At 39.5% G+C, this 144,179-nt stretch overlaps 1 protein-coding gene and 1 long non-coding RNA gene across 7 annotated transcripts; one reads left to right on the top strand and one right to left on the bottom strand.

The window, feature by feature from the left end:
• Positions 1 to 30,488: 30,488 nt before the first annotated feature.
• Positions 30,489 to 34,493, bottom strand: LOC140697768 (uncharacterized). The gene is made up of 2 exons (XR_012075092.1): positions 34,394 to 34,493; positions 30,489 to 30,655 (listed from the first exon to the last, which is right to left on the bottom strand). It is a non-coding gene; the product is annotated as an uncharacterized lncRNA (long non-coding RNA).
• IPCEF1 (interaction protein for cytohesin exchange factors 1) lies at positions 34,401 to 116,786 on the top strand. Of its 6 annotated transcripts, none has more exons than XR_012075091.1 (12): positions 34,401 to 35,191; positions 36,157 to 36,209; positions 48,556 to 48,595; positions 49,212 to 49,381; positions 72,090 to 72,163; positions 74,151 to 74,222; positions 79,744 to 79,802; positions 81,122 to 81,210; positions 91,436 to 91,808; positions 107,469 to 107,662; positions 115,631 to 115,969; positions 116,541 to 116,786. XR_012075091.1 is itself a non-coding variant. In XM_072966074.1 (12 exons), exons 3-12 carry the CDS (start codon positions 36,162 to 36,164, stop codon positions 115,835 to 115,837), a joined length of 1,326 nt encoding a protein of 441 aa, XP_072822175.1. In that variant the 5' UTR covers positions 34,401 to 34,764; positions 35,036 to 35,191; positions 36,157 to 36,161; the 3' UTR covers positions 115,838 to 116,786. The 6 variants fall into 6 exon arrangements, 4 of the variants coding, with proteins under 4 accessions (XP_072822175.1, XP_072822176.1, XP_072822174.1 ...); XR_012075090.1 differs by having other exon boundaries at positions 115,631 to 116,220; positions 116,536 to 116,786; XM_072966074.1 differs by having other exon boundaries at positions 34,401 to 34,764; positions 35,036 to 35,191; positions 115,631 to 116,786.
• The last annotated feature ends 27,393 nt before the right edge of the window (positions 116,787 to 144,179 follow it).

The following is a 144,179-nucleotide window of genomic DNA, read 5'->3' as shown; positions in this document are numbered from 1 at the left end:
GGAAATATAATACAAACTTAAAAAGAGAAACTTGTAAGAAACTCAATATTTAAAATGCATAACAATTAATATCAAATTTTAAAAAGCTACAAAATACCAGAAACAGCACATTATTCAGAAAAATAAGATAATTTACAAGTTAACTGCTTGGCAGATTTCTAAAATACGTCCCCCCTACATTTTTAGCTGTGTGTTTTTTGGCTGCCTCTTCACACGATAGTGAATTTTATAAAGTCATTTTTTTCTTGAGAGAACATAGAAAGATCATCTAGTCTGTCCTCTAGCGTAATCGATCAGAATTGTTTTTCATTTTTATTGATTGTTCAGAAAAACTTCTTTTGGCTTCCCAGTTTATCACTGGTAATGTAAAATTTTGGGATTTCTTTCTCATGTTTCTTTCAATGGTGAGCTTTAAAATTTGGAAGGATTTCTCCCAAACTTGCTTCTGGTTCTGCTTATTACAAACTTTGTTTCCCTCCGCTACCCGTTGGCACAGGGAGACACGGGACCTGCATATATTGTAATATGACTTCTGACTCTGGGCCATCATATCACTGTGCCTGGTGAATTGGCCAGTGGAGAGCAGAGTGTTACTGGAAGCTATCATTACACTTAAACAGCTAGCAATAAGCTAACAACACTAAGAAGAGATTGCAAGCAGCATCACGTGTATCCCACAAACTACAAAAAGATTCTCTATATGCCTGCTCTCAGAACTCACGGGCCACAGCTCGCCCTTGTGAGATCGTTTTTACTTTCCTCTTTCCCATCCTACTCCAAGGGTGCCTCCAGAAGGCTGCGGCCATCTTTGCAGCACCTGCATAGAAACTTCTAGAAAGATTCCTGACAGCTCAGGCTCAAGAGAGCAAGGCCAAGACAGAAGGAGAAAGAAAATTTTCCTTACCATAGCTCAGGGTCCAAATTTTTCTGAGTTTGTAGACATGGGGAATGTATACCCTCTTCTGGAAAGGACTTGTTTCCCATTGCAGGAGTGCAGTGCTACCAGAGGCCCTAATAAGGCAAACATCTCAGAACGCACCAGCCTAGGATGAGCATGAGAAAAAGCCACTTGGAACAGTATGGGATCGATTTCCATTCATGATGTAGTGGTGTTTAAGGCCACAGACACATAGACCACAGCACATGGCTATGATGATTTTAACTTGGAAAATTTAAACCTGATAGAACCATGTGCTCATTTCAACTAGAAAACTCTCAGTAGAGCACACGTGGAACAATTGAACTGACGGATATAACTTTCTGGTGAATGTCCCAGGATAACTGGCTGCAAAATATATACTTTGGTTAAGTGGCTGAGTTAACTTGTTTTATAGATGTACTAATTATACGCAGATTAAATGAAAAGCTGAGAGTAACCAAAGTGCTCACTTTGGGTTTAGAATAGTCACTCTGTAGCTCTTCTTTTCAGGGGTCAGATATCAAGGCAACTTCTCCCTTAAAGCCACTCCTAGCTCACAACAATGAAAGCTATTGTTTTCAAATACAAGCGTTCTTATTTTGGAATAGAAATGAAAAGGGAGTGTTGACTTCATCAAAGAGAAGAGTAAGTTGCTAAGGCGTGAAATGTCTGCCTCTTCAAAGCCCAGGGGAAGTACCGTGTTTGTGTTTTTGACTTTGTTCTGTGGGGGAAGTATCTACTTTGCTTGTTTAGGAAAGAAAGCCATTTCTCTCAATACCTATATTCATAGAAGTTGAAAATAAATATTTTTAGAGACTCAGTTGAAGAATCAGAATGAATAGAACACTCTTTATGTTTAACCTAACCCATCCTCTGCTTTGGACTTTGCCCACAGAGAGGCCAAATCTGCATTTAATTTTTAATGAAGATGCAGAGGAGCTGTCTTTTCCTTCTGGGAGGGAACAAAACACCAGAAATCACAGTGGGAGGAAGGCCCTCCTTCATGCACGGGGGTTTAGACAATGAGCGGTGAGGTTGTAGACCAGAAGCAGTAACACATCTATATTATCTTCAATTGATTTATAACAATTCTAGAAATTCATTTTCATTTTTTATATAATTATCCAACTATGAATTTTACAGATTATTCAGACATGAAATACCTGAATTTTGGAAAAATAAATTAGAATGGTGTAGATTCACAATTTTCAAAAGCATTAAACAATTTTTTTTTTTAAATCATGGAACCCTGAAAGTATGCCCTGCAGTCCAAAGTGACACCAGTAAGTGTGGACTTGCCCACCTCACGCAGGCTCTCGACACCTGGCTAGTCCCTTCTCCCATCTGCCAAGAATCCTGCCAGCTGCTGGGCATAGAGCACCCAGCCAAGTTCATGAACTTCTCGTGGAAGGACTGATTGTTCAAGGTTCTAGGAGGCAAACCACTGACAGCAGAACTTTAAGGCAGGGATGATTCACAACCTCTCTACAAAGGAAATAGCTCCTAGGGTGAATACTGCAATAAACAATAGGATCCTCTCTTCTTTTGATAACGTGTGTGTGTGTGTGTGTGTGTGTGTGTGTGTGTGTGTGTGTGTGTGTGTGTGTGTTGCAGATACTGGTAACCTTAATGGGAATTACTCATTTTCTATCGAAAGGAGACCCTTGATGATTCTTCATTCTTGAAGGGAAGGTTGGTCTCCATTTCCTTCACTTTCTTTGAGTCTGTCTCATTTTTTCAGTTGAATTAACTGGGCACAGTTTGCTTCTTGCATGAGCAAATAAAAATATCCCCTCAATTAGAGATTATATAATTGACTATAATAACTCATGAAATGTTCGGGAAGTTAAAGTTAAGTTGCTAGCTTAAATTCAGTTTAAGTTGTTATTAAGAAGTTCTCTATAAAAAGTCTAAATTTTGGGGACTATTTGAGAAATTGCTAAATCAAAATGATACTTATATGAAATATCATTGTAATACATTTTCTAATATGTCTTCAGTTTTTTTTCTAAGAGTTTTTTCTAAGAGTTCTGTGAAATTGAGCCAGAGAATCCAGAACCCAATGTTTTCCAGTGAATTTTGACTTAAACAATCTGCCTTCTGTCATTTATGTAGCTTTTATCCTAAAAGATCACAGAAACGTTAAACAATGAAATATTTGCGATCACACCAATCACTGAGCCTTATAAGTTACTAGTCTTGTTCTCAAAAGCACTTCTGTGCTTTCTGTGCTGGTTTCAAACGCTGAGAATGTATATGTGGACTTCCACATTATTCTGCACCCTAGGACCTCCTGCTCAACAACGGAGATACAAAAGGAATGCTCTCAGCATTACAGCTCATTACGGTGCTGTCCAAAACCGCATACATGCCTGATGGAGTTAGTGGAATGTCAGGGGCTCTGCAGTGATTAAAGGATCTAAATGTGACTTGTCAAGTAGCTCAAATATTAGCTATAATCCCCAATCGTGCAGGGCTCTAAGATTAGGCTTTGTAGACACGAAGCTTTGTATATAGAACACTCTTTGTTCATTACAAGTTTTCCAAACAAATAGAAGAAAATGGAGCAGGAAATACACAAGTTAAGAGTGGATATGTTTGCACTGGGGGCTTATGGGTGATTTTTGTTTTCTTTTATTAACTTTATTTCTTCTTCATTTTAAAGTTTAAAACAATACAAATATGTATTTTTTAATATCAAAAACTTTTTTTTTTTAAAAAGTAGAAGAGTTGCTGTAGTTATTGGCAAGGCCAACCTTGGAGTAAGGACATGGTGAACAAGTGTCCTGCAGATACCTTGTTCCTCCCAACATTCATCAGTAGGCACCATGTCAGACGTCCCTCTCAACTTTGAGTTAAAAATATGCTCATGGTAGGGGTGGTGAATCAGGAGCCTGCTCTACGCGAGAACGACAAAACTAGAAAAGTAGTGAATTCAGGCCAGGGAGGAAGAGAAGGAGAACGCTTCTAGTATAATCTGCATTTAGCATCTGCATCCCAACCACCCCTCCCTCCCACCATCAGGGGTGGTTGGGAGGGTCCTCTCTGCTGCTTCTACTCTGATTGTTTCTTCCTCTTTTAACCAATGCCGCTAGCATTTATGAATCAGCATTTTGTGCAGAATAGCACTGTGGTCAGTGACAGCTACCGCAGGAGAGCCCCTCTAGGTGTGGGAAGTGGACACAGATGAGTCTGTACTCACGGGAGCTTCCAGGGAGGGTGATGGGGCTTTCTGGTGGGCTGGCACGGGTAACGACGGGATACTGGCCTCCGGGAGAAGCAGAACCGGAACGGGAGAGCTGAGGAGTGGCTTTTGCTATTAGCGTTCACCTGCCTTCTTTACACCCTCTTCTGTGTCGGCTCCTTCCTCCCCTCCCAGGCCTGGCCTCCTGCCGCCCTCTGGCTGGTCCAAGTCCCCACAGTAACACCCCATCCAAACGGTTCTCCAACCCTTTCTTTTCTTTCTCCCTGTGCTTCCCTCATCAAACCCGCGTTGAGTTCAGAGCCTATGAAGAATCAAAGCACAGAAAAGTTTAAGAGTCACGAATTTTACCTCCTTCATGTAGCTGAGAATTCGGAACAGACGGCTGCAGGCAACCATCCGCTACTGCGCATGTGCGGGGCGCTGCAGGGTCCCCCCGGCTGCAGAGCGTTTGGTGAACAGCCGAGCCGCTCCGGAACCGACTCAGAGGCGTGACCAGGAGTACTGCGTGGGGTCCAGGAGCCCGGGCAGAGAGGGGCTAAACTTTTCTGCAGTCGTGGCTTAGGCGTAGCAGACTTGACTGGTGGAGTGAAGGCTTCCAAAGGAGCGGACTAGAGGGAGGGCCCTGGGCACCTGGCAAAGGCTGGGATGGGGGGAGTCTGGCAGCGCGGGAGGAGGCAGGGCGGGGGTGCAGAGATCGCTGACCCCGGTCCTCCCGGTTCTCCCCCGACCCACTCAATCCCTCTTGTAGGATGTCTGTGGGTTCCGGAGGGAGAGAAATATGGTCAGAGGAAAGCATGTGTCTCTGTGGAGAATCCTCATCAAAGTAGTGATCAGAAGCCGGTGTGTGTGTGGGGGGGGGGGGGAGGTAGGGAGGCCATCTAGAGGAGGTGGGGGGCCACGCATGAGCGTGAGGTGGCAGCTGTCCCCAGAGCAGAGGACCCCAGCCAGAGCTGCATATTTCAGGGCAGTCGTCTTCATCTGTAAAATGGGAGTAAAGTATCAACTTCACAAAGCCGTTGTGGAAACCAGATGATTAATACATGTACGGCATTTAGTGTATGCCGGCACAAACTAAGTGATGATCAGAGCTTAATGAATGTGGGCAAATGTTACCTTCGTCCCTGTTGTTTCTGTGAGATCCCTTCTCTCTGCTTATCTTCAACTTATTTTCAAGTGGTGGTTGTGGTTTGATTATATGTGATACAATCAAATGGATTTTGGCTGTGTTCTTGTTTTTAATCAGAGAAACTATTTCTCAGGATGTAATAGAAAAAGAGTTAGATTAAACCTTAAACAGACTGCACTTGAGCCAAGTTTTAAAAATTACTGTGGCAACTCAAAGTTGAATTTTTACTGAATAAAAAAGTTAGGCACTCATGTCAGTTTTTGCTCTAAGAAGTTTGTGAGAATAGCGAATAACACTTGGTAGAGGTTAATGTAGTATTAAAAGTAGTAATTTTAACAGTTTTGAACTCATTTTTCAAAGACATAATTGGAATAATTTTCAATAGACGTCAGTCTTTATTTCTTAGGAAATTACAATGATTAAATTAACTGCAGGCAGCCTCTCATTGTTACTTGAAGACAATAGGAGTCTGATGAGGATTGGTGGAGGAAAAAAATGAATGATATGTGTTCTATTAAAGAGTTCACAGCTGAAACGTTGTTCATCACTCTGGCTACAATTTATACATTGAAGGCATGGTCATCAAATGCAGCTTTCTGTACTGTAATTGGCCTAGAAAACAAATTCAAATGAAGCATGAGAATAATGCTTTTCCTGGGATTAAGATAAAGATTTTTCTTTTGAGGGGTACGTAGTACCCCAATTCAACAGAACATGATGTCACCCTTGCAGAACTCTGTGAAAGCTGAAAGGAGAGTTTTGCTCCTTCTTTGGGTATTTTCAGGATTCTGTCCCTGCCTCCTTATGAAATTGAGCACTGGATGAGGACAATAATATCACACTCATTATTCAGACATTTGAATAATCTTATAACCTTCTTGAATAAGTATCTTTTTGAATAAGTCTTTTTCCTTTGAAATGAGATATTCAAATCACTGAGTGGTAGAGAAATTGTGCATGGACGAAAGAATAAATGAATCCTGATCTGCTATCTCTGCATGAGGCTTTCTGGATGTGCTAAAGTGATTTTTATCAGTGGAAAATAGCAACCAATTTCTTCAAGATCGTTCCAAATTCAAAATGATTTAGACAGTATATCTAAATCTGAAGACCACCCAAATAAGCAGTCACATTGACCTAGACATGTTGGTATTGCTTTTTAAATGTCAGTATTGCTGTAAAAGTTGTCTGGCTTTTACCCCCATCAGTGCCCTTGATTTATAGGATAGGAAAACCTATTTGTGTTCTTCCTGGCTGGAATGTCTACTTAGAGATTCATTCTGCTGGCTATGATGAAGTTACATACAGTGATACCCCAACTTTTTTGACTTGGCCCTCACCTAAACAATACTGGGATTGTGAGGTCCAACAGTAAAAGAAAAATGTAAAAACTAATTTAATATACTAAGAAGTTCTTACATGAATGCTGATTACGACCACCGGAAACAACGCTATTTTCACTGCTTTGGGGAGTAGAAAGAAGTGACATAAAATCCTGTTCTGGGGAGAAAGAAAGCTGGTTTATTAATAGGTACACCAAATGCAAAGACAAACAGGAACAGAAGCCAATGACTTGGCATCCAATACAGTTAACTTTCATCTACGTTTACATTGTTTCTGGTAAACATTGGTTCAACTATTGTAATTTTAAATCACTAGAGTTGGAAAATGTTTAGATAAAACATAGTATCACCTTACCTTGTAATTTTAAAGAACAAAACTAGATCTTTAAGCCACAAAGTGTGAACAAGGGGGAGTGCAGGTTGTAGAAGAGGAAAAGAGCTGTCTAGATGTGTTTGACATGAAAATAGAAGGCTTCTTACTGTAGTGTGATACACACAGTATTTCTTTACTTAAATTTTGGCCACAGAAGTAGTCTTACTGGTTGTATAAAATTGGATAGATTTCTGTCCAAAAAGAAAAGATGATTAAAAATACCTACTTCATGAGGTTGTTATGCAAGTTGAATAAATTAAGTTAAAGCATTTTGTAAACTGCAAACTCTAACAAAAATGTACTTTACAGCAGATAGTCATTACGTGTTATTAAGAGTCTGAAAAAAAATTAATCCAACCTCTTTTGTGCTTTTTTTCTAAATTATAAAAAGAAAGCATTCGCATGTATATCTTTGCCAAAAATGTTTAACCTGAGTGTAATTGTGGAGGAACAATTAAGCAAATCCCATTTGAGGACATTATGCAAAGCAACTGAGCTGGAATCTACAAAAATGTCAATCACCCAAAACAAAAGGAACTCTATACACATGACAATATATGCAATGGTGACCTTTGATTGGATCTTGGTTTTAAAATAAAATAAAATAAAATAGTCCTTCAGACTGAAAAGGGCATTATTGCGACAACTGGGGGAATTTGAACTGCATATTACATAATTGTATCATTTAAAATTTCCTAGATGTGATCATTATCATGTAATTACCATAGGAAATTTGTTCTTAGGAGGTACATGCTAAAATATATAGGGGGCGAAACATCTTTTTGTCCACAAGTAATTCTCAAATGGTTCAGCAACATATTTATATATAGAGAGAGATAAAGCAACTGTAGCAAAATGGTAGTAATTTGGGAATCTAGATGAAGACTATTCAAGTGTTTCATTGTTAACTATTCCTGCAGTTTTTGTATAATTTTGAACGTTTCCAAAATAAAAAAAGTTGGATAAAATTTTAAAAAGGTAAAACAAAACCCCAAATACTCAAAATAGTTGAGTTATTAAAAAACAAATTTTCTTGACATATGTTCTTTACAGATCATGTTTTTCTATCATCTCATCTTGGTGTGAGATACAACATATAGGTTTAAAAAGAAAAATCTTCCAGCAAAAGTAATGCTTGAAGGACATTTATAGCACTGAATGCATATATTAGAAAAGGAGAAAGATCTAAAATCAATAATGTAAGTTTCCATCTTAGAAAACTAGAAAAAGGAGAGCAAATTAAATCCAAGCTAAGCAGAAGAAAAGTTATAATAAAAATTAGAGCAAAAATCAATGAAATTGAAAACAGAGAATCAATAGAGAAAGTCAGCTGAACCAAAACGTAGTTGTTTAAAAGAATCAGTAAAATCTATAAGCCTCTAACCAGGCTAACTAGAAAAAAAGACAGAAGACACAAATTACTAATATCACAAATGAAGGAGGAGACATCACTACAGAGCCCATTGAAATTAAAAAGGATAATAAAAGAATACTATAAAAAACTCTACGCCCACAGATTTGATAACCCAGGTGAAGAAGACCAATTCCTTGGAAGCCAAATCTGCCAAATTCACACAAGAAGAAACAGATGATCTGAATAAGTCTGTATCTATTAAGGAAATTTAACCAATAATTAATAACCTTCCAAAACAGAAAGCACAGGCCCAGATGGTTCACTGGTGAATTCTACCAAACATTCAAGGAAGAAATACTACCAACTCTCTATAACCTCTTTCAGAGGGAAGCAGCAGAGGGAATACTTCTGAATTCATTCTCTGAGGCCAACATTACCCTAATACCAGAGCCAGATAAAGACAATAGAAGAAAAGAAAACAAAAATCCTCAACAAAATATCAACAAAATGTCATGCAAAAATCCTCAACAAAATATCAGCAAATGGAAAGCAAAAAAGTAGACAAAGAGTTACACATTACACAGCTGGAGCAAGTGAGGTTTATCTCAGGTATGAAAGGCTGGTTCATAGAAATACTTGGTAAACTGGACTTGATTAAAATTAAAAACTGTGCTAAAGACAATATGAAGATGATGAGAAGACAAACCACAGACTGGGAGAAAGTATTTACAAAAGACACATCTGACAAAAGACTGTTATCTAAAATGTACCAAAAATTCTTAAAACTCAATAATAAGAAAACAAACACCTTAACAGACACCTCCCCAAAGAAGATACATACAGATGGCAAATAAGCATATGAAAAGATGCTGCACATGATATGCTATCAGAGAAATGCAAATTTTAAAAAATATACCATCAAACACCTATTGGAATGGCCAAAATCTGGAACACTGTCAACACCAAATGCCAGTGAGGATATGGAACCACAGAAACTCTCATACATTGTTAGTGGGAGTATAAAATGGTACAGCCACTTTGGAAGACAATTTAGTGGTTTCTTAAAAAAAAACTGAACATAATTCTACCATATGGTGCAATAATCATGCTTAGTATTTACCCAAAGAAATTAAAACTTCTGTCCACACAAAAATCTGCACATGGATGTTTATAGCAGCTTTATTCATACTTGCCAAAACTTGGAAGCAATTAAGATGTCCTTCAGTAGGGGAATGGATAAATAAGTAAACTATGGTACATTCAGACAATAGACTATTATTTAGTGCTAAAAAGAAATGAGCTATCAAGCCATAACAAGACATGGAGGAATCTTTAATTCATAATTACTCGGGGTAAGAGGCTAATCTGAGGAGGCTATATACTGTGTGATTCCACCTATATGACATTCTGGAAAAGACAAAACTATAGAGACAATAAAATGATCAATGGTTGCCAGGCGTAGGGGTGGGTGTGGGAGGGATGAACAGGCAAAGCACTGAGGGTTTTTAGGGAAGTGAAAATATAATGTAATTTTGTAAAATATAATGATGGATATATGTCATTATACATTTGTCCACACTCATAGAATGTACCACATCAAGAGTGAGCCCTTAGGTAAACTATGGACTTTGGGTAATTACGATGTGTCAGTGCAGGTTCGTCCTTAGTGAAGAATGGACCATTCTGATGAGTGATGTTGATAAGGAAGGAGGCTACGCATGTGTGGTGGTCGCAGGTATATGGGACATCTCTGTACTTCTCTGTACTCTCAATTTTACTGTAAACATAAAACTGCTTTGAAAGGAACTATATTTGATATCTTATAATAACCTTTAATGAAAAAGAATATGAATATTATATATATTGCATGACTGGGACATTATGCTGTACACCAGAAATTGACACATTGTAACTGACTACACTTCAATTTTAAAAAAAGGAAAAAACTGCTTTAAAAAGATTTTTAAACAAAGAATCTTCATTTAAAAATTTATTGTTTAGGCAGTACTTGAGATTATTATTACTAATATGAAACATTTTCCTACTGGCCAAATTTCAGGGAACTGGATGGAAGTTCTAAATCCATGTGCACATCTTTCAAGGTATTTAAAAGCAAAGTAAAAATGTATCTTCAGGAGTGTTCAGGAGATTAGAATATTGTTTTCATTAATTGTCTTTTAGAAAACATTCAATTCTGAGGGATCTCAGTTTAATGACTTCCTGCTTTACTTAAATTTTGGCCACAGAAGTAGTCTTACTGGTCATATAAACTTGGATAGATTTCCATCCAAAGTAAACTACCCAGTTTACTTACTTTTTGTCTCATTCTCCAGGAGAGTCACTGGGTGATTACGACAATGAGCAAGTTACCTATTTTGTTGTCCCTTCTTGGGGCTGGTGTGGTAGGATTCTGCCTTGCTCCCAGGCAGCTGAGTACAGGCAGAAGTCTGATGATCTCTTTCTTGTCCTTTTCTTGTTTACAGATCAGAAGCAACAGAATTAGAACGAGGACGCTCATAGCTTTTTGGTATGTAATTGAACTCTTCACAATGAATCTCCCTTTCAGTAATAGTTATGATCTGAAGGGCTCATACTCCACTTTGTTATTCTAATTTGTGAACCAAATTATAGCAGCCTTGGTAATCCCAAAGCTAGGATTAATGCGGAGAAAAGCTAATAGTGTTAATAAATAACCAACTGTGTTTGGTCCTCTGGGTTTTCGTTGAAAATGGATTCTTGATGGCGATTACTTTTCAGTGGGAGAGCTGTTTGGTAAAGCAGTTCATGGAATTATCTTGTTTGACCCCTTCAGAGTTCAGGAATAGATCATAACTATCAAAGTAGAACTATAATTATGTGAAGAATCTATAAGCCACTGTGTGTGTAGATGCCCATATATATATGGAAAGTTCTAGAAATGAGACATGTGCTAATCTAAATTTACTAATGATTACAACAAAATATTTATACTTAGTAATTATAAAAGTAAATCAAACTTAATATGTTCTCATCTTTAAATTTAATCCCTAATTGTCTAGGCAAGGATGAAGTTCTGTAAATATGGGTGTTAATTCTTCTCATTTTCCTTTAATTTTCTATTTATAAAATGATTTTAAAAGAAATATATGTTTCTGTTTCTGACTAGGACATCCATCTGTTGTAAGTTTTAACTCTTTTATTTTTTAGAGATAAAATACAATTCTAGCTTGCTGGAGAACGCAAGGGAAGCATTCTTTTTTACAGCTATCTATCAAGAACAATCCTTTTGTGATTTCATGGATAGAACTGAAATTCTGGTTCATTTTCAGAAAATATTAGTAAAGTAACTTAAGTGCTATTAGTTTTCTATAAGCCAAATAATAGTAGTAGTAATAATCAGTGTTCTCCCTAGTATGTAATTTTTACCACTTCCAATTACCTTGCAAGTGTCTTTGAAACATTGTTACTCATGACTCATTAGTCACCATCATCCTTTTTGATGACCTTCCCTTCTCTTTCTCTTTCTGTAGTTGTTAAAGTCCACTGTCCTGGTTGTCCAACTCACTGACAAAAAATTAGCTGTGTTGCATACGTTAGCGGTCAGATGTCTTCAGATACATACATTCCTTTTGTTTCAACATGTGTGTACCAAAGATGTGCCTTTGTTGATGAGATAGATTGTATGAATCAGTCAACAAGATTCCCGCGTGGCCTTCCATGGCAAAGAACACTTTATTGGGCATAATATTTGATATTTCATTGAGGAATTTGAAGTGATACTTTTCATACTTGTGCTAGTCATTGAAGGTTTACAAAACTGCTTACCTTCAGGTGTTAACGAAAATGGGTAGATTTTTACCATCTTCAAAAGTTGTCAAGTAATTTCCCAATAAAACATTTCTGATCCTCAGATTGGGGGTCTCCCCATCATAAAGGGTAGTTATCTGGCTTGCTATCAGAAGGAGGTGTGTTAGAAGGGAACCCTGCATTGGTAAAGACTGGCTGAGATGAACTCTATGGTCTCTTGTAATGAGAAACTTGACACTGCCTGTGTGAGATGATTCTTGGCTCTGCAACCAATGACCAAATTAGATACTTTGAGCCTTGTTGAGCATTCTAGAAATTCTTCTCCTGAGTAAAATCAGACAGTATCGTGGTGAAGACAGCAGGCTCTGAATTGAGATGGCCTGGGTTTGAATCTTGTCTCTGACTCTTACCAGCTGTGTGACCTTGGTCACGTTTCTTAACCCTTACGTGCCTCCCTTTCATCACTTGTTGAATGGAGACAGTAATAGTACCTCATAAAGCTGTTGATAAGAATATAATCCTTAGAATCGTATTTGTTATATTGGTATGTACTGGAAGATGCCAGTTATGATGGTGATGAATGAACGAGGTTGTCATCAGCAGATGTCATCACAGATGTCATCAGCTGGGGCATCTGTGCCTCTTGGAGAGCTTTCTACATTTGTCATTAACCTCCCAAATGTATGGCTTTTAAGAGTGGAGTGCACCTGGCAATGGCTTCTCTGAATTTCTAGCAACTGATTTCTTCAAGCATCCTGAAATACTGTCTTGGACTCACCTGAAGCCAACATGAAGGCATTGCTCAGACTCTTCATGAATTCCTAGTTACACCAACATTGTAGATGTCACCTCTACACACAGCTACCCTCCTTTCCCCAGGCACCATCTCCCATTTACCTTGCATCGCTTCATGCAGGCCTGTCTACCTACATTCAAACATTTCTGGATCTCAGATTTCATAACAAAGAACCATTTTTTTTCTTTATTGAAGTACCACCAGTTACAATGTGTCAATTTCTGGTGGACAGCACAACATCCCAGTCGTGCTCAGACATACATTTATTCGTTTTCATATTTTATGAAGAGCCTTATTATGATATTTTCTAACAAATCTAGAAGTTTACCTAAGAGAAAGTCTTGTGCCAGCTACTAGGGTAATAAAATGTCTTCCAATTTGATGCAAAAGCATATTAATAATTTTCATCTTTACCATTGTTATTAAACAATAGTAAAGGACTCTGGCTTATGCAGTCACTCCAATATATTATAGATAGTTCTCGGTCCAAGTGTGTGTAATGCGAGCAAACAGTTCATAATTAGTTCTCATTCACATGTGCTGAGATTTCTGGCTCCATGTTTATTTTGAGTTCTTCACAGAATTTTCTTTCTTATTTTGGTTTAAAACACACATACCCATAAAATTCACCTTCTGAACCATTTTAAGTATACAGTTTGGTGATACTGTACTGTTTAAATACATTCACATTATTGTACAAACATCACCACCACCATTCCTTGTAATTCTTTCCATCTTGTAGAACTGAAACCTCATGCCCAGTAACCAATGTCTCCATTCTCCTGTCCCACCCAGTTCCTGGCAACAACCATCATACTTTCTGTCTTAGGATTTTGAGTACTCTGAATATCTCATAGAAGGGGAATCATACAGTATTTGTCTTTTTGTGACTGGCTTATAAAACTTCACACAATGTCCTCAGGGTTCATATATGTTGTACCATACTGCAGAATTTCCTTCCTTTTTAAGGCTGAATAATATTCCATTGTGTGTACACCACATGTTGCTTATCCATTCATCTGTTGATGGGTTGCTTCCATGTTTTAGCTGTTGGGAATAATGCTGCTATGAACATGGATGTACAAGTACCTCTTTGAGATCCTGCTCTCAATTCTTCTGCATACAGACATGGAAGTCAAATTGATGGATCATATAGCAACTCTATTTTTAATTGTTTAAGGAGCCATCATACTGTTTTCCACAGTGACCATACCATTTTACTTTCTTACCAGCAGTCTTCACAGAACTCTTATGTACAGAATGCTTGTCTAATTATTTTGACATATTTCTGTTGGGTAGTGAGTATTATGAAGTTTTCTGTGAATATATTTTGAACACAAGGTTCTATTTTTCCTGTTCTTTTCTTCTTGCTCTGCCTATGAGCAAGAAAGAACTATTTAATGTTAATTTATGTTACCAGGTGATTCAAAGTGTCAATGGAGTTTTTCCAGAACAGGACTATGTGTGGCCACGTCTCAGACTTCTAATGGAAAAACAACTCGGGCTCTGGGGATTTCTAGGCTTATTTTAAAATAAGCGCTATGTTAAAATCTCGTGTTCTGGCAGTGTAGGCGCAGATGACCCCATATGTTTTCTTCTTGAAGGCTCGTAAGTTTTTTTGCACAGAATATACCAACATGAGCAAGAATGGGGACAATTGGATTACAAAGAGAGAAATGGCTCGCTGAAAAACTCCTTCTAATACAGGTTAGTTTTTGAAACAGAATCTGCAGGCTTTTCAAATCACGAGAGGACAGGTTAATATTTAGGCAATTATTTTATCTGGCTAATAATACTTGTGCTTTCTGAAATTTTGGTTTAAAATATGAATATAGCTTTCTAAGGGATAGAATCTAATTCCCAAACTGATGGAGATTAGCTGACCATGTTGAAATCGTTTGAGGTTATTTCTACAAATGAATGGGGCATTTTCCCAGAAGATTTTCTGCCTTCACTGTAGGCAGTGAGGAAAAGGGGGAGGATAAAAATAAGCTTACTCAGGAAGCCAAAGTTTCTTGCTGTCAAACATTTCATTTTCCCTTAGTTTATTGTCCCCAGTAGAAATATTAATGTCTTTCTGAATAAAATCACCTTCTACCAAAGTGTTCAAAAAAAGGATTAATTATCTTGGGTATATGACAGTTTACAAGAGAAAAAATTTAAACATAACTTAAGTAAAATGAGAAAAGACTCTTGTTAGTGATGAGTGAGGCACAAGTAGCTCTTATCAGGCTAGGACACTCTGCTGTAGCAAATTAACCCTGCAACCTCAGTGGCTCAACACAACAAACCTTTATTTCTTATTTATACTGTATACTCAGTACTGGTTGACATGAGGAGGGAGGGCTCCTCCATGCCACATAGTCACTCAGGGGTGCAAAGTGATGAAGCCCCATCACCTTGTGGTGTCACCATGGCAACAGATGGCTTCAGTGTTTGCTGTGTTCGGGCAAGAGAGACTGTGGAGGACTCAGACTTTTCTCCAGACTGGAGGTGGGGCATGTCACCTCTACTGAGAGCCTATTGGCCAGAACTAGTCATTTGGCCTCTTCTAACCATGTTGGGCTGGAGGTCTTCCTGGGGCCCCAGGGAGCAAAGGAAAACGAGACATAGTGAGCACCAGTAATTCCTTCTTTGATGAATTTTGCTGGAAATTCTTGTATTAGGCATCTATATGAAACAACTTTCCTTCCTAAATCAGTCACACTTACCATTCCCTATGGCTTACTATGGTACTCTATTTAAATCTTTTAAAAATGATGAAAAGCAATGGCCCTCAAATGTCTAGACAGTTATAGAATTCTGTTATTAATAGTATTCCATAGAATTTATTTGTATTCTTAATAGTATTCTATTATTTCTTTTCTTTTTCTTCTCAATAAAACCATAACTTGAAATTAAATGTAACTCTAAATACAGAGCAGATAGCAAAATCCATTCACGTGACATCAGGCTAGGAATATGAAAGAACAGTTTTAATAGATTTGTCTTTCATAATTTCTTCTTCTTTTTAAAATAGGTTCAGCTTTCCCTGAATCTGAATCCCACGTTTTTCTCCTTAAATTTTCTTTTCTCTTTATTGGAGTATTTTACCAAGTGATACTTTTATATAGGGCACATGAGGAATAAACATGTCTAAGAATGTATTTTGCCCTCATGATTGATTATGTGTTTGTTTGCCTGATATTGAATTTTATGTAGAAAACTTATCTTCATTTAGAACTTTCAAGGCGTTGCTGTAACATCCTGTGACATCCCATGTTGCAGGTGAGAAATCTGATGTCATTCTTATGCTTGTTTCTTTATAGATGATACCTTTTTAAAAATTCTGTCTGTAAACTTTTAGAATTCTCTGTGTATCTTTGGAATTCTGAAATTTCACAAGGCATATTCAAGGAACCTTATAAAATACGTCTGATTCAGCATTTTGCAGCTTAGGAAAATCCCTTCCTTCCTTCCCTCCCTGCTTCCTTCCCTCCCTCCCTCCCTTTCTTTCCTTTCCTCCTTCCTTCCTTCCCTCTCTCTCTTTCCTTCCTTGCTTCCTTCCTTCCATCTTTTCTTCCTTCCATTTTTCCTTCCTTCCTTCCTCTCTGAGCTCTGCTTCCCACTGCTTTGGTTACATTCTCTATTCTTTCCACCGGGTAACGCAGATGGTCACTGCTAGCTCCAGGTCTGCATCGCACTCATGACTAAAATTCTAGAAAAAAGGATGACTCTTTTCCTTAACACTCCAGGCAGAACTTCCTGATTAGCCTGACTCGGTTCATGTAGTCCCTTCTGAACTGATTGGTCCTTGTGTCAAAGAGGAGGCTCTATCTCCTTCTTAGCACCTCTGCTGCTACGCCTCTGGTCCAAGGCGCTCTCACGTCTTCTCTGGATGACTGTGGGAGCCTCTTACCCGGTTTCTCGGTTTATATCCTCGCTGCCTCCAGCCTCTTCTCAATGTTAACAGCTGGAGCTCTTAGTGGGTTTGTCAGGTCAAAACCCTGCAAAGCTCGCCTGTTTCACTTCAAGGAAAGCTGGAGTCTTCAGTCATCGCTGAAAAGCCCACCCGAGATCTGCGTGATCCGGCCTCCCATGACCCCTCCGAGCCATGTGCTGCTGCTTCCCCCCGCTGCCCCCCAGCCTCAGCCGTGCTGGCCTCCCCGCTACGCCTCACACTCCCGGCGCCATGCGGGGCCCCTGCGGGGGCCGCTCGCTCCCCCCGGGCTGCTGCTCCCTCGGACACCAGCCAGAGGCTGCGCCTCACCTCCTGCTGGTCCTTACCCGGACGCCGGCCGTTCCAGTCAGAACGTTTCTATCCCCCAGTGTAAAACCACAGCCCTCTACCACACTCTTCCCTGTTTTATTTTTCTCCATTGATCTCCATCCAATATACCATTTATTTCACTTACTTATCTCAATGGTTTTTCTACCCCCACAGGATGGAAACCCCATGAGGGCAGGTTTTATATATTGTGTTCAATAGTGTATCTTCAGTTCTTAAAACTCTGCCTGGTACACAATCAGCCAATGCATATTTGATGAAGGAATGAATGAGTGGCATACCTAAGCCGTATGCTGGCTCCTGCTTGGGGATGTGGGGCCATGTAATTGACACAGGAGGGGGAAGGGCAAGTCTTTGAAGTGAAAGGAGCTGGTCAGACACAAGTTAATAAAGAGCAAATAAAAGATCCTAATAGTGAGCTTTGAGAAATGGGAGTCTGTATTAAATGGTCTAAGCATAATAGGTGGAAGAGAGCAGCAGACTCTGAAACCTGACAGTAATTTTCCAATTTGTTTGATTTTGAATTTTGCATGTGTGTAATTGTCCGTATATGTTATAATTAGTCTTTTAAATGTTAGGTAATTTTGCCTGGAAAAAATTATGGGGGAAATGATTTTTCTCTGAGTTTCTGAGTAATTTATTTCATTTTCAATTAGATTTTTACTTTCACTGATCAATGTGGGAAAAAAATAAGTCAGACTTTGGCAAAGAATATTTTATTTCTTTCAGAAGAACAGGTTGCAAGATGGATAATTGGTTAATCTCTCCCTATTAGATTTTTTTTCCTTAACTATTTACCTGCATCCAAATGAAATTTTTTGATGTTAATGATTACAGGCTGAATAATTGGTGAGTTAAGAGCTATAACTCAGAAGTTTTTATTTGTATCTAGCTTTTCCCCCTTTCTCAGTCTTGCTGAAAGTTCTACTTTACTAATTTTAGTTCAAAGAACTAGCTTCTTGTTTTACTGATTCTCTCTGTATTTTTCTGTTTTATTGATTTATGCCTTTATTTTTACTATTTCTTGCTTAGGTTTTCATTTTGCTATTTTTTCTAGTTTCATATGTTAAACCCTTAGCTTATTTGTTTTCTTTCCTTCTTGTTTTTGATAAATGTATTTAAGGTGTAAGTTTTCCTCTGAAAAATGCTTTAGTCTTGTTTCCTAAAACTTCTGACACGTAATGTTTTTAATGGTGATACATTCTAAATATTTCCTACTTGATTTCCTTGATCCAATTTTTTTTAGTAATGCAAGATATAATTTCTAAACATACAGACTTTTTAAAACTATGCTTTCTTATTAAAGTCTATTATTAATGCATTATAGTCAGAGAACATAATCTGTGTTAAGCTGATTCTGTAAAATCTATCAAGACTTCCTTTGCAAGACAGTACTTTTGTCAATTTTTGACAATATACCGTGTGCGTGTGTGCTGACAATGAGTGTGTATTCTGTTTCTTAAGTACAGAGTTCTGTGCATCTGAATTTATTAATTTGTGCCATTTGGGTCATCGCATTTCTGTGTTCTTATTGTCTGCTTAAGCTACTGATACCTGAGAAATGTGTGTTGTAATCTTCAACTGTACCTACTGAGTTATTTATTTCTCTTTCCAGTTTTATGGGTTGTGGTTGCTTGAGTCAATATATTTTATTTTGAGGCTACATATTAATATGCTTATGAAGGCCATGTTTTCTTATTTTTGGTTATATATATTTACCATGAACTTTATATTTTGAGATATTAAAGTTGTCACCACAGCTTTTGGTTTGTATTTTCCTGGATATCTGTTTCCATCCTGTGAATGTTAACATTTCACATCCTTTTGTTTTCTGTTTTTCTTTTTTTAGCTAACATATGGCTAAGTCTTACTTTTTAAAGTAAATTTGATTTTGAAATATATCGTACATTATGCTAAATATAATATTCATAGAGAAGAGGGCACAAAACTAACTTGAATAGCCTGGTGATTTATCCAAAGAAAAAATTCTTAGAACTATGACTTTAGGCAAGAAATAGGGTCCTGTTGGGGCCCCAGTGGTGCCCCTTCTAATAAATACTCCCTACATCCCTCTAAAGGTAACCAATCTCCTGCCATTTGTGGTAATTACTTCTTTGCGTTTCTGTATAATTTTATGACTCAAATGTACTTTGCTAAACACTACGATCTAGTTTTGCCAGTTTAATTATTTCATATAAGCAGAATCATACAGTTTATATTCTTTGGTGTCTGGCTTCTTTCTCTCAGTATTATGTGACTGTAGAATAGGGAGTTTTCTTCTTTTAATTGCTAAGTAGAATTCCATTGTATGATTAATCCACAATTTATTTATCCACTTTCTTATTGATGGACTTTTTTTTTTTTTACGATTTTGCTATTATTAACTAAGCTGCTAGAAACATCCTTACACATGTTTTCAGTGTAACTGTGCATGCGTATCTGATGCATGTTCACTTGAGTAAAATGTATGGTTCGCATAGACAGTGCATGTGATCAGCTTTAACAGATACTGCTAAAGAGTCTTCCAAGGTGGTTGCCCTAATTTACACTCCTAATTTACAATAGCAGTGTTTGAGCGTTTTCTTCGGCTCTACAGTTGTACTTGGTACTGTGAGTCTTCTAAAATTGCATGATTTTGGTGGGCGTTTAATACTGTTTCTTTGCAGTTTTGGCTTGCAGTTTACTGATGTTAATGAAGTTAAGCATCTTTTCATACGTATATTGGCTAATTGATATCCTCCTTTGTGAAATGGCTATGAGGTCTTTTCTCATTGTTCTGTTGGGTTTTCCTGCCTTTTTCTTATTGCTTTGTAGGAGTTCTTTATGCATTCTGGCATGTAGCCTTGTATAGCTGTGTATACTAAGAACATCTTTTCTCATTCATTTGCTTGCTTTTACAACCCCTAATGTTGTCTCTAGACAAATGGAAATTCTTAATTTTAGTGGGTTCCAACTTATCAAGCTTTTCCTTCATGGTTAGAACCAACGGGGAAATGACAGTGTTTTCAATAAATGATACTGAGGCAATTATTATTAATTTGAAAAATGAAACTTGACCCTTATTTGAAACCATAATAAAAAATCAACTGCAAGTAGATTGTAGATCTAAAATGAAATACCAAACAAAAGTTCTAGAAGAAAAGGTAAGGTAATATCCTTATGGCCATTGGATAATAAAATTAACAGCAAAGAAGAAGCACTAACCATAGTCATCTTTGCAATCTTGAGTCTTCTAATTAATGAACATGACATAGCTTCCCATTTATTTGGATCTTCTTTAATTTCTTTCAATAACATTATATAGATTTCTTCATAGAAGTATTATATATCTTTTGTTAGATTCATTCTCATGTATTTACAGTTTAATGATGTTGCTATATATGAATCTCCTTATAACTTTTATTTTCATGCTATCTGTTACTGGTGTGTAGAAATGTTAGTAATTTTTACATAGTGGCCTTATATCTAGCAACTGTTCTGTGTGTCCACTTTTTCAGTTTAAATAATTCATGTATAGATTCTTCTCCACATGTAAAATCATACCATCTGAAAATACTGACAATCTTAATTTCTTGTTTTTTAATTATTAGAATTCTTACTTTTTTAAATGAGCGCTTCTGATACAATGTTGTGGAACGATAATGAGCATCTTTGGTTTATTCCTAATATCCAAGTAAAAGTCCCAACAGTTCACCATCAAATACGTGATGGAGAGAATAAGGACTGCTTTACTTACTGAAAATGGCAGAGTAAGGACCTCTTTGTTTTGCCCATGGCAGATTGGAAGGGCGTGGCTCCACAGTTCATCCCTGATTCATCAGGTTTCTGCTGGAGGGGTAGGGATGACCTACTTCCATGATCACTTATTCATCCACATGTCTGTGTTCCTTGGTTTCGCCTTCTCCTGGCACTTCATTCTGCTGGGACTCTCCACGAGGCTCGGCTTTTCAAGCATGGCAGTTTTCAGAGTAACTGGACTTTGTAGATGTTATCTGACTTCCCCTAGAACAAGCGTTCCCCTTTCAGATCTAAAATTCTATGAGTTGGAGTCCACACATACAAATTGCAATTAAACATATCTATTTAATTAAAACATTCTCATTCATCTCAACACTTGACATAAACAAATTTCAGTACAATAATGTCAAGAAAAAATAGATAATTCCTTTTTTGTGTGCGATGACAGACTTTTCCTTTTGAGGTTAGGTGAAGTTGTCTAGGGCAGGGGGAGGCGGCAGGTGCACATATAAGTTGGCTGTGAGAAGGTGGGTACAACACGGTGTGTAGGTGAGCTGTGAGTGAGAAAGGGAGCACGAAGTGAAGAGAGTGGGCGGACCACAGGAAGCTGGCTGGAAAAAAAAAGTCTGGCTTTACTTAATTAAAAGCGAGAATAAATCAACCAAAGACAAATGGAAAAATCTCATATGCAAAGCCTATAAACGAATGGAAACAAAAAAATAAGCACACAAGTGTTCGGAGAAAGGTGAACTCAAGTGGCTGGCCGGTTACATTCTGTTCTAGTTTTTGTGTTACTTCTCAGGACTTTATGCAGTAAGATAGTCTAATTTAAAAAACAAATAAAAGAGAAACAAACATTCTTCAGGGACGAACACAAAATATTCTTTGGTAAAACTTAGATTTCCAGTTTTATGATTCTAGTCGTTTAAAAAAGATGGTCTATTGAAATCAAAACTATTTTAACTCAGGGAGTCAATGATAATTTGTCTTTGGTCTGAAGCTAAATGGTGCACTTACATGTTTGTCCACTAGGTGTCTCTTTGCATACATGTTATGATTCCAGAGAAAGCTACTCCCGAAGGCAGTGGTTTACGAGGATTGTGTCAACAAACGTCTCAATTTGAGGGTATTTAAGAACGGCTTTAATTTAACAGTTCTTCCTAAAGAATAAATAGATGTGTCTCGGCTGCAGCTCTCACTCTTGCTTTACAAATTCCAGAGACATTAACCAGGAACTGTCAGCAGATGCAGAATTCAAGTACTTGCACAGGGTCGTGGCAGGCTGACACAGGTAGAAGCCTTAGATTCAATAGCCTGCCCATTTAGGATTCCAACCAGGAAGTTAGTCCTATATTATTTATGAATGAAGCCTTGGCAAGGATGCTTAATTACAAAACAGGCTGCGTTCGGCTCTCCAGCGTCTCCTTCTAGGAGCTGTACTCTTTGCTGATCAGAGCTTTCAAAGTTACCCAGTGGCAGCTCATCTGTGGCTCCATGTGTAGCCCTTTGGGTAGAAGGTATCAACTGCAGTCAGTCACATAAGGCTTCTCTGAATTGTTCAAATTTGTTTAATCATTTACCCTCTCTAACTTGTCCTAAAGTAGAAGCAAGGTCAATGTAAGTCGATAGGTATTATTAGGTGCCTACTGTATGCCTGGCCTGGGGTGTCTACAAGAATTATGGGACTCATTCCTTCTGTAAGAATGTAATGAGATTTACTGTTTGCAGAAAAATTAGGCAGGTTGCTAAGGAGAAGTTGGAAAGGCAAAGATTATTATAAGAGGTGGCATCGCTAATGTCCAAAGGGCCCTGAGCTTGGAGTCTGAAGACCTGAATTCAAAGTCTGACCTTATGACTTGCTAGCTGTGTAAAGCAGTCATTCTACCCGTTCAGGATGTCAGTTCCTTTATTTGTAAAGTATAGGTGATATTACTTTGCAGAGTTGATGTGAAGACTGCAAATAGTTTGTGATAATTCTGCGGAGTATTATGGAAAGAGCCTCCAAGAGAAGTCACCCTTTCTTGATAAAGGCAGCCTTTTGCATCGTAATGCACAGCAGTTTAGCTCCTTACAGTCTTGGTTTTTGCTTCTCCTGGCAGAATTGCCTTGGGCACTACTTTTGTAAAATCATAAGGCCCATCAAAGCGGTATTTCCCAAGAGAGAGATAGCCAGACAAAAGAGGAATTTTTGCTTCGACTCCGGGGCCACGGGTGCAAACAGCAGGCAGTTTATATAGTCCTTTTTCTTCTTCTGGCTTCCTTCTAGCCAACAGTGATTCCGTAGCAGAGGCCGCTGCTACATGGGGTATACCTACTCACTTCAGTAGAAAGAGGGTTCAAAGAAAGCCCTTGTTTGGCAAAGCTGAACTGAAGTGATTGGCTGCCTCAGAGCAGTGTGCACATGGTCCAGATTTCATAAGCAGAAAAATCTATCTTCCCGAGAGAGAAAATATGATTATTACTCACGTGGAGAAATTTATGGATGCAAATTGTGGGAAGGTGAGGGCGAGCATTGCCGTTGTAGACAGAGTGTGCCTACGGGACCCGCTGCAGTGGACTCAGTGATGCATGCGTTGCCTCAGGGCTACCAGTGCTTCCTGTGGCCTCATCACAGGCCTGGTGGCCCTTTCCCTACTTGGTGGAACATCTTGGGGGCTAGTACAAAGCTTGGAGGAGGTGCCTTCAATTTCCATCGCAAATCTTTTAAATTGGACCTAAGCACACAGCTGATTTGGATCTTAGAATGACCGGCTCCTAGAAGTTCCTTGGGTCTGTCACTGGCCTAGGAAAGCGGGTAGGTGCCCTGCAGGTTTTATCTGCACTGGTGCACAGAGCTGCTGCCGTGGGGGTGGGTGTGTGCGTTTTTGGGTGTGTGCGTGAAAACCTATTTTGTGGGGGCCTCAACTATAATAAATAATTTGAAGAACAAAAAGTCAGCATGCAAGTGGGATCCGTCACTCTTAGGACTGGGATTGTGGAATTTTAGACAATTACAGAAACAAAATCAATCCCTTAGAGATGAGGCCCAGTGGTCTCTGGACATCTGGTCGACCCTGCTCGCTGCTGAAGGGAAAGCAGCTTGGTTGGGAGCAGTGGGCACAGGGCAGACATAGGCAGTGTCCCGCTACAGCCTTAGAGGGGGATCAGCGGGGCCTCACAGCTTGCTCGAGCCCTAAGGGCATGCTGGGACACAGACCATAATCTGTGACTTAATTGTGGAGGCTCCTGAAATGGCCAGGATGCCTGCGGCCAGAGATGCAAAGGAGCTTCGTGCCTCCCTGAGGGGCGTGGCCAGTAGCCATTGGGTTTGGTGTGGGTTCTTCCAGGAGGAGGAAGAGGCATATTGTTGGTGATCGCGTACAGCGTGCCTCTGGTTTGTGGCTATGGTGAAATGGTCCTTCAGGAGCAGAGGCTGAGATTATTGGCTGAAAGAGGGACTTTTTTTCCTCCTCTTAGATTTGTGGATTTTTATGTCCACGCCTTGACTGTCAGGGCTGACAGCTTCCGTGGGAACGCATGAGGGAAGGGTAAGAAAGGGGCCTGCCGGTCTCAGATGATGGATCTGGATTTCAGCGGTGTTAAAAAGGAAATAATTTTAATCATAGTTTCTGTTTAAAAAAGCTGCAGCTCTTACAACCATCTGCCAGTTTATCCTCAGAGTGGAGAGACCGCTGAAAAAAAATGCAGCAAAGTGAGTGGAAAAGTGAACAATAAGAAAAAAAAAAACAAACGAAAGAGGAAGAATGAGGCTTTTAGAGAATGTAGGAAATGGATTGGAACAGAATGACAACAGAGCTTAAATTAAGAAGGAAAAAGTTTGAAGTAATGTGGATGAAGCCATTTTTTTTTTCCCTCTCATGAATTCCTGGACCAAGTAACAACCCCAGACCACCCCACCCCATACATCGCTGCCCATATGCTCACGAGGAGGTCGCCTTGCATTTTCCTCCCTTCTCCCCCGCTCTGCCTTAACACGAGACCTCTTGGAAGTAATGAAACTAATGGATTGTTTCATGTCTGTTGCTTTTACATATGAGCAAAGATAAGTTTTTTCTGCTGCTTCCTGTGATGATCACTTGACAGATGATGCTTACGGACAGTCTCATTACTACTTATGTGTACACTTTGTTGCCGTGTTTCACATGCTTTTGATGATTGAGACTTCTGCCTCTAGAATGATTAGTTTTCTGTTTCCAGAGAGCTCTAGGTTTTGGGTTAAGAATAGTGCACATTGTTTGCCCATGCGCCCGGATTTTCTTGAAATCCATTTGTTGTTCTGAGAATTTCTTGTCAAATGCTAGCATTATACTTTTAGAGGATAAACATGTTATGAGTTAATCTGTTGGTTTTTTAAAATTTAGGCTCCTGAAAAAGAGACTAACCCATTTATTTCAACTGGAAAATTATCTCTAACTCACAATAAATCATCTTCGTTTAAAAGAAATCTTTAAAACGGTAGGCGTGATACTTATTTTGCTGAATCATTTCAAAGATTATAATGTTGGAGAATAATCAAGACAGCTACTTTTGGATCAGTTGAACCTATAACTGCCTTTAGTAATTTTTTGTAGTTCTTAAAAAATAACAATTATACTACCAACTACCTGCTTTATCAACAGTACGTTTGTTGCAGGTTGATATTCTTGGGTTATTTTCTGGTTTTTAAATGATATAGGACCAGAGTCCATAATTCTGACTTAACTCATTTACTAGTTTCTAAAATAAATTGCTAGAATGAACTGTTATTTTATTTATGCTAAAATGAAAGGAAATGATTCTTCACCAGCATCTTAGTCAGCTTGGGCTGCTATAACAGAATACCATAAACTAGGTGGCTTAGCGACAGCAGAAATTCACTTCTCACAGCTCCGGAGGCTGGAAGTCCAAGGTCAGGGAGCCAGCGTGGTCGGGTTCTGGGAAGAGCCCTCTTCTGGGCTGCAGACTGCTGACTCTTCTTGTATCTCCACGTGGTGGAGTGTGACCTGGCTCTCTGACCGCTTCTAAGGGCACTGATCTCACGTATGAAGGCTCCCCTGTCATGACCCAGCTCCCTCCCAAAGGCCCCACCTCCAAATACCGTCACATGGGCAGTTAGATTTCAACATATAAATTTTGTGGGGACACAAACATTCAGTCCATAACAACCAGTATATATTGAGGAAAAAAAAACTCTTTGAAATTAGCTTTATTATTCATTTGGTAATGAAATGCTTTCAGTTGTAGAACTTATCAGAAATACATTTTATTTCATTCCACCAACTTAAAAAAATACTAATGCCCTCATCATTTTGGCTAAATCCCATGTTGTGGTGTGTTCAGGAGTTGTTCTTTAAAGAGGATAATGGTCTCAAATATGACTGAGAACACGATTCCCTTAAACCCTGAAATAAGGTACCCAAAATGTCTCCAGGGGGGCTAGGAGTTAATCAGCCCTGGAGTGTGCAAGCTATTTTACTTGATGAAACCTCTTCTCACTCTGCTCAAACCCTTTAGCTGTGCACTAATTCCGTTAGGAAGAACGGTTCTCTATAACAAAGCTATTTCTCGGTAATTGCTCCCATTCTAGGTAATTGCTACCTCTAATTGAGCACATGGTTCCCATATGATATTTCACTTAATTCTCACAAAACCTGTATCAGTCAGTTATTATTATTTCTGTTTAACAGATGAGACTCTTGCCATTTAGGGAAATTAAGTGATTTTTCATAAGTTGCCACATTTAACAAGTGGCAGAGTGAAATCTACTTGACCCTAATCCATGTGTGTGCAGTAGTTTTAAAAGTTTTTTTTTTTGGTTGTGTACCCATAAAATAATATGGAAACCCTATGTCCTCCCTCACAGTATAAATTGTCACCCAGAGATTTTGATTATATGTTTAAATCATTGCAAAGGAGATAACTTCTGGCATATTATAAATCTTGATAATGGAAAGGTAATATTTCTCCTTCAATATAACAGTGCAGTATAGATAGAAATTTCATATGTCTCCTTATTTATTTTTTAAAAGTAGTCTTTGGAGTTTTAAATTTTACATTGCTCTTTTTTTTTTCCCTGAAACTTGTATTTTCATTCCAATACTCCATGGATTTTTATTCAATTATATAATATTTTTATGTTTGAAAACTTTTATGGCTAATTCTATAATACATTTCAACTATATATATATATGTATTTTAAAATGAAATTAATTTTAAAATTTGAGGTGACATAACTCTTTAAGCCATAAATTCTTTCATTTGGAATGAGTTATTGTTACAATTATTGGTACATAACTTAAAAAACAATATGAATATGTTACACATTTTGACAAATAAAGATTAATACAAGAGGTAAATTTTTATTGAAAATGAATTATTTAATGAGGTAGATGAAGCTTTCCTTCTAATTATGTAAAACATCCATGGATGAATGCTACTTATTGCTAGAATGAGAGTTCAGAACCAATTCTAATCCTATTATTGATTTTTGTGTATGTGAGCACTTAAGACTCTTTTTGACGTAAATAAATGGGAATGGAGCACCTTTTGAACTGCTTGCAAGGATATGCCAAATATCACATGATGATCTGTCACAATAACTACTTTTAATGATTAAGAGACTTGAAGTAGATTTTTCTTTAATTTTATTGAAAGCAAAGAATTGGAAACTTGATTGATGAACACTATTTGTTACCCTGTCATTAGGCTCTTATACATATTTAATTCCTGGGAATTATACAAAAATTCTTTATAAAGACACATCAAATAACTACTGCTTCTTCCTTTAACTCTTTCATTTATAGGCACCTTGGTTAAACTGATATTCTCTGAAAGGTTGGCAATGTGGAAAAATTACTTCCAAAGCACTTTTGCCAGCATTATTATTATTTTTCACAAACTGCTTGTATTGCATGCTTCATAAATATTTTAATGTCTTATCAATATATAGATACCATGTAGCTGTAACATGGTTAGCTGAGCTGGTTCTCTTTGCCCAAACAATAGTCAAATGTATTTATATGAGTCTTCGTGATCACCATTTTACTTCCTGATTCTTCCAGCTTATGGGTGGGAGCTTTGTATGGACGGGGAGAGGCAAGAGTTGAGCTTAGGTTGTTTTGATGATTCTTCTGCCTCAAATTATCTTTCAATCATTTTGGTGAAATTTTAGATTTCATATATATCAACTACCTCAAGGAATAAAGTACCAAAACTCCAAAATCATTAAGTAAATACTCACATAGCCTCCACAAATGTGCATTCATTGCTAGGTCCCCTTACCTGTTCCTCCTTGCACCACTGATTGCATCTTATATCTACCCATGTAAATACATTTGCTTTTTGACTCAGGGAGGTTTGACATCAACACAGTTTTATTTCCACATCCCTCAGATGGGGAAGGAGATTTCTAATGGGATATTCATGATGGTACTATTCCATTAAATGGAAAAATTTGGAATTCATAAGTTTTCTTTATGGAAATTCATCTATAGTTTAGTGCTTTTCTTTTTTGTATTTTTAATTCATTTACTCAACAAATGTCTATTTAATCACCCTGTGTACAAAGACTGGAATATAGCAGTAAGCAAGTAGACAAGTAGATAAGGTGCCTGCCCTCAGGTAAGTTACACTATAGTGGGAGTCAGATGTTAAAGAACTAATTGCAAAATTAATAATCCAGTGCAATTATAAGAACTTCAATAAACACAAGATAAGGTGCTACGAGAGCATGCAGATGGGGTTGATCTCTCTTAAGAATCATGGAAAGCTTTCTTGACTAAGTGACATTTGGTCTGAGGGTTGAAAAATTAGATGATATAAGTCATCCTGGGTGGAACCTGTTGAAGAAGAGCCTATACCAACGTTCTGAGGTTGGTAGAAACATGTTTAAGGAATTAATAAAAATCCAGTGAGTCAGGAAGATGGAAAGAAAGAGACACAGAAATGATCCAAGATGGGGTTGGAAAAGGAAGCAGAGGCCAGGTAGTACAGAGCCTTGCTTGTAGGAGATTTTCATGAGTTTGGTCTTTATCTTAAGACTCAGTGGCCACTATAGAAGTATAAGCAAAGAGATGAGTAATCAGATGTTCATTGAAAAAACATCACTCTGGGCAAGAAAGTCAGGATGGCAGCGAGGATGGCCCTGCAGTGGTCCAGGAGAGAGGTGCTGGTGCCTTGAACTAGGGTGGTAGCAGTGCGTATAGACGTAGTGGACACAGTCAGGTGGGAAAGATGTACGATATGCACAAAATAAATATTCCTCAAAATCCAAGGTAAGCTTAATACTCGTGACTAGAGCAGTGTGTTGACTGAATCCCAATGCTTAGGAGAAGAATTAGAGGTGATTTTTTTCCCTTTTTCTTCCCTCATCTCCTGTCGGTTCTGTGCTTGTTTTAGTATTAGAGAGCTGTCAGAGTGAAGGATTCAGATTTCCACTGAATTAATAAAGTTGTCTGAGGGTGCAATCTATTAGTTTAAAAAGTCATTCGGCAACTCTTGCCTAAGCTGTACACTTCCCTGGGCAGAAAGAAGACTGTGTCTTGTCATTTGACATTCTCACTGTCCAATCAGGGACACCTGTCCACAGCATCGTGGAACAATACCAAGGTCATTGAGGAGTCAGTGGGAGACTTGTGGGAGCCTGGATAGTGTTATGGTACTTCAGAGAGCAGACTCTGGAGTCTGGGTTTGAATTTGGAAATACCCATTTACTAACTTCCTCCTCCAAATTGCCTAAATTATCTCATCTAAGACGTGGGACTAATAATAGTATATTATCCATAAAGTGGTTCTAACCATAGTATGGTATGATATAGGAAATCATCAATTGGCCAGACACATAGTAACTACTTAATAAATGCAATCAGTTTAACTGTCATGTTATTATAGGGGAGGGGCTGGTTAGCCATCTGGGAAGAATCAGGAAAGGTTACACAGTGATCTTTTACATCAATTTAAAGAGTATATATAGTTGATCTTTAATAAGTGTTGCTTAAGGAATGAGTGTGTTTTATGACAATAAAATATTTTATTGAGCACTTATTCTATGTTAGGCCCTGTGTGAACATTATAAAGATATTTTCTCACTTAATTCTAATCTGACCCTAAGAAGAAAATGCAGTTATTATCCCCATTTCACAAATGGGAGTCCTGAGGTCCCAAAATATCAGTTACTTGTCCAAAATTACAGAGTAAGTTGCTAAGCTGGGATTTAAGTCTAGTCTGGACCAGTTTAAAGCTTTGCTTTTAACTTCTATAAGTTCTCCAAGCTTCTTTACCTAAATGTTCCGCTGAGTTCAAAGTGGCTTTTGCTTATTACCCATTTACTCAATTAGTGCTAAAAATACATTGCTGTGGAGTCAACAAAATACTTATAGTATTTTATCTGAATATTTTCATTTTATAAATATTTACTGCAGAAAATAAATATATAGGGGAATAAAAAAATAAATTCCTGATTATTACAACTCTTATAGGTAATTACTATACATAATTTTTCATAGATACCTTCAGACTCCCACCCCCAGTGCATTCATATATGAGTTGTATGTATATAAACCCATATTTTTATAATAAAAAAATGAATGAAGTCACACTGCATATATTTTTACCTTTTTCATTAAAAATATATTGTAAAACTCTTTGCATATTTGGTATGGCAGTACTTAGCATAGTTGATGCACATAGTAAATAAAGAGTCAGCGGATGTCAGCAGCCATTGTGATTGTCACCAGTCATCGTCATCTTGACAAATTGCTCTCCAGGAAAGCTGTAATAATTAAATATCCCAACAACAACAAATTATTCTTTTAAGCACACTTCCACCAAACTTGGCTTCTACCAATTTTTTGGTGTATGCTAATCTTGAAGATCAAGAATAGAATTAGGCTGTTGTTTTATTTTGCACTTATTTTATTACTAATGATATTAAACATTAGTCATTTGTACTTTTATGTTTTGAATTTTCCTTCACTTATTTTTTTTATTAGTTTGCTAATTCTTTTCTTATTTTTAGTTGACATATAGTTGATTTAAAGTGTTGTGTTAGTTTCTGGTATACAGCAAAATGATTCATATATATAAGTATACACACACACACACACACACACACACACATATATAACTTTTCATATTCTTTTCCACTATAGATTATTACAAGGTATTGAATATAGTTACTTGTGCTATACAGTTGGACCTTAATATTTATCTATTTTATATATAGTAGTTTGTGTCTGTCGATCCCAAACTCCTAATTTATCCCTCCCCCACCTTTCCCATTTGGTAGTCATAAGTTTGTTTTCCATGTGAGTCTGTTTCTGTTTTGTAAATAAGTTCATTTGTTTTATATTTTTAGATTCTACATATAAATGGTAACATGTATTTGTCTTTTGTCTGACTTCACTTAGTATGATTATCTCTAGATCCATCCATGTTGCTGCAGTGGCATTATTTCATTCTTCTTTGTGGCTGAGTAATGTTCCATTGTATATATACCCCAACTTCTTTATTCATTCATCTGAATAAAGATGGACATTTAGGTTGCTTTCATGTTTTGGCTGTTGTAAATAGTGCTGCTATGAGCATTGGCATGCATGTATCTTTTTCAAATTGGAGTTTTCTCTGGATATTTGCCCAGGAGTGGAATTGCTGGATCATATGGTAACTCTATTTTTAGTTTTTTTAAGAAACCACCATACTGTTCTCCAGAGTGGCTTCACCAAACTGCATTCCCATCAACAGTGTAGGAGGGTTCCCTTTTCACCACAGCCTCTCCAGCATTTATTGCTTGTGAACTTTTGAATGATGGCCATTCTGACTAATGTCTCCCGATGTACAAGTCTTTTGGAAGAGTTTGAGAAGGATAGGTATAAGTTCTTTGTATGTTTGATAGACTAGGACTCCTCAGTGAAGCTGTCTGGTCCTGGATTTTGTTTGCAGGGAGGCTTTTTTTAAAAAAAGTTACTGATTCTATTTCACTTCTTTATTTTATTTTATTGAGTTATAGTCAGTTTACAATGTTGTGTCAATTTCCAGTGTAGAGCAGTTTTTCAGTCACACATGAATATACATATATTCATTTTCACATTCTTTTTCACCATGAGCTACTACAAGATCTTGTATATATTTCCCTGTGCTATACAGTAAAACTTGTTTATCTACTCTATATATATCTGTCAGTATCTACAAATTTCAAACTCCCAGTCTGTCCCTTTCTGTCCCGCTCCCCCCGGCAACCACAAGTTAGTATTCTATGTCTATGAGTCTGTTTCTGTTTTATATTTAAATTCATTTGTGTTCTTCTCTCTTTTCAGAGTCCACATATGAGCAATCTCATATGGTATTTTGCTTTCTCTTTCTGGCTTGCTTCACTTAGAGTGACATTCTCCAGGGACATCCATGTTGCTGCAAATGGCATTATGTTGTCAGTTTTTATGGCTAAATAGTATTCCATTGTATAAATATACCACAACTTCTTTATCCAGTCATATTTCACTTCTAGTGATTGTATGTCTTCTTGATTCAGTTTTGGTAGACTGTATGTTTCTAGAAACTTGTCCATTTCTTCTAGGTTGTTTAATTTGTTGACATATAATTATTCATAATATTCTCTTATGATTTTTTAAAAAAATTTCTGTGGAGTTGGTTGTTACTGCTCCTCTTATTTCTTATCTGGTTTCTTTGGGCCCTCTCTCTTTTCTTCTTGGTGAGCCTGTCCAGAGTTTTGTTCATTTTATTTATTGATTTTTTTTCTGTTTTTAATCTCTATTTATTTCCTCCCTGATCTTTATTGTTTCTTTCCTTCTGCTAAATTTAGGTTTTCTTTTTCTTTTATTTTTTTTTCATTCTTGTTGGTTTAGACTGGTAGTCAGATAAGCTCAAACTCATTCTAGAAAAAAAATCTATATTTTTCTTACTCCCCTACCTACATTTTACGATTTGATGTCCTATTTTACATCTTTATGTTTATCCTTGTGCTGTTCATTGTATTTGTAATTGCTTTCACAAGGTTCCTTTTTCAAAAAAATCTATGTACTGTCTTATTTATTTGATCTACAATCTTTTTATGTATTTGTTTTTCCTATTGTTATTTTCCCTTTCATATACATTCTTGCTTTTCTAGTTAGAAAATATCTTCCAAAATTTCTTTTAAGATAGGTATAGTATTGCTGTATTCTTTTAATTTTTGCTTATCTGAGAAATTCTTTCTCTCTCCTTCTACTCAAAATGATAATCGTGCTGAGTAGAGTCCTACTTTGCAGGCTTTCCCCTTTTAGGGCTTTGAATACATCTTGCCACTCCCTTCTGGCCTGCAGTGGTTTTGTAGAGAAATCAGTTGATGGTCTTATGAGGGTTTGCTTGAAACTAACTCTGTTTTTCTCTTGCCTTTAGAATCCTCTCTTTTTCTTTAGCTTTTGCCATTTTAATTATAATATGTCTTGGTGTAGGTCTGTTTGGATTCATCTTGTTTGGGACCCTCTGTGCTTCCTGTACCTGAATATCTATTTCCTTCTTTAGGTTTGGGAAGTTTATAGCCATAATTTCTTCAAATACATTTTTGATCACCTTTTCTCTTTCTTCTCCTTCGGGGATCCCTATTATGTGTAGATTGACATGCTTTATATTATCCCATAGGTCTCATATATTGGATTGATTGATTGATCATTTATCTTTCTGTCTGCTGTTCTGGTTGGATGATTTCCATTATTCTATCTTCCAGATCACTTATTTTTTCTTCAGCATGATTTAATTTGCTATTTATTGCCTTTAGCTTGGTTTTCATCTCAGCAATTGAGTTGTCTAGTTTTGATTGGCTCCTCTTTATAGTTTCTAGTTCCTTGTTACAGTGATCTGTGTTTCTATCAATAGCCTTTCTTGACTCCTTCAGGATTTTTATTACCTCCTTTCTAAACTAGGGGTTTAGTAGATTGAAGAGATCTGTTTCGTTATTTGTTCTTTCAGGGGATTTCTCTTGTTCTTTTAATTGGGAGTGGTTCCTCTTCTTCATTCTACTTACATTTCTCTGACTCTACGAATTTAGGAGAAAAAGTTATCCACTATAGTCTTGAAGGGCTGTTTTTATCTGGAAGCATCCTTGGGTAGACTGTGTGAGCTAGTATTCTTGGTGTGAGGGCTGTCTTTGGTATGGATGCCTGCCAGATCTTCCCTCAGGATGTGCTGGCCACTGTCCCCTTGATGGGGGTATGATCGGTGTTGTGGTGACCAGAGCCTGCACTGGGTGCTTGCCAGGCTCTCCTTTTTGTCCAGTAGTTGTCAGATCCCTGTCAGGGGCAGGGTCTGCTCCTCAGTTGTTAGAGTTGTGGTGTGAGGTAGGTGGGACTTGCTGGAAAACTAGCAGCAGGAGATGTCCACCAGCACGTGCGCTTTGTGACATCACCTGTCCCTCGTTGCGCATGCTCACAAAGTGCACTTGTGGAAACCTCCCTCTGCCCCGTCTCAGCTGGGAGACACCCAGCAAACAACTCGGAAGTCCAGGCACTGTACTCACAAAGCTGCCAAGGGTGTAAATTGGTGGAAGTCACGCACCCACCGAGCTCAGACATCAGCCCCACTTCTACGCTCCTGCGTTCCTGCGTGTGGGCAGCCCTCCAGCGCCTTTGCGCTCCCGGAGCTCACAGGGGCGGAGCCACACCCTCTGTGGGCGGGCTTGACCCGAGGCTGCTGTGACGGAGCCACGCCCCTTACTTTGCACTAACATTGACAAGAGGGCTCCGATCTGTCCTGCACACAGCTCCAGTTGTGTCCTGTACCACTCTTGAGTCCCTTGGGGCTGTCTCTATGCAGCCAAACTGAATCTTCTCCCTGGATCTGTCCACTGAAGCTCGAGTTTCAACACCCAGCTCCTGTGCACTCCAGCAGGTGCATGTCTCAGGCTGGAGCTGCAGTGAGGCGGCCAGGACCGTCTGTGCTAGTCTCTCTCTGTCCTGCCTGCCTCAAGCCAGCTGATGAAACCTCCTCGGAGCTTCTGAAGCTCCCTATCTGCCCCAGGTTATCTCCTACCTGGTGAAGGAGGTTGGAAGGGGAGGAAACCTTTCCCCTTTCACAGCTCCCTGCCAGGGGTGCAGGTCCCATCCCAAGTCCTTTTTTCCCCTTTTCATCCTAGCCAGTTACGTGGTGATCTTTCTTGCAGTTTTGGTTGTATGAGATCTTCCGCCAGTGTTCAGTGGGTATTCTGTGAGAACTGTTCCGTGTGTAGATATATTTTTGATATAGTTGTGGGAGGAGGTGAACTCCACATTCTTCTATTTCACCATCTTGATCTCCCAGTCTGCTTCTTATTTTATTGGTGAGTAAGAACTCTTTATGTTGTGATTCTTGTATATTAAGTGTATATTGCAGCTAATTTCATGAGCTTTTGATTTGATTTTCTATTTCTGTTATAGTGCATTTTTAAAACAAGTTAAAAATCAAGTAATTAAGTTATTCAGTCTTTTTTATTGTGGTTTTTCCTCTTTAGCATTTTACAAATAAATGTTTTATTCACATCTATGTCATATAAATATGACACTTTCATCATGAAAAAGGGGTATATATTTTTCAGAATTTGGGAACCATGGGTATAAGAAATAAAGTCTCATGGCGGTATGGACTTGTATTTATGGTGTCCCTGGGAAGAGGTGAAAGGTTCTCTGCTTTGGGGAGAGTTTCAATGGCTTGTGAATGTTTAACAAGTTTTTCGCTCGTCAAAGTCTGAAAACATGAGACTTTTTTCTTTTTGATTTCATTTCCTTTTCTTGAAACCACACAACACAGTATCTTATTTTTCAGGTAATTCACTATCCACTACAAAGTGCAATTCATCAAAAAGTACCGCACCTTCATATTAAAGTTGGGACTTCTGAGGTGGAGGAATTAGTTACATTTTTGAAATTGTTTAGTTAACATTATAACAATACTAATGGGTCAAATGTTTCCATATCTTACATTGTGTTGTTCATTATGAAGAGGAAAATATTTTCACTTTTCAAAGACATAGGTTTTCATATAATACAACATTAAGTAGATAAAAAATACACATCTTGCTGTAGACTTGAAAGAATATTGACAGATGTGCAGACGAAATTCTGTCTTATTTTATGAACTCAGTTATTAACACTAGGCTTATTCTGGATTAAAAGGCCACGTAATGAATTGCTTTTATTGTGAAATTCATTCATCAAAATAGGAGCGCCTTTCTTCCCAACTAAGAGGTATATGCTTTTATGAACAATTTAATCCCACATTTAACGGAAAATCTTTTTTCTCTTCTAGCTTTTATGTCTACCAATTTGACATCGTACATGGCTACTGATGGCAATGTTCTTGTAAGTGTGCCTTGGAATATTCCAGACTTTAGATATTAATCATCAGTTTGATGAATGAGTGAAAAATTATGTTGATTTTAAGTTTGGCTAGCTGTTTATTGTCCTCCATTTTATTAGTCACAGTGGAATTAAATAATCCTTTTGTTAGAATTTAAAGGTTTCTTATGATCACCAAGCGTTTGTTTAAGACTCCTAGATATTTACTCTTAAAGGTCAAGAAATAGTACCATGATTTTAATATACTATAATAAATCATCTCCATTTTTAATTAACCATAGTATAGAGTAACGTCTCATGCAATTTCTGTGGGAATAATTCTGCTAATTATTATGTTGAAATTGCAGGCTCCTTCTAAAATCATTTTATAGATGTAAATTTGCCTAAATTAGGTAACTCAATTGAGCAAGTTGCCTCTATTAGAGGAAATTTATGAAGGGAAAATAGAGAAGTTGGTTTAAGCAACATGACGCTTCTAGCAGAAGGGGATGTAGGGTTGTGTGGGCTTGGATGATGTGTATCTTTTGGCAAATCTAATGACCTCATGATGGGTGCATAGGACAGAGTTTTTGGAGTAGGGTCAAAAGCAGAATCAGAAGTAGACTGTTGAGAGAACATGATAGAGCCTTCCCATCAAATGGGGAGCATGGACAATGGTTGCCTGATGCTCATTAGGAGATGGATGTCAAGGCAGGTTGTAATACTAGTTGAGTGAACTGGGCAACTCCTGGAAGGGCCACCTTACTAAAGAGCAGGACAGCATATTCATTCTCTATTTGTTAACGATTTCCTATCCCAGAAATAGAGCAGGCATTGAGAGCACTTTAATTTTGATGCTACTTCTAAGGGAGGAAGGAGAAGCTTGCTAGTGATGAAAAATGGTGGGAACTTTGGGAGACAGATTATAGTCAATTATGCAATCTAGGACATTCACTACCTAAACTTGCAGAAAGAGGAACTGATCCTTTGGACATGAATGGGCACGTGTTTGATAAAAAAAATGTGAATAATCACAATGAAAATGAAGAAGGGGAGCGATTAAGAGAACACACGTGGCTGCAATGGAAGACTTTTGCAGGCTTTGGATATAAAGGCATATGTACAAGGTGTTAAACAAGGGTCCCATGCTCAACGATAAAAGCAAATGGATATCACAGGTCTGTAAAAATACAGCCAGGAAGACTCAAGTTCAGAGTATCCAAAGTTTATGAAAATTTTTAAAAAGAAAAGATGCATGCGATTATAAGCACTGTCATTCTTGAGAACGGTAATGCAGGGTTTACTTCTTAACATTGCTTCGCTTTTTCTGATGAAAAAATACAATCTTCCACCTGGAAGGAGTTTACCTTATATGTTTAAGAGAAAATGGAAATTAAGATAATAAGAGATCAGCTAAGGACTTTAAATGAATAAATTCATTCATTCATTGAAACATTTATTTGATGTTCACTGGTTACCACTCCTGGGTCAATTGTGTGTTGGCCACTGTAATAGGTAGGAATTGGAGATTTAATTGTGACTTGAAACAAGTTAAAATCTCCAATCTTTAAAAAAAAATGTATAACCCTGGGTTTTGGAACAAAATTAGCAGATGTGATTTCCAAAGGACTAACATATCATCTTAAAGTTCCCAACCTAGAGCTGTCACCGCTGTCCTGTGTGACCCGTGTCCCCTTGGTCCTGGGCACAAGTGGCCTCTGTTCTTATTGGTGGGAACTCTGGCTGTTTATGGGTCTCTCTCACTTCACGAGGCATCCTCCACTCCTAGACTTAATCAGCTAGGTCTCCTTGTGAGTCTTTGTACCTGTTATTTTTATCTCACCATCACCGTCTGCGTAATACTGCTTAATGTGTCTCTCAGGCATTTCTTCCAGCTGCCTTTTCCATGGTTACCCTACTTTATCTTTCCATTCAGAAAATTAGTTCAATTTTCTACTGTCATTTGTTCTCTAAATAAAATGTAGCACAGGAGACCTCATTTTATGCTAGGTAGTTTCAGTGGGCTTGACACATTTGACCTAATCACACCCCGAACTGCACCTCATTTCCCGTTCGCTAACGTGTACTGAGCTCGGTGTTGGAGTATGAAGGTCAGGAGCTACTTTTAAAGCACTTTTGTTGGTCCTGACCTACTAGTTCTCATAGAGGTAGGGATGGTTAGTGGTGGTACTAGAACTGTTCAGAAAACTAGATCCTAAGCATTTGCAGTTTGATAGTATGTGTGGTAGAACAGCCTTGCTCCTTTGTTGAGCTGATTTGTTGTAATTGGAAGGTATCCCTTTCTTTCCTTTGACTTTCTCTCCTCTGAAGGGAAACAGCAGAACTTTCAAAGTTAAAGCTTCACCTAGAAACGAAAGGATTAACTCACTGACTTCTGTCTGTTTTACCTCCTAAAGTATTTCTCTGTTTTCACAGACACAAAGTAGCCCTTTCCTCTGCTCAGGGGGCACTTTGCCTCCCTCTGCACTGCCTCCCACCGCCATCACCCCTCAGCTGATCCACTTGCCACACAATGAATGGCCAGGGTGAATTTTCCTAAATGCAGGTCTGAATTTGCCACTCGCTGCTTCCATCTGTTCAATGGCTTTCCACTCGTTTTCAAATAAACTGTGTACTTTCATATATAACTTACAAGGCCCGTCGTGATGTGCCTTGGCCACCCAGACGTGGTTACCACCCTCAAACCCCATCCACACTCTGTGGTTGATGTCTCCTAGCTTGTACCTGCATCCCTGTATCATATCCTCTTATGTGCAGGTCTTTATCTTGGGGGGAGGCCTTCCCTGACGCCCCTATTCTGGGTGAGCGCTATAATGGAGTACACTTATGTGTAGATTTCCTCATCCTTGAAGTTCAAGTCTCTTTCTTCTGTGGGTGCAGACCTCATCATCCTGTTCAAGTCCCCTTCTTCTGTGTTTGACTGGAAGCTGTGTTAGGGCTTGCTCACCACTGACTCTGGTCCTTGGCACAGAGTAATTGTGCGGTATGTGGTGGTTGAATAAGTAAAAGCTATAATTTACCAGGTGATGGTATGAAAGAAAGCACAGAAGTAATCTCCTTTAGGATCTGGGTCATACCTTGTTGGAAAACTTGCAACATAGTGATAAGATTTGGTTCAATCCCTAAACATCCATTTGTGTAATTCTTGACATTTGTAAGCCTCTCCATACATCACACGGTGGTGATTAAGTATTATGCAGTAAACCCACATGCCTTAATTTTCTTTTATGATCAGTTTCTCACTAAAATAGATAAATAGAGATAAATAAATAGATAAATAATGATGCCTAGCATATGAATCTTAAAGGTTTGATTAAGAAAGTTCTCTGGTCTCAGGTGTTAGTAACAATGTCTTAGCTAAGAAAGGAAACCAGTCTTAATTTCAAGGTGACAAGGCTCAAGGGAATGTTACCTCACCTCTTTTACTGTTGTAAGTAATTCTTTCACCTCCGGCTTTTGAGATTTCTTACTTTCATGGATTGCTCTAGTGGGGATGAAATGTCAGAACTAACCTAGATGAAAACTTTATGACAGTGTTTTTCTCAAAAACCGTTTAAAAGAAATTTCCTTCATTAAATATGGCTTGGAAAAAAATGTCAGGTGAAAACTTCTCCCTGAAACAAGACTCTCTGCATATAAATCATGGTTACTTTGCTCAGTTTTTCTGCTGAGGAGGGCAAGCTCCTTGAACCTGAGGGGACATTTACTCCTGGCACTGTGCTCACCGGGTTATCTGCTGTTGCCTGGGCTGTGATGATCTGTCTAACTGATCCTCGACGTGCTTGCTTCACAAGAAAGTTCTGTGTTCATCGGACAGCGAACATGTATGGCCTGGTCTTTATGTGCAGCGTGTGCCAGGAGCAGCTCAGGCAGGATCCGGGTTCCTGGGGAAACTGCCCGCCACCCAGTCCACACCTGTGCCCCTGCTGTGTGTCTCAGGGATGTGGTGCTATTCAAGGGGTGGAGTGAGGAATCTATTTTTCACATCAGCTAAAAGGAGCTGAAGTTTTGGTAGCTTGTTCCCAGGCACATTGGCCCAACTCTATGCTGAGTTGGCTGTGCGGGAGCTGCCGTGGGGAAGCCTGACAGATCAGGCTCTGGAGGCCGTTCTGCCTATTTTCTGTCCCAAATAGGACTTCAAGTGGGGAAGCGCATGACAGCTGTCTGGGAACAGATCACCGGGGACGGGCTTGTCCTGGAAAGTTTGCATCACTCCTCCCTTTCCCCCGCTTCTGCCCCATGTATGCCCATTTCTTGGGTTCCAGATTCTTAGTATTTGGGGGGTATGGTTAAAAGAGGATGCAAGAGAAAGCTACTGTGGGGTTTGAGCAAATTGTATTTTAGCTAGAAGTAGAGATTTGTTCAGCACAAGTCCATTTGGCCTTCAAGGAAGCACCTTCAAGGGTCACCTCTCTGGGTGGGGTGAAGCCCAGTGTTGGTCGATCTCCAGGGCTTTGCTCCAGGCATGTGCCTCTCCTGGGGAGAAGGCTGTTAGAACAACTTTCATCTTGCTTATCTTTGCTGATGTTAGTGGAGGTGTTTTTCAGCTCTGAGTAATCAAACAGCAGATGGCTTTCCAGATATTTGTTAAATCTCCAATTGTACAAGGCACTATTATTAAGGCATTAGAGTAAAAATTAATATAAGAAACAGTTAATCTTTTGTTAAATGTTTATTGAGTGCTTCGCTAGGTGTCAGGCATTGGGCAAGGTGCTGGATTTTTGAAGTCATGATGTGTTCATGAACATCAATTCCATCTTAAAGTCTTGGCCAATCACTGAATCTAAACAGAGTGGTCATTCAGCTCCACAGCTGATGGAGGAGACTTCATAGGCTTTGAGAAGCGACATTGACAAGGGTAGTGACTGACTAACTGTGCGGGAGAGAGCAAAAAGCCTACCTGAGATTAACCCCCGGTTCTGGGTTGAGCCACAGGGTGGACTTTGTTACTTCCCTGTACGTGCCACTCGGATAGCTAAACAGAGAGATTATACTCTCCATTTCAGAGGCATCAGTAAAGCGCTGAGGAATAGAGACAAGAGAAGTAGAGTAACACAGAGGTAAATAATAGGCTTAGGAGTCCGACTGGCCTGGGTCCTAGTCTTGGCTCTGCTACTAGTTATGTGTGATCTGAGGGGAAGTTACTTAACCACATCAAGATGAAGTTCCTCATTTGTGAAAAGGAAGATAAAAATAGTACCTACCATGGAGATCATTGGGAAATAATATAATTAAATTATTACAATGACTACACATAAAGAACTCTGAGTGAATGTAAGATTACTGTAAGTGCTAACTGCCTTCTAAAGTCAGGGAAGGCTTCATGGTAGAGGTGGCATTTGACCTGGGTATGAAAGGCTGGGTAAGCATTAACCAGATGCAAGATGGGGGAAGGGAATAAAGCATTCAAAAGTATCTGAAGTTTCTGCAGAATAGAAGAAATTTGAGGTGCCAGGAGAGGAAGTGGACAGGCATCTTGGTGGTACATTGAGGCTACTGTGGAAGGGACTCGCTTGTCACTTAAATTGTGATTTCAAGATGGAATCTCATACATGAAATGATTGGCTTCCAGTCAATAGTGGTCCTGTAGGTTCACACGTGGACCCTCCATTCTGCTGTAAATATAGAGCAATGACAAACAAAGAGAAACGGAGAAAACCAGAGAAGCACAGTTAGGCTCAAAAACATAGTAAAATCATCTCCATGGATCAGAAGTGAAGAGGGCAGGACTGAAGCTACGGGGCTTGCTGGCACCTCCTCTGGAGGCAGGAGGTCGTTTGCCGCCTGGTCCAGGTTAGTGGGGGTAGAAAAATGCTCATTGAGTGTGAGAGGACCACGTTCACTACTTGATGACAGTGTTGAATGGGGCTCCCTCACTTGTGGAAAGGGATAAAGACGAAGAGATAAAACAGTTGTCAGACTACTGCCTGGGGTTGCACAGGTAGCTACCCGAGGGCCTAGGGAGGGAGCCATAGGAACACATTCTCAAAATCACAACTAAACCTAGTCACCAGCCAGAGCAGCAACTGGATAGGCAAGATTTTCCATGACTGCCTCAGGACGTGATGGTAGGGCTGATTCCACCCGCTGAGTGGAGACAACCTCCAAACTGATAAAGAGGGAGCCCTGGGCATAATGGGGGAAAGGGAAGGAGAGAGAGAGAGGGAGAGAGGGGGAGAGGGGGGCAAGGCGGAGAGAGAGAGAGAGAGAAACATGCAAGCCTTCTGCTCACAGTTCTGCAAACTCCAAAACAGATTTTTAAAAAATGCTAAGGAAGAATATGAAATGAAAAATTTAATGGTAACTTTATTTTACATAAAAGCAAAATTTTAAAGCCTGACAAAATTTTTTACCTCTGAAGCTCAAGAGTATTTTATCAAATTTTGAAAGAAAAGCAGGCACAAATGAAAAAGGACAAAATACACGTGGGCTTTGAAAAGATTTAGAAGCATTAATAAAGAAAATAGAGCCTTTGAAATAGAAAGCTCAGCAAATGGCATAAATTCAACATTGGACACTTTCTAAGAGAGTATTGGTAAACTGAAAAACTTACACAGGACACATGTGGCACAGAGAGATACACAGACTAAAAATTAAGACAGAAAATTAAGAGCAGAAAATAATGGACTAATTTTTTTTTTTAAAGAAAGAGGTAGAAAGAGTTCTGAAATTCTGAAATAAAAGACCAAAACATATTCCAGGTTGTAGAGAACTAAAATTTTATATATCGCAGGAGGGATTGTTAAGTAGGACAACCCGAAAACAATTTGGGGCTATCTGAAAAATTTAGGATGCACATATCCTGTGACTGCAGTCCACTCTCAGATAAAAACTCTAGTCCAGGGGAACACATGCCCGCATGCACAATGGAAATTGTACAGAGTTGTTAACTGCCTGAATACTGTGGTCGTGCACAACTGTAGATTAAATGTGTGTCAGTATGGGAAGGGATAAATAAATCATGGTATTTTCATTCACTGCAGTGCTATTAAAAAAAACTCAGAAACACAGTATTGAAAATTAAATATCTATGTTAATGCTATTATTTATAGTACTGTGAAATATTGCCTATAAATACTCAAATTGCATGGTAATGTTGAATCTCACGTGAGTGCAGTGTAATCCGGGGTGAATGAGAGGGAAATGGAAAAGGGAACTTGTGCATATGGAGACACAGTTTTGTATATATTCCATTCCCTTCAAAATAGAATGAAAAAGCAAGAAAGAAAAGAAGGAAGAGAGAAATGTGTACTCAGTACGTTAGACTATGAGTACAGTTGAAACTTTTGATACCATGTTGTTAAATTGCTTTTCAATTTCCACACCCCACTGTTAGTGGGTAAGTAGGCCTCCGTAACTTACGCAGGAAGAGCATGAACATAAACTTGGAAGAGGGCGCACGACAGTCTGTGTCTTTCGGCACGACGCCCTCCTCTTGCCGTCACATCTCCTCTGCTCAGTCAGGATGCTGGGAAGAGTGGTCCTCAGTGCCGTGATGACTTTTTCAATCCCCATTCCTCCCCCACCCACTGGAATTTGTCTCCCAGCCCCACATGATATGAAACTGTTTCACCCAGGTCTCGAGTGACTCTTTCTTTCCCTTTCACCCTGGCGGTATTTGACAGTCGGGCTCACCTTTCTCTTCCGTGACACCCCCGTCCTGATTTTCTTCATTCCTTCATTGTCGCGGTCTTTCTGATGGTCTCCTTTTGTGTTGCTTCCATGTAATAGATGGGTTTTCCTTTGGATTCTGACTTCAACCCCTACGATATTCTACACATCTGGGTCACCTTATCCAAACTCAAGACTTTTCGCTCTCTATCCACTGATGATTCCCAATTTTGTATCTTGAATCCAGATTTTCTCCAAAACCCTATACTCTTAAATACTACGTACACTGACCATTCCCACTTGGCTGCCTCATATGTACATCAAACTCAATATGTTTACTACTGAATATATGTGTGTGTGTGTGTGTGTGTGAACCGTGCCCTGTATATTGTTGTCATTTATTCGGTTGTTTGAGCTGGAAGCCCTTTCCCGGGCTCGTTGCTCTCCCTCACTTCCCACATTCTAACTTCCTCCTCTCCCTCTCCTCTCTCCACCTCCCTTGCTTCTCTTCCTCCTCTCCTCCACCTCCATCTCCCCTCTCTCTTCCTTCTTCCCCTTCTCCCTGGTCCTCCTTTTATTTCTCCGATTTCTCTCCTGTGTAGAAAGTGCCCTCGCATCCAGCTTCCCCTCAAGCCCTAGTCCCTGCTTCTCTGTTTTTCTTTCTATAACGTCAGCAACCAAAGCTAATGCCATAAAGGCTACTACTTTGTGCGTTCTAGTCTTGAAATAAATCATTTGCATTTTGCCATTTACTTCTGCGACTTTGGGCAGAATTCCGAGCCTCCATTTGCTTCAGTTTCCTCTTCTGTAAGCCGTGCATTACGATAGCACCTAAGCCATAAGTGTCATGAGAATTCAGTCCAGGTATTTGTGAAAAGACTCTGAGCACTGCCTGGCACATTGTGAACATTGTATAAATACAAGCTTTAGATAGATTTCTTGGTCGTCATTGTTTTCAGTTACTGTCCATTGTTATTAAAGTATCTATTCTCTGTCTCCACTTTCACTACTAGAAATTTTCTTTTCATATCAACTTACTGAGTAATATTTAAAGTGGTTAGTCTTCTGAAAAAAAAGTTTTTCACGTATTTTCACAGGTAAAATTTTAAGTATTTAAAAGCTGTGTAACTCTCTTTATAAAGTTGGGTTTCATTCTCCAGGTAGGAGGAAAGATGCTTGTGGGGGAAAGGTTCTTGTACAGAAACACCCCTAGCAGCTTTATCAGCTGGAGCTGGCTTGGCTCTAAAATACTTAGTGATTTTTGTGGCTTGATTAAAGTATTGGTGGCTTAAAATTGGCAATGATGTGAGGTTTTTTACACCCTGGAACTCGGGTCAATGCCACAAATCAGGACCCATTTATTAGCATATCACTGTATAATTTTGCTTAAGACCAAGATCATTCTGAAGTTTGATGTAATGACAAACCATTTAATGGTGAATTTTAATATATTACTGGGCTAAGTTGCACCTGCAAGATTTAACAATTACTATGTAAATTAGAAGACAATATAATCATTACCCTGAGCTTGGGTGTGAGCGCTAGCATTCAACATCAGAGGAGGACCAAGTGAATTTTTAAACCATCTTAAAGACTAAAAGAAAAATCCTCTTTTTCAATAAAAAGGACACATATATTTCAAAGAAAAAATTCCTCAGATCTTAGAGCCAAGTTAGGGCAAATTCAGAATTTAGAATAATTCTTCAGTTTTACCTATAACATCGCAGTGGGAAGAGGACGGTATGAGCAGACTATCTTATTAGACTTTGGCTATTTGTTGTGATGATAAGAGATAATTCGCCTTTTGAAAAACTGTCTCATGAAATGCTCACCGGTTGCTTGGCTTCTTCTCGCTCACCGAGTGAAAAAAAAACCACATGTAAGATCTTTTTGAAACTGACTACTTCGCGGGTTCCACTTCCTGTTGTGAGGAGTTAGCCGTATCTCAGGCTCACTAAGTTCTCAAGATTGTTTTCATTCTCTCATGTAAACCGGTTTAGGTTTCAACTTCATATATATTATGTGAAACTGAAATTCTCTGAAGTTTGTTGTTCTATAATCTGCAGTTCTGCTTCTGGTTGGGGCGAACGGTTTGAACAGTTATGTTTTAGATCTTATTATAATAATTTGCCTTAGGAGAAGTACTGTCGAAGGAGGGTTGACTTAATGACTAAACTCCCCTGCTCCCCTTAAAAAGAGTTTGAATAAGTCCTCTCTGGGTGTTGGGTACTCACCCTGCTTGATGTATTGTCCGGCTTGGAGCCCCACTTCTCATTCAGCCCAGGTGCATAGATCGAGGCTTGGTTCTGGGCAAAGGTGAGACAAAGCCTATGGTTTGATTTGGGGCTTTCTCTAGACTCAGCTGCTAAGTTGGGTGGTGGAGCTGGAGCGCCCCCAGTAGCACTGGAAACCTGTGGATGGATGGAGGAGATTCACTGGCTCCCAGTTGGGAGGGATGGAGCAGGTACTGCCTCCCTTCTCAGATCTTGTAGCTGTCCTTTCCTGCTTCCTCTCCTGTCTTTTCAAAGATGCTCCTTTTGTGTGAATGAATGTGACTCACCTTGCTCAGATGGGGCCAGAACCGTCTAGGAATCCTCTGTCTGCACGTCCCTCTTCTCCCTGCCCCCCTGGCTCTCAGTCTGTCTCCAGTGCTCCTGGGATCTCTTGGATCCCAGATTTTCTTAAATTGTTCCAGTGTCTAAATTGACTTACTCCCTTCTTTGCCTTTGGTCCTGGCTCTCAGCTAAGTTTTAGCTACCCATATATTTTGGGTAAAATATTTTGGGCTAAAATATTTTGGTAATAGGTTTTACTGACCTCAGATAATTGCATATACAAAAGAGCGCAAGACACCGCTTGAGAGAATGGAGGGAATTTTAGGCCAAGATGCAAGTCAGTGTGGGAGATGTCTTGTGAAGTGGAGCTGAGACTTGGTCGAAAATGCCCAATGTTAGTTGTGTGACTCTATCATGTCTGTCCTGCCAGAGCTTCAGGGCAGCTGCTGCCTTTGCATGTCTTTTTTTTCCAAAAGGATGCTTAATTTCTTCAGGGATAAAACTTTGTTCTGATATTCATAAAAGAAAAAGTCAGTATAGGATTTCCTAGGAAATATAATTTAAACACTTGAAGATCATCATTATTGCTGAAGGAAATACAAATGTTATCTATCCTAAAAACTATTATGAAATTTTTATTTATTAGATATGAATGATTTGTTTATATCTATAATCATATATTATGTAATCATGTAATATTATATTGCATGTAAAATCACATAAAGTATTTTTAGTTTTCAGTGCATTTATATGTACAATCATTTTTTTTTTGGGGGGGCTGGGGGAAGTAATTAGGCTTATTTATTTATTTATTTTTGATGGAGGTGCTGGGCATTGAACCGAGGACCTCCTGCATGTTAAGCAGGCTCTCTACCACTGAGCTCTGCCCTCCACTCTACATGTACAATCTTGTTAAATATTTGTGAGACCTATAGGATTAGAATTATTACAAATATCTTGATTTTACAAAGGAGGAAGTTGGCTTTGAGTGGCAAACTGACCTTTCCCTGGGTAGCACAGCTACTAATTATACAACAAAGAGTTGACTGCAGGCCTCTGATTTAAAAATCCCACCCTATTTCCACTGTGTCATAGTCCCTCTTTACACAGAGTACAACAATTGTAGTTTCAGATCAATAGTTAAATTAGATACAGAGAATTCCAGCCAGGTGCATTGAGAATCACATTATAAAATGTTGGAATAAGATTGCCTACCATTTTATAGAACTGCTTTTCAAGTATGTAAATTTTTTTCCCAATTCTCCACTTGTTACCATACGTTATTTGAACCTGAACAAATTCAGCTTAGATATTGTGGAGAAAAAAAATGAAACTTCTTTAATCTAAAATGTCTCTCTTCACACACACACACACACACACAGAGCCATTTGAAAGCATTTTTCTGTTTTCTATTTTTGTTGATAGCTTGATAATTTGACACAAATTATTTAAAATGTATTGTGAAAAATGTGTATTTCAGATATATTGTCTTATGTCTGATTTGAATATTTGAATAGAAATTGGTAATTAATTTATCTTCCATAAAACATATGAAAAATAGTCACAAATACTTAGACAATAAGTAATTTAAATTTGGCTGTAAATAAGAATTTTCTGATAAGAAGGGTTGATAAGTACCTAAAGTTCACCAAAAGAGGTTGTGGAATTTCTTTTTTGGGGATGTTTAATTCATGTGGTTTAGATGTAACCCTATGTGGTAACAGGACCACGAATTACTAGTCTGATCTGTAGCATTATAAGATTGTAATGATTATCTATTTTTATTTCTATTATTTAGAAATAGCAAGAGAAGAAGCATGATATAATTTTTTCTTCTCTCAAAAAAATAAAAAGGGAAATACTTTATTATTTTTAAGAACTTAAGTGAACTGTCCTGTCATAACTAAAGTGGTAGTGAAAAAGCTGCCTGTGGCTGGAAACAGGAAACATCAGTGATAAATGCTGTGTTACGTATTTTTTTTTCCAGGTGCAGCTCAATGTATATTGAGTCTAATTAGCACATTTTGTGTCTCAGCGAGTAGCTCCCCGTTAGCTCTGCTTGGAGAGTTTTTTTTAGCTTCCATCCTGCTCATAAACACTGCCACCTCCTCCCTCCTTCTCTCTTTACAAATGTTACAACACAATCAGAAATTTCCTCTTTTCTTCCCTTCCTGCATTTCCAGCAGGTTCCCTTGCGTCAGAAGCAGAGAAGGAAAACTCAAGGTAATTAGATCTTTTGTGTCTTTATCTTCTGTTTGTGTGCGTGAGTGTCGCTTTCTCTTGGATGCCTTCTGTAGGATCAGATTTTTGTCTGCCTTAATGCTACTATCAGGCGGTGGACGGCAGATTAATTTGGGGTTATCTTGGATCGATTTTAAGAAATGACGGCATGCCGTTCATTTGGACTAATCTCCCGTGGGATGTCAACAGAGCTCAGGAAGACTGGCACAGAGTCGGGTGGCTGTGTTTCTAGGTGGGCATTAACCCTTCTCTGTCTGTTGCATAACTACTGCTATTATTGTTGAAATGAGCTGTGTTGGTGCAGTGATGTGCCTGCCAGACTCATCATGGTTTTCATCTTTCTCAACTTATTTGGTTGAGGAATATTCTAAGACTAACACTTGCACGTGAGTCTCACTGTTTCCTTTGATCGTATCTTGTACCTTCTAAGCATCAAATGAATGTTTAAAAATAAACTACTTTTTGTTTGCATTTACTTTGCATAAATCTTGGTTAAAAAAGAATCCGACTTCCAGGAGGTAAACAATGAACAGTTACCTTTCATTCTGTCACATAAAGCAGGGTAATAACACATTACCTTTTCATGTAATTGTTGCAGGGTTTTTCACCATGAGTCGGAGGAGGATATCGTGTAAAGACCTGGGGCATGCTGACTGCCAGGGGTGGCTGTATAAGAAAAAGGAGAAAGGAACTTTCCTAGGCAACAAATGGAAAAAGTTCTGGGTGGTGCTGAAGGGATCGTCGCTGTACTGGTACAACCATCAGTTGGTGAGTCCACCGCTTTCCTCCCGTGCCCGGCCTCTGTAACAAGGGGTGGGTCAAAGGCCAGTGCAGGGCAGGTGATCCCCATGGGAAAGACAGTTTTTATTTCTGGGATCTGGGACAGAGCAAATGAACAAACACGTTCTAGAAACCATTTCTGGTCCAATAGATATGTAGGTCATTCGACTACTTTACAGAGAAGAAAATCATCTTGCTTGACTGACCTTTGATTGGAGACAAGCACCCAAATGTATAAAGGAGGATTTCAGGGCCTATTAATATTACTCTTCCATGAGAAATGCTAATCACTTCAGGATTTACCTGAGCAGCACTTGATAGGGGAACGTGACATTGTTAAGATCTCTACTAAAAAAAAGGGGACTCAACTTTAAGACCCACTGGGGGTGTAAACTGTTTCAGTCCACATTCTCCTTTCTTTATTATCTCCTCCTTTATTATCTTCTTTTCCTCTGACCGTCTTTATGGGCGGGTTGGTTCTGGGATCGCTAACCTGTGTGCCAGTGTTGTGTTGGTGGCTGTCCTCTCTCGTTCTTTGGCGTGTGCAGTGATGGCATTAAACTAATGATGCTCGGAGAGCACTTGATGAGAAAGTTGCCTAATTTGTCTGGTAATAGGCAGTACAATTTTGTGGTCGGCTTCACAGGCTGGTTTCCTGTTGGGAAGGGCTGGCAATAAAAGTTATTGTTCAAAGGTGCGCTGATCTTTCCTGGCTTGAAACATTTTGAAAATAACGATGTTGCTGAATATCGAATTAGAGCCCTTTCACGTGGGAACTCTGTCCACTAACCCCAGAGCTGTCAACTGCTGATCTCAGCAGAGCTTGGGTTTCTCTTTGTGGTACAGTCGAGGTCAGCAATGGGTGTGCTTTAATCTATGAAGGGGAAATTATTTAAAAATTGCCCATTAGCCAGAAAAATTCTTTTTTATGTGACACCATTCTTTTAAAATGATTTGTGCACGCCCATCTCTCAAGCAACAAAGCTTTAGGGCATGAAACTTTATAAATGTAGTGTAAGTGCCCTGTGCAGTTGGTGGGCGACATTTTTAGTTGATAAATTTACATTCACTGGCCACTAATAAAAAATGTGTGCCCCCACGTGCCCCAAAGCATCTGTCCTGCAAGGATCCAGTTAAAGTGGACTCAAATCCAATGGCAGGGCCGTGGAGTAAGCACTCCCCCGCTGTGCTTCTCTCTGGAGCCCCTCTCCTCGTCCTCTGTTCCCAAGCTTATTGCTTTGGTTTCACTCAAAACATGGCACAGACATCTTCACTGAGTTTTACAGAAATGTACTTTTTGAGCTTTCAGTCAGTTTGAACAACCTATCAAAGATTTGGGAGGTTCACGAGGACGAACCCCCTTGCAGAGTATGCAGTCTTCCACTGTCTTCTTTTCTCTCTTTTCTTCGTCCCTTCTGGGTCCATTCATCTCCCCGTCTAGCATGGAATGGTTTTACCCAAATTGAGGCAACCTGGGGCTGGGGTCTATCCTAGGGCATTTCCCCTAAACAAATACAGCTTCCTTCTTAAGGAAGGTTAGTTAATTAAGGTCTGTAGACATTTCTTCCTCTCGTTTATAATATTTTAGGCTCTTGCTTTTGGTTCGTTGTGGCCAGTGATGGTCCGCGTCTTTCAGAAAACGAGAGGGCTTACTGATTTGCCTTCTAATAGCTCTCTAGGAATTTTCCAAGGCTGTTGGAAGGACTGGGTGCCGACGGAGCATGGCACCACTGTGGGAAGCAATGAAGCTCAGATATAAGCATGGTGTTCGTTTTCTCATTCAATCACATCATTCTGCATGTATGTTCTGGGTGCTGTCCCTGTCTTCATGGAATTTAGAGGAAGCCCCCTCCATACCATACACAGTTAATACAGAATTGGCTTATCTGGCTTCATCAGTTCATTTGGCTTAAGCTTCTCTTAGAGGAGCAATCGATTACCTATTTTAGGCATTAGGAGTCTCATGCTTCCACTGGGAGCAGGGGAGCAGCGCTGTTGACTGAGACCAGACTAGAAAGAGGAAAAGGAGGGAGCATCTGACCCACTCAGCACCCCGTCCTCACTTGCTTTCATGCACACACCTAAAGCAGTATTCAGGTAGCAAATCATGTAGAGGAATAGAATCAGATTAGCAACGTTGAATGGAGAATATGTTTACTGTTATCTGGCACAGAATCATCCTATTAAACTAGTAGAATATAACGGAAGGACCCTTTCAGCTCCCTAATTCTATGACTATGTGACAGTGGAATCCTCTCTCTCCACACACATGCACACACCCTGATATCTCAATTATGTTTGTTTTGGGGAAAAAAGGCTACCCAGTGAATACTTAATTAACAGTGTCACAGTCCTGCTATCTGCGTGAACAACTGTGAAATAAGAGCCAACACATACCCTCAAGCTGAGAACGTTCACTTCCTTCCTGTCACTCAAGCAGTTCCGGTTCAGCAGAGTAGCTTCCCAGGCACCCAAGCGTGATGAGCAAACTACTTCGTCCTCTGCCTTCCCGACTCGCCGTTCTTTCTTACATGGTAATGGAGCTGATGGCATCACAGCCAGAGCCATCACTTACTGAACGCCTACCATACGCCAAGGGATAATCTGGGTACCTCTCATACATGCTTTCTTTAATGCCTCAAAAGTACCCTCCGAGGTAGCAATCATCACCACGTCTTGAAAGTTGGGAGGGCTGAGACTCCGAGACCCTGTGCATGTTGCCCCCAGTGACCCAAGTCCTAAGTGGGGCAAAACAGATCCCCTCCAGCCCCTTTGACTCCTCAGCCCAGGGCTGTTGCCATATGACAGCCTGACCCCACGCAGGGACGAGGATAAATCCCCCGTCATCTGCCTTTACGGTAGGGTTTTCAAAGAACAACTCTAGAAATGAAATGTGGGGCAGCTCTTTTGTGCAAGTACAAGCGAGCTCATGGGATCCCTTTGCTTGTTTCTGTGGTTCCCTGACACAAGCCGAGGGGACCACATCACCCTTCCCTCTCTCAGCATTCTGTTGTCATGGTTGCTACCCAGTAGCTGAGATGGTGCCCCACACTTCACTGCTTCAAGCAGCATTACCCAGATTTCCTCGAGAAAGGTCAAGTCCAGAGCCTCATCTACCATTTTTCACAGCCCGCAATACTTGCGTAGACGATGATTCAGTGCACGAGAAGGCATGCTGAGTCTTACGGAGCCATATTCAAGTTTAACAGCCTTAAAAATCCTGGCTGTTGAAAATCCTGAGTTGAAATCCAGGCCCTAAAGTCTTTCTCCCCCTAGTCGCTTCAAGCTTATTCGTCCTCCTAAGTCGAATTTTAGTTTAAATAGTGCATCCTCTCGGTATTCTTGCCTTTCCCCTGACCTAGATCAGGCTGCCTCTTCCGCTCCCAGAGCAGCCTCTACTTGACCTTACTACACTTCTCTTTCTCTTAGGTGCATGTTGTCAGACCTGCTGTTTTCCATAGCCGACGACCCTCTCTGTAGAGCAAGACCACAGTACGTCTTTAGCTCCTTGCATGGTGTCTGACAGTTAGTAGGCACTCAGATAATGCTTGTTGATTCCATAAATAAGTGAGATTTAGGAATTATCAGCATTTACCTTACCCTTAAGAATGTTGAGAAACGGGATGGTGAATAAGGACTGCTTTTGACGGAAAATAATTTTCCAGTAAAGATGTTTCCACATCTATTCCTAAAAAATACAGGAAGAGGTACAATTGGAGAGTTGTCAGATGGGCTCCATGGTCCCACATGGGTCCCACATAGCTGCTCCCATTCTGCTAACATCTCATCAGAGGCTGCTTTATTAGGTGCTTTCTAAGCATGGCCTCTGGTCGAAAACGAGGGTTGATTGATCAAGATCACGAGGCTGGGGGCAGAAATGTTGAAAGAGAGAAGGAAGGTTTTCCAGGGAAGTCCCTCCATGCTAGCGTTTCACCTGGATTCTAGGTGTAGCTGGAGACTAATGTTTGGGATCAATATCTTGTCTCTGGTGACAGAGAAGCAAAGTTCCGAATCATTGTTTTCCTTCAGGCACATCAGTATGAAGTAGTGACAGGATCGGTCCTTAAAGGTGTTATTACTTATTTGTTAAAACTATCTTAAATTTTAATATTTTTAGATTTCTCCCTTTTGCTGTAACTTCTTATTTTTCTTTTCTAAGAATTCTTAATTAAAATTTTGCTTAGTTCCTTGGGAAATGTATTATGGATTTTATTTATACCCAAGACAGATCATATGGTAAATTTTATATATATTATTTTATTATAGAACCCGCTTAAAATCAGTGAGGTTCTTAAATGTTTTTACTCATCTTTGTAGTATATTTTCCTACATTATCCAAAAACATCATGTGGACTATCAAAATACATCAAGGGAACATATGCGTTATGCTGGTATACAATTTGGAGACATTGCCCAAACAATTTAAGCTTTAATTACAAAGCACCATTTAATGTTAGTAACAGATAATATATTAAAAAAATCTCTTTTTAAGTGAGCTCAACGCGAAGAGGTTATCATCCATCCATCCATCCACCCACCTGCCCACTCACCTACATATCCTTTCACCAGCATTTACTGAGGACTTAAAAATAATTTGGGCTAACTGTTACAAATGCTATTATGGGATTTAAAAAAAAAAGACTAAAATTCTTCTCTCAATTAAGAGTTCACAGACAGGTGGGGGGAAAAGACCTATGTAAATGCCATGCTCAGAGAAAAATTGGTGAAAAAAATGGTTCTGGGGTTGAGCGATACAGATGAATTCTGTACATTCCAGGGATGAGGGAAGTATTCTGGGCCAAATGTGAGGGAATTCTGCCACAGCAACTTTTGTTCCTGGAAGATTCTCTTTCCTTTTTACCCAGGAAGGTGTGTGTTTTTTCTTTTTTAAAAAATTATTTTCCAAAGCTGAATGATTTCCTTGGTCAGAGGCCAGCCTTCTTCACTAGATAAACAGTTCTTACCAATTAAAAACATTATTTCCGTGGGTTGCAGTGAATATAGAAAGGCTGTTTCATGGGAAAAATTCTCTTAAGATCAGCCTTGGAAAGCAGTTTTTTCCCCAAGGATAGAGGGTAGGGGGATGGGCATTCCAGTCTGGGACTAATATGGGCAAAGGAATGAAAATATAAATGAACTGTGCCAATCCGTTGTGTTAGACATTATACTAAATACTCTTAATAACCTGGCAAGATAGATTTTATTGTTCTCATTTTCCAAAGGAGTTTACTGAAGCTCAGGGGGTTTAAGTAACTTGGGTTGGGTAAGGAGTAAACGGCAAGGCTGGGATTGAAAAGAGACCTACCAGTACCAAAGCCAGACTATGGCCTGGGTCTGCACGGCCTCCCCATTCAGAGATGCGCCAGGACTGGTAAATGGGGTCTCAACTGCACAGGGCAGGAGTGTGGATTTGATCCAGCAGGCAGTAGGGAGCCACTGCATATTCTCGAGCCTGGAGATGATCTAATGGAGTTGGCCTGTGAAAATATTAACCTAGCAGTAATAAATGGGATGTATTGGAGATGAAGGAGCTTCCAGAGGGCCAGTGAGGAGGTGGTGACAAAAGGCAGATATTGAGACACGAACTCCTGGACTGTAAATGGAAACTGAAAGTCTGGGACATGCCACACACGGGGAGACTGGGAAAATAATATGAAAATTGAGAGAAGACAAGTTTGTGGCTAAAAATGGAGAATTTTATTTAGACTCTTTGTCATTTACTTTTTTGGGTCTATTTTAGTTTTGTACATTCTTTCTCTGTATAGAAGGACTAGAAACCATGTTTGTTAGTGGTGAAGAACTGGCCTTGATCGATGCCATTTGTGCTATTGCGTCAACAGCTGAAGGGAGCCCAGGGGCCCCTGGGCCTTGTACAGTAAAGGGGAATTGCCAACCCTTTGTTTCATAAAAACTTTTGGTGAACTGGTGAGGTTTGCAATCTGGTTTAATGCATATTATGCAGATTTTTCAGTTCTTTGCGAATCCAGCCTGCCTGCCCAAATGTGGCTGTCCTCCCCCCTCACCGTCTGAGTGGGTCCACCTGTCTGCTGTTTCAAGGAACCGTGTCTGTATCAGACGTGTGAATTTTGGAGGATCTCAGGTTTGGAAAGGATTTTTCTTGGAATCAGTTTTATGAGAATCTCTATAGGGAAGACCCGCTACTTGAAAGCCACAATTTCTCTTTTCGTGTTCTGAAAGTTTCATTAAATATGGAACATCTTTTTTTTTCCCCCCAGCATAACAAAAGTAAGGAGCGGGTTAATTCTCCCTTTGAAAGAGACATGTTAAGCCTTAGCTTAATCACCTATTGCATAGATTCTGAAAAATGTCCGAGTGAGTTTACCATAGGCTGAACAAAAATTCTGTAGGAATGTATGAACACCGCCATTGGAGCTTCTGTTCCTTTTTTGCTTTGTCCCACTGCAGCGTAAACACCTGAGGATCTATTCTTTACCCTCTGGTTTACGCTGTGTCCCTAGAAGCCAGCACCAGTAGGCACAGAGTAGGCACCAGCAAGTTTTTGAGAAAATTACATATCACATTACTTAATTATCAATTAATTACATAAATCAATTAATCAAAGCATTATTGAACATCTGATATATTCCCAGAGTCCCACCAGATGAGATGCTTTATGAATTATGGGCTTCTAAGTAATTTGATCTCCGTATTCATTGTTTTAGCCAATAACCAACTTCTGAGTGTATCCCAAACAAAATTCCAATATTTAAACATGTTTCTTCAGTGAAGACAGTTCAGACCAACTGAGGAAAATGGATGAACTCTTCGCCAAGATGTGTTCCTAGAGTTTGTCCGGGAAAGGAGAGCGAGGAGGGGGAAAGATGACAGGTCTACACAGGGCACTGTAAGGGAGCAGTTTGCCTCCAGATAGGACTGGTGGGCGAAAGGGGTGAACCCGACTGTTTAGGTACCACTTGAAAACCTGAACAGAGGAGTGAGTGAGGACTCTTTGAATTCTGTTCCTTCCCTCATTATAATTTCAGATATGTGGAAAAGATCTCTAAAATGGGTGCTTGGTTTTGCTTTAATGTACTTGTTGTCTTTGATGCTATCACTGTGTCCTCAAACTTATTTTCCTTGGAAGATCCTAGAATGTATTTCTAAAATAAGGGTCTCCCCCCCTCCCCCCGGCCTATTAGCTTTATGATCGGGGACAGTCAGTAGCTGCCAGGCTGTTTTTTAACAACTTCTTGTTGCTAAATTCACACAATGTGGGAACAATTGCTGATGTTGCCAATGTTATTTTCCTTCAAATTCTTTCTAAACTTTTTGAAAGCAATTGTGAAACACTAAGACTATGAAATTTTTCATTTCTTGTCTTGTTCTCCAGAGGCAGTGCTAGGCTCAGGCACTGCTGACTTGGAAGAGGATGCTAGGGTCCAGGACATAGACTGGGCTTTATCAGAGGGCAGTCCTCTTACTTCACAGCAGTGGTGAAATGTCCCATCAGGGGGACACAGCATTGTCTCTTGTCTTCTTACTTATGGGCAGTGCGCTGTGCTTTTTCTGGAGTTTCCACAACCTCTCTCTGTTTTACTTTATCTTTGCTTGGTAGAATCCAGCCTCTTGCTTCTTGGAAATTTAAAGAATTTAAAAAAAATGCCTTAAGTAATTAAGAAAACGCTTTAAAATATCAGACAGATATAGAAGCAAATGGAAATAAATGAATTAAGATCATTTATTTATTTAAATGAGTTATGATTCCATCACCGTGATGTGATCACTGCAAACATTTTGAGATCTCTGTTTCCCACCACCTTTTTTTTTAGGTTTTCCAAAAGTAAAATTGTGCTAAGCATGATATCGTAACTTGATTTTCTCACTAAGCAATGTATTATCAGCATACTTTCATGTCAATACGTACATATCCACAACATCATTTCTAATGGCTGTGAGTTCTACATATGGATAGATCATAGTTTATCAATCCATAGACTTTAAAATCAGAAATCCTCTTATTTTAAAATCCTTTAATAGAGCTAAAAGGAAATAGAATATACAAACATACATACACTAAATTGAATATAAAGCAATATATATTTAATTTATAGTTATGTGGGTGTTTAATATATGTATTTATATAACTATAAATATGTGCATAAATACATTGGCAGGTGTGTGTGTGTATAACTCAGTTATTCTTTTAGCAGGAAGCAGGAAGCAGGCGGGCAGGAAGGTGGGTTTCGCCAGCATGGGTATAAGGGACAACGGTCACCCGGACTCTTTCCTGTACTTTCTTACTAAGTTATGTAGTCCTAGGTCAGTGATGTAACTCTGCATTCATTTTCTTACACGTACACTTTGACCAAGAACACTCTCCCTACGTAATTCAGAGTGATTTTGAGAAGGTCAAATGCATCTTACAGCAATATAAAAAAAAATCAAAGGAATACATACAAAGAAAGGCAATTTTATATTTGCTTTAGATGAAATGTGCTTGCATAAAATTGTGATTTTAGGATGCAGGAGAATTGTGATAAGGATTTTCAGACACCAGAAATGGCTTTTTTTTTTTCTTTTGGGCGGCAATGGATTATCATAGGCTAGAGATTCTAAAAATATGCCTCCTGGCCCTGTGTAAAGGGTGATTTTAAGCCATAAAACAGGAGAGGGAACTAAGAAGCCCTGGAGATTCTTCAGCACAGCAGTTCCTGTCCTGGAGGAAGAGCTCAGGTAATCCACGATTTAGTGATGAGGGCTGAGTGCACATTTCCCAAGCAGTAGAATGAGAAGTGGCCCATGGGATGAGCTGAACTTTTGGTTAGATTTGAGGATTTTTCTGAGAAGTCATTATTGGAAGATTTATCACCCCTCTGGAGCAAGCTCTTTTAAAAGCCAAGGACCCAGCTGCTTCTACACACAAGCTAACTGATAAACTCATCTGTCATCTTGCTGCTGTGTTTAGTCTTCCACTTATAAAATATGTTTTAAGAACATTTCAAAAAGAAGCTATATAGTGGAAATTTCAAACAAAATATTTAATATTTTTTAAGGGACTGATAATTTAGAAGAACATGTTTGAAACAGTGTCTTCAAAAAGGACACAAGGAAGTGACATGCTGTAGTCAAAGACGTCCCTGGGTTCTGAATCGGGAGGACAGGTCCTACTCTGATGCTGAAGCCACTTAACAGCTTAAAGCAACCACCCACCCTCTCTGGACCCTTCCTCCTTCTCTGTTAAACAGTAACGTGAATAACTGGCTATTCCCTGCGGAAGAGATGGTGCTACTGAACAGCGTGGTAAATAACCACTGAAATTTTCCTATTTTGAATCTTTCGAAACTTACTATGGCAAATGCGTTTTCGTCCTTTACTGACAAATAATGATTTCCTGAGTAGTGTCTTAAATTTCTTAAACCTATTTTTTAAAAATTGTGGTGAACTGCACATCACGTGAAATCTCCCATTTTAACCATTTTTCAGGGTACAGTTCAGTGGCATTAAGTACATTCATGTTATTGTGCAACCATCTCCAGGACTCTTTCCATCTTACAAAACTGAAATGCTGTATTCATTAAACAATAACTCCCATTTCTTCTTTCCTCCGTCCTCGGCAACTACCATTCTACTTTCTGTCTTTATGAGTCTGCCTATTCTAGGTACCCCATATAATTGGAATCATACAGTGTTTGTCCTTTTTGTGACTGGCTTATTTCACTAAGCATAATGTCTTCAAGCTTCATTGCATCAAGTTGCAGCATGTGTTAGAATTTCCTTCCTTCTTTAGGCTGGATGATATTCCATTGTATGTGTCTACCGTATTTTGTTTATCCATTCATATCTGTTGAGGGCCACTTGGGTTGTATCCAACTTTGGGATACTGTGAATAATGTTACTGTGAATATGGGTGTACAGATGTCTCTTTGAGACCCTGCTTTCAATTTGTTTGGTTATATACCCAGAGGTGGAATTCCTGGATCGCCTGATAATTCTGTTTTTAATTCTTTGAGGAAATGCCATGCTGCTTTTTATGGTGGCCATTTTACGTTCCCACCAGTGGAGCACAAGGCTTCCCTTTTCTCCATATCCTCACCAACACTTGTTATTTTCTGTTTTTCTGTTTGTTTGTTTTTGGATAGCAACTATACTAATGGGTGTGAGGTAGTATCTCGTTGTGGTTTTGATTTGCATTTCCCTTGAGCATCTTTTCATGTTCCTTTGGCCATTTGTGTATCTTCTATGGAAAAACGTCTTTTCCCATTTGGGGTTGTTTTGTTGTGGCTGAATAGTACCTTAATGGCACTCATGAAACTCATGAAAACAGTTTGAAGAGATTGAATATTTCTGAAGTATTGCAGGATTTAATATACATTGTGTGAAGGCACGATTATATGTGATTTTGAAAGAACTAAACTTATTTAGTTATTTCTCCTAAATTTCTAATATTGAAGCAAATGTACCAGATTTCAAATTTTCCTAAGTGCTGCTCCTTTATTTACTCTTCCCCACTCCTGCTGTAACTGTGGATGGTAGATGAAATTTATTGGGAAGCAAGAGGTGTAATTTATTCTGTAGTAGTAAGATTTAGTAAGATTCCTTTCTATTCATTTAAAACTTTTCTTCCTTTTTAGTGCTTTCCTCCTTTCTTTTTCTGACCATGTTGCTGAAGAGACCAACTCTAAGTAGGTGAAACTGATAGCATCTCTGGGGTTTTAAGGCTTCTGAAGGACTGAGGGGAGATGACGCTGGACAGGGACAGGTCACAAATGGCCTTGTGTGCTCTGTGGTGAAGGTTTTATATTATAGAGAACAATAACATAGGATGCTTTTACACTAATGTTTCCATCTTGCTTTTGATAATTGTTTTTAAAAATGATACTTCAGAAGGTAATGACTATCTTTGTATGTCAGACTACTAGAAAGTTCACTAGTAACTTACTTTCATTTAAGATTTGATTTCACAGGGAGTGAATGGGAGGATGTAAGTAAGAATGGCTGGCTAGCAGAGCTGATTTACAAATCATAGAGTAAGATGCTAGTCACTTCTTGGTCACCACTTAAATATGACTTAATATGACAACGAGGTGGCCATATCCTTGGGTGATTTTTAAAAGGAAGTAATGAAGAGGGACTATGGCGCCAAGCAGATGGGCTGCTCATGAGCAGGAACCCTGAGTGATAATCTTTTCTGGGAGAGGAGTAGCATCTTGGTTTTGAGTTCCCAGAAGCAGACCTTGAGAAGAGAATTTGGGTGCAAGTGGTATCTTTGGGAAGTGATACTGGAAATACTTGAAAAGGGAGTGAGGAAGTGAGAAAGGGTGCAAAGTTAGCTGATAAAGCTCCCTGGAGCAAGCAAGTTATACCTGTGGGTCACTGAAGCCTAATTCTTCTGGGGGACCCTGAGAGCTGTGAGCACATGCACCTCAGGGTTTTCCTCCCAAGGGGCAGGGGAGCTGGGGTATTTATACACCAAGTCCCGTTGGTCATTGGTTGAGGACCTGTCCTGGGGGAAGTGATTCCCGAGCACCTCTACACAAGTGGAGAAGTGGAATCCGGCAGCCTGAGGAGCCCTCCCGCAAACAGATGCATGTGCTGGCGGGGGACTTCGGGCCAGTGTGCCCCTGGGATCAGGACGAGGCGTTGTGGCTGGGTCACCAGCCCCATCAGCTCCAAGTGGTCTGCCACCTTCAGAGCCTTTCCTTCCCCCTTTACACAGTCTCATCCCCCTCACAACCACCGTAATGATCACAGTCAACACCTTCAGTTCACTTTTATAGTTATAGTCAGGATTCTGTGGGTTCTGTGGGAAATCGGGCCTTTCTGTTTATTAATCAAAAACGTTTACCAAATGTTTTCTATGCAGAAAATCTATTTCTAAACAGTTGTAAGAAGAAAGTCTCTTTGGAGTAAAGTCTCATTATATGCATAATGTAGTGTTAGATAAACCCAAATGCAATAACGTTTTAATAAAGGCATACCCCAGATAATGTATGAAGGACATAGTGAGCTTGCTAGCATTATTGTTCTCCAAAGAATGTAAAACAGTTCTTGACAGTGACAATTTGATGAAGAGGAGACAGGGGAGCTGAGACACAGAAGAACTATTTAGGGGGCTCAGCTGACAGTGGACAGAGTGAAAAACTTTTTTTCTTCACTTTTGTCTTTCTGGGTCGTTCCTTCTCTTTTATTTTCCTTCCATTCCTTCCCCAAATTCTTATCATTAGCAATGCAATATTTAATTTTGTATAGCTCTGAATACTTTGCTCTGTTTAGTTTTACAGTATTAGCACAGATCTATGTTGGCCTTGAAACACTGGTTAGATCCACTGCATGGATGCTGACAGGAGAGGTTAAGTGCTCTGCTTAAAATTGCACAGTAAGTGGCTTGCTTTGAGATATTCTGATTCCAAATCCAGGGCCATCCGTCAACTGCAGATTCTTTTCTATTTTAGCTCCTGGTTGAGATGGAAGAAATTCTTTTTTAGAATTATTTACCCTACTTCTGGGTTCTGGTCTGAGTTTTGTCACTTTAATAACACCACGTAACTTTCCTATTTTATAATGCCTATCTAGGTTAAAAAGGGATCAGTTTCGTAAATTCTGGCACTTGGATGTGATGAATTTCCTTCTAAAGGCAAAGATAAGCTAGATGGCAGGTGCTTACCACTCAACACATGTTAGGTATTAGATGTTACTCAAGATTATGACGTTTCTTAAAAGGATTTCAGCCATTCTCACTGCTCAGTGGCATTAGATATCTAAAAACAAAACAAAACAGACAAAACAGACAAAACATTTTTCCTTCTTCCCTTGCTGTGCATGTCATAGCCCAGTGCTAATAAGCTCAGCTCTCGGCCTGCAGGCCCAGGTAATCGTTGCAGAATAGAGATTGCCTTGGTATATAATTTTCATATTTTGTTTTCTGAAAGGAAGAGGGAGTTGAATTTCTTATCAGAACAAAGTGCATCATGTATTCTGTCACATGGAGAGAACGAAGGAAGCTTTAGATTTCATGCAATTTTTTGAGGGGAAGAAAAACTACTAAGACTGTCTAAAAATAATAACAAGGTCACTGGTAAACATTCTTAGACTAAGGTTCCTTTAGTAATTATCATTTGTGTAGGGTTATGTCATCATGTTTATGTGCAGTTAGGTTCCTTTGATTCTATGTGCTTTTAATTTTGAAACTGCTTTTTAAAATTTTAACTATAAATCATTTACCCCATTCCAAAGTCAAAACTGTATGACAAGTTACAACCAGGTAAGTCTTGCTTTCCATCCCTGTTTCTCTACCTTCTTTTCTTCCTTCTTCTATGTTGTTTTTGTTTTATTTTTCCACTGTTTCTTTTATTTTTTTAACATTTTTTATTGATTTATAATCATTTTACAATGTTGTGTCAAATTCCAGTGTTCAGCACAATTTTTCAGTCATTCATGGACATATACACACTCATTGTCACATTTTTTTCTCTGTGATTTATCATAACATTTTGTGTATATTTCCCTGTGCTATACAGTGTAATCTTGTTTTTCCACTGTTTCTTTTTATAGATATATGCAAGTATGCATACAGAGGCATGCCCCATCTCTTGCACAAAATTAGCATACTGTGTCTATTGTACTGTACCTTACTTTTCCTCTTGCTTTGCCCTGGAGATTACTCTATTTGTATACTCTATATGTATATATATCATAGTGTATCATAGTTACTCATTGTATGTGGATGCATGGTTTATTCAACTGTCCCCCAATAATAGACATTTAGATTTTTTACAGTCTTTTGATAATGTTATAATGCGTATGCCATTCAGCATTTTTTATATTTAATACAGATCCAAGAAGTGGGATTTCTGGGTCAAAAGGCAAATGCTTTTTTGTTAGTTACTGCTCAGTTTCCTTCCACTGGGTTCCATTTTGCATAAACACCCACAGTGTGTGAGAATGACTGTTTCTCTGTAGAACTAGAACTTTAAAAGTTGATTTCATCTTTTCTTTCATCTCATTTTATTTTTATCTTATATTTTAGAGGATATAATTCAGATTTCTCTAGTGTTACAAGTCTATGTACCAATAGAATTTATTTATTTATTGTTTACTTTTAAATAAAGTATAATTAACTTATAGTATTATATTAGTTTCAGGTGTACAGCTTAGTAATTTGATGTTGTTAAAGATTAGACTCCATATAAAGTTGTTATAAAATATTGGCCGCGTTCCCTGTGCTGTACGTTATATCCCTGTAACTTATCTGTTTTATACCCAGCAGTTTGTACCTCTTAATCTCCTTCACTCATTTTGCCCTTCCCTCACCCCTCTCCCTACTGGTAACCACCAGTCTGTTCTCTGTATCTGTGAGACTGTTTTTGCCTTGCTATGTTTGTTCATTTGTTTTACTTTTTAGGTTCCACATATAAGTGAAAACATACAGTATTTATCTTTCACTGTCTGATTTTATTCATTAAGCATACTGCCCTTCAGGTCCATCTGTATTGTTACAAATGACAAAATGTCATTCTTTTTTATGGCTGAGTAGTATTCAATTTTGTGTCTGTACTTGTGTGTGTGTGTGTGTGTGTGTGTGTGTGTGTGTGTATGTATATATATCATGTCTTTCTTATCCATTCACTTAATGGATAAGAAAATAGAGGTATCAGTACTCATATCAGACAAAGTAGACTTTAAAACAAAATACATAGCAAAAAGGATATAATATTTGTAAACATATATACACCTAAAACAGGAGCACCTAAATATATAAAGCAAATATTAACAGACAAAAAGGGAGAAATGGACAATAATACAATAATACAAGGGGACTTAAACAGCCCACTTACATCAGTGTACAGATCATCCAGACAGAAACTCAGTAATGAAATAGTTACCTTAAATGATGCATTATATCAGATAGATTTAATAGATATCTACAGAACATTCCATCCGAAGTCAGCAGAATACACATTCTTTTCATGTGCATGTGGAACTTTCTCCTGGATAGATCACATGCTAAGTGACAAAACATATCTCAATAAATTTGAGATCATTGAAATGATATCAAACGTTTTTCTGACCCCAATGGTATGAGGCTAGAAATCAATTATAGGGAGAAAAATGGGAAAACCACAGACATATGGAGACCAAACAACATGCTGCTAGAAAACCAGTGAGTTAACAAAGAAATGAAAGAGGAAATCAGAAAATACTCTGAGACAAATGAAAAAAGAAACACAGGTTTTTAAAACTTATGGGATGTAGCAAAATCAGGTCTAAGAGAGGCGTCTTTAATGATACAGGCCTGCCTTAAGAAATGAGAAAAATCTCGGATAAACAACTTAACTTTCCGTCTGAAGGAATTTGAACGAGGAGAACAAAGCCCAAAGTCAGCAGAAGGAAGGAAATAATAATAAAAATGAGCAAAAATAGAGACTAAAACAATAGAAAATCTCAATGAAACTAACAGCTTTTTTTTTTAAAGATATTGATAAGAATGATAAACTTTTAGTTAGACTCATTAAGAAAAAAAGAGAGAGGGCTCAAATAAGCAAAATTTTAAATGAAAGAGGAGAAGTCACAACCAGTATCACAGAAATACAATCATAAGTGAATACTGCGAACAGTTATATGCCAACAAATTGGACAGCCTAGAAGTGATTAATTCCTAGAAATAGACAATCTTCTAAGACTAAATCAGGAAGGAACCGAAAGTCTGAACAGACCAATTCCTAGTGTTGAAATTGGATCAGTAATAAAAAAATTCCCAACGAACAGAAGTCCAGGACTGGATGGCTTCACAGGGGAATTCTGGCAAACATTTAAAGAGTTCATCCTTCTCAGTAGATTCCAAAAAACTGAAGAGGAGGGAATACTTCCTAACTCATTCTATGAGGCTAGCATTAACCTGACACCAAGACCAGACAAAGACACTACAATAAAAGAAAAGAATAGGCCATTAGAATTTAGTGACAACTGTTCCAAAGTGACAGAGCAGCTCTGCTTAGAGTTTAGACTTTGCCTGTTTCCAGCATGCTGAGGGTTTCAGAGCAGAACTGAGCAAACCATGAATTTACATGGAGAAATGGAGTTTTGCAGCTTCTCCTGATTTTGATATTCATTGCGTTACTTCCCTTAAATTTATTTAAATTAATTCCAAGAATGTTAAATCCACATTCATACACAAACACCAAAGCATGTTACAAAGAAATCTGTATTTTGTTTTTGAAGCTACTCTTTTCCTCGAATTTAACATTCTCTTCATTAAAGGCCTATAGTTTATTTAACAGGATTTTCGGGGAAATGGTACGATGAAAATACATATAGATTCCAAGGTGCTTCTTGATTTCAGAATTATTGAAGTATGAAAAATCAGGCTTCTTAGAATCAAGGAAATAGGGTTCTAGTGAGAATAGAGACATAATTATACTTTTTTAAAAACTGTGTAATACATAATAATTTACTATATTCTGCTTCATTTGTTTCTGGTTTGATCTTTGACCTACTTAGCCTCTGGAAAATCATTCATATTTTTCTAGGTCTGCCCTTCTGCTTTTCTGACATATGTTGATCCTTAAGAAGTAATTTTGTCTATTTTGCAAGGTTTTGTAGCATAAAAAATCCAAACTTTATTGATGGCAATGAACACATATTTTTACATTTAAATATTAAAATTTGATGTCCTATTTTAATTTTAAAAAATATGTCTGAAGTATGGCAAATTCTATGTAAAATATTTTTGGCTTGGTGATACATATTTAATATTTAATACATATTATATATATTTAATGTTAACTGACATATCTCAAAAGCAGATCATCATAAATCGTGAGTCTTGATGAGAATAACTAAGACAGATATGTAAAATATTTTTGACTCTAAAATTCCTGTGGTCCAAAATTGAAGCAAGAAAGAAATATTAACCCAATTTTGTGTCTAAAGTTTAAACAAATCATTGAGTCATCAGTGGATCATCAGAGACCTCATATTTTACCTTCTTTCAAGTCTTATTGTTAGCCAAACAGGAGGGATTTCATTCACAATTATTTACTCCCCAAGCTTTTCCTGCATCTTATGTTTTTAACAATAGCTTTATTAAAATATATTTTACATAACATAAAATTACCCTATTCAAATTTGCAGTTTAATAATTTTTGGTAAATTTACTGAGTGATGGGCCATCATAATAAATCAGCTTTAGATCATTTTCATCATATCAACAAAATTATTTATGCCTGTTTACAGTCAATCTCTATTCCCATCCCCAACTCCAGGCAGTCACTATTCTACTTTCTGTCTCCACTGATTTGCCCTTTGTCTACATTTCATATAAAGGAATCACACAGCATTACGTGGTTTCTTCTGTCTGGTTTTCACTTAGCATTATGTTTTCAAGATTCTTCCATGTTTCAGCACATGTCAAATGTTCTCTAAACAATATTCCATTGTATGAATATACCACACTATTTATTTACCAATTGATGGGTATTTAGATTGTCTCCAGTTTTTGGCTATTATGAATAATGCTGCTGTAAATATTTGCTTGCAAATCTTTGTGTGGGCATCTGCTTTCATTTCTCTTGGGTAGATACTGAGGAATGGAACTGCTAGGTTGTATGGTAATTGTGTGTTTATATTTTTAAAAAACTGCCAGTCTGTTTTGCAAAGTGGCTTCTGCATCTCATTTTAGCACCTTCTTTATTGTCAGAGGAAAAAGACCATGTTCCTGCCATCATTCATTCATTCATTCATAAAACTCACTTATTTCACATGTGTTGAACACCTGCCTTCTCCCAAGAATTAAGATAGAACCATAAATGACAAAATTACTTCCATCAAGATGCTCATTGTTGGAGAAACAGGAGTAACTAGATGACTAAACACAGTAAGAGAAGATGTAAGCAAAGCCCACCACTAGTCCTGGGCACAAAGAGGAGGGCATCTTTTCAGGCTCAGAGGAGCAGGGAAAAGTTTTGGAGAAGGTCACACCTAAGTTGCTTCGTGGAGACATATCTAGGGGAGTGAGGGAGGAGGGGCATTATAAGCCTAGTTGCAGAAGGCGTCCTATCTTGCTTACAGTCAGAACTTTTACCCTGATCAACTTTACTTTTCTCCATAGCGGTGATTGCCTACAGGGCGCTACATAATTTATGTGTTCATATGTTGAGCTGTTGTCTGTTTTCTCCTTGAGAGTAGGGATGTCTGTTACGTCCATTGATACAGCACAAATATCTGCATGGTACCTGGCACAAAGAAGGTACTCAATAAATATTTGTTGAATAAATGAATGTATAAAACTGATAGTTTTGATAAAAATGTATGTCTAATGGTGCCTAACACACCAACTACAGATGAAACTCCACTGAGATGAACAAAATCAGAGTTGCTGGGAAAAGTGGGTGGACGGATATATGAGGAAGAACACCTTGAAGATTGTAGGACATCATATCACAAAGTGAAATGCACTGCTTTGCTTCAGAATTTAAAACTAGATTTGGTAAGACAAGTTTGCACAATGGCCAAAGGTTGGTTTGATACTTATGGCAAGAGAACAAGATTTTTATTACATTAGAATCCAGAGAGAAAATTGCAGGTACCAGTACAGAACTTTCAAGTAACTTTTCAAGAACTTAGGAATTACTAAAGAGGAAGGATGCCATTCAAAAAAGTTATTTTAGTTAATATAATAAGGAACAAGGGATCTGAGGAGGTGGGAGGAGGGAAAGAAGGAGGAAGAGGAGAAAACTGTCATTTCCTTAGAATTTTCCCACTGTGATTGTCATTTTTGAGGCATTTTTTGAAAGTCAAATAAGCAATTTTTGACACAGTTATCTGTGATTTTGAATACAGCTTGAAGGTCTTAAGTACAATTTAAAAAAATGCCTTTGTTCATAAAGGAAAGATTTACTGGGGAAACACTAAGTTGTCATTTACTCAAATTTATTTAGGCTCTTATTTGAAGGAATCTCAACCATTTCATTTCCTTAGGAAAGGAATCCACTCAAATGAAGATTTGCAATTTATCTCATATATATCTGTATTTAGTTTTTTTTGATTGATTTTTGTATTGTTACCATTCAAGATGGGCTTCTTATACTGAAAATAAATTGTCTAGAGGCTAATAATGCTTTAAGTTGGGTGTCAGTTCTAATTCATATCATGGAAGCATTGTTATTTTCCCGTGTTTTAATTTTTTTTTATTTAGTTTTGGTTGGGTAAGGGGTGGAGACACTGAAGGAGATGAAATTATATAATTAAACAAGGCTTGATCACTATATACTCTGCTAAGGCACTTAGACTTTATCCAAGAGCAGCTGGGAACCATGCAGAATATTAATGAGAGAAGTTCATGGAGTGAAGATTTGCTGTGATTGTGATTTGGACACTAAATTGGAGGAAAGGACAGATTTACAGAGAGAGATAATAATTTAGAAGACTTTTATAGTAATTCATTTGAAAGTTAATGGTGATCTGAAGGAGGTGGTAGATAATGGATATGCTGAAGAGCTCTTGACAGATGTAGCAATGATGTTCCTTGCACAGATGGTTCCTAGTGGTTCCTTGCACAGATGCTGAGAAGGAGATTGAAAAGTTGAAGATGTCTTCCATATTTCCCTTTTTTTGACAACTGAGTAGAAAGTGATATCATTCACTGAAGTGGAGAACCAGGAGAAAGAGGAGCAGGCATTTCATGGAGGAAGATGATGAGTTTGGTCTTGGATTTGTCACTCTTGGGAAAAGCCTAAGTCAGTTAGTGCTACCATAGTAAAATACTGTAGTCTGGCTGGCTTAAACAACAAATATTTGTTCCTCATAGTTCTGGAGGCTGGGAAATCGAAGATCAAGTTCTGGCAGACTCCATGTCTGACGAGGAGCTTCTTTCTGGTTGACAGACAGCTGCTTTTTACCCCACGTCCTTGGATGGAGGACAAGCAGGGGGTGAGAGGGAAACCACTGGTCTCTTTCTCTACTTATAAGGGCACTAATCTCATCATAGGGCCTTCATCCTTGTGACGTCATCTAAACCTAATTACCTCCCAAAGGCCTCACCTTCAAATACCATCACATTGGGGTTTAAGGCTTCAACATGGGAATTTGGGGGTTGGAGGACACAAATATTGGGTCCACAACACAGAGCCCATGGAATAGCATTTGAATACCAACACTAGGTGGTTGGATCTTGGGACAGGAGCACCAGGATTGAAATGAGTTTGAGATATAGATTTTGGACCTTTGTGTACAATGGTTATACATGCAGCTGGGAGTGTGTGTGTGATCCCCTACGGAGAGTATTGGAATAAGAAGAGAGTAGGTCTGAGGTTAGAAATCTGGGGAATAGTGACATTTAAGAAGTAGGCGGGAGAAGAAGATCCTCTGAAAGAAAGCAAAAAGTAGTTAGAGGAAAAGAGGGGCAGCAGGAAAGTGTTGTCAGAAAGGCAAGATATGAGGGATTTCAAGGGAGAGGAGGTGGGCTGTAGTGTCAGTTCCTTGAGTTCAATTAAGTGAGGGCTAAGAAGCGTAGATGGGATTCAGCAACATGAAAATCAGTGATGTTCATGGTAACTACCCCTTCTGTGGAATAGTGGGCATAGAAATGAATGAGGGGAGGAAGTAGAAAGAAATGGTGAATATAAATTGTTTCATCCTTTCTAAAATAATTACAGGAATTTACATGAACATACCTTACCCTAACATAGTTTTTTTTTTAAATTGAGGTGAAATTCACATAAGATTATCCATTTTTTAAGTGAACAATTCAGTGGTATTTAGTACACTCACAATGTTGTGCAACCACCTTATCTGTCTAGTTCCAAAACATTTTCATCACACCCAAAGGCAAACCCATATCCACTAATCTGTGTTCTGTCTCTATAGATATACCTGGATGATTTCATATAAATGAAATCATACAGTATGTGATGTTTTGTGTTTAGCTTATTTCACTTTGCATAATGTTCTCCAGGTTCATCCACATCATAGAGTGTATCAGCACTTCATTTGTTTTTATGGCTGAATAATATTCCATTGTATGGATATACCACCATTTGTTTATCTGTTCCTCTGTTGATGGGCATTTGAACTATTTCCACCTTTTGGCTGTTGTGAATAATGCTGCTGTGAATACACAAGTACCTATATTTATTTGAGTACCTGTTTTCATTTCTTTTGAATATCTATCTAAGAGTGGAATTGCTGGAGCTAATCTAGTTTTTCAAAACTATACTTTTGTATAGTGTAAACTGAAAATCCACAAGAAACATTATAATCAATATATATAATATATTGATTACATATACAATATAATCAATCCTGGTGCTCCTGTCCCAAGATCCAACCACCTAGTGTTGGTATTCAATCGCTATTCCATGGGCTCTTCATTTACACTGTCTTTATTCAACATATATGGTTTCTATAATATTATAGAAAAAGTTGACTTACCCAGTCTCTGTCCTTCAAGTACTTTATATGCTCTTTAAGTTAGGATAGTGAAACCACTATCCAGTAATTAAGCAGCCCATCAGAAAATAGATGAGTTAAATGAAAAAATAGGTAATTTTTAAGGAAGGAAGTGCTCTTTAGAATTGAGTTTGGAGTCTTCTAAAAAGAAAGCACTTCAAGTGAAGAGTTTAAGTTGACTCATGTAGGACAAGCCTAGGGTTGGATGTTTCACAGCTTAGTTATTTTTTTGAAGAAAGAGTACAAGTTGCACTCTAGTTGGCAATCAGGGAAGAAACACAGAGTGCAGAAGTGAACTAAGAGCGCCCATGGCACTAATTTAATAGCTAGTGGAATTTCAAAATTAAGATTGTATTTTCAAAATCAATTTTTACTCATCCTCCAATAACCACTGACACATTTAGGTTTAATCTTGTGAATTGTATTTCTTCACTCAGAGACACTGGTGTAGATGGAAGATTTCAGTTCTATCTGTGACAAACGATCTAGCCTCCTTATGGTTCAGTTAAATTTTATCCATAAACTAGAGGTTAAGAAATTTTTAGAGAAGTGGAACAATGATTACGTTTTCTATAAAATTTTTGGTGTTTTAAAATGGCATTCATGCTATATCCTTAAAGGTGTCATTTTCTTCTGCAATCTTTCCTTTGTAGAAAGAACTCTTAGGGATTGATTATAGAACTGAGATTTTCCAAGACATGGCTCTATGATTTAATTCCCAAAGAACTGCCTAAAGACTTTGGAGAGGAAATAATGTTTGTTGAGTATCTGTTAAGTGTTTTATTTATCTGAGCTCAGTTAAGTCTTATAACAACCAGTAAGTGGTAGATCCATGATATGAACCTCGATTTGCTAACTCCAAAGCCAGGCCACTGTTTACCATACAATAGCATGCTAATTAGGTTCCATCTCACATGCTTGTGGCTTGCTAGAGAAGCAGGATGAGAAAGGTGCCTATGGGCTCAGCAGGAAGCAGAGCTCTGATAGGTTGGCTCTCATGTTTTCTAGGAAGACAAGAAGGGGATGGGCAGGCTCTACTGGTGCATACACTGGCTGTCCCTAAGTTGTGTCATGCTACTTCTCAGGGGAAGATTCTGGATGATTTATCAGAAGAATATTAATTTCTCTTATAAAATGTATATCTGGGATAAAGTCTGATGCTGATTCAGAGAGGTACCTTTGACCCTCCTTCATTTCATTTACACTGCCTTTATTCAACATATATGGTCTCGATAAATAAACTGCTGGGGCTGACATGTTTACTCATATTTGCGGTATGCATTTGTTTCAGGCAGAGAAAGCTGATGGATTTGTCAACCTCCCTGATTTCACTGTAGAGAAAGCATCTGAATGCAAGAAAAAGCAGTAAGTTGTCTATCATTTTCCACAAAACTCTGGGCCAGGATAATGTCCCTTTATAATGCTTCTCAAGTGATGTGGTGATTTGGAAGTTAATGATGAATTCTCAGATGCCTGAGAATTTTGACTTTATGTGTTGTTACCCCAAACAGTAACAGAAGCTTTTAACCTCTTGTTTTATGGAATTTCATTCTGTGGAGCAGATGGATTTTAAAACCCCACCGAGCCCTGGCAGGGCATGCCATTAATGACAGTGTCTGTGATCCAGTGAAAAACAAACTGCCCTCCAGGACTGGCAGGGTGATCAGATGTCCAGGTTTTGTCCTTGTAGAGAGAATGACTAGTCAAATAGAATTCACCAGGGCTGCAGATATGATACAAGACCAGTTTCTTATTTTTAGTTCACGGAATTGTCAGTTGCACCCTTGAAATTGAATTCTCTGGGATATCTTAGACTTGGGGATTACAGCCTGATATAATTTAAGCCCAAAATGTATGAGAACCAACAGGAGTCAAAAGGGTCACCAGCCCACGTGGCCCTAGACCAGCTACCCAGACTCCCAGTCAAGTGCTCTTCCCATGATGGTGTCCAGCTGCGTTTTGCACAGGTGTCCTCTTCCTCTCTTACTTATTCTTTACTCTGCTTTTGACATCTTTTTCTGTTTTATTAGAAAGGGGCAATTCCCTATTGACCTATGTTCCTAGTAGCAGCAATTGTTTAGTTTTTTTCTAAAGAAAATGAATAAACTGGTGTTAGTTTTAAGTCTCTGCCATTCTGCTGTAGTTACGCATAGCCAGTGACACGTGAGGCCATGCTGATTTTTGTGGTTTTGACCGAACTGGTAATTTACAAAATATTCTGGCCTGTTCTGCAAGACTTCCTGTCTAAATGGTAAAGGAGAAATACTTTGTTATAGTCAATGTTTTATACTTTTCTTTCAAACTAAAAATCTGCCTTATATTTTTCCTTTACTAATAGAAGGTGGCTTGGATAAGGTTTTTGATGTGTCATCATGATATAGGCATTTTTAAAAACCTTTTTTTATTTCTCATTAAACAATTTTCTATTGAAATGTAGTTGATTTACATTAGTTTCAGATGTACAGTAAAGTGATTCAGTTATACATATATATACATGTATATATTTTCAGATTCTTTTCCATTACAGCTCATTACAAAAAATTGAATATAGTTCCCTGTGCTATATAGTAGATCCTTGTTGTTTATTTATTTTATATATAGTAGTGTGTGCCTGTTAATCCCCACCCCCTAATTTATCCTTCTCTACCCTTTCCCCTATAAGTTTTATACTTATTTTTGTGTAAATACAATTATTGTATATACATAATTTGCATAAATACTTTGCTTGAAGGAATTGATCAGAGTATTTTGAAGTGACACATCTATCACTTTAAATTTTAATTTACCATCTTCTTATAGCAAAAAAGTTAGCAAACGAAAATAAAAGATTATACCCATATGTTTCAAATTGAAAAATTTTTTATGTTGCAAATATCTTCTCTAAGTCTGTGGCCTGCCAATTTATTTTTTTTTCTAGTTTTATTTTTTATTGAAGTGTAGTTGATTTGGAATGTTAGTTTCAGGTGTACAGCAAAGTGATTCAATTATACATATACAGACATATATATTTTTTCTTTTCAGCTTCTTTTCCATTATATGTTATTACAAGAAATTGAATACAGTTTTCTGTGCTATATAGTAGGTCCTTGTTGTTAATCTATTAGGTAGAAACTATTGATCAGCCAAGACTCAGTCCTGTTCTGGATGTCGTGACAGGATAAATTAACCCTCTGCTCTCTGTATGAAATAGAAATTAGACAATAGGTATTTAATGTAATTGAATTTTTTCGGGTACATTAACAAAGAGAACAGATGAACTTACCATGCTTATATTTGACTGTTTTACTTTCAAACCCACTGTCGACTACACTAATTTCTAATTTTCATGTGTCTATGCTTTTCCTCTTTCAAGTGCTTTCAAGATCAGCCATCCACAGATCAAGACCTTTTATTTCGCAGCTGAGAATGTACAGGAAATGAATCTGTAAGTAAAGAAAAATCACTAAACTTCTATCTTTATGTACATAGATGGCTTTGATCAGGTGTTCGAATTATAACCATGTGTTCATATCAATTGTTGTTTAATTGATTTCTGCTGCTTTAAGGATTGCTCTCCTTAGCAGTTATAAAGTCTTCTTGCTTTTTTTTTTTTCTAGTATTTGAAAGCATTTTGGAGAACTACACATATGAAAGTGGCTATTTTAGGAAGAAACAATAAGATTCCTCTGAAGGAACCACTAAGTTAAGAAAGGAATAGACAGATGACATGATAAGAAAATGTTAAGATGAGAATCAGCATCACAGGGAAAAAGGCTTGAAAGAATTATGTAACTAATCTCACAGCTTTCAAAATTCTATATGAAAAATATCTCTACAGCACTTCCCATGTGCTGTGTGATTATCATGATGATTCACGTGTTTATCACCACTCCATGTTCTATCCCAAACATTTTGCAAAGCATCTTTGTTTCGAGCACATCTAAGATACTCCTAACTCCACTTCCTGTTTGCTCTGTTTAAATAAGGGAAACATATGGGCAGAGTATTACCTGCATTTCCTGTAACATCCCCTGCTGGCTTAGATCACAGTGTGGTTGTGATGGTTATTACCTGAGTGAGGCTATGTATAGATTTGATATATTTGAGGCGCTTGAGGCGTCGGAAGGCATTCTGTTTAAGTCCTACTCTAAGGATTCTCAGTGTCTCTTATTACCTTCACATAATTAATTCAAATTATGTGTATGGAATACCTCCTTTGTGCTCCCTTTTAGCAGATCCTGGGCAGTAGAAATGCAGGCTACAGACGTAATCCCTCCATTCGTAGGGCTTATGGTTTATATTTTTATATCTATTTATATGTTTATGTCTGTTTATCCATCTATTTATTTATACACAATGATTTTCTTATCTATCTGCTTTATGGAATTTCTCTTTGCCCTTTTCCTCTAGAAGCATAAAGAAAAAATAGTTGCTTTTCACCAGACATGCATGGGCAGGAGCCTGTGTGTAAGCACGCATGTGCACACGCGCGCGCTTGAACACACACACACACACACACACATACACAGAGCTCTGTACACTGTACCCTGAGGGAAGCCCCTTCTAGCTGGAAGCATTCTCATCTGTTCCCCGTACACATCTCCCCACAACCCTTCAGAGGAGGGCGGGTTTGTTCTTTACCACACTGAGTTAGGAAACCTTGTGTTACAAATAACAAAGCGAGGTACTGACAATTGAATCTTCCAAACAAGTCTTTTATTTTCTTGGACAAAGAGAGGAGTTGTTTCTATCCTCTTTGATTTTAGCTTTTCCCCCCTGGCTTTTTTCTCAAGCGTCTGTGAAAAATAAGAGCAGATACACAAAAGGAGAAGATACAAAACTTCACAGAGCTCTTTGCTTCTCTTTTTATTTGCGTTGGTAACCCTAAATTCGATTGATGAGTGAGGTCTTGGTGTGTGGAAGCCTTAATGTCTTGCCCAGCAGTACTTGGAGCCTTATGGTAGTCAGGGTCAGCCTGGAGCTGAGCCATCAATCAATCCATCCCAAATGGTCCTTTCAGTCATTTAATGGCGGTGAAACAGCGCTGCCTCTCCCTACCCCCGCGGCCTCCCGCTGTGCCTGGCATCTCTTAAACAGCTTCTTGTATCTCCAGCTTCCTTCCGGCCACATCCATCCTTCTCATTCATTTTGTGGCAGGTTCTTTCAAAGTAGTTCTGTTCTCTCCGACAAGGGGAGAGTAAGACGGAATTTACCAGAGAAACAATTACTGCTAAGTGTTTCGTTATCTATAGAATGCCTCCACCTACACAATAAAACACGTTTTAAACCAATAAAAGTGTGAGATGCTTACAAATGATCTGAATCTGTTATAATTCAGACTTGCTCTCTAGATCACGCATCGGAGTTATTGAGCTCCCTGCCCATCCACTTTCCAGTTTCTGTTTACATTTCTGGTCCATTTGTCTTCACTTTCACGTTCTCCCTTTGCAGAGATCTAATGGCAAGTACGCTTGCATGACTGTTAGCCACACACTCTGCCCATTTGACTGTTAAACCAAAGCCTTTCATAGTTATCAAAGCCAAGATCTCATGGCCTGTCTATGCTGTGGAGATCTGTTAATTTTACTTGAAATTATTTTAGTATTTGTTTCTCTTTCCAACTTCCAAACAAGATGTACACTGAAATTTGAGCATGAGCTCCAGACCCCGCTTTTTGTATCTCTCAGTGAACTTTATACTCAAAAACTGTCCATCTGGCCCCTTATAAAAGCAAATGGCCCATTTTGTCTGTGCCTGAATGTATCATAATTTTTTATTTATAGTATCGTTATTCAGTTTTGTTTTTCTGAAGATGATTTCTCTAATAGCCAACAATGCAGAATCTCTTTGGGTCCGTATGTCAAATTCTTCCTTCTCCCACAAGACTAGGCAAAGGATATTTAAAGATTGGTTCTGAAGGAGCACCTGAAGAGCATCCTTGCTCACTGAGGTGCTCCTTATAAACTGGTGCATAATGCATCTGGGTATTTTATAGTGAGATGCAGAAATGCAGGGGAAGGAGGGAGTGGCATTTGGAGAGATGGGTCCTGTTTTAGAACTTCATCTCCTTGGGAAACTGACTTTTTGGGTGGTGATGTTTCTCTCAGGGACAATGAAGGGAAAGGTAATTAAGTCTAGTAGAAACACCGTGTGTTCTGCAGGGACCCTCCGTTTACAAGTACAGGGGTAAGTAATTAAGGGTAATGAAAGAGTTAGTTTCTAAACAAAGACTGGTGGTAGCTGCCTTTATCAGACGGTCTTTGTGGGAAGAATGATCTTGTTTTGTACATCAGTTTCTTAACACTTGTGCTTCTGCAACACACACATTCACAACGAGTTAACATACAACAAACTCCCAGGAAACATCTGTCGTCTTCTTTTATATAAATATAGTCTTTTTGTGCATCCATCTATTTAGCCACAAATAGAAATTAAAAAAAAGTTCTTAGCAAAGGAGGTACTCTAAGCCTGTGAGTTCTGGAAAGAAAACAGTCAAACCAGATTCTAAACAATCACCCATTTTTCACAGTAAGTAACTGGTGTGGCAATTAAAGGGACATGAGTTTTGGGTGTGGCCTGAGAGGAATCTTTTCTTTACTGTCAATACTCTTCTGTTCTGCTATATTTCTGGAAAGAAACTTAGAAAGGGCTTTTCTTGTTTCAGACATTCTCAGTTCATCTATTTTTTATCTTCAAATGTTTTGTCTACTTCACTTTGTGATGCAGTTTTTGGGGAGGATCAACTTATGCAATGATGAAATCATGGATAAACTAGGAATTAGTGAGCCATTAAATTCATTGTGCTTTGCCTGATCGGTTTTTAAAAATGTACTTTTAAGTGTACTTTTTAGTTAAGTGATGCATAAAGCATATTCTTGTCAAAATTGTCTAATACAGAAATATGTGGAGTGGAAACCTTCCCACACGCCCAACTTCACCTTCCAATTCAACGTCTCTCCCTGAGATTACACCACTTTTCATACTATGACGTATGTTCTTTCTGACGCTTTTCTTTGCATATCAAGTCATGCACATATACAAATCTACGGTTTTAAAAGCAAGAAAAACATCTTGTTTTGTACTTGCTTTTTTCTCTTAACAGTGTATTTGGATTTTTCCAGGTCATCACAAGGCCCCCTCACCTGTCTTTTTATTCGCTTCTTTGTAATATAGTACTGATGGAATTGGTACCATACTTTATCCATTTTCCTATTACTGGATAATTATATTGTATCAATTTTTTTTTCTTTTTGCCATTGGAAGCATTATTGCGTTAACATTCTTCCACATTTATTCACGTGCATGAAGGTGTGTTTTGTAGGTTAGATGTTTATAATTAGAATTGCTGCGTGAATGGGATGAGTATTTATACTTTGAATAGTATCATACAATTGCCTGCTTCATAGTGGTTGTACCAGTTTTTCATGTTCAGCTCAACAAAGGATGAGAATGTTTTCTCCTAAAATCTAGAAAGCAATGATGTTTAAAAATTTAGCCAATCTAGTGGTGAAAAGTATTTTCCTGTGCTTGAATGTGCATTTCCCAAAATACTACTGAAGCTGAGAATTTTTTCCATGTATTTATTAGCCATTTGTATTTGTTTGTCATTTTCTGTTTCTTTGTTTTGGTTATTTTTCTTTGGAGTCTTGGTGAGCGTTTTTCAGTTCCAACGGCATGATCTGGGCCCAGATACTGGTCTAGGTTTAAGTGGCTGTTAGAGACTCAAATATATCATGGTGCCAAAGGAGACTTCTTAAATGGGGCTGGAGCTCATCTTCCTTCTTGTAGGAAGTCCTATTTTATTTATTTTTTAAATTAAATTTATTACATATCTCCTGTTAAAAAAGTAATCAATAGAGCAAGAACATGGCAGTTTTGAGGGTTGGGTGGTAAGGATTCCTAATTTGTTGACGAGTGCGGACTTGGGGGTGTGCAGTATTTATGCTGTGGTGGAGTGTAGCGTGCTGGATAGTTTATGAGGCGTTACAGGACTAGAAAAAATAAAAAGCATAAGTGAATCAATACATGCATAGTGTTAATATTGTCATTTTGTTGATAGATTAACTTAGGTCACTGATGTTTAAAAAAATGAATACATATATGGAATATTTTTTAAAAGTATGGAAAACTAGAAAGAAGTAGAAAATAAATCTGTTAGATTATCACAAATACTATTTTCCCTTTAATGGAAGTTTATATAGCTAGAAACATAGAAGGTGGACACATTTTGTGTCTTTTAAAAAATTGTCTATGGAAATAGTTTTCTAACTAAACTCTCAGAAAGGAACTCCAGTGGCCTGAAATCATAAGCCAAATTTGCATTCCTTAAGGTTTGTCTAGTTTTATTTTTGTGATTGATGTGTAGTTGAAATTCATTGCCAATACAATAATAAGTCCCTGGAAGGGATGTTGTCAATTTTTATTTTACATAAACATTTTTGGTAAGGAATTAAAAATTTCCTCACCTTAGGAGTAACTGTGAAGATCCGGTCAGATCTTTTACTGATTGATATAAAGATCTTGATTTAAAAATAGATCATCATTTTTTTTTTTTGGTGAAATTAGCTTACAGTCTAAGAATTGAAGAGACAGACCTTTATAGGTCAAGTTACTAAATTCATTTCGATGGTTGCTAAAGAGTTTCAAATACACAATTACAAAACATATATATGTTCATACATTTAAAATATCTAATGGAGTTCCCACTTTAACTAGTTGTATAATGGGCCACCTCATTTCTTATTTAACAAAGAATGCGGAGTGTGGACAGTACTGTGAAACGAGAGGTCTTAGGTTTCTATACCGCAAACTTATGCTTTTCTGGAAATGCTTAGACTGATTGTAGCATTATGACTCAATTTTACTATGAAGTCTGTTATAAGACCTTCCTCTAGGGTTTAGGGTTAAGGGAATAGGTAGTGGGACCAATCTCGCTGGCAAACATTTATTTTCGATTTGAATTTTAGGTGGTTAAACAAGTTTGGATTAGCTGTAATCCATCATGAGTCCACTACAAAGGATGAAGGTATGTTCTGTTTCATGTTTCTGAGAATGTAGCACGAATATTAGAATACAGTAAAGACACAATGTCATGTTCTATGTATAGCCTTGTTCTAATGAAACATACTTTGACATTTTAAATTATCTGAAAATATGTAGAGACAGACATATTCACACAGGCTCCCCAACATGGAATGGAGCTTCCCATGCTGGCTAAGAATACTTTTCACACTTCACCCACACATTAGCAGCTGTAGGCTTCACTGATGTCTCAACCAATTGCCAATGCAAATGTTTTGTTACCTCACTTACTGAATTCTTAGTCAAAGACCTGATCTCTTCATGATCTAGACAGATAACTTGCATCCCACTGTTTCCTTTCTGATATCTTAGTATTTCCACCAGCTGTGTGCTGAGACTAATTACCCTAAGTTTGTACCGGGAACCTGAATGTCAGTTGGGGACAGAGGCCATATTTTTAGCTCAGTCTGTAGCTTGCAGGGTTCAAAAGCTACAGGAGTCTGATTCTTCTTAAGGATGCAATTAGTCCTTAAGATTGAGAAGAAAGAGCCTTTAGATGCCAGGGTCACAGAGCTGACTATTCTGAAATGCTCAGACCACAAAAAACTCAGGAATTGGAAGTAGGGGACTATATGTTTGGATAATAGAATCATAAAACCTTAAATTCAGAAATGGAGAAGTGGCAACTTGATTGAAAACAATAAAGAGGTACAATGCAATACTGTGAAATTGGTATCCTAATTGTCTCCTTGGTCCTCTTTTCTATAAAATAAATACCCATTGCATATTTGAAGTATATTTATAGATTGTGAGCAAAAATATAACTACACAAAACCCTCCTTATTCTGATATGTAAGGCCTTCCATGATATGGCCTCAACAACCTTTCAGCTTTGTTTTCCACCCTGTCCTTTAGGCGACTCTGTACACATGGCTCAGCCTGGTACTCCCATTACTCAGTGTGCACCATTGATGGTTTACTTATCCTGCCATTTTTCAGCTCATTATGATTCCTAGGCTCAAAATTAATCACTGCAGAATTTTTTTTTCTCCCTTAGTGTGTGACTCACATCTCTTTTGAGGACTTGTTTTTATTTTCCCTGAGCTACGTGTGGTTAGTCCTCTTCCTGCCTATTGGACACTCCTTGAGGGCAGAAACCCTAACACTTGCTTTTCCCTCTTATGTACCAGGTAGCTCATTCAATAAGTACTTTCTGAATTGGATCGGAGTTGCAATAGCCAGATGGAGAAAAACCTCTGCTCATGCATTATGGAGTAAGTGATGGCAGCATGGAAACGTTAAGCTCTCTCGTCTCTGTTGCAGAATGTTACAGCGAGAGTGAACAGGAAGATCCTGAAATAGCCGCGGAGACACCGTCGCCTCCTCGCCGGGTGGAGACTCCATCTCCTTTGGTTTGTACTGACCTTGTTAGTCTGCTGGTCATGGATCAAGTGCACGGCTGTCATTCCTTCCAATTGGGTAGACACTGCCTTGCCTGATCAGCTGTTAGAACAGGCTAAGTTAAGGTACATGCCGACGAGCAAGTGCAGCTCTCAGGGTGCTGATTCTGAGGCTTCTCCATAGCAACCCGCTGGTGTGACAAACCTGGTGTGTTTGTGTGTGATCCACAGATGTATTATGCTCAGAGGGTTCCTGGTAGTGCAGAGGGCTTCTAGGCGATAGGCCATTGCTCGCAAAGATTTATTTTATAGTGTTTATTCACACCCCGTTTGTTCTCAGAAAGAATTGAACATGCCTTGCCTAGATGCATGCATGCTAACAATGTAAAATGAATGTAAAGGGGATGAAGACAATAACATGGAGAGAAAATTAGAGCCAGAAAAATTGTGGGAAGCCAGGCGTGGGGTTGGCGCACTAAATCTGCACATGGAATAATTCAGTGTATTCGCTAGAGAGAGGTCCAAGTTTGAGTGTAAGCTTTGGAAGCATCCAGTGAAGGTTCAGGTTATTGAAGGATGCTCCTGGGCATTGGAGTCATGCCCAGAGGAGCAGTCAGGCAGGGGTCTTTGGACAAGTAGATTTAGGGCTTTCATACCTACCATATACCAGGACTTACGTAGATCTTTCAAATATATAATTATTTGCTTTCCCCAAATAACCCTGAAATGTGGTATTACTGAATCTGCATTTTCGTGATTACTAATGGGGACAAGTATCTTTTCATGTTGATTGAATATTTGAATTTTCTGTTTCGTTAAGTGTCTTTCAAGTCTTTCGTACATTTTTAGCTGTCTTACTCTTATTATTTTGGATTTATAGGGTTTCTTTATTATTCTATACATCAATCCCTTGTCAGTTAAAAGTGAGGCATATCTTCTTTCCCAACCTGTGGCTTTTATTTATTTATTTTTTAACTCTGTTTCTTTTTGTCAACAGACGCTCTTGATTTCAGTGAGTCGGATGTATCCGTCACTTCCATTGTGGTTCTTGTCTTTGTTTCTGGCTTAAAAAATTGTTTCCTGTTCCTAGGTCACAAGGAAGTAGATATTACTGTCTTCATTTCTTGGTTTAGGAAACTGAGGTTCGGAGAAGTGGACAGCCTGGTCACATCCCCAGTAAATGGAACACCTGAGGGGGGAACCCTGGTCTGTCTGGCTTTGTAGTGTAAGCTCTGTCCCATCTACCATGACACCCGTCCATCTCTGGACCTGAATAACCATAGGTTCCGATAGGTCACAGTGGTTCCCTTACCCACCGGACCTCTTCTGCCAGAACTTTCTATTTTGTGTGATAAGGTTTTAATCTTTATTTGTATTTTGCCAGTTCCTAGATTTAAGCTGTTAATATTATTTACATAATGACCTCTATTACTTTTATCTGCCGTCAGTGGAGAATTGTGCTCACTTTTTCTAATTTATTCGGCTAGCAGCCAAGACCAGGAATAAATATTTATTGAATAAATGTTTATTAAAATCTCTGTTAAATAGGACTAACCAAAGTTAAGCAAGATATAAGCAAGATTAAACTTCGAATATGGTAGAATGTAGGCCAGCTTTTGAACTAGACTTTCGATAGATCCTTTCTTAATATATTCATAGTTTCCCTTGATGCAGTCTTTTTCCTCTTTTAATATCAGTTTCCACATTTAGAAAAAATGAAATAGATGTGCCTTGTTGGTTTAATAGAGAAGCATATTTTTGTTAAGCTTCTTTTTGTCTTTGTCTCTCTGTCTTTCCACCTCTGTCTCTTACATGTTATATTTTAGTTCTAAAACACTGTGATTTTCAGCTTTATAATAGCAGACTAGCACCACAGACAACTTTGCATCACAGACGACTTTACAAAGAGCACTGTCAGGCATCGAGAACTTCACCTGATGAATGTGAAAGGGTCACAGATCTGTTGCATTGTATGGTGATAGTCTTACCTGAAGTTACAGCAGGAGCTCAGGGAATGTGTGTTTCAAAACAGATAAATGAAGGGATGATTGTGACACCAGTAAATTATGTCATTGAAGTGCGAATATTTAGATTGTCATTCTAAATGTCTATCAAATGTTAATCTTTAAAGTTCTAAGTTAAGCATTTTTCAGAAGGCCACTGAGGCTAACAATTTTTTCTGAAGAAATATATTAGATATTTATATCTAATAGATAAATTAGATATATTAGATAAATGTTGAACAGTTAGATTTAATATTCCTTAAAACAGAGTATGTCGCTCCTGCTCACATATTTCCGAGGCAGATTTTGTTCTTGTTTTCTCTTATTTCTGAAAAACAGACATGCAAGACACTTGGTTAAAATAACATTTAAGCTTTTATTTTTTTAACAGATGAAATTAAAAAAAAAAATCATGGTAATGACTTTCATCCAGAGTACAAATCCACTTACTGTTTTGTCTCAATCTGGCATGGGCTAGCCATGACTGAGCTGTATAAGCCGAGGCAAAAGAAAAAAAAACCCAGAGCCCCTCAAAACAAAAGACCCCTAACCTTTCCCAAGTTCTTGCTTTTAAAAACAATTTTGAGTAATGAACTTTCATTTTGGAATGATGAACTCAAAAGTACAAAATAATACTGTTCTGGAAAGTTATCTCAAAAATTAAAAGTCTTGAATTAAAATTTAAATTCTGTGTCCAATCATTTTGATTGCTATGAAGATAAGCAGGAAGACTTCAGTACGGAACCAGTTTGGACCTCTGCTTCTAATGGGTGGGACCACAATCCGCAAGAGGATAAAGAACACTGCAGGGTTTCCTTAAGTGAACAAGATATTTCTGTGTATGTTTGTTCTTCTTGAGAAAACTCCACAGGATGGATAGTGGAAAGGACATCCATTTATTTACAGAGAAATTAAAAATGGAGAATCTTTTGACAGGCTCACAATACGTGGGACTCTGTAGGTTTCACTTTGGAGGATCCTTTGTGGAAATTACTATTCTTGATACTTGAAACTCACAAAAGAACAAAGAAGGAGCTGGCTTTATTCACATTTCAAACTTACTAATTTTATAAGCTACAAAGTGATTTAAGAGCTTAAAGATCATTAAAAATCTGTTATACATATTTTCCCTCAAAGTTTCATTTTTCAAAAGCATTGTCTGATAGCTTGATCTGTGTTTATATGCTTATTCATTCATTTAGCAAATGTTTATTGAGAGCCACTGTTCTAAACAGTACTGGGGACACAACCGTGAGTAAATAAGCAATGATTCATTTCTTCACGGAGCCAAGCTTCTAGTTGAGGGAGACTGAGAATAAACAATCAGCCTAACAAGTAAATCATCTGCTGTGTCAGGAGAGGCAGTCGAGCAGAGGGGGGAAGGGGCGGTCGGGATGCTGCAGGTCAGGGTGTGACAGTGAATAGGGGGGCCAGGAGAGGCCTGGAGAGTTGAGATCTGAGCAAAACTCTTAAAGGCGGTGTAAAGTCAGCCCGGTGGGTATTCAGGGAAGGGGTTTTCCAAGCACAGGCAACAGGTAAGAGCCCACATCTCCTTGGTGCATAGACGGTGGCGCAAGGAGGCCGGTGTGGTGAGAGCGCAGTGAGCTGAGACAGGAGGAGCAGGAACTGAGGCTGGAGGCCACGGTGGCCATAGCGTGGAGGGCCTGTAGGCCAGTTAAAGCCTTTGATGTTTTGTTTTGGTTTTTGTTTCTCTTGTCTTTTTTATAAAATGTTTTGTTTGTTTTGCTTGTTTTTTGGGGGGAAGTAATTAGGTTTTTTTATTTGTGTACTTTTTAATGGTTGTCCTGGGGATTGAACCCAGGACCTCGTGTATGCTAACCATGCACTCTACCACCGAGCTGTACCCTCCCCCTGACTTTGATGTTTTGAGTCCCTTAGCTTTTGGGAATCTGGGGCAAAGGAATGATGTGATCAGTTTCCATTTTGAAAGGACCACTCAGGCTGCTGTGTGAAGGAGACCTGGGAAGTAGAGGGAAAGCATGGAAGCAAAGAAGTCTAAGGGAGAGTGAGCAGTAATCTAGGGTGAGAGGCGGTGATGACTGGGGTCAGGGCATGGCTGAGACTTGGAATGGCTGGATTTTGAACATAGTTGGAAGGCAGACCAATAGGTAGATCAGTTATGAGAGACACTGAGAAGATAACAATTTGTAAAGCCAGCTTTAAGCAGCTCATGCTGACTATTTTAACATGATAGTCCTTACATTTTGATGCTTCTCTGAAATAAAATTCTTCTATATCTAAAGAACAGGAAAAAAAACCCAGTGTAAAGCAAACCAAAGGAGCAATGAATAGAAACAAACTCTGCACCTTGTGACCCACTGGCCAGTGGCAGAGGAGGTCAAAGATTAAATACAAAAAGGGGTAAATTCGGTTTTAGAAATTTAAATTTCATCTTAAGGATGGCTCTTTCCCAGTTGTTTACTAAAGGACACTTGATGAACTACATGAAAAAATAGAAATGCTTGCAAGTGAGGTAGTGGTATGAAAAATTAATAGTGAGTACACATACTTAGAAGGAAAAGATAGAAAAACTCACCCTCCCTCCTCAGGACGCAAAAAATGATCTTAAGGTCTATAGTTGAGCACCTAACTGATTTTAAGACTTTTCCAAAATTAGCCTTTACCTTTTGCCACTTGCTTTAACAGTTCATCTTCTGACCGTCAGTCACAGGGCATGACAGCTGTCCCACAACCTCTCCCAGGCCTTCCACGCCGCTGCTGCCGCTGCCCTGGTTGGGTTTGCATTAGCCCTTGGCCAGGATATTGAAATGGCAGGCTATTTTTCTCTCTCTGTCTCTAATCTCTCTCTCGTCTTAAAAAAAACCCCTACTACACTCACCTTCCTAATGTACAGTTCTGATGCATTGGTTCACCAGCACGAGCCCTTTCCGCGAGCCCTCGTTGCTTATCAAATTAGTTCTCAACTCATCGGCTTGGGACTTAAGGCCCTTGGGCTTCCTTCAAACTCCCCTTACAGTTTTGTGCCTGATCCCTCCTCTGTCCTCAGCCCAAGAAGCTGCCTCCTGTTTCCCCAAAGCTTTCCAGACCTCCCTGCTCCCATGCCTGTGTTTGCCAAGCCTCTCCGCTTGCTGGGCCCATTAGCTCTCACCCCAGTTCCGCCTTCTAAATGTCTTTCAAGGCCAGTTTAAATGTGACTTCCTTCCTAGTTCTCTGAGTCAGGAGGCCCTTGTCCTCTTCTGAACTCTTTTTTTCCTATAGCACATATTTTTGGGGACACTTTTTTCCTGTTATTCGTCTCTGCTTTGCATTATAGATTTTGTGTATCTGCTTGCTTTAGTTAATTATTAAATTCTTAAAGTCAGAGGCAGTGTCCAACATCTTTCTTTACCCACAACGTGTATGACTGTGTCTAATGCATATTTGAAACATTGACTATTTCTTTCATGGACTGATAAGGAGGCGAGTGGGTGATGATTACAACTTCATTCCCTCCACGGATTTGTTGCTCGCCAGATATTTCCACGTATGAATTAGAAAGTACTGCTGTGTACTTGTCTGGTTATTTCACTTGGCTTTGAGAAGGATGACTTCTTTTGACTCTCACAAAAGTCCTGTGTTTTATAAATGAGGAAGTCAAGTGCCCGAGAAGTACCTAGAATAATCATAAGTAACCTTTGCAAGCTTGAGTTAACCTTTTCTGAAGAACATTCTTCTGTGTTATCTCATTCGCGCCTCTTGATAATCCGAGTCGGGCAAGCAGGCCACTGACAGATTTCTTTGTGCATCAACTACGTGCCAGGTACTGTTGCAGAGAAGGGGATGCTGAACTGGGATAGACAGTCTCTTCCCTGCAGCATCTTAAGTTCTGAGTTGATGGAGAGTCACAATAACTTTGTAATTTAAACAAGGAGTCTCAAATACTGAGAAATACTATGAAGAAGAAAGAATGGGGCAGTGTGCTCGGGAGAGGCGGGGATTGACGGGTGCGGGAAGCATATTGCTTTGTCTACAACTGTTGGGAAAGTGATGTATAACTTGAGGCCAAAATAATGGGAAGGAGGCAGCCAACCAAAAATCCACAGAGTGAGCCTTTCAGGCAGAAGAACCAGAGATGTGCTCAAGGACAGAAAAACCATGTGGCTGGAAAGGAGAGGGAGAGGGAGGTGGAAGGAGATGGTGCTGGAGGGGCAGATGGGGGTCCATGTAAGACTCAGCTATAATGAAGACCATGTTCTACTCATCATGGGCAGTTACCAGACGGTTTTCAGCAGGGGGTGTTGTGGTGGCTTTCTGTCTTAGTAATACTCTAGCTGCTGTTTGGAGGATGCACTGGGGTGGGAAGGGGGTGGGTGATGGTGGAGGCAGGAAGTCAGTAAACTAGGACTTGGAAGTAAAGTGGCTTCTACAGGGCCACTTGGATACTAAAGACTGGAGTGAGGAGGGCATCTTCTGTGTTGCCCAAGGTCATGCAGAAGGTCAGTGACAGAGGGGACAGTATACCATGCAAGGTCCTAGGGTTTTCAGAGCAGCGTTTCTGCTAGCATACGGTAGAAACATAAACACAGTACCTCCTAGGGCTTGACAGCAACTGACTGGCTTGTTTTTATTAATGTGGCCAATAGGAGGAGAGAAAAGCTGTATACTTTCCTTTTTCTCGTATTTGTTTTTATTACGTTTAGGCTTAAGTTATGCTTGTATTTTCTTTTGATTTTTTTCATCTACTTTGACTAATGTTGCATGAGATTTATATGCTGACTCACTCCCTCCTAATTACAGATTTTTCGTGGCCATTTTAAACTATTTTTCCCATGTCAAACTTTCGTTTTTAAAACAATTCAAAGAAAAGGATTTTAACAGCTAATCAGCATGTGAACTAAGCTTCTTCAATGAATAAAAATGTCTTATACAGAAAATGGGGGGAAAGCAATATTGATTTTTAAATTTAATCATATTCATAGTCTCTTCATTAAAACTAAGATTTAAAAAAGTCTTAAATTTTCTCATTAAAAATAAAATATTTAAAACTGAAAAATTCTGAAATAAATGAAATAACATACAATTATTAATCTTTGATAAAGAGAATAATAATTTTGCTTGCAATTAGGAGAGCATTTTGTGGGACTATGTGCATTGCAATCAGTTACAGTCACCTCTAGATCCTGGGATTACAGTAAATCATCCTCAGCAGCTTCACAGAGAATTTCAGGAAAAGCCTGAATTGCTTTTTTTTCTTCACACCATTGGCTCTCTAGGCCACTCTTTGTTTATTAGCAACTACATTAAATTTATTAATTTATTAATGTCAGGGGGGATGGAAAGGGATAAATTGAGAGTTCAAGATTTGCAGATAACTAATATGTAAAAAATAGATAAACAAATTATACTGCATAGCACAGGGAACTATAGTCAATATCTTGTCATAACTTATGGTGAAAGAGAATATGAAAAGGAATATATGTATGTTCCTATATGACTGAAGCATTGTGCTGTACACCAGAGATTGACACAACATTATAAACTGACTATACTTCAATAAAATTATATAAAAAATGTATTAATGTCAGGCACAAATGCAAAAAGTGGAGATACAAAAATGATTAAAAACAGCCTCTTCTCAAGTAGCTCACCAAAAAAGAGGAAAAAATCAATCAGCAATTACAGTATTAGTTGACAAATAAAATGATCTTCCACCTGGCATGTTAGAAGTCAGTCCAGGAGCACCAGGCAAGGGGACCTACCTCACCCCAAGGCCACCAGAGAAAGCTTCCTGGAGGAGCTGGCCCTTGAACTGACGTTTGAAGGGTGGGCTTCTGGTAGCCAAGCAGTGGTGGGGTGGAGAGGAGAGTCTGTCCCTCCTTGCTACCTTCATTTGATTTGCAGTGGGGGGTTTTATGGGTGTATTATTTGGGTGGTTCGTGGAAGGCACTGAGCTAAAAGTTCTCTGTCTGATTTTTGGCTGTTGTTGGCTATAGAATGTTAGGAGTAATGAGCCAGGATTTAGCACCACAGTGCCTAAAAAGCACGTTCCCATATCGGTGCTCTGCAGTGGCACTCCAGGTTCACTTTGATTTGTGTCAATCTCTCTTTTAATCAAAATTCCCTCTGACCTGATACACATCATCTTTTTCTCATTTTTCCCCTTCTCTCTACTTCTTTCACTTTTGCCTTTCCCCCTCACTCTTCTTTTCTCTGTTTAAAAATCAAATTTATAAATGTTACATGGTGTGAGAGAAAATGGACTGAAAGCATTTGCACTGTGTTTGAGTAGTACCGCAAGCAGGACTGCACTTCCCGGGAATTTCTAATGCTCATTCAATATGTCTGTCCTTAGTCCTTTGAGTAGAGTTTTGGGGCTCAGAAAGGCTTATGGAAAGTGCCTGCAGCCATGGTGGGCTCAGTAGCCCATTTTGTTTTAATCAGATTACAGGAGTATCAGCAAGAACAACAGGAAAAGCGTGTGCTTGGTCTCTTTTCAGAAAAGGAAGCTGATCCCACTGAAGCCAAGTTTTACTAAAGCAGCTCACAATAGGGGAATAGGGCAGGACTGGGCCTGAATGGGTGTTTTTGCTAACATTTATTTTGTAGCTCCTGTTAGTGAGTGAACAAGTGTTAGCATCCTTTTGGACATTGTGCCGGGTGGGGGGCGTTACCGCCTCTGGATAACTAGGCTGTGTTTAGTGAATTACAGCTCTTTGATCTCCTAGTTCAGTGGTCTGGGTGATTGAAGGCAACTGGTTTGAAAGCTTTTCCGAAAGGAAAGTTTTCATGTCTGTGCCAAATATATTATTATTAAGAAGAATGTGTGTGATGAGTTAGTATCTTAACTAGATGTTTTAGTGTCATGCTACTAAAAAGTGGATTTATTGCTTATTTGACAATCCATGTCTAGTATACAGCCAGCTGGGCACGTATTGGGTAAATGTTGGCTTTTCCCAACAGAACTCAAGAGCTTAGAATATGCAGCATTTTGGGGCACAATTAATATGGAACAAAGCCACCCACCCTAAGTTAGATGCAATGATTCTGAGGTCTTTGGGAGAGGATCCTAGTTTGTTCTTTGGCTTCTTCCATCTCACAGTTTCCTCCCTGCCACTTCCTTGGCGTCCTGAATGCTTGAAATTGACAAGAGTGTCCCACAGGATGACAAAATGAGACCAGAAAATGCCTTCTCTGTCTTGTCTGCCATTGGAGATATAGGGTGATCCATAGAGCACTGGTGTCTAGATTTTTGGATTTTATTGACTGAGAACATTAAAAACGGAGGAACAATGTAGAGTTGCCACATCTTTATATGGCTCGGCAGGGCATTAAAAAAAACTCCCTGAAGACAAAAGATAATTTCTACCAATACCATTTTCTAAAAGAAGGCCTATATATTAACAGCAATCTGTAACAAGGATAGAATCTCAGAATAAGTGAAGTCCTTCCCAGGAAAGGGATGCTGATGATGTTGCGCTGACGTTCTCCCCCGCAGACTGGTGAGAATTTTGCCAAGGGCTGTCCTTTCCCCTTGGGCCGTACGTCAGGAAATGCTTTCGGGAGCTCTTGCATCCTTGACCCACTTCTCACAGTCTATGGTGCAGGTTAGGGTTTCTCTCTAATGAGTTGGAGGCCTAAAATGTATTCCTGTCTTCTTCAGTGAAAGTTTATTGATATTTAAAAATTATTGAAGAGTGAATGAATTAGGATGATTTCACTTAACTGTGTAGTTATGAGCTATGTTAGTCACATGCTAAGGAATGCATGAAGGATATTTGAGGGTTTAAATGTATGCGCTTGGCCCACATCACTGGTCTCCACTCAGTTAATATTATTTTGCCTCTCATCTGGCTCCAACTTTTGCTTTCTTTCTCCTAATCGCCTTTCTCAAGAGTTTTGCTCAATCAGTGAGAATTTAGTGATAGATTGCAATCTACTTCTTGCTCCGAGTGTCCTTCATTGATCCAAAGAATTCCCCAGAGAGGTCTTTCAAGTATCTAGAGAGCAGTGAGGAGTAAGGTAAATCATGATATGAAGATTTTTAAAAAAAATCCTATAACAATAAATTTAAAGTTACACGAATTGGCTTTGGAAAATGGCATCCTAAAGCCTGTCATACAGATAGAAATATCATATATTTTTCTTTTGACTCTTTTATTATTTGCCACCTTTTGAATTAAAACGCTGGGATACTTTCATTGAAAATGCGAAGTAGAGGCTGCTGACTTAATCATGGTCTGTCTTCTCTTTTTGTTTTTATTGGTGAAAAATAGGCTGCACAGCGGGCATCTTCATCTTCGCCCAAATCGAGTGAAGCAGCCCGTTCTTCCTCTTCCGTGGAGAACACAAGAAAGACACCCAGAAGTCTGTCTTCCTCCTTGTCTAGAGGAAGACAGTCCTGGATCGACATGGTTAACAGTTCGTCCGCTGCTGGTGGTGAGGGACAGTCTGTGACGTGTGCTGTGCAGGTCCACTCCCCTGCGCCTTCAGAGGCAAACAGCCGCTGGGCCCTGGAAGACAGCCTGGCCACATCAGAAAGTGGATTTTTGAACTCTATATCCAGTGATGACACTTCTTCATTGAGTAGCAACCTAGACCCTCTCACTGTCCCAGACAAGCCGCCGGGATCAAAGATGACGGACAGAGGTAAACCAAGAAATCGTTTACTCTTCTTTAGAGAATGAATGTTTGTGTCTGGGTGTGGACCGCTCACGTTAATTGTAAAAAGAATGTTTAAAGTCATGAGTGATGCAATAATTAAACAGCCAAGTGGGGCCACGTCCAGGGGCCACTTCTGTAATGAAATTTGCATGCAGAAAACTCCAGCATCAAGGCCATTCAATACCTAGTGATAAGTGTCACCAACCAAATGCTTGCAACGATGAGACACGTGTTCATAAAATAATGATACTTCCCCACCAATCTGAGGGGAAGCTTGAGGGTTTTTGTTTGTTTTGTTTTGTTTTCTTTTTTTGTTTGTTTGTTTGGAGGGGGGCCTGTGCCCTATACTCTGGAGCTTGTGGTGATTAGATCAACATTGCATAGATGACATCACCTCCATGGTTCCGAACGCAGAGCAGCCACCTTCCCTGGGCCACAACCACAGACGAGGTCTGGGCCCCAGGTCGTCAGCTCCTGAGCAGCCCATGTGGTTAACAGCAAGACAGTCTGCATGCACTTTGGAGGACAGCAATAAAACTTTAAAACCAAAGGAGAGCACAGTTCGTGCATTTGAAAAAAACAAAACAAAACATTTTAAGTCTTAGCAAAGGAAAGAGTCACTGGAGTGTAGAAATGAAATGTGTGAACTTTCTTAAATACTCCATGATAATTGGTCCTTCTCCTTTATTCAGACTAACTTCTTTTAATTGTTAGTTTTCAGCCATGAGGAGTCTTTTCTGATGGTCTGTGCCTTATTCATTCTGCCATAAAACAAGCTTACCTGATATAGGATACTGAAAAATGGAAGAATGGTGACTTCTGTTTGTACTTTTTCAGTGTACTACTGAGCGAAAGTTGACTGGCTAAATTCCCATGATACCTCGCCAGGTAGCCTGCTGACATAGGCAACTTCTCTCCCCTCGTCCCTAGCCTAAAGATTCTTTAAGTTCTCAAATTTTTCAGATGTACTCTATTAATTTAGTATTTGGTATCAGAGTAATTTAGAACAAGGATTACAGTGCAGACCCAGGGCTATGTGTGTGTGTGTGTGTGTGTGTGTGTGTGTGTGTTCACAGCATTTATTTGAACACTCAGGCTGGGAACTAATTCCCCAAGTCCCCACAGTTACCACCACTCCCTGCGGCCTTTCCTGAAGATGCTTCACATAGTTAATTTACCTGCCTGGCCTCTGATGCCATTTCTGTTTGATACCCAGTGATCTGCTTTACATTAGAAAAAGTGTAGGAAATGAAGTCATTGTCAAAATAACCTACTTGTAGAGGTGACTGAGGTGGCGTAGGGAGGAGAGTGGAGACAGTGTCATTGAGGAATGGGGGCGGGGGTTCCCTATTGGACTGTGTGGAATAGAGAGCAGTGAACTCAAGATGGCCTCAGCTTTGGGAGATGCCGTCACATGGAGAGTGTTTGGCTTAATTTGTACCTCCTTGGAAGTACAAAACTGATGCAAATTTTGAGGCCAATTGTGCAAGTGAAAAGGAGGTCATTTTAGGTTCAGCATAAGAAGCTTCTTTTTAATGTTGAGAACTGTTCAAAACTGAATAGGCTCCTTGGAAAGTCATGTGTTCCTTGCTGGCGGTGCTTACTCATTCTGAGACAGCCGTTTTCATTGGGTATTCAGTACATATTGCAACTTGATCACAACTTCTGCTCTTGTGAAGATATACTGAAGAGGGCCTTTAAGTCTCTTGAACTAAATGGCCTCTAACTTGATACTTAGAAGACCCTTCCAGATAAAAGACTGGTAGAACTAAAGAAAAGAATAAAAAGGATCATATCTATTCTTTTCTTGCTAAAAACTCTTACTTCAATTGTTGGGCCATTGGTAGAACTGAAAAGTTTCATGCAGGCACACACACACACACACACACACACACACACACACACACACACACCACACAAACCCCAGGGTGAGGGTGGCTTCAAAAGCAAAATAGAGAATGAAATTCCATTTGCATTCTTTCTCAAGAGAGAACTCTGCAGATTGAGTTTTCCTTTAGGACGAATAACCTGATAGTCATGGGAAGATGCATGCCATTCTTGTTTGTGTTTCAATGTCATTCTGGGAATGCATGTGCTGCAGAGCCTGACTGAGTGCCAACAGCTCTTTTAATCTAAGGAGGAAGAAACCAGGTATTTAAAAATTTGAGTTAGATGTCGAGTGACCAACAAAATCTGCATGCGACTTCAAACAGCTTGACAGGAAGGTATTCCTTGGGGTAGAAAGGAAGAGAAAATAAAACTATTTTTCCCTCACTGGTTTGAACTTGCCTGCCATATGTTAGAAAATTTTTGCTGATGATTTTTCTCCTGCTGCTGGGGATTTGGTTAAATTCCCAGCAGAGTTAAACCACATAAAGTCATTGCTATGGAAACAGCCACCCAGTCTTTGCTTGCATTTGCAATGACATGCTGCTGAGTGATCAGTTGCAAATTGTGCTTTTTTTCTTCTTTTTTTTGCATGTGTGTTTGTGTGTTGGAGAAGAAGGTAGCTTTTCACTTTTGTGACTACTAAAATTACTATTTTTTAGCTGCCAATTAAAAAAAAAAAGAAAAACTCTGAAATTCCTGTGTCTGAAATATCGTTCAGGATGTTTCTATGACAGGGATTGCAGTTTCGACGTGGTCCATGACAGGAGTTAGGATTTTAGATTAAAGTCTCAGTCTCAAGATCCATTTGCTAGAGAAAAAGGCTTTATCCTAGAAAAGAGTCTTAAAGCTTAATAACTGAGTCTTGAAGCAAGCAGACAGTGTGTATTATAGCCTTCTTTTATTTAGACAATGAGAGAAATATTTTGCAGTTGGTATACAACTAAAATTGTGGTTGCTAGAATTTTATACCGAACTTAAATACCCCTTTAGACATTTCTCCCTTGCAGTGTAGGCTATTTAAACAATGCAGGGTATAAGTTCCATCCTATTGCCTTTCTGCATTGGGAGTTCCAGAGATCCAAAGTCTTTCTACAAAGCATAGTAGGAAAAGAGGTGATGGGGTTAATGGAATTTTCATCTCAATCCAGTTTTACTGTATACTGTTTCTTTTGTGTAAGGTTATTTGGCCCATGACGCATTCCTGTGTGATGGTGACTCACACTGTTTGTCTCTACTTACATTGTGCTGACAATGTGGAGACAGTTTTACTTATACTTATTCCATGAATGGAGTGACCATACCCTGGACACTAACAAGCTGAATAACCACTAATAAGACTAACAACCAATTTATGCAAATAAATCACTTAGAACAAGTACAGCCAGAATTGATCTGGAAATGATGTTGAATAAGATGCACTTTTAATGAAGAGATAAGCATACTAGAGCATGTGTGACATCAATGAGGTAGATTTTAGGATTTAGCAATTACCAAAAATTTTACACCATTTTAGTGCAAACAGTACAGATGCTGTTATTTTAGCCAACTACCTCAGATGTTGCTGTAGGAATTATGGGGTATGTTTCTTTAGGAAGCAAGATAATAATAAAAAAAGTTGATTAATGAACTCCATTCAATTCAGCATTTTTTTTATTACTTTTGAGTACCTAACATGTACTCATATACTTTATGCTAACAGGGATACAAAAATGAGCAAGGTATAATTTCTGATTTAAAAAATTTTGACATGTAATGAGGAGAGTGGGAGGAATAAAACTCATTTAACAAAGCAAAGCAGAGTTAAATAAGTGCCACAGAGAGATACAAAGTACTCAAGGGGTTTAAAAGAGAGCAGGAACTCAAAATATGGAAGATCGCATCTAAGTGATCTAAGATGAGCTAAAGATCTAAATGGGAAGATCTGTACATAGAGAGGAGAGCCATGGAAAAGAGGAATGAAGAATAAATTTGGCTGATGTTGAATACTGGGCTCGTCATTCGTTTATTTCAATTGATAATGGAGGACAATTTTTAATCAGGGTGATCATATAATTGGAGGTATACTTTAGAAAAATTACATTAGCAGATACCGCCTTAAGCAGCGTTCAAACGTGACATCACCTATAATGAGAGATATTGTTATTGTGGGCCTTCTGATGTGTTGCACCGAGAAGTCAAACATCATTTCTGCAGTGTTCTTGCTAAAAATCATAATCTGAATTTAATCATGAGGAAACATCAGATAAGCCCAAATTAAGGGACATTCTACAAAATAACTGACAATACTCGTTGAAAGCATCAAGGTCATGAAAGACAAAGAAGGCTGAGAAAGTGCCCTAGATTGTAGGAGACTAGGAGAGATGATAACTTTCTTCAGTGTAATATCCCAGACTGGATTCTGACCGGGAAAAGGGTATCAATGGAAAATGTCTTTCAATGACATGTATCCACTACTATAGTATCACAGTATTTTCACTGCCCTACAAATTCTCTGTACCCCACCTATTCATCCCTCCCTTCCCCAACCCCTAGCAATCACTGATCTTTTTACTGCCTCCATAGTTTTGCCTTTTCCAGTATGCCAATATCATGTCATCTATGAACAACGACAGTTTTATTTCCTTTTCTTGTCTTATTGTGGCTAGGACTTTCAGTGAAATATTGAAAAGGAGTGGTGAGAAGGGACATCCTTGCCTTATTACTGATCTTAATGGAAAAGCTTCTAGTTTCTCACTATTGAGTATGAAACTAGCTGTAGGTTTTCATAGATATGTATCAAGTTGAGGAAATTTCCTGTTATTCCTAGTTTACTGAGATTTTTAAAAAAATCACAGATGGGTATTAGATTTTTTAAAATGCTTTTTCTGTGTCTATTTATATTCTCATACATTGTTTACTTCTTCTTTTTCAGTGTATTGATGTGGTAGACTACATTAATTTATTTTCAAACTTTGAGGCAACCTTGCATACCTAGGCTAATTCCCACTTGGTTGTGGTGTCAAATTATTTTGATACTCCAATTTGCTGATGTTTTGTTGAGGGTTTTTGCATCCATGGTCATGAGATATATTGGTATATCGGTTTTCAGTTTTCTCTTCTTGCCTTTGTCTGGTTTTGATGTTTATGGTCATGCTGGACTCAGAATGAGTCAGGAAGTATTCCTTCTACTTCTATCTTCTGAAAGAGACTACAGAGAACTGATACACTTTCTTCTTTAAATGTTTGGTAGAATTCACCAGTAAACCCATATGTGACTTGTGCTTTCTGCTTTGGAAGGTTATTAATTATTGATTCAGTTTCTTTAATAGATAGAGCCCTATTCAAAGTACTTGCTTTTTTTGTGTGAGTTTTGCAGATTGTTTATTTTAAGGGTTGGTCCATTTCACCTAGGTTGTCAAATTTGTGGGCATAGAGTTGCTCATAGTATTCTTTTATTATCCTTTTAATGTTCCTTGGGATCTGTAGTGATATCCATCTTTTTCATTTCTGATATTAGCAGTTTGTGTCATCTCCCTTTTTTCTCTAGCCAAAAGGAAACTCTGTGTTTTACCTATGACCTATATAGACAGTTGAAATTTAATAAATATACTTTACTTATTGAGTTTTCAAAGAATCCAATTCCAAAATTAGCTCACTGTGTTTCTTTGATGAATGGATAGAGGAAGAAGGTGAGAATAAGATTAAGAATGGACCTTTTGACCACATAGTGAATGTTTAACAAATATGTTTTGAGAAGCTACTATGTCCTTTGCTCAATTGTGGACATCTGGAGACCCTTTTTGACTATAACAAATGCAATAATAATCCTCTTGCATAGAACTTACAATTTGGTGTGTATGTCTGTTTTGGCAGGGTATGGAGACAATTAGCAGGTAAATAGAAGAACAGGATAATTTGTGGTAGTGAGTAGATTCCATAAGGACATCAGGTAGGGGTATGTAACAGTGGGGGTGGGAAGGAGCTTTGTTTAGATGACTGATTGGGGAGCTACTTCCATGAGGAGCTGACATTTGATTTGAGATCTGAATAGCACCAGAAAACCTACACCTGTGAACAACAGCTGGCAAAATGCCCCAGATAGAGAGAAAACAGAGTACCAATGATCTAGCATTGGCACAGATTCTTCAGTTCAAGAACCAGAAATAAATCCAGTGTGGCTGGAGCAGAGGGGTCAGAGAAACATAGGAAGAGATTGGAGAATTCAATCTCAGCTGGCTCGTGTGGCAACCGGTGGGTCCTTTCTGGTGTTTGGGTTTTGTCGAAAGTAAAATGGGATGTTTTTGTAGGAACTGAAGCTGGGAGTGTTTAAATTTAAAGAGATTTGAAACTTTACATTTTTATAAAGATTACACTATATGGAAAATGATTATTAGGAATGTAGCTGTTGAAATAGGCCTCCAATGAAATGGTGATGGCCTGGACCAAATTGGTAGCAATGTGGAGGGGAGGCAGGGAAAAAAAACATATTTGGGATGTATTATAAACAAAGTGTCAGAATGTAAGATTCATAAAGGATTCTTATCTGTTTCAGTCTATCCCTAGTCTCTCAACTACACTGCCTGAGCACACAGTGGGCATTCAAAGAATAAGTGATGGGTGAATTGAAAAATAATGAAAGGATCATATGTGTGAGGGGAAGAGAGTGATAAGTTTTCCAGCACGTTCAGTACCTTGTAGCATTAAATATAATCAAAACTCTATCAGATTGTTATCATTTCCTGGGGAGAATTTTGCTCATAGGGATTTAATGGTCATATTGAAATATGTAACTCTAAATATGTACACTGAGGATTTCCTATAAGGGAAAAATAAAGATGTCTTGCAAGTAATTATGGATCACACTAGACTGTAATCATAGACCTAAGGACAAGAGAACTCTATCTTGAAAACGTAAGGGCGTTTATCTGCTCCAGACCCACATTTTCTGCTTAGTGAAATTAAGGTCGAGTAATTTCTTTCTTCTTCTTGCCTCACTGCTCTTGTCATGAAGTGTCCCTCACATCCTTCCCCTCCTTCTGAATCTTCAGTTTTATATTTTTCTGCTCACTTGTCCCCATCATGGATCCACGTGGTTGATGGTTCCAGCAGGTTCTGGAGCCGAGGTTGACATATTTCTCTACTGTGTGTTGTGTTTATCTCCTTGGTTTTAGGCAATTTTACAGGTTCTTCTATTTATATCCCACGCAGAATCCACCTCATAAATATATTTTAAAAAGGAAAAAAAAAAACCTGACCAAATACTTCTCTTACGTGCATACCAGTGTCTTTTGTTTTCTTCAGATGTGACCAGCTATAGCAGTTTTGTCTGCATTAAATATTTCACCAAATCCAGGTGCTCACACGGTTGGAAGAATACATTTTTAAATGAATAGAATCTTTGTTTTAAGGATAGAAAGTGATCATTAGAATTTTATGTAATGAACTCAACCTAAGATTATTTCTGAAAATCATTGCCACAAACGCAATAATAGTAAAACAAGGGAGCAATATTAAAGATTACCCAGTAGACTAGATTTATTCTTTTTTTTCTTTTTAAATTTTTTATTGATTTATAATCATTTTACAATGTTGTGTCAAATTCCAGTGTTCAGCACAATTTTTCAGTCATTCATGGACATATACACACTCATTGTCACATTTTTTTTTCTGTGAGTTATCATAACATTTTGTGTATATTTCCCTGTGCTATACAGTGTAATCTTGTTTATCTATTCTACAATTTTGAAATCCCAGTCTATCCCTTCCCACCCTCCACCCCCCTGGTAACCACAAGTCTGTATTCTCTGTCTGTGAGTCTATTTCTGTCCTGTATTTATGCTTTGTTTTTGTTTGTTTGTTTGTTTTTGTTTTTGTTTTTTTAGATTCCACATATGAGCGATCTCATGTGGTATTTTTCTTTCTCTTTCTGGCTTACTTCACTTAGAATGACATTCTCCAGGAGCATCCATGTTGCTGCAAATGGCATTATGTTGTCGGTTTTTATGGCTGAGTAGTATTCCATTGTATAAATATACCACCTCTTCTTTATCCAGTCACCTGTTGATGGACATTTAGGCTGTTTCCATGTTTTGGCTATTGTAAATAGTGCTGCTATGAACATTGGGGTGCAGGTGTCATCCTGAAGTAGATTTCCTTCTGGATACAAGCCCAGGAGTGGGATTCCTGGGTCATATGGTAAGTCTATTCCTAGTCTTTTGAGGAATCTCCACACTGTTTTCCATAGTGACTGCACCAAACTGCATTCCCACCAGCAGTATAGGAGGGTTCCCCTTTCTCTACAGCCTCTCCAGCATTTGTCATTTGTGGATTTTTGAATGACGGCCATTCTGACTGGTGTGAGGTGATACCTCATTGTAGTTTTGATTTGCATTTCTCTGATAATTAGTGATATTGAGCATTTTTTCATGTGCTTTTTGATCATTTGCATGTCTTCCTTGGAGAATTGCTTGTTTAGGTCTTCTGCCCATTTTTGGATTGGGTTATTTATTTTTTTCTTATTGAGTCATATGAGCTGCTTATATATTCTGGAGATCAAGCCTTTGTCGGTTTCACTTGCAAAAATGTTCTCCCATTCCGTAGGTTTTCTTCTTGTTTTACTTCTGGTTCCCTTTGCTGTGCAGAAGCTTGTAAGTTTCATTAGGTCCCATTTGTTTATTCTTGCTTTTATTTCTTCTAGGAGAAAATTTTTGAAATGTATGTCAGATGACTAGATTTATTCTTATTAATAAAAGCAATCATATGGTAGAAGAGTACTGAGTTGCTTTGCTTAATAGAAACATCAAATACCCCAAAGAAAATAAGCACCTGTTTCTGGCAGAGAAGATAAAGCAAATATAGGAAAATGAGGGAAACTGAAGTGAAATTACTGTCAGGTTTGTAAGAACACAAGTGAAAATACTTCCTTTATATTTGGGTGCTCCCTCTGACTTTCTCTCAATCTGTTTGATTTTTCTCTTAGAGAATTTCTTTTACCTGCCATCTTTTTTTTTTTTTTTAACCCTGACTTTGCATTCTCCATGTCTGTGTACGGATCCCTTTGTTGTAAACAGGACCTGGCCTACTGTGAACGTGACTCTTACCTTCTACTCCAGATCTGAACTAGTTAATCATCCCCCAGGGCCCAGTTCAAATGCCCAAGCAGAGAATCTGATTATCTAGCCTGTATTTTAGATTGCTGGCCAGCTTTTGAATCTTCTGTCCTAGGATCTAATGCCCTGTGGCCCTGTGAGAACAGAATTTGAAGCATAAAACCTGGGTATCTCAGAAGAAGAGGCTCTGAGTGGGGATTTTTCCCCGGAAGACAGAATAGTGGGGGCAGGGATCTGAGCCTTGGGTTGTCCAGTCCAGCCAGCTACTATCTTGCTGACTATGCATTACCTGACTTGAAATCTTCTTCATTGCACATTATTCAAAAGATAGTGTGTTTAATATGTTTATAGTATAAAGCCTAGTGTTTAAGAGGACGAGCTTTGGGTCAGAACCGAGGTTTGTCTCTTTGTGACTTTGATGAATGTTTTCAGTCTTTCTCCGTCTTGGCATTCTCTCCTTTATATCAGGGTTAATAATACTTCCCTCGTGTGGTTGTTACCAAGGTAATGAGATAATGTTGGTATAGCAGTTAACGTAGTGCCTGTCACATAGTTAAAAACTCAGTACATGATAACCATCTCCACCAGGAGCAGCAGCAGCTGAAGCAGAAACAAGCAATCTCTACCTCAGAATGTGTGCTGATGTCTTGGTTTATAGTATTATGATTAGAATGAGTTACCTGGATTCATCTTCGTTACATACTTTAAATTTGTCTGTCATTAGGATTCTAAGTCTTCTGTTGTAAAGTTGTCAGAATCATTAATTAGAGGAAGCTTGTAAAATGCTTTTGATCTCTCGGCATCAGGTGCTGTAGTCAATGACATTTGTAAAGCCTTGCGGTCTTAACGTCCAAATGGTTATGTAGTTGTTTCCTCTCTTTGTAACAGGTGCCTTCCGTAGTCTTTCCTTTCCTTTCCTTTCTAGAACACTGCACATGAAACAGGGAAGACTATTTTCTACCTAAACCTTTTCAAATATTTCATGTTGGGAACTAACCTTATCTTCCTTGGGACATCGTTTAGGCGTCTCCAATCTCAAAAGGTTTTCCTTTCAAATTCTGATATGAAATACGGCATATGAATTCCTTTTGTCTCCTGAAGCCAGCGTTTATGTTCTAAACAGAAAATAAAAACCACATTCTAGACAGCACAAGGAAACGCCAAAAATAAAATAGTGGGGGAGGCAAAGCTGACAATACAGCGTTTAAAGAGATAATCCGCATACAGTGTGCTCGACAGCCAAATTCGGGGTCTGCTGGAGCACGTCTGTCCCGTCAGAAGCAGACAATAGGCTGGGTACGTGGGAGGGTAAAGAGGGAAGCACATGCATTTGGCATAATCTGGGAAAGGAGTGAACTACTAACCATTAGTTAAAGATGTCGTTTGTCTTTTGCTAATGTCAATAAGAAAGAGCTTGTTAAAAAAGTACCATCCCTTTCTTGAGTCTAAATCATCAGATTATTGACCTGAGTTTGGAGAATGTTTGCTAGTCTGACCCCTTTGGACACTCTGAGCGAGTCTAACAGAAGTAAAGGGTCACTAACATTGATCTCAAATTCCTACCAACTCAACATACACGATCCTGATGCTTTACAGCAGGAATTCCTGAATACTCCTTTGAGCAAGCCAGATTTCTTTTTAAAATTAAGACATGGTGCAGAGAAAATAGATGTTGCTTTCTGGACAAGTCCGGATTTCCTAGTTATAATTCCAGTCCTTTTCTCTTCCGATGAGCTGAGGCTGATGACCAATTGCTGGCAAGCAGTCTAGTCTTGTTACTCCAAGGGCGTTCATGGACCAGCAGATCTGACATCACTTAGGAGCTTGTTAAAGGTCTAGAATCTCAGTGCCTGCCATGGCAGACTGACTGAATCAGAAACTGTATTTTAACCAAATCCCTGGGTGATTGTTTGCTTATTAAAGTTTGAGAAGTCTGGTCCAGAAGGGCATGGACCTCCACAGTGTGGAACTGAATTTTTATTCCTAATTTCATCACTGATTTATACTTTGAAAAGATCACTTACTGTTTTTCAAGAACCTCCACATTTTTTCTCATCTATAAAATAAAAATAGTTTTCATCTTCCTTGGCAAAGAACTTGTGAGGCTTGATGATATAGACTGCAGCGTGCCTTATGTGGCAGAGGAAATTAAAGTCCTGTTATTTCATAGGAAGACTAAAATAGACACTTGAGATGAAGGATAACAATTGCATTGGACACACTTGATTGTCAGACAAAATTCATTTATTTTGCTTCAGGGGACAAAGGAGGTGGAAATAATTAACTTGGCTTCTGTTTCCAGTGGGAGAGAGACCAGTGGTCTTTTCTGCCAATCTTTTTTTTCTTGCTTTCTTATAATCTACTAAGATAAGGGAGATAATTTAGTGTTTTCTAATATGAAATTATAATTTAGAAAAATATTTGTACATAGAAAGATGAAAGGGGGGTTTTTAAAATGTCGTTTTATTGAGAAGCCTTTGAAAGGTACAGGGATGGCCCTGTAGGATTAACCAGACAGAGCTAGTCTTCTGTATAGCAATTGGGAAGGGCTCTCACCTCTGCTTTGGGGTCAGGTGCAAGCTGTGTTTTGTTGTGTGCTCACCCTTTGGGTCCTTTTTCTGTCCTGTGTATCATCTGCTTCCATTATTATTGGGTATTCATTTTATGGTCTTGTGAAGACCAAAGCACTAGTCTTCAGCAACCGTAAATACAGTATGAAGTCCGGCTAGGTCATGGACGTGGTTGCGTCATAGGTCTGTTCCCTGAGTATCTAGCAATATTTTGTGTGTCTCTCAGATTATGATACAGAAAATACAATCAGAGTATTTTCTTAACTCTTAACATTGTCATTTATAGTTTATTGTCCATACATTTGTGAGCGATTCTGGAATCAGGTTAGTAGAGGTCAGGCTGTTAGTTTCAGATTTCCTCTGAGGAGACACGGACAGTTGAGAGGTAAGAGCAGAATGGTGATTTGTCTCGTTTCCCCCCATTTCTCCAGCAGCTTTAACTTTATCTGAACATACCCATCCTTACTATTATCTCCAATCTCTAACTGAATCCAGTGAGAAAACGTTTGCCTTTTGAATATTGTTTGGTCATATTTTAGGTGAATTCTGTATTAATTTATAGTAATCCCAACAGATCCACTTTACCTGTGTATTAAAATTCCACTATTTCTTGGAGGATCAAGTTATACACACACATAAACACACACGTTACACACGCACACACACACATACACACACACACATGCATCCTCATGGGTATGTCCCAAAGTTTAATTTAGGGAAAGAAATGTGTGTGTGGGAGGGAGATAATCTCTGATATTTTTAACTTAAAGGTAATATATATGTAAGTATATTAAGTAATAATAAAATTATCCGAAAGAGGCAGTCCTGTTTATTTTTCATTTAGGAAATGTACTTTATGCCATGTTATTCCAAGACTCTAAAGTTTGTTTCCATCTTTTATGATTTAATATCCGTTGAATTAGATATATGATCTTAATAAATAGTGTCATTTTCCTCTGACATAATTACAAATTAATGTATTAGTCAGAAGTAATTTTATTTTCTATCACAATCATTAGTAGCACAACTGAGCTGCTCGGTGAACACAGAGAAAATAAAGAAATTATTTTATTTATCTTCTTTGTTATATACTGGTTTGGTTTATTTCTTGATGTTTATTAAATACATATTACTTTAAAAACACGGTGGTAATAAAGCTATATACTAAGGCTTTATTTGAAGTAGAGTTCCACCTGCTTATCTGTTAAAAAAGGATGTATAAAAATTATCGTGTTTTTGTGTCTGAAAACTTCCAGAGTTCTCAATGCTAATGTCCCCCTCTAAGAGTCAGATGACTTTTCATCTAAATTTCTTAAGACTTTCTAATGTCTCCAGCTTAACTCCAGGACTGTTACCATGCTAGATATTTCTGCTGTGCAAGTATCATTCATTATCATGATAATCTTACAAAAGTCTACTTTTAAAATAGCTCTATTGAAATATATTTCACATACCATAAAATTCACACATAAAGATGTCCAGTTCAGTGGTTTTTGGTGTGTTTATAGAGTTGTCCAACTAGCTCCACTATCTGATTTGAGGACACACCCATGTACATTAGCATCCCTATTCCTACTTGTCCCTTCCTCAGCCCCAGACAACTACCAATCTACTTTCTGTCTCTCTATGGATTTGCTTATTCTGGCCATTTCATATAAATGGGCTGAAACAGTATGTGGTCTTTTGTGACTGGCTTCTTTTACTTCAAAGAATTTTTCAAGGCCATCCCTGTAGTATGTGTCAGCACTGCATTTCTTTTACTAATACCCCATTGCTTGTGTATACCACATTTTGTTTATCCATTCATCAGTTGATGAGCATTTAGGCTGTTGGCATGTTTTGTCTATATTATTCATGACATTTATGCACAAGTTTTTTGTTGACATGTTTTTCAGTCTTGAATATATTGCTAGAAATGGAACTGCTAGGTCATATGGCAACTCTACATTTAGCATTTTGAGGAACTGCCGAACTCTTTCCTAAAGTGGTGGGTCCATTTTATATACCCCCAGCAATGTATAAGGGTTCCAGTTTCTCCACATCCTTGTCCACACTTAGTTGTTGTGTCTTTTTTAATTTTAGCCATCCTGGTGAGTGTGAAATAGTATCACATTGTGGTTTCGATTTGCACTTCTCTAAGGACCGATAGTATTGGGCATCTTTTCACGTGCTTATGGGTAAAACCCTCCTTTTGATGTCTGCACACAGACTGAGCCAAAAAGTCTCATTGTGTTCAAATGTAGTTTTGAATATTTCCCCCTGTTTTGAGGATGTTTTGGTAGAGAACAAAGAAGGAAACCAAAGAAGTTTACTAACTCCAATTTAGTTGCAAAGTTAGCCCAACATCTTTGCTCCCCATTTTACAAAAGAGTGCTAGGAATACCGGTGGTGACTTCCTGGTGGTGCCTGGGGGAAAACAGCTACTTAAAGCTTTTTAATCTTATCAGAGTAAATTGTAAAGTGAGTTGAGTGTGCTTAATTTTGATGCTTCTAGACTACTATTACATGTTTTTTTCCTCCCTTTTGGAGAGACCCTTTTTTCCCTTTTTTCAGTTCTCCTGATGCCATACTTCCCTTACGACCCTCTATTAAGCTTGTTTTCAGGGCAGGAGCTAAAATGCATAGACACTAAGAAGTACACAGTAGAAAAAAATCTTATTGTATATCTTTCCCAAGATTATTTTTGGAGACTGAAGTGAATAAAGAACTGAAGTTCTTAGTAAGAAATTAAAGCAACACCAAAAGATGATTTTCTTTGAGTAACTTTAAATATCATTTGAGACTCTTTCAGTTGCGTATGACTGAAAACAACACCCAGAATATCTTAACAAAGGTAGTGTACTGGCTCCCATAAGCTGAGAGGACTGTAATGGTAGCACTAAGATCCATATCTCAGTTGCGTCCTGTGGATTGACTCCATTCTCATGATTCTTGGCATGATTCCTGGAATCTTTCAGGTCACATCATCACACCACTCAGTTTAGGAAAATAGATTGCTTCCCTGATACCCTAAGCCAAAGTCTCAGAATTGAGTTTCTTTGGCCCCAGTGGGCCTGACCTGAGACACAGGCTCATCCCTGGATCAATGACTGTGGCCAGCATGATGGAGCTGCCATTGGCTTAGCTTAGCACACGGGGTCTCCCCTGGATCCTGGTTGGAGTCACTTCACTGGAAGCATCTGAGGTGAAGCAAGGCGTGGTAAAGGAAGGGAATGAATAGAGATGTGTGGCATGAGGAATGACTACTGTTTGCTCAAACCGCAGACCAGCAGCAGAGTCTTTCTTTCAAAGGGCAGTTCTAGAAAGGACATCAAAATGTGATCCAGGACAACGGTTGTCACGCTTTAGGATATGTATTAGTTTGCTAAGGTTTTTCTATCCCATCATTGTATTTTAGAAGCAGAGAACTTGTTTGGTTTCACAGGTTCACAGATGGAGAGGAATTCTGCTCCAGGATGAATCATTGCCTGAGTCCTCCTACCAGTCTCTGATTTATATGATATTTGGATGAGATTTGGGTGTTGGAATGGGTTAAGACTTTTAGAGATGTTGGAATGAGTGTATTTTGCGTGTGAGAGGGACACAAATTTTGGAAGATTAGAGGGTGTACTATTATGGGTTCAGTTATGTCCCTCCAAAATTTCTGTGTTGAAGTCCTATCGCTGCTACCTCAAAATGTGGCCTTATTAGGAAATAGGGTGTGTTTTGTAGCTGTAATTAGTCAAGATGAGGTCAGTAGGGTGGGCCCCTAAACCAATATGACTGGCATCTATAAAAGGGGGAAATCTGGGCACAGAGACCTGCACACAGGTAGTACACCATGTAGGGATTAGCGTTCCAGGGCCACAAGCCAAGGAACCACCAGCAGCTAGGAGAGAGGCCTGAAAAAGATTTTCCCTAGTGCCTTCAAAGGAAACCTGGCCCTGTCAAAGTACCCCAAACTGAGTGGCTTAGACAATAAAAATTTGTGTCTCACAGATTTGGAGACTAGAAGTCTAAGATCAAGTTGTCAGGAGAGCCTTGTTTTAGGACCACAGTGTCAAATGTTCTCTCCTTGATTAACTGGGTTTATTGTTATGTATTTATTTTAATAGAAGAGACAAAAGTGTCTGAAGATGATGAAATGGAGAAGCTCTACAAATCATTAGAGCAAGCTAGCCTGTCTCCTCTTGGGGACCGACGGCCTTCAACCAAAAAGGAGTTGAGAAAATCCTTTGTTAAGCGGTGCAAAAATCCATCCATAAATGAGAAACTCCACAAAATCCGAACTTTGAATAGCACATTAAAGGTAAGACATTTCAGTTAGTGGGTGAACTCTGTAGATGTGGGGCGAGAAGATGCTGGTTCTGTAGAATGATTCATACTGACCACATGAACCATTTGCGTTTGTGTGGGTGGAAAGTAGGGGAGAGCAGAAAAGCCGATACCATCTCTCTAAGGTGAGTTGACCCTTGACATTCTTAAAGCACTAGGACACTCACACAGTAGCACCCAAAGCAGTGTTCTACAGTAGGCCTTGATTTTTGCATTCACTCTGGCATAAAACTTTAAATATTAAGCTCCTAGACGACAAGATCAGGTATAACTTGTTTCTGAGTCTTTCTACCTAGCATAATTGATGTTGGTGGGAGCCCGAGACAGTCAAGTGGTGAGAATACACAGTAATATTTAATAAGATCTTGGAATTTCATTGAATTCGTTAAAGGCTGCCATTGTTCTATAATCTATCCAGAAGAAAATTTCTGTATTTCAGACACAGCAGAGACTTAGTGATTCTAAGCTGTTGGCTCTGGAGCCAAGAAGTGCCATGCGAGCTGGGCATTGGGAAATATACATTTCATGGCAGTAGACCAGGAGAGGTTTTTACAGTGAGAAAGAGGGACAGTATACAGGAGGTGGTGAAGCTGTTTTCAGGGTCTCCTGTAGCTAAAATGGTTCTTCACAACAAAAGCAACCTGCTTTCACATGTGGATTATAGCACGAACAAGTGAAGGCCAGGATACTTTGTAAAATAGTCTTGAATTAATAGAAGATGCATAGATTCTAAAAAGGTTTGATAGATCCTGCAGTTTAAGTCTGTTTTGTACATGTCCTTTTGCATAGTGAATTTGAATCCCTTTCCAGGATGACCTATCAGTCATCAAAAGAACAAGGTGACAAAAGATGGCTGAGGGATTCTTAATCAGACATCCCAGTTAGTTGGTAGAAGACCTGAAAGCCTTGCGAAAATAAGGCTGAAAAATAAAAGGAAAGGTGTATTTCACTTATACTAAGAAAATCCAGATTTAGAGGAAATTCCCTAGTCTGAATGATGAAAGTCATCACTAGCACTCATTTCAAAGGCAAATATGTCATATTCTACAGTATTTACAAAGTTGATGAACATTTTTGGTCCCCCGATGTAATACGCCATAGTATGCTGGGATTTTGCTGTCTTACTTGTGATAACTGATATGAGTGAATACATTTGTTAGTGAACAAATATTTCCTGAATCTTACTATGTACGAGGCACTATTCTGGAACCCTGGGACAACTGAGTAGACCCCACTGGACAATGGAAATACAAAGGAAAACAGTTGGAATGAGATATGATAGGTGCTCTAGTTGATAGCAGCTTGGGGTGCTTTGGTGGCCCAGAGGAGGGAAGCAGCTGTCTACCTGAGGCCGTTTGGGACGATGCCACGAAGATGCTGACACTGGACCTTGGTAAGAGATGAAGAACGTCAGGAAGAGAAGGAAGTGCATTCAGGGAGGAGGAGCTGGCCCAGGCAGATGTATATCAGTGGGTGAGATGTTGTAGCCCACGTTGGGAGAAATAGGAGATGAGGCAAAGGCGAGCATGGACACTTCAGGCTACTTCTAGAAAGAGAAAGAGGGTGATCTCAGCTTTCCAAAGAGCAGCAATCTCAGGGTTTGGGTGAGACCTTCACAGGACCATGCCCTGGGGCTTGGCCAGCGGGAGCACAGGTTTGTGCAAAGAATTCAAAGGTTTTACTGGCCTAGATAGCTCTCCGTGAGCCTTGTTCTCCATGCACTGTGGCCACAGAGTTGACAAATTCAGCAGCTTTTTCTTTTCTTCCCGGGTGTTAGTCATCTATTGCTAGGTAACAGAATACCCCCAAACTTAGCAACTACAGGCAATAAACATTTCTGGTTTCACTGTTTCTGTGAGTCAGGGATTTGGGCTTGGCGTGGTTAGGGGCTTCTGCCTCCATGTCTCTCCGAAGGCTGCAATCCAGGCATCAGCTGGGGCTGCATTCCGTCCTCCGCGGGGGAGGGTGTGCTTCCAGGCTCCCTTATGTGGTTGTTGGCAGGGTTCAGTTCCTCGCAGGTTGTTGGACTGAGGGTATCAGTTGTTCACACTCTGTTGGCTGGAGGCCACTCCCATTCTTTGCCTTGTGATCCTCTTCATGGTTCAGCTCCCAAAATACAAGCTGGCTTCCTCAGAGCGAGTGAGGCAGTGAGCGTGAGTGAGCAGGATGGGTCATACCCAGTCTCAGCAGTGATGTCACGTTGCAGTTACAGTATCATACGCATTAGGAGCAAGTCCCTAGGTCAGCCTAGCTACCTACAGTCAAGGAGGGGAATTACAGAAGGGCATGAATACCAGGGAGCAGGCAGCATTGGAGCCATCTCAGGGGCTGTCTACCCCACCCAGCAGAACTCCTGGACATTCCTGGGAAGAAGACCTTTCCACAGATCCCTTAGGCTGGGGCGTATGAAACCTACCCCATGTTATGTATTCCTGTGACTCTCCCAGGAAGTTAATGATGACGTGGAAATTGACCTTGCTGAAAAGAAGAGGAAAGCACGTCAACCTGTTCATTAGAGAAAGATCATTTGGTACATGCATGTTTATTCATGTCCAAAAGCTGTAAAAATTATTTTATTTTTACCCTCTTTAATTTAATTTAAATTGTCTTTAAAACTCAAAGCAGACAGGATAGTGGTCTCCTCTGAGGAGGAGGGTAAGATGTGATTGAGAGGGACCACAAATAAAGCTTCTGAGATGCTGGGCAAGAGTCCTTTTTTGATCTTGGCGGTGATCGCACAGATGTGTTCATTCTGTGGTAATTCCATCGAGCACAAACCTTATTATAGGTGTGCTTTTCTCTGTGTATGTTATGTTGCCGTATAAAGTTTTACTTAAAAAATACTTCAAAGCTGGAGTATGGATGAGCAAAAAGAATAGAGTTTTATGCAGAAACAAGGAAGCTCTTTCAGCAGTAACGATTATATTGGTGATAGGCGCATTCCAGAAATTAAAAAAAAAAAATCCTCACACCAGGATTTTATTAGAATGAGTGCTCTTTGGGGAAATTCTTCTAGGAAGTTGAACAAACTGCCCTATCACACACTGAAGGTAGATCTTCAGGAATTTCTGATAGCTCCCCATCCCCCGACTTTAGGCTCAGCCTGTCTTGATTTAAAAAAGGAATGGTTAATGGGTCCAACTGAAACCTTCTTCCGGGGTTCCTCTCACCTACCTCAAAAGAGGAACAAGCTCTCCTTTGCCAGTTGCTCTGGTGGAACACATTTCCAGTGCTTAGGTCTTGAGTTGAGCCGTATTTTGAATATTTGGAGTGAAAAATTAAACTATGGTATATTTTGCAACCCCTACCAGCCCCTGCCTGCCTGCCTGCCAGAAAGCCAGGAGGATGTTGTAAAAGTAGTTCAAAGCATTCGGTGAGCCGCGTGCTCCATAGGGGAGAAGCGGGGCCATTGCGTGGTGCTGTTGACCTCACTGTCTCAGTTTAGGAAGGAACCTAGAGGGTTTTGTTGTTACATTAATTTCCTTCCTCTCTATTCTTATCTGCAGTTTTTTTTCTTTTATCCATAAAAGAACTAACACAGACTTGAGCCAAATTGTAAGAAATTTGAGTTGTTTAGAGCTAAACACCACATGAGAAATGTTAGCCCAAAGTTGAAGAGACCCTTTCCTAAAACTTTTAACTGAGTTAGAGTGGTGGTTGATTCGTTTTTGCCTTTAAAAAATCAGTTTTCCAAAATTTTGTTAGTCTGCAAAGATCTTATTTAGTTTTTTTCAATAAAATATTAGGACAGATGTCAAATTTTCTTAAGAACAAAACTCCTTAACTTCATGTGAATAGCACTCTGGTAATATTAGAGAATGAAAGCATTTTATTTTATTTTTTTTAAAGATTTGAAGTATCGGTGCTGAGAACTCAGAGAGAAAAGGAGAAACTCTCTTGGTCCTTCTTGACTTTCTGCCAGTAATCCTTCCTAGTTACCCACATACTTATTAACCTTTCATTCCTCTGCTTCTGGGACCCGACCACCTGCTTGTCCTCCCTTTCTGTTTTTGTTCCTACTGTACAATTTCTCTCTCCTTCTTGAAACCCAAATGTATCTTTTGTCCCCCATCCATCACCACATCCTTGCTCTCTTGATTCAGAATGATAAATCTCACCACCCAGGGGACTATATGTGTGGTACTTTTCCCTTGAAATCCATATTATTCTGACCAGTTTAGAAACAGGAAAAGAAGAAAACAAGAAAATGTAATGACACACCCCAAGTAAAACATGAGTTAAAGCAAATTGTAGAGTACAAACAATACATTTGTGTGCTGCTAGTGTCTGCAATCACCCATGACCAGATGCCTCATTTGGGTAGAGTAAGAGCTGCCAATTCTTAGAATCCCCTAAACAATGTGTGTATATATCAAATGTGTGTGTGTATATATATATATATATATATATATATATATATATATGTATCTATCTATATATCTCTAATATGAAATATATATTATGTAGATATAATATACATACTATATATATAGTATGTTTATATATATATGTAAATAATTTTGCTTGTTTGTTTATGGAGAGGATTTCCTCAGGCTCTAAATAGGGTTCATGATGCACAAGAGATGAAAAGGCAAATGGGTGTTTAGTTCTTTCATCCATTTCTTATTTCATATATTCATTTTCTTTAACAAGTATCAGTGAATGTCTGCTATGTGTCAGTCATTATTTCAGACTCTTGGGTATACATGAGACAAAACTGCTTGACTTCATGAAGCTTACCTTAGGTAGAAAAAGAAATAAACCAAATAAATAAGTAAAATTTATCGTATGCTAAATGGTGATAGGTTTGGGTAGAGAAGAGAAGGGATAAGGAATGCAGAGGGATGGATTTCTAATTAGGATTGACATGAAAATCCTCTTTAAAAGATGGGATTTGAGTAAAATCTGAAAAAGGAAAGGGAGTGAGCCTTCAGGCTATCTGAGGCAGAATGTTTCAGGTAGAAGGAACAAAAACACATGTTCCTTGGGGTGGGAGTGTACTTAACCTGCTTAAGGAAGAGCGAGGAGGTCAGTGTGGCTGGAGTGTAGTGAGGGATGGGAAGCAGGGAGAAGAGCAGTGGGTCAGAGGGGCAGCAGGGGGTCATAGCCTGCAATGCCTTATTGCCGTTGCAAACACTGCGGCTCCAACTCACAATGAGAGAAGAAGCCTTTAGGAAGTTCTAAGTCAAGCTGTGCCATGGCTTGACACATTTTGAAGGTAGGACCATCAGGATTTGCTAGTGGATTGGGAGTAAGAGAAGGAGTCAAGGAGGAGTCCAGTGTTTGGCGTGAGTAGCTGGAAATATGGAGTTGCTATGAGGTGCTTTGAGGATGATGATAGTGGGACAGGTTTCAGTGTGTATTGGGAGTGGGGGTGGTATTGAGAATAACAGGAAGTTTGTTTTGGACATGTTACATTGGAGATGCCCATAAGATGTCCAAGTGGGGATGCTTAAGAGGAAGTTTAGACAAACAAGTATGGAGTTCAGGTAAGATGTAAGGCTGGAAAAATAAGTTTGGGACCCTCAGTGTGTAGGGAGAGTGGGAGAGAGTACATAAGATTACCAAGAGCATGAATGTAGACAAAACAGAGACGAGGTTAAAGCCGGAGCTCTGGGGCACTCCAGTGTTGAGCAGTTGGCCATAAGGAGGAACCACAAAGGAGGGTGAGAATAAGTGGCCACTGTGAGATGAGAAAAATTAGGAAAATGTGTCACAGAAGCAACATGACAAAAGTGTTCAAGAAAGAGTAGTCAACAGTTTTAGATGCTGTTGATAAATAAAAGTTGAAGATAAATCATTGAGTATTGGATTTAGCAACATGGTGGTCATTGATGGCCTTGACGTGAGCAGTTTTGGTGGAATGATGGGGGCTGAAACTGATGGGAGTGGGTCTGTGGAGGAATGGGCACAAGGACATTGGAGACAGAGAAAAATAGAGCGTTAGCTGGAATAGGGAAGTGGGGTCAAGAGAGGGCTTTTAAGATGGAAGAAATAAGAGCATGTCTGTATGCCAGTGAGAACTGTCATGTGGGGAGGAAAATTGATAAGTTGCAGGAAAAAGGGGAGAATTACTGGAGTGAATTTCTTGAATACGAGACAGGAAGTGCCCACACAAGTGGAGAGACTGATGTTTACCAGGAGCACAGATATTTCATCCAAATGAACAGGAAGGTAGGCAGCATAGATTTGTGCTGATGTAGGTAATGGGCAAACGGACAACTACTCTTCTGACTGTTTCCATTTCCTCAAAAAAAAAAAAATAGAGACAGCAGGGTCATCAGCTATAAGGGAAGTTTGGGGGAGGAGATTTGAGTAGAAATGAGAAGTTTTGAAATAGTCATTTGAGAGAGTGGGAAAGAAAAGGGATGAGAAAATATGATTACTCAATAGGGGTGAAAGTCCACTTAATGGAAGTGGTCATGAGTTTGAAATTTGACCAGTGAGCACAGTTGTGAATTTCTATCTATGCACATGCCACCCCGGGGGTGAGGTAGAGAGGTTAGTTCATTAATGAACATGTATTGAATGTCTCCCTGGCACTTAGCATCGTGTTAGGTATGGGGAATACAGGGATGAACACAGTGTTCCCTGTCGCCTTCCTTAAGAAGACTTAGAACATGTGGCCTGGCAGGTCTGTGAACATCAAGCATAACGTGGTAAGTTCTAAGAGGGCTCTAAGCCTTGGAAGACTTGAGAGTATAAGAAAGCTTCTCATTTCAGTCCGGAGTTTCAGAGACGTTTTGGAGAGCCTGATGTCTGAAGGGAGTATGCATTTATGAGTTGTAGTAAAACACTGACAGTAAAAGATTAGAAAATGTTCCATGTGAGAGTCACTGGGGGAATTAGAGTCCCTGGGCGAAGGAAGGGGAGGACGGGCCTCCATGGGGCACATCGTGGAGCCGTGACCCAGCATTGTGGGGGGAAGAAGAGTCACACCAATACTGTTAGAGTGGGAAGTAAGAGGACCAACAAATGGGCTCAAGTCCATGGTACCTCGGGGATGTGAAGGAGAACCCTGAAGAGACCTCTGACTTTAGGGGGATCCCCTGCGTGGCCATGCAGAGAGGGGACACAAGGTGGGGGCTGGAGGCAGAAGTCTCACTTGGGAGGCTGTAGCAGCTGATCAAGTGTGATATACTGGGCTTTATATCCAAAATTGGGATTATGGTCATAGGGATGGAGGAAACAGGGATAGATGTGAGATACACTTGTTAAGGGCTAAGTGATTTTTTAAATTTTATTTGTGGCGGTTGATACATTTTAGTTTTACTCCACTCCTTGACTACAGAAAAGTCCCCTAACCTGAGGCAGACATCTCAGAAATGTGTGTCGTTGGTTACAGAGGAGGCAGGGTGAAATCATATGAATAGATTGTCTATTAGCATCATTAGAATGCACACTATTTTGATGGAAGGTTAGTAGTCTTTGAATTAAAAAATAGCCTTTATGTTTATTCTGCATATATGAATTAAATTAATGTATGTGGTTTATTAAAAATTAAGATAATTGAATACAAAAATATATTTTATATTGTCTTATGTCTTAGGGAAAGTAGCATGTCCCAGTTTAACTTAGGGAGGCTCAGATGGTCAACGAAATGGTTGTACGTTTTAGGAGGAGTAATGCTCACGCCAAGGTAGATATTACTGCGGTGCGGAATATTGGATTGACTAGGGAAGACCTACACAGGTCTCCCTGCCTAGCCCTACTGCTGTGTCTTGAGTGGGATACTTCCCTTCTTCGTGGCTACCACGTGTAAATGGATGTCCTGCCGTATCTCTTAGGATTGCTGTAGGGACTGGAATATTAATGTATACAAACACTTTAATAATTTTATAGTCAATGTATTCGTGCATTTATTTGTAAAAGGGCTGAAGATGGTTTATTGAAACTGATGCATCTCATCCTTGTCTCTCTCTCTTTTCCCCTACTTGGACAGTGTAAAGAACATGACCTGGCCATGATTAACCAGTTGCTGGATGATCCGAAGCTGACAGCCAGAAAATACAGGGAGTGGAAGGTCGTGAACACACTGCTGATCCAGGATATCTACCAGCAGCAGCGGGCCCCCGCGCCTGCCTCCGAAGGCTCCCCCCTGGGACCTGAGAAACTGCCTCCCTCTGCCTGCGTTGAAAATTCTATTTGAGACTAAGACGGGCTTCTCTCCCCTTCAGTTATCTCACCCCAAGCACCTCTTCAAGATACGCTGCAAGAGCTTAACGTTTTTCCTTAAAAAGGAAAACCGAAACCCAGCTCCTCCTGTAGAGATGTGATTGGGGTGAGAATAAACACCGTGGCGGCGGTGCCCGGTCTGGGGCTTCCATTCAGACCTGAGTGGTGGAGTCCAGCTGAACAAACAGTTTGTGTTCCTTTGGGGAGCTCTCAACTATGCTAGGTTCCAGGTGGGGTATGAGAACTGTATCCCCTGTTTCGTGCTCTCAAGAGAATTACAACATTCTACGGACAAAAGATCACTCTGTCCCAGAGATACTTATTCAACGAAATACTTTTGTTTTCCAAAGGAAGAAGGTACATATTCCTTCTGGTTGAGTAGCTGAGTTCCCCAAATCTTTTTTTTGTTTGTTGTTTTGAGTGGAAGAATGCTTTCTATAGCAGCACCTGGAGCAGGACAGATGTGGTATTGTGGAACCAAAATCCCTTGCCTTTGGTCCAGAATGGTGGTGCCTTTTCCACATGTTGAGAAATACTTCACAGCAAGTGGTGTGTTGGGAGCACCCATGGAGGAGGCATGTTCTCTATTCCACTCACTGAAAGGACAGCTTAATATTTTCACGGTTTATCCAGGTTGGGATGGGGGATCTGATTAATGTTTCCTTTCTGCAGAACAGCTGAACGAAACAGCTCTCATTACACTTGGAGACCTCTCCTCCCTCCTTGCTTTTCTAAACCACAGAGACAGACGTCCAGCGAAGAATGTTTACTGCCTTTGTCCTTTGGTGTGGTACCTATGCACGGTCTAAATGTATAGCCAGGTCCCCCAGGATCAGCATTGACAAGATGATTCTGGCATTTGAATTGTTTTAGTATCTTTACCCCCCCAAAAACCCAACAAAAACAACAAAAGAGTTAAATACGATTGTTTTATTTTTGTACGTTTATGTGTCACTTTGTGTCCTATGTGAATAGCTATGTATAACATTTGTTATTTAAGGATATTTATAGAAGCTTAAATGACTAGTGTTTTAAAAGATGATATACTATTATATGTTTTGTTCAGTATATATTTCTAAGTATACACTTTGTGCTTGAGAAAAATAGGAAAACTACTTATTCATTGGAGTTACTATGTTGCACTATAATGTATGAGGAATGCTCAGGAAATCTTGTGGGATAAGTGTGGGGCATGCGTTAATAATCTTTACTTTCTGGCTTTTCCCTCTGCTTTCTCTCTTTCTCTCTCTCTCTCTCTCTCTCTCTCCTCTCTCCCCCTATAAAGCTTAGATTTCTCAGTTGTAAACCACTCTCCTAACCAGAAAAAGACTTGCGTCCTACATTATCCCTTCTAGTAAATACATTTCAAGTTTTCTATCATTTATGCCCACATACCCTAAACCAACTGAAGCACGGTTATTGTAGTCTTTTGACGAAAGACCTGTAGAAATTTGGGGGTTTATTGTTAAAGAAAACTCACTTTATTAGAGGAACTATAGGGAGATCTTCACTTACTCATCACCATGCATACTTCTCACCGTTAGAACAACCACAACCCACTCCAAACCCATTTTGGCCTGACCCCTAGCAGATCGTCAACATAAAACTATTGGCTTTATAGTGTCAAAGTGTGTGGCTTGATGTTTAAATGGAAATAACCCCCTGAATTTTATCTGCAAACTAAAGAGGAAATAGTTGTTGAAATGTTCCTTAAGCTTTACTAAGAAGTCTTAATGCTTTGTAAACAAAAATCAACCTTAGCATTAAGATAGCAAACAAAAAAACAAAAAAGATAAAAAACCATACACACAACAAACAAACAAAATCAGGAAGCAAGTTGTAGTACTGGAAGCTTCTGGAAGATAAAGGTCATGCTGTTCAGTTTGGCCCAGGAAACATTTAAGTGGAGTGTGATGGGCACGGCTCAGACCATGCAGAGGGGGGACCTGGCCCTCCGTGAGTTTACTGTTGGCACAGAGAGAAGTAACTGCTCGGGTCCTCAGATTGGACCCTGAGGCTTCTAGTTTGAGAGGCCAGTGCTTCCGTCTTTTCACTCTGGAAATTATCACTGATTCTTCTTTCTGTAATTAGCAGCATCTGACTCTTCCTGAAATTAGCAGGTTGATTATTTAGGATTCACAATGACACAAAGTGGGGCGAGGAAGAACAGCGATGGAGGAAATGGTAGGATGATAAGCGTTCTTCCACCTTTTACCCTTTGTTTTGCGTCACCCATCTATGAACTTCAAATTGGTTTCTGCCAAATTGCTCCAAAGCTGTTGGCCAGGGCTTGCAAATATATTCTAATGCTTTACTTTGACTTTTCATTAGTACACACTGAACTGACCTTTGAAAGTCCTTTAGTAACACTCAAATTTAAAGGCAAAATAGATCTGGAGATTACTTAATCCAGCCTTTCAGGTATTTTTCAAAGTCAAGTTGGTCTAGATGTTTCTGCTTTGTCAGTTAAAGCAGTTACTTCGCAGGAGCCTCAAATGGAAGTTAGGTGAACTGCATAATTTCACACCTTGCTCTTCGAGACCAGACCCACCTGCTGGGTCGTGACTTCCCTTCCGCTAATGCTGTCGCCCTGCGTTCTGCTGTGCTAGGGAGGGCGGCTGCTGCTGTGAGTCCCACCTTCGGCTGTGGCCGCCAGGGAGGGTGAGAAGTAACTCCAGTCAGTCTCTCTTAGCCTCAGGCCATTTTTCTGGACCATTGCTGTCTGTGCTGTGTCGTGTCTGGCGCTTGAAGGGTGTCTGTTGAATTAATTAACAATTTATTTGATTGGTTGAATTAATTTTAATTAATTAATTAAATTCTTAGTTGTGCCGCCGTCTCAGCATAGTGCCCAGCGCCACCTAGGAAAGGCTGCAAGCTCCAAGGGCGCCATTTGCAAAGACTCCGGGAAGCCAGCTGAAGGGAGAGGGCGCGCCCGAGCGGGCTTGCCAGGGGAACCGATGAGGATGCCTTATGCTTACGTAGCACTTTGTAGTTTGCAGATGGGTGTGTTTCAGGCTCGCCCTCCCCCTCCCCTGGGGTCTTCGTAACACTGGGGATGGTTGTGGGGAGTGCACCACGTGGTGGGGCCCAGACGTGAGCTTCAGTCTCCCTCCTCTCTCCCCCTCTGCCCTGTGCAGTGGCTGCGGGGGACCCAGCAGCTGAAATCTGATGGTACCTGGTACCGGTCGTCACCCTGAAATCGGCACAAGGCCAAGGCTGCTTTTGGGAGGTCATTGGCTGGAAACCCAAGGGGCCTCTTTTCCTTGAGTACAGTCTCTTCCTCATGGCCTGAAAGGTTCCTGTCCCCCGCTGGGCTGGCTGTGGACAGGGTTTAACGTGATCACCCCTGCTTCTCTTCTGTGACGTTCACTGCTTGCCAGGGGCTGTGAGATCCTTGGATGAAAGGGATCCACTTTAAGACGTGGAGTGCATTTATTTTGTTTTCCTTCTAAAACGTCTCAGGAGATGCCAGAGACCAGGCTTAGTGACTAAGGGTTAGACCCTCAAATTCCTCTCTTAATTCCTGCTCATTTAATTCTGCTAGTTTCCTAAGAGCCTCTAAGTCACAGACAATGTCACAGAGATGAAACAGTACTTCTAAGTCATTTGAGGAGAGGTGTTATAACAAATTGCAGCCTTTTAAAATTCACAGACACATACCTCTGTGTGGTAGGCTCACTGAAAGGTAGTATTTAGTGAGTCATCAGGAGGTTGAGTGAGTACGTGCAGAGGATGGCTATCCGACAGTCACTGGACATTAAAAAGCTGCCTTATCCAATTGAAGTTTTCAGGTATATCTTTTCTTCGGTTCAACAGAATATGATATTTGATTGGGGTTTTCCAATTTATTACCCTTCCAACTTTTCGTATACTGGCCTCCCCAGAGACATGGAGCCCCAGAAATCTGCCCTGCCCAGGGTTCTGTAATATGTAACTGAAAATGAAAACCCCAGAAACTAGATTTTATCAACCGTACGAAGTCGACTGGTGGGGAGCGAGAGTCCCACCCCGTGCAGAGAGCTGCCCGTCTCAGTGAACAAGATAATGAGCTACAAGTTTCTCCACATTGTGAGACAGGAAGCAATTTTCTCGCCCCCTCTGCACATCTTTACTCTTCCTCACACCACCGCAGACCACAGAGAAAACGAACGGCAACAAAAAATGGATGCTACGTGAAAAAAAAAATAAAACAACCCAAAAACCTGTTCTCTTGTTTCTCTTGCTGTGAGAAGACTTCACTGCTCTGTGTTGACATTTCTTTGCCTTGAGTCCAAAGGGAAAGCATGCCCCATGGAGACATTTAGCATCTCATAATTGCGCCCAGGATTTTAAACCGCCATGTATTTAATGTCCTTGCATGATGGGGGTGTGACTTTTAGCCCTGCATGGTGTGTAGGGGCAAGATGTGAATGTGGAAACGGTACCTTCGATCTCACTGTGCTTTCGTTTTCTGTCACCTGCCGTCTTTGACCAAACTGATGAAAAGCAGCACAGCTCATTTCTCCTGCTTTATGTGTTTGAGGTTGACGTGTCAGATAAAAATAAAAACAAGGGAAAATATATCTAGCAAATGACATAGAAAAAAATGGTAAATGTCCTACTGGTGTTGATTTTCTGCCCTGAAGTGTTGCTTCCTCAAAATAAAATCACCCTGGAAAGTGTTGAATGCCTAGGCTATTATCTTCTACAAAGGTTATCGCGCCCTCTGGTGGCGATCACAAAATAATTTATTCTAGATCGATGTCTTAGTGAAAGATTGAATTATGTTGGGAAATCTACTTCAGCAATAACTGATGTGGTCTTCTCAGGTTACAAGATTCTTAGTCCAGAGATACTTATATTTTTCAAAATGGTTGGTGCACAAAATTTGACTTGCCATGAGTAGGCACCCACATTTGGTTTAGAGACTTAAAACGTTGCAGATTGTAAAAGTTACAACCAGTAGCACGGGAGTTCCTTAAAGTGCATAAAGTATCTCTGTGAAAAAGGAACAAATAAAATATTGAAATAGCATAAAAACTTGCTCTTATTCTGGATCCACTGATGAGAGGGAGTTAGCCTGCTCTGAACTTCACACCCCCTTGATTGCTGTCTACATGAAGCCTTATTTTTTTTCCCTTTCTCTCCCAATTTTCACTTTACATGCTGAGGCTCATCCTCTTTTTCCTCCATCTGCCAACACCAAATACGTCTAGGCTCCCACGTGCAAGCAGTAAAAGGGGTTAGCCAACGGCACTGAGGCAGCATGCTCTAGAACAATCTTGCATTAGTTTCTATTGGTGCTGTAAAAAATCACCATAAATGTAGCAGCTTAAAAAATGTGTTTCCTTACAGTTGCAGAGGTCAGAAGTCTGACACCTGTTTCTTTGAGCTACAATCAAGGTGTTGGCAGAATTGTGTTCCTCCGGGAGCCTCCAAGGAAGAAGCCATTCCCTTGCCCTCTCCAGGCCGCCCACATTCTTTGCTTCTCGGTTCTCATCCTCCGTCTTCGAAGTCAGCAACGTTGTATCTATCTCCCTACACCTTTTCTTTCTAGTCATACTTTCCCTGGACGGACTCTTTAAAGGACACTTGTGATTACCCTGGGTCCACCTGGATAATCCAGGAGACTGTTTTAACAGCCAAAATTCTGCAGCCTTAATTTCTCTTTGTAGCGTATATGTCGGTTCCACTGATTAGCACATGGCCACATCACTCTGCCTACTGCAAAGCTCCATTTCAAATATCCTGCTTAGTCCTCCTGAACCATCAATTTCTTCCAGAAATTCTGGGATGTCTAAGTTTTAATGACAAGCATAAAAGTTCCTTGTTATCTCATATGGCTTGAATTTGATTTCATCAAAATTTGTTCACCATAGGAAAAGTAATTCCACCTGTATGATGATAAAAGGGAAAAAAAAATTCTAGCTTCCACAAAATCACACATACACAGATGAAACAGGTACAATAGTTTAACAATCAGATCAGGTTTAACAATACCTGCATTTAATGACAGGTACTGCTAAAGTCATTTTAGAAAGTCACTTTTGAGAATCAAGTATCATGAACCAGAGGATAATTTAGGCTTTGAAATCGTAGGTTTAGGAGCTGCTGGGTGCCATGTCAGACTGACTGAGGGGTCTGGCCAGGCTGCAACTTTCTCTCCCGTGAAAGAGTCCCAGAGAGTCTTGTATGTGCATAAGGGTGTTTAAATGTACCGCTTGGCATAGTGTTTCCAGAAGTCCTCGTCCTTGTAAATCACAATCTGAGTATTATAGTTGTCTTTTCCCTTTAAAAATCCAAGCAAGCCTATCTTTACAGGTCGTTCCTTGATGCTGGTCTGTTTGTATCCCAGCCATGTGTTTTAGGACGTCCCGAGCACTCTGCCCAAACCGGGGTCTCTGCTGAGCGTGTGCTGGAGGTTCTGTCCAGGGGGTGTGTGTGGGGAAGGGACAACACTGCCAGGCAAACAGGATGCCTGGATATTTAGCCCGTTATAGTTCTAGGGCCAAAGGTACTGCTGTGGACGCTGTGGGTGTCTTCACACCCAGGCCCCTTCACCCGGCCAGAGCTTTCATGTCCCAGGTGCTATCAGGTTTTGTAGTTACCAGCATCTCTCTTTTCCAGAAAATTGTCCTCAGCTAATGAGGGCCACTTAAGCCAGGATGTTATGCTGCTCCTTCCAAACTGGGGTGGCCATGGCCAACAACAGCCGAGGCCAGATGGCAGCTCTTAGCAGTTACAAGCAGGATGGTCTGCATTACTGTGAGGGGCAGTGGTGACAGCCAGGGGCTGCAGCTGACCACATGGATCTTGGAGATTGCTAACAGAGAGCAATATTCCAGAGACAAAATACACGGGAAGCCAACAAAACATAGACATACTTTCAAGGGAGGCGGATATAGGGTCCAAACTGTTGCTGATTCCCAGGAACCACCCTCAAATAATATGGCCACTGGGTTAGGGCAGGGGAGGGACACATACAGGTTAAATGACAAGTGGCTTATGTCCTCTAGTTTCTAAATATATAATTGGAAATGCCACACTTAGCAGTTGGAAGAATTCTCATGTCAGTTCTTTGACCGGTAATCTCCTGCAGTAAGAAAGGCCAAACAGAAGTCCTTGAAGCTGCCTCCTTCAGGAAAGTTAGCAAATGAAAACCAACGTGACATCCACAGGGAACGGCAGAGATTACTGCCACCAGGTACAGAGGCAGTGGTCCCCACTTATACCTTCACAATTTGCAAGTTTGTCTCCTGAAAATCCAAGATGGATCATGGCAAATTATGTAGATTCTTGCAGACTCAGCCAAGTTATCACCCCAAGTATAGCGGCTGTGTTTGTAGGGTCTTCAGTTGGGCAGATGACAGCCTCAAGCACACGGACTTTGGCTAGGTAAGCACATTCTCTTCCATCGCCATCATGAAGGAGGATCAGAGGCATTTCACATTTATATGAGATGGATGACGATACACATTTATGGTCTTGCCGCAGGTCTATATTAATTCTCCTGCTGTGTGTCACAATATAGTCAAAAGGGACCCAGAGCACTTGAAGATTTCACAGAAAGTCACATTGGTTCACCATTCAGATGACATTATGTAATAAACAATAAGAGCTTGATGAGCAGGAAGTGCTAAATGCTCTGGAGGCTCTGATTTGACACAAGAACACCAGAGAGTGAGAGATAAGCTCTGCAAAGATTCAGGGTCTTGCCAAACGTGTGAGCTATTCAGGGGTTCAAATGCTTGGAGAAAGCCAGGACATTCAAAGGACCAGTTACTGTACCTTAGACTTCTACCAATAAGAAAGAAGGCTAATGCTTGGTGGCCATGTTCAAGTTTTGAAGGCAGCATAGCCTCCACTTGAGAAGATTGTTCTGGCTTCGTTCATGAGCGATATGGGAAGCTTCTGGTTTTGAGTGAGGGCCGGAACAAGAATGGGCTCTACAGAAGGAGCAGGCTGTGGTGCAAGTAGTTCTTCTCTTGCTTGGACCACATGACCTGGCAGATCCCATGATAGGAGGGACATATACAATACAGAAAGAAACAATGTGGAGTCTGCAGCAGTCTCCAACATGAGAGTCGTGGCACAGATCCCTAGGGTTCTGGACCAAGGTCATACCATCAACAATCAAGAGTCACCATTAAAACACAGCTCTTGACATGCGATTTAGCCCTGGTAGACACTAACTATGGTACAGTATCTAACCATGGTGCATCCCACTGACTTTGCAGCCAGAACTAACCATCAAGAGGTGAATGCTGTTAGACATAACTTTAGGATGGTTCAGAAGTAATTCATTGTAAAACGGAAGTGGCACATCCACGATTGGGCTTCAACAGCTCTAGAGGGACAAGAAAATTTCAGGGACAGGTGAATCAGACACCTATGCCACTTACCACTGTTGCATAGTCATCTCCCCCTCAGATGACACATCAGCCTCCTGGGAAGTTTCCTTTGTCAGAAAGAAGAGGAAAATGCCTGCACCCAGATCGTTAATGGGCTGAGTTCAAGTCAAAAATGGACTGCTCAGCCATACTACAGTCTCACTTAGGGTGACTGTGAAAGCCAGTGGGGAGGAGAAAACTTCCCAGGAGTCAGAGCTTCAGGCAGTGTGACTGGTCATCCACTTTGTGTGGAGGAAGAGGTGGTCCAAGAAACACTGAGGACACGAAGGTCTAGGGGAGAGGCTTGAGATTCTAGCCATGGGAGTGAGCACAGTATGTGAGGATCTGATATTTGTATTAAGTGTTAATAACCATCAGAGAACATCCATGTCATAAGAAGCACTAAGCAACCAAGTGGGCAGGGCGAGTCAGCCAACTGGTGTCCACTAGCCTCTTTCATTGACCACCCCAGGGCTTGCACATGGGCTCATGGGCAGAGAAACCATAGGGGCACAGCTGGAGGCTAACCATGGACCCAAACTCATTTGCTCCCTCCCCAAGGATGAAAGCTACTGCTGAATGTCTTGCCCACTAGTAACAAAACCAATGAGTCCCAAGACGGTATCATGCTTTGAGGAGACCAAGAAGCTACTTGTTAGCAAGTTGATTATGTTGGATCCCTTCCATCTGGAAAAAGGCAACGTTTCACCCTGACTAGGATTTTTGAGGCTCCACAGATGGATTCATTCAGGGGCTTACAAAATGTCTGATCTAGGCCCGGGATCCCATGTTACACCACAGTTATGGACTGAATGTTCATGTCCCTCCAAAATTCACACACTGACCTCAAATCCCCAATGTGATAGCATTTCCTTCGGGAGGTAATTAGGTAACGAGAGTGGAGCCCTCATGAATGCAGTTAGTGACCTTAGGAGAAGCTCACTGCCTTTCCACCGTGTGAGGATACAAGAAGTCAGGGGTTGGTAGCCTGGAAGAGGGCACATGCCAGACCCTGACCATGCTGGCACCCTGATCTCAGACTTCCAGTCTCCAAAGCTGTGAGAAATGAATTTCTGTTGTTCCTAAGCCACACAGTTTATGGTATTTTGACATAGCAGCCTGAGCTGACTAAGACAGTTGCCTTAACAAGCAGCCCCCGGTATATGGCCAAGGAAGTTAGGCAATGGGCACGTAACGGTGGAAATCAGTGGTTCTCCCACATTCTGTACATTCAGAAGCTGCTGGCCTGAAAGAGCTCTGGGGTGGTCTCCTGAGGGTGCAGTGGAAGACACATTATGAGAATGGAGCACCATCCCTCAGCATATAGTGTACTTTTAAAAGCCAGTGGCCATTATATGGTACCCTATTCACAACAGGCTAAGTTACATAGGAACAATGGGCCAAAAACAGGATTGGCTAGCTGAACATCATTCCAAGGGGTTCAGCTGGTTAGTCTGTGTTTTCCAGCCCTGCAACTTCAGGCTCTGTGGGTCTAGATGTCCTGCTTCTTCTACCTGGGGAGTCAGAAGTGTTCCAATAGACCGAAGACTACGGCTTCCACCTCGTTACTTAGAGGTCCTCAGCCTAGGAGACCAGCAGGTGCTGAAAAGATCTACCATAGTGGCAGGGATTACTGGCTGTGATCATCACGAAGAGATAAGATTGTTGCTACATAATGTAGAGGGAAAAAATACGTTTGGCCACAGACAGTCCCATGGGACATCCCTTGGTACTCCCATGCCCAGTTACGACTTGCCCACTAGAAGGGCAAGGACAGCAACCTGCCTGAGACGTGTATGGTAACCAGGAGCTCTGACAGCTGGGGATGGGGGTCTGGAACATCCAACAGCAGACATGCAAGGCAAGAGGAATCCAGGATGTGTGCTGGAGGAGGGAGAGCCTGTGTCATCTGAGGCCTTAGGACCAAGTGCACATCACCCTAACTTGCCTCTAGGGAGTTTGCTCGGAAACTGTGACTGTGCCTATATGTAACAAACAACATGAAAATCAAGAAGGGGTCAGGAGGCGGACTCCTTCGGAAGTAGATGGTACACTGTTCAGACCCTTATCCAGACTCCCAGACCCCAGCGAATGCTGGCGGCTAGTAGCTCACCACTGACTCCATCTCCAGAGGCTGGCCTTTGGCTGGATGGCAGCTGGCTTCTTAAAGGCTGTCCTCCTGCTCCCTTTCCCCACTTCTCCCCCGGCAGCCAGTGACCAATAACTAAGCTACTTTACACAGGGTACAAGTTTGTTTCCCTTATATTAGGATAGCACCGATTCCCTGGTCCATGTGTGCTCCAGAGTGGCCCCTGAGATCAAACAGAAGCTGGTTTACCTCCAGACCACTTTGTTCCTTAGCTTTCTTACCCTCCCCTATCCTGCCCACCCATGTGCCTTCTCTGGAGGGCATGCCTCAATACATCGCTTCAACAGAAAGCTCTGTCTCTGGCCTTACTTCTGTGGAACCTGATCTAAGACAGTTATCCACCGCTCTGCCTGGCTTTTTCACATGGGGGGCTCTTTTTGTTCTGTGCTGCCAGAAGGTATGCTGGGGAGCATGGCATTTTGAGGGCACTGTATTTCTCCTTGCTCAGTAGTCTGTCAGTCCGGAGAATGAGCCCAGAAAGCAAATGCGCTTCACTGCACACTCCTAACCCATCACCTTAGTATACCTTAAGTACCATCCAATCCACGAGTGAAGTCAGAGTCATTCATTAACGATCACACAATGCATCTTGGTTTTACACATTATGCAAAAAGTGCTCCATTTTGTACCTTTAAAACATTGGTTGAAATTTAAGTGTTTACTCTTGTAATCACCCTTCATTACAAATTATCGATCAGTGTTAGATTGTATGAGATTTTCTTTCTCACTGTTTTTAACCCAAGCATCCAAGTTAAGCAAATATCTCTGAAAACATACTGCCTTGCAGAGATGCCTCATTCTAATATTGCCTTATCATCGAGGCATTTAATTGAGGATAGTGTGACCCTTTTTGTATAAAGTGTGGTGCTAATGAACCTTTCAAACTGAGGTTAATTTTTGCCTCTGGATGTCCAATTGCTCCAGAATCACTTGTTTAAAATGCTATCTTTCTTCCGCTGAATTTTTGCACCTTTGTAAAAAATCGGTTTGGCATATCTGCGTGGGTCTATTTCTCAGTTCTCTGTTCTGTTCATTTGATCTGTGTGTATCTCCTGCTGCCAGTATCCCACAGTCTTGATTACTGCAGCTCTATAAATAAAAATTGAGATCTGGCAGACTATGCCTTCCCACTTTATCTGCTTTTTCAAAATATGTTAGCTAGTCTAGCTCTTTGTCCTTTCATGAAAATTTTAGAATAATCTTGTCTATATCTATGAAAAAACCTTGCTGGAATTTTTTCCCCAGTTGTGCAATTTGGCAAACAAAAAGTGTATATATTTGTGGTATACAATGTGATGTTTTGGTGTATGTATATGTTGTGAAATGATGACCACAATCAAGCTAATTAGCATATCCATCATCTCACATGGCCATTGCTTTTTTTGCATTGATAACACTCAAGATCTACTCTCTTAGCAAATTTCAGTTATATAATACAACACTCTTAATGCCAGTCTCAGTGCTGCATGTTAGGTGGCCAGAAATTCCGAGCTTTAGAGCTCTTTGACTAATATCTGCACATTTGCCCTACCCCCAGCCCCCCGCAAACACCATTCTAACCTCTGCTTATATGAATTTGACTTTTTTTAGATTCCAAATATAAATGAGATCCTGCAGAATTTGTCTTTCTGTGCATGGCTTATCTCACTTAGCATAATGTCCTCCAAGTCCATCTATGCTGTCACGAATGACAGAATTTTCTTTGTTAGGATTATCTGTCTATAAAAGTGTGTCATCTGCCAGCAGAGACAGTTTTACCCTTTTCTCTCCAAATTGGACGCCTTTTTCTTTTTCTTGCCTAGTTGCTCTGTCTAGGACTTCCAGTACTAGAGTGAATAGAAATGACAAGACCGAGTATCCTTGTCTTGTTTCTGGTCTTAGAGGACAAGCTTTCAGCTTTTCACCGTTGAGTGCGATGTAAGCTGTGGGTTGCCACTTACAGCCTTGATCATGCTGAGGTGCATTCCTTCTAATGTATTGAGCGGTTTTATCTTGAAAGGATGCTGTATTGTGTCACATGCTTTTTTCTGCACCTATTGAGATGATCATAATATTTTTATCCTTCATTATGTTAATGTGGTGTATTACATTTATTCATCTGTGTGTATTGAACCATCTTTGTATCAAACAGGTAAATCCCACTTGATCATTGTGAATGATCCTTTTAAGGTGCTATCATTAGATTCACTAGTATCTTGTTAAGAATATTTACATCTATGCTGATCAGGGATATTGGCCTATAATTTTCTTACCTTGTAGTGTCTTTGTCTGGCTTTGTTATCAGGGTAATACTGGTCTTGTAAAATGAGTTTGAAGGTGTTTCTTCCTTTCTTTGTTTCTCCTTTGTTTTGGGAGAGCTTGAGCTAGCTTGGCTTTACCCCTTTGACGCGTGGTAGAGTTTATCAGCGAAGCGATTGGGTCCTGGCCTTTGCGCTGTTGGGACGGTTTTGGTTACTGACTCAATCTCCTGACGCTTCACTGGGCTCTTCAAATTTTCTGCTTCTTCCTGGATTAATCTTGATAGGTTACATATTTCTAGACATTTATCCGTTTATTCTAGATTACCCAATTTGCTGGCACTTACTTACTCCTAATAGTCCCTTATGATCCTTTGCATTTCTGTGATACCAGTTTTTAATGCTTCCTCTTTCATTTATAATCTTGTTTATTTGTCTTCTCGTTTTTCTTAGTTTTAGCTGAAGGTTACCAATTTAATCTTTTCGAAAACCAGCGCTTAGTTTCGTCAATCTTTTCCCTTGTTTTTGTAGTCTCCACTTTATCTCTTTCTTCTTTGATCTTTATTTCTTCCCTCGTGCTAACCAGGGCTTAGTTTGTTCTTTTCCTTGGTCCCGGAGGTGTAGGTAGTTTGTTTGGAAACAGTGGATGAGAGCTTACTAGTCAGTCATCAGGCCCTCCCAGGCGCAAATGCAATTTATTTACCTTTTCAAAAGAAGCTCCCAGTGAATTTTTTCAAACTCCCTTTCCCAGTAGCCTATACGAGAGAAGGTAGTTTATACTATTGGACATCACTCTATTTTCTTTTGTTAATCTTTACTTCTGTGGTGGAAAAGAATAAATTCATTGTCAAATGTGTATCACAGATAATAATTACAATAAATGTAGAGGAAGAAGAGAAGACTGTGTGCTGTGGTGGTCAAGAAGGGCTTCATGGAGGAGGTGAGGTTTGAGCTAGATGTTGAGGAAGCAAGAGTGAGAGAGGAAAATGATGTGACAGTCTCAGATATGAAGGGACAGTGGGACATCAGAAAAATGTTTATTGAAACACAAGCAGTTGGCTTCTTGTAGAAAAGTAATCAAACTCGTATGAACGCCTTACTGACTGTGTATTATACTTGTGCACGTATATGCATGTGTGTATGTGCATATTAGTGACTAGGTGTTTTGCTATATTAGAGAAGAGATTCCTTTTGTCTGATTGGAGGTTCTCTACTCTGGGCAGCGAATATTCAGAGAATTCAAAACCACACCCAACTGGTACAGAGCCTAGGAGACTTAAGAAAAAGAACTGTTGACAATGGAGGTTGAGATAAGGTCACATTTATTTGATAGATTAGGAGACCGCAGATGAGGCTGGGCTAGAGAGTGAGAGGACTAACAGGGCAGGTGGGATGGTAAGGCTAGAAGTATAGCAGAGAAGACCAAAGGGTGGAGGGGACAGATCCCAGGTTCAGAGTGAGTGGTAGTGGGCTATTTGCATCTCCGCCATTCAAGCGCCTGAGTACCCTGGGAAGGAGGAATCTATGGTACTACAGGTGCCATAGGTTTGCATCTGAACCGCTTGTGTACTACTTGGTCATGAGAGGGACAAGGCAAAGCAGCAACAGAGGCGTGTAGACTGTGAAAGCTTCATAATCCTGCAGCCCTGGCACAGGGGTCTTCAGACCACAGGGCTGGAATTCCAGGCAGCCCTGTCGTCTGAAGATCCCTCTCTGCCAGGGCTGTTGGGAATTCTACCATCCCCTTTCCCATCAAGACCTCTAAGAGGGAATAATTAGAGAGGAAATTAATGAAAAGGACTAGAACTTCAGATATGATGGACTTGGGGGATATAGCACTGAGATTTAGAGGGAAGGGCTGGCCATTAGAATATTTACACTTATCAAGTGGTTAAAGATAGGGACAAACTGGTGAGTTAACAGCATTAATACGTATTGCCTACGTATTGTGTGCAAGGCAGTTTGTTTTGTACTATTATTATAGTATATTGTCTCTTTGATGTGAAGTGGGTTTTATCCTTTTGATACACGGGGAAACTAAATTAAAGCTCAGAGTGATTAAATGCTTTGCCCCAAATCATGCATCCTGTGAGAGCTGGCGGTGGATTTGGTTTGATTCCAGTTTGACTTTGGCTCCATTACTGAACCTATAGGGTCTAGTACTCAAGAGCTAGGAGCATAAATGGCTCATTTGTTCATTCTTACTTCTACAGTGTCTAATATTGGCCTATAATTGGAATGGGGACCAATACTGATTGATCTGACCACATCAGAACAGCTGCTGAGAGATTAGGGTATGACAGAGGGGAAGCAGTCTATAGGAAGTTTGAAGAAAGGGTGCCTTTTCCCAGAAGGTAGCCAAACAGGTGTGAGTGTAGAGGTGGCGCCCCCTGGAGGTGACCCGTTAAATCTCTGCTCAGTAGTCTCTCGGAGCCTTGTGATGCTGCACATGACTCTTGGGAGGCCCGTCTGTGAGCAGCTCTTTGTAAATAAGTAGCTCAAGTTTATATTATTTTTAAGGTTGATGATGAAATAAGTCATAGGCCTGGGAAGAGTGTGAGCTTGAAATTTGAGTTCTTAAAAACCTCACTTCCTCTGGGGAGGATAAAAGCTGTGGTTCTTTTGTTGTTATAATGACAGACTGTCAGTGTCTGCCTGCCTGCGTCCTGCTCACTGAATAAGTGCTGGTAATTGCTAATTGCTTCGAGAAGAAAACTGACTCATAGCCCAAGAGAGTGACTTGCATGTCAATGTTTCGGGCCCTTAGTGCTGGTTTTCTGGAAATATTGCTACTGGAGTCTGCACACTGGCTTCCTTCCTCAACTTCCTGCTGGTGAGGCCAAATCAAGTGTGACTTTGGCCAAGGGGTGTCATTACCAGGAAACTTAAAGTGTAGGCAGTGGGATCAATGCCCTTTGTTTCTGGCCATTTCAGTCTGCAGAACCTGCGTTTCATTTCATAGACAGTGGAGAAAATGAAAAGCTTCTGATTAAATGTCTAGCCAGCTGGGTGGTAGGGCTGGTCTGCGTGGCTGCCCACACTTGCTGGGGTCCTTAAGTGTCTTTCACTCTGAGTGCTTCTCTGAGACGACATCAGCCGACCACGGATTTATGGCTGTGCTAGACCCAGCTGCAGCCACAGTGATGCCATTTCTTTCCTTGAAGATGATCCTATACCAAACAGGGGGTCCCCATTGCACCCTTTCTGAGGTGCCAGTGACCAGATCAGAGTGAGGGAACATGGTCAGAGTGAACGTGGACATGGGGCCACTCAAGGGACCACTGTTACTGATTGCTGTCTGTTTTCAACGCTTTGTATATTTTCTTGCTTGTAGTTGCTTCTGGTTGAAAGAAAAGTAAAAGGCAAGAGATTGTTAGGGGAGAACTCAATGAGTTTGAGATGCACAATAAAGGGGACCCATTTTTAATGTTCCATAAGGTAGAAATTTAACCTCGCTCCTGACCTCTCCAATGTCTGTTACACATCCGATCCTCTTCCCATCTTTTCTGTGGGATTCTGATACCTGCTGTACCAGGCAGGAATCATCAATTCCCATTATTTCCAGGATTAGAAAATAAAATTATTGGCAGGAAGAACTGAGTGTATAAAGGATTATCTCTATATTTAACCATAAAATAATCTGTTAATCTTGTACAAGGCATGCTGCAGAAAATTAGCATATTCAAAGTAAATACATTTTTAAATAGTAAATATACTCCTAGTTATTTGTTTTCATCACTGTGAATAGCCGTAATCTTCTCTTTACCGTAAGCTCACTTCTAGCTTTATTTTTCCAATCATGGGCTTTTATTTTCACTTTGTTTGAGTGTTATCTATATGCTTGGGAAATAATTTTTGAAAGAAGAGTATAATGTAGAAATTAACAGCATATTTTGAAATAGCTCACTACCTGAGTTACTAAGAAGAATATAATGTCTCAGTCTTGAGTTTCCTCATCTGGAAAATGGGACCCTAGTAGTATTGGAATGTGGCTTGGCCACTGTCTATGGGATGCTGGGCCAGTGGGAGAAGAGGGCTCAGGAAAGGGGCTGAGGGGCTGGGGGGTGGAAGGTTTAGGTGGGACATGAGGTCCCCTAACTAATCTAGAGAGGGAGTGTAAGGTGGGCATGAGACCTTTAGAAGGAGCTTAGTCTGCAGTATCACTGGGCTATGTTTAACATCTCTTTCTACATTATTCAGCTGAAATGTGGTACCATTGTTTTACTAGAAGAGGCAGGGAGAGTCGAATATCATAAATTCCCATAGAGGTTTCTCTCATTTCTACTTCTCTTTTTCTACCTTGGACAGAGTATTTTTCATATTGAATATTTAGCCTCAGAGTGGAACTCTGGTGCAGTCAGGAGTTGGGGCAAGGCGGGGGGGTGGTGACAGAGAGATGGAGAAGCAGCAGCCCAGGAAAGCACTCGTGACAGGTCGGGACGCAGGTAAGACTGTGCGTGTGATCCCTTTGATATGGCTTTCTCCCTCTTTTATGATAACCAGGGCCCAGCAGGTTCACTCAGTCACTTCCCTGTGACCAGCCAGGCCTCACTGGATATGATGTCTCAGGCTTTCTGAATGGTAGAGCTGAATGATGTCTTTACAGATCCTAAACAGGCAAAAGATAATGGCTCCCCACCCTCCACATATAAATCAAAAAAGTGAAAATACTCAGCACTAAAAAAAGAAAGTTGAGTGAGCTTGAATTTTTCTATTATGATCATATTGGTTCTTCTTTAGGGAATATTAAAGTTCTTTCAATCTTCTCTCTGCCTTGGTGTTTTTAATAGGTCTGCTCTGATTTTCCTCCAAGAGAGGGCATGTCTAGTTTCAGTGGGGAAGCTTGGGCACTGTTCCAGGATCGGGCTGTTCTAGGACAAGTTTGAGTGGAGCTCCAGCTACTCCTTTCATTGTCTAGGAGACTCCATGTCTCCTGGCCGAGACTGAGAGGCTCCAGACGCCTGCCTGAGGCCCAGGTAGCTCTGAAAGATTGGCCACTGACAAGTATTTCATATGCTGGCCATGGAGCCTGTCACTAGGAAGAAGACAGATTTAAAAGAGAATTAAAGTTCCTCTTGTATCTGGACAACGATTCAGTCCATCCATATCCCTTAAGATGGGTACCCAGACTTAAGGAGGGAAGATGTCTATTCTCCAAGTCTTCTAGTTATTCTGGTCTATTTTGCTTTTGCAAAAGATAAGAGGTGGGTTATAAATTTGATTTACACAAATGGCCCAAGCCTTGGTCGGCCATCAGGCTGCCCCTGGAAGCCCCATGACCCCAAGGGGATGGGTGGGAAATAAAGAAGGGCTCTGAGATCTTCTCTTCTCAGCATGCAATCTAATGGAGATGGGTAGTGCCCGCCATCTACTCTTGCGAAGTGGGTTAGTTGCTATTCCCATTTCCTGTTCTCAAAGAGTGTTTTGCTTTGATTCTTGTCCTAAAAAGGCATAGGAATTTTTAAATAAGCTGCTCAGCCAGCCAGTTTCTGGAAGAGAACAGTCTGTACTTTTGCAGGACTCCTGATTGCTCCCGTTATCTGGGCCAGAAGTTGGAGTGGAAGAAGCCTGAGTCATGGCTGAATATTTTTTAACTAGTCACTGCTTTGTGTGTTTTATTGAACATAATGTGGCTTCTGGATGTGCTATGTCTCCAGCACTTGTAGTGCTGATTATGTTCTCTGCCTCAGGTTAGAGGAAGGGGAAGGGGTGATGTGGAGTAGAAGGTAGGCAATTTGGGTGCAACTCCAGTACCAGAGCCATTGTGTCTGTTCTTGTAAAGTACAGTGGTATTCATATACCAAACAATTCTATCCCCAGGTACATACCCAGGAGAAATGTGTACATATATATGTATATATATGTACATGTATATATATATATATATAATCAGAATATATGTATACACTAACATTGTTTATAATAGCCTCAGACTGGAAACAACCCAACTGTGCATCAGTAGTAGAATGGATGAGTAAATTGCAGCACATTCACACAAAGTATGAAAGCCCTTGGGTGTCAGACAAAGGGACTGGACTTTGTTACACAGTGGAACCTCATTCAGAGGTGATGAGCAGAACAGAGCGTGACTGAGAAAGTGGTAATGCCGGGGAGAAGATATTTGTAAGAATTTGGATTTGGACACAGGTTTTTCTTTTCAAAATGTTCATGTTTACAACTCTTTTTATACATGTAATCTGGAGTTATCCAGTGTTATTTTAAAATAGTTTTTCTTACCAGAAAGTGTTTTCATGTCAAGATTGTTTCCACAGTCAGAAAAAGAAAAAAATCATACCTAACAACTTCAGGACACTCTCAGTTTCACTTTACTGAACTCCGTGTTTCTTGTAACGAATTTAATTGCTTAAGGTATCAAATTCACTTTTAAAAAGTAGACCAAAAGTGAATGTACCTGCGTTTACTTTCAACTATGAACTTTACGGCAGAGGTTCTCTTTTCCTCTTTGCACAGTTTGGTCGGCAATTCTACTGGAAGGAGTCATGAAGTCTAGGTTTAGGGACACTTTGGTTCTAAAAATAGAAATAATTGATGAAGAGAAAAACTCCACTTTCTCATCCATTTTGAAGTGCTTGTTCAGTGTCAAAGCCATCGGTTAGTCTGATTCTTAGGCTCCTTATGTACATTGGCACATTTCAATGGATTCAGAATTTATGATCATTCAAAAATTTTCAGAGAGTACTCTTTTAAAACAAATCAGTTATCATGTGTGAATGAGAAAGACAAGGGGAAAATCTAGATTTGTATTACTGTCATGTTTTCTTTATTGGTCATAAATATTATTGTACATTACATGCAAGATAATCACAATATAGCCCCAAAAGATTATGTATTCTGACACAACAAGAGTAATACAGTGCAGAAGCTTATGTTTTCTCATACAACTATCTTAAGCAGTCAAATAGGATTAATGTAAAATTAATGTAGTGATATGCTGATGGTTGGACGTACGAGTCAACATTTTGATCTGCACGTGAGGCCACTGTGGCTTGACAGTTCATTCTTTTGAAAGCTGCAGCTGATCATTCTGTCCTACCTGAGAATATGCATTGAGTGTGAAACGATAGCTTAGTCTTTACTGCTCGTGGAAGTATTTGTTTCTCAACAGTGAAAAAGACATTATGGTGGGACTCACACACTAATTAAAACCAAAAAATATACAAAAAGTTAAAGAAAAACTACCAGACCATCAACATGAGAATGATGTGTATTTTTAAAACGTTCCTCTTTGTGTGTTACTACAGCCAACAATATACTCTTCTGTCTCTATTTTCCTGGCAGGGACGCACAAGTGAAATACAGACATTAGGCAATACTTTTGTCTTTTTATGGTGAAGACAGGTATGGGGGAAGACCTGAAAAATAAATATAGGAAGTATGTTGTGTTCATTGTTAGATCTGTGGATTTCATACCACGTTTTGAAAGACGTGGATATGATCTCCTTTACTTGGGTATGAAATCTGTAAAACCTGGACTATTCTAGACTTTCTTGTTATGTTACCAACAAGTGGTCCTACTTGCTCTCTAGATACTGGACTGTGGCAGGGAAGCTGAATCCATAGGCGGAGCAACAGATCTAGTTCTTTCCTTTCACCCCCAACACTTTCAAGGAAAATGATCAGTTCTGCTCATCTCTCAAACCCTGACTGGGAGCCACTTGAAGGAGATCAATGCGTAGAGATTTGATTGTTGATGTTAGGTTTGACTTGAAGCTATAGAAACAAGGAGTAACAATTCTGCTGCCATTTCTGTTGCTGGGGAGAAAAGTAGTTTGGGGGCAAGGATTTGTTGAAAACTGTTAAAACTAAGTCAACCACAGAGGATCTCATTTAATGAACTACATTCTTTATAACATTTTCCCCATAGAAGCATTATGGTTACCTTTATAAACCAAGTGTTTTTAGTCACCTGAATTTCAGATATAATTAAAAACATGCAGCACATCTTCTCTTTTCCAGTGGAAATTGTCTTTAGAAAGCAAGAATGTGTCAATAATGTCACAACAAATTTAATGACAAGTGACAGAGCACCTGATGTTTAGATCCACACTTTTAAAATAAATTTGTCTATTTGCTACATTTGATAGCACAGATTTTTCAGTTCTTTTTTTTAAAGCCCCACTTGCAAAATGGTTTCTCTTTTTCATCTAACAGAAGACGATGAAAACAAGATACTTGTTGTTTTAAGCTTAGGAATTATGTTAGTAGATGAAAAGTTCAGAAAATGCATTACCAACGGAAAGATGAGTTAGTGGAAACTGTCATTTCTTCTTTAATTTGCATTAAATTTGTAGGGATTTATATGCCAATATAAATATATAGGTAAGTTTACATCAGTATATATATTCCCCTTTATATATTCCACTTATATTGAGATATATATTCTCACAACGGGACATATAGTGGAAATATATCCATATACACATCAATATTTCTAATTTAATTCTCATTAAATTAATGGGAATTTATATTCTGATATTCATAGAGCAGGAGTTTTTATGGTGGGAGCATTAAATTATAAACAGTAGCATTGAATTTTATGGATTCAGAATTTATGACCGTTCAAACTTCTCACTGAGATTGATGGTTAGAGTGGAAATAACAGCATAAAGTTCAAGTTAAGATTTAATAGAGAATGTGTAGTTGAAAACATTTTCTAATTTTCATTTTAATTCTACTTCCAAGGTACAAATGTAAACTAGTTTACATCTAATTTATTGATTCTGGACTTTCAAATAAGGGGCTATGTTCTTGATAAATTTCATTTTATTGTTTGCTTTGTATTTTGATTTCAATTACCATATAATTTCTAAGGATTCATTTTGCTATGATGTTTGTGTGTGTTGGTGTTTATCTGTCCCAGTAATACTCATTTTAAAGGATACTATATAATGTAAAGCACCTGACTGATAGAAATTCATCCAGACTGGCCATTTTAAAAATCACAGGGTCCTCTGATCCTCAAGAGGCTGCAGAAGTCACATGTGTATCAGGCTGTGAACCAAATAATTGTTTGAGAATGTGCATAGAACTATTTTTCAAATGAATGCAATGTTCTTATGAGATATAAAATACAATCTAAACATATGATCAACATTTTAGTGTTTCCATTATGAATTTTCTTAAGCAGAAAGCATTCAAACTCAAATTGTATTTGTATGCGGAAGTCTCCAATATCATATAATGTCGACACAAACTTCTTAGATTTCAAATATTATAAAATACAGATAAGGTCAAATTATGCTCTTTTAACATAACAGAGTCAAACTGACTTAATTTATAGATCCAACCTGACATTAATTTCCTATTATTTACAAAGCTATCTGTGTGCTTTCAAAAATAAAAGTTAGAGGAAGCACTCCTAGTTTTTCAGTTGACATCAGAGACGGCATGGCTGTTATAAGGTTGTAACAGTCTTTTCTCCTCTCCCTCAGCTCTGCAGGAAGTAGAAGGCAGCCTTTTCTTCTCCTGGTGTCTTTAACTGCTCAGTTGTCATCTAGCAATGAGCAAGACTGCTTCAATGCTCTTCATGACCAATGAGAAAACTAACCAAACTGATCTCCCAATTTCCTACTGAAATTGGTATGTGAATTTGGTTATGGTAAAATTTAGTTCACTTGTGGAGAAGGCAGAATTTCACAATAAAAGAAGTGAAAAAGGAATCATGTAATCAGAATCAAGTACCCAACTTGTGCTGCCAGTAAATGGATAGAGCTGATGAAAATGCACAGATGAACAAAATTATTGGTCAGTTTTTCATGTACGCACAAGCTTTTCTTACTGTTGTTACTTTTCCCCAGTCCACATAAATGTTATGTAATTGGTTTGCAGGCTGCAAGGGTATCTGGAGAGTCCTTGCCAGCTTCTACTGTTTGCACTGTTGAGTTTCTAAATCCTGAAAATCATGTTATTTGAACCTAATTTATACAGAAGCAGTAACTTGCGTGGAAAGTATTCAGCTGGTAAGAGGCCTGTTGGTTTTCTCCATCCCCCTGAGAAATAAGGGCCATGAATGTCCATAAAGTAAATGAGTTTTGAGTTAATACAGCCATGATCAGTAGCAACTTCCCACTGAATCAGAGTGTGGGGTGAGCCCGGGGGCAGATGGGAACAAACTGTCTCACAGTCAAGGAGAGTAACAGAAAGACACTGTTGTTGTTCTGTTTTCTGAATGGACGCCTGCTGAGGCAGGAGCCGGCATCAGGAGTCAGGTTTACCACCTGCAGAGACACCGAACAAGAATCAGCGGATGGGTTTCTTGTGCGAGACAGGATATTGGAGATTGAATTCTGACTGGTTCTAAAATCAAAACGATGTAGAGGAGGGGGGCCATGAATGTGGTGGCCCCACCATCTTGTCAAGCCGTCAGCAAAGCTATGTCTCAATTTTCCACTTTATTTCAGTAATGCTGACCTCTTACACTGGTCCTTAAAAGGGAAATCCATTTGGTAGAGACAACAGGGGAACATACATCTGTCTGATGACAAACATTCTAAGGAGAAGTGAAAAGTCTTGAACAGCAACAACAAAACCCCCCAAACCAACCAGCTAATGAACTAACCAACCAACAAAGAAGTGGCAGAGTCAGCAAATCAGGAATAGGCATTCTGACCATTTTATTCAAATTCATCTCGTAAATGGGAACTCCTTTGGAACTCTCTGGTTGTCAGAATCCTTAGGCAATAATGTCCACTGGGTTCAGAGCATGGTGTCTTGACACTGGCAAGAGAAAAAGTCAAACATGCTACTCTGCCAGGAAAGCTATAGCATATTTAATACTGCATTTCAGTGGTATGTTCTATAGTGAAAACTTCAGGTAAATTGCATTTTCTTATTTGGAGAAAGTAAGAACTCAAATGTGTCACTCAGAAACTGATAGGCTCTCTTGGTTGGAGATCCTTTGAGGGCTTAATGAAGACCTTCTGCCTGTAACTGGACCTTTCTAACCAGATCTGGAGGCCAAATCTACACAGGCACCTGCAGCCCAGAAGAGCCACGATCTCTAGGCTTGGCTGTTTTGGTGTCGTAGCAGGGTCGGGTGGTGACCTGGCCGCAACCAGGTGTGGAACATGAAAAGCATCTCTGCAACCCCAAAGCCCATCTCTGAAGGAACTGGAGAAAGGACAGCCTAGCAGACAAGTGGATTTTGCAGATACCGCATAGTGCTGGAACACTCCTTGAGAGGGGGAAGATAATTGTTGCTCTTCCCGGAGATTCACTGGCTTCATCCTCCACTGAGGACTGTGAAATTTCAATCATCAGGTCACACAAATGTAATCTCGCCACGCTTTTCTCTGGCATTTGTTAATTAAAACAATTTTACTGTGCTTAAATTTGTGAAGCTTAGTCATACTGTTCAGTGTATGTGACTCTGTTCAATTGCACCCAGACTCTTGGGAAAACAGTTGGCTCCTTTATTGTCTCCCTTTCCCTCTCTTGTCTATCCCTTGGATTGTACCACTTCTCTCATTCCTGTTTAGTGTTTTGTAATCCTGTTTATTCATTGAACTTTTTCTCACATTAGTGGGTGATGCTAATTGAACATTTATACATTTGAAACAAAGCAACAGACATTTCTTTTAAGAAATTTGACAGTGACTATGATAGCCTGTTCTCAAGATTTAGGTTCTTTCAAAAATCAAATTGCAAGCTAAGAAGAAGAAACTTGGAGGCAATGTTTAAAACCACCTTGTCCTAGGAAATTTCTGTTGCTTAACATTTCTATTACAGGGCATGTGACAATACTAAGAAGAATTTTCCTCATTGTCCCCGAAAGGATCTCTGTGTTCTTTCTCTGAAACCATAAAGCAAATACACATTTTTCTTTATAAGCAACATGCATATTGCTAAGAACGGGATACTACTAGTTGGAACATAGGTAATAACTCCCCTTCTGCTTTTTTTTCAGATGCACAGATTTAGATTTCATGCACATGACTGTAGGGTGAAAAGCAAAGTAATCTGATTCAGGAGATAGCTTTGAATGACAATAAATCATTCACATGTGCAATGATTGAGATGCATGGACAGAAGCAAATTTAGTTACTGTGAACATTGTACTATGAGATATACTTATATACTTGGAACCCAAGCATCTAGGACCATTCTTTCAAAACCAGGACTGAAGAAGATACACTATCTGAAAAATAGAGACATATTCATACTCATTTAGAAAAACTGGGTGCTGTTGAGATGAATATTGGGCAATTTTACACTAACGTAGGACTGTTTGTGTCACTGCCACGGGGACAGAGGCTTTCCAGAAACACAGAGCTGGAAAAGTTATCTACTGCAGCTGTTTGCACTCAAGTGTGGTTTCAGGAGGTCCTGTTTCTGGTCTGATAGAATCTACAGAACCTTTGCGACTTTGAATAAACTGCTACCCACTCTATAAAACACCGGGGCAATTTTTCTCTTTATATAAAGGGTAGAAATGTCAACTGCTCTATCTGAGTGGCAGTGAAGTGCGATGCCCAATAATTCTAACGATAGTAAGATAAAAATGAGTAAACCCTCTCCTTTCTTCTTTATCCCATGTTGCTTCTATTTGGCTCTTGTCTCAGTTTGTCCAAATAAATAGTAAACCTTTCACATTGTCTCCCACCTAGTAGTACATTTTAGGGCTAGCTTAATCTACTGCTGTAGAGGTTCATTTTGTCTTTAAGTGTCTGGAGAGCTCTTTTGGACATGAATGGATCAGAGACTTGCCAAGTTTCTGGGGGCTGGGAGAGTAGGCAGGAGCTCACTCCGTGGACTGCACAAGATTGTAGGACTGGATTTCCGAGGTCCGGGGTCTGGGACGTGGGGATATTAGAACTCGAGGCACTAGTTTCTAGATGGGTTTTCTATGACGTGCAAACCTGCACTTCTCTCAAAGCACAGAAGAAACAGTAACTCTTTCAATTTTTCTCTAACTTTGTAAAGTTTAGGTGCAATTCCAGGTGCAGATTTTAATGGAATTCTCATTTACCACAAGCTAATAGGAAATGCAAAGTGAGTATATTATTAAATTTCAGTTAAATGTGTGACAGGAAAAAACCCAGAAAATTGATCTTTCTCTGAATATGTGCTCAGGGTCTACAATCATCTTTTCATATATGTGAATCAAGAGATGCTTTCAAAGAATGATATAACTAATTTCAATGATTTCTGAACTCTTAAAATTCCTTTGAAATGCGTATGTAGCTATCCAGTGTTACTTGAAAAGTACCTTGTTATAGAACGCACTTTTAATCCACCCTCAACACACTTTTCATAATCCTAAAATCTCAGTGTCACTGGTCCTTATGTTTGCAACCCAAGTGCCCAGGACACAATGATGTTGATTAAATTAAATTTAACTTGATTCATTTCAGAAATGCCATGGCATTGCCTGATAAGAGCTTGCATCTTTGCCACACACTGTAAATAAGCTAAGTGTGCCTTTTCAATAATGAAATATAAAAGTGAATGGATATCAGTTTTAGCAACTCATGTCATATGATCTAAGGCAATGACTATCCTCTTACCAATTCGAAGCTGTTTTTCAGAAGAGTTTATTTTAAAACAGCCAACTGTCTATTCCAATGTTGAGAGGTATTTCAGGTGGCCAAATTCAGAGTCCTGTTTCTTCTGACGGCACAGTCGAAATGCCTTCCTAGCACAGGAAGTTCTGCTTAAGGTGCTTCCTGCCTTCTCAAAAGAGGTCCCTGTCAAGGTTTTTTGCCAGCAGTGATCAGAAGTGACTCCCAGTGAATTCACCAAGTTACTCTCTCTCTTTTTTCTTTTGATCTTGATAGTTTTCTTTTATAACTTTCGCTACAAATAGGGAGCATTTGCTACACAGTAGGTAAGCCTTTTATATACATCATCTCACTTGATCTAGACCTTAACTCAATAAGGGTGCTATTATAGATCTTACTTCTAAGAGAGGGCTGAAGCTAAAAGAGCTGAAATATGTTGCCCAAATCCACAAAGCCAAAAAATGCCAGTGTTTTTTCAGACATGGATCTAGATGACCTTGTAGCTCAAACTTTTAGCCTCTCCACTAAACTCTTTTATTTGACATCATCAGATTGTTAAGGTGGATCCAGAATATTGCAGCAAAAAGTTTAAAACAAAAGTGTGCTCAGATCTCCTTCTGAGGACCCCCCTCTCCAAGTACGGGTACTGGCAGCAAACTCCTGGCGACTCACATTTGCTCCACCTGGATCTCATCTCCCTTTTCCTTCCTCCCTGGTGATTGGCAGAGACAGACGGATGTGGGAGCAAAATAGCCGCGATGGTGGGGACCAAAGGAGGGAAGGCCTCCTGGAGATGAGAAATTCCACAGCCCGGAATCAGACGAGAATCAACATTTCTGTTTCACGTGTACTGCTGGCATCACTGGGATGCCAAACTTGGAAGAAATCCCATCCATAAGGGCAAGGGTGAAATAGAAGAATAAAAGAAGAAAGAACAAAGTAGAACATTATATTTTCTTAATCTTTAGATTTCATGAGAAACTTCAACCCATCCAACTGGCTCCAGGCTGTTACTTCTCTATTTGCCATGGAATTTCAAAGTAGTTCTAGCAAACTGATGATAAAACATGGTTTTGAATGAAAAATATCAAAAGCACACTAATTTATTATTTACTTTAGAATGTCTTAGCTAAGAGCTGGTCATTAGGCAGAAATAATGATTGTTGAGAAACAGCCTTATGAGCAGAAAACAATACTACATCATCCCTTGAGAGAACTCATGTGTTTAAGGCCCAGTAAAAACAAGAACTTTCCTCCCCAGTGATTTATATACAAATATTTAATTTTCCTTTATTGTGCTTCCTTTGAATGATCCCTCTTACTTGTGGAAGCTCTAATAGTGCACATATATAAATGTATATACACAAATGCATTTATTCAACATTCTTTTTAAGGCCCTGATTTTAATTATTTTGATCAGAAAATGTAAAAATTAAAAAAAAATGCATATTCATTCTGGGACATTATATTTGAGAAATGGAGATTATTAGAGGCAAATATAAGACTTCATCAGGAGGAAACATTTAAACATTTATCCTGGATTTTCTTTTTCTCATCTAACAGATACATGGGTTGGATCCATATAACTACAGCTGATTGGATCTGAGACAATAAACTCATTTATTCTGACCCATGACAGCTGTCTTCCTGAAACACTGCTCTTGAATATCTGATGCATATTTGTGCCTTCTTAGCTTGAAGAATCAATACAAATTGTAAGGTTGAGTCTGCTGGCAGCTTGTAGACTGAGGAATATTCTTATAAGGGAAGCTCACCCCCTGTTTTCTGTGTCTTCATAGAAAACTACAATGTACTTGATTCACTTAATCAATGCAGACAAAAGTTCAAAGTGGAGAGTTTTTTGTCTTGGGTCATCTGACTTGATTGCCTCTAGAGGTCAAATAAAACAGATGGTTGCCAAATCTCTAACTATATTTCATACCAAAGAAAACCAGTCAAAGAGAAGAGATTGTCTTAAACTACTTAGAAGACTGACATTTTACAAAGGAAATCTTGACATTTAGCAAAGATCAAAAAGACT

The sequence above is a fragment of the Vicugna pacos genome, chromosome 8, assembly GCF_048564905.1.
Source record: "Vicugna pacos chromosome 8, VicPac4, whole genome shotgun sequence".
In the NCBI taxonomy this organism is placed as follows: Eukaryota; Metazoa; Chordata; class Mammalia; order Artiodactyla; family Camelidae; genus Vicugna; species Vicugna pacos.
This window is presented reverse-complemented; position numbering and strand designations above follow the sequence as displayed.

Coding starts and splice junctions, on each gene's coding strand:
- IPCEF1 (XM_072966074.1), top strand. CDS start 36,162: ATGTCTACCAATTTGACATCGTACATGGCTACTGATGGCAATGTTCTT. Junction 36,210..48,555: donor CTACTGATGGCAATGTTCTT/GTAAGTGTGCCT, acceptor CTGCATTTCCAG/CAGGTTCCCTTGCGTCAGAA. Junction 49,382..72,089: donor ACTGGTACAACCATCAGTTG/GTGAGTCCACCG, acceptor CATTTGTTTCAG/GCAGAGAAAGCTGATGGATT.